The 102,424-nt window shown below is 31.8% G+C and overlaps 9 protein-coding genes and 4 long non-coding RNA genes across 17 annotated transcripts; all 13 read left to right on the top strand.

Moving 5' to 3' along the window:
- The first annotated feature begins 282 nt into the window (after nucleotides 1-282).
- On the top strand, nucleotides 283-11,710 carry LOC132748395 (aggrecan core protein-like). The gene is made up of 8 exons (XM_060737997.1): nucleotides 283-407; nucleotides 6,170-6,278; nucleotides 6,991-7,092; nucleotides 7,734-7,806; nucleotides 8,225-8,371; nucleotides 10,015-10,281; nucleotides 10,424-10,588; nucleotides 11,601-11,710. Exons 2-8 carry the CDS (start codon nucleotides 6,177-6,179, stop codon nucleotides 11,630-11,632), a joined length of 888 nt encoding a protein of 295 aa, XP_060593980.1. The 5' UTR covers nucleotides 283-407; nucleotides 6,170-6,176; the 3' UTR covers nucleotides 11,633-11,710.
- A 1,947-nt stretch (nucleotides 11,711-13,657) lies between these two features.
- On the top strand, nucleotides 13,658-31,241 carry LOC132748393 (macrophage mannose receptor 1-like). Of its 5 annotated transcripts, none has more exons than XM_060737992.1 (12): nucleotides 13,658-13,799; nucleotides 14,532-14,641; nucleotides 15,714-15,821; nucleotides 16,507-16,579; nucleotides 17,080-17,514; nucleotides 18,133-18,411; nucleotides 18,667-18,846; nucleotides 18,988-19,026; nucleotides 19,225-19,257; nucleotides 19,696-19,980; nucleotides 20,190-20,384; nucleotides 20,672-20,766. In XM_060737992.1, exons 2-12 carry the CDS (start codon nucleotides 14,537-14,539, stop codon nucleotides 20,701-20,703), a joined length of 1,764 nt encoding a protein of 587 aa, XP_060593975.1. In that variant the 5' UTR covers nucleotides 13,658-13,799; nucleotides 14,532-14,536; the 3' UTR covers nucleotides 20,704-20,766. The 5 variants fall into 5 exon arrangements, with proteins under 5 accessions (XP_060593975.1, XP_060593977.1, XP_060593979.1 ...); XM_060737993.1 differs by having other exon boundaries at nucleotides 13,681-13,799; nucleotides 14,509-14,641; XM_060737994.1 differs by lacking the exons at nucleotides 18,133-18,411; nucleotides 18,667-18,846; nucleotides 18,988-19,026; ... (2 more) ...; nucleotides 20,190-20,384; nucleotides 20,672-20,766 and adding exons at nucleotides 27,416-27,697; nucleotides 27,955-28,134; nucleotides 28,498-28,539; ... (1 more) ...; nucleotides 29,695-29,889; nucleotides 31,141-31,241.
- Nucleotides 31,242-35,393: 4,152 nt separating this feature from the next.
- LOC132748382 (uncharacterized) lies at nucleotides 35,394-36,634 on the top strand. Its single transcript, XR_009628249.1, has 3 exons — nucleotides 35,394-35,475; nucleotides 36,240-36,308; nucleotides 36,489-36,634. It is a non-coding gene; the product is annotated as an uncharacterized LOC132748382 (long non-coding RNA).
- Nucleotides 36,635-38,205: 1,571 nt separating this feature from the next.
- Nucleotides 38,206-40,946, top strand: LOC132748389 (C-type mannose receptor 2-like). The gene is made up of 5 exons (XM_060737974.1): nucleotides 38,206-38,272; nucleotides 38,986-39,267; nucleotides 39,534-39,713; nucleotides 40,088-40,120; nucleotides 40,657-40,946. The coding sequence occupies exons 1-5, from the start codon at nucleotides 38,206-38,208 to the stop codon at nucleotides 40,944-40,946; spliced, it is 852 nt and encodes a 283-aa protein (XP_060593957.1).
- A 3,018-nt stretch (nucleotides 40,947-43,964) lies between these two features.
- On the top strand, nucleotides 43,965-48,832 carry LOC132748388 (uncharacterized). Its single transcript, XM_060737973.1, has 10 exons — nucleotides 43,965-44,046; nucleotides 45,041-45,085; nucleotides 45,463-45,542; nucleotides 45,886-45,954; nucleotides 46,214-46,340; nucleotides 46,607-46,729; nucleotides 47,444-47,590; nucleotides 47,930-48,208; nucleotides 48,473-48,652; nucleotides 48,792-48,832. The coding sequence occupies exons 1-10, from the start codon at nucleotides 44,028-44,030 to the stop codon at nucleotides 48,830-48,832; spliced, it is 1,110 nt and encodes a 369-aa protein (XP_060593956.1). The 5' UTR covers nucleotides 43,965-44,027.
- A 426-nt stretch (nucleotides 48,833-49,258) lies between these two features.
- LOC132748387 (brevican core protein-like) lies at nucleotides 49,259-51,050 on the top strand. Its single transcript, XM_060737972.1, has 3 exons — nucleotides 49,259-49,565; nucleotides 49,797-49,988; nucleotides 50,956-51,050. Exons 1-3 carry the CDS (start codon nucleotides 49,259-49,261, stop codon nucleotides 50,985-50,987), a joined length of 531 nt encoding a protein of 176 aa, XP_060593955.1. The 3' UTR covers nucleotides 50,988-51,050.
- A 2,186-nt stretch (nucleotides 51,051-53,236) lies between these two features.
- On the top strand, nucleotides 53,237-55,209 carry LOC132748381 (uncharacterized). The gene is made up of 3 exons (XR_009628248.1): nucleotides 53,237-53,288; nucleotides 54,454-54,533; nucleotides 55,051-55,209. It is a non-coding gene; the product is annotated as an uncharacterized LOC132748381 (long non-coding RNA).
- Nucleotides 55,210-56,285: 1,076 nt separating this feature from the next.
- Nucleotides 56,286-58,543, top strand: LOC132748380 (coadhesin-like). The gene is made up of 3 exons (XM_060737967.1): nucleotides 56,286-56,537; nucleotides 57,741-57,821; nucleotides 58,263-58,543. The coding sequence occupies exons 1-3, from the start codon at nucleotides 56,303-56,305 to the stop codon at nucleotides 58,319-58,321; spliced, it is 375 nt and encodes a 124-aa protein (XP_060593950.1). The 5' UTR covers nucleotides 56,286-56,302; the 3' UTR covers nucleotides 58,322-58,543.
- Nucleotides 58,544-60,605: 2,062 nt separating this feature from the next.
- LOC132748386 (brevican core protein-like) lies at nucleotides 60,606-61,657 on the top strand. The gene is made up of 2 exons (XM_060737970.1): nucleotides 60,606-60,940; nucleotides 61,470-61,657. Exons 1-2 carry the CDS (start codon nucleotides 60,667-60,669, stop codon nucleotides 61,655-61,657), a joined length of 462 nt encoding a protein of 153 aa, XP_060593953.1. The 5' UTR covers nucleotides 60,606-60,666.
- Nucleotides 61,658-64,775: 3,118 nt separating this feature from the next.
- Nucleotides 64,776-73,824, top strand: LOC132748385 (aggrecan core protein-like). The gene is made up of 10 exons (XM_060737969.1): nucleotides 64,776-64,926; nucleotides 66,922-67,031; nucleotides 67,420-67,524; nucleotides 68,205-68,277; nucleotides 69,078-69,431; nucleotides 70,289-70,567; nucleotides 71,295-71,471; nucleotides 72,690-72,710; nucleotides 73,079-73,105; nucleotides 73,523-73,824. Exons 2-10 carry the CDS (start codon nucleotides 66,927-66,929, stop codon nucleotides 73,822-73,824), a joined length of 1,443 nt encoding a protein of 480 aa, XP_060593952.1. The 5' UTR covers nucleotides 64,776-64,926; nucleotides 66,922-66,926.
- Nucleotides 73,825-74,545: 721 nt separating this feature from the next.
- On the top strand, nucleotides 74,546-75,413 carry LOC132748379 (uncharacterized). The gene is made up of 2 exons (XR_009628247.1): nucleotides 74,546-74,734; nucleotides 75,296-75,413. It is a non-coding gene; the product is annotated as an uncharacterized LOC132748379 (long non-coding RNA).
- Nucleotides 75,414-76,721: 1,308 nt separating this feature from the next.
- On the top strand, nucleotides 76,722-78,867 carry LOC132748378 (uncharacterized). The gene is made up of 4 exons (XR_009628246.1): nucleotides 76,722-76,842; nucleotides 77,773-77,882; nucleotides 78,225-78,332; nucleotides 78,795-78,867. It is a non-coding gene; the product is annotated as an uncharacterized LOC132748378 (long non-coding RNA).
- An 854-nt stretch (nucleotides 78,868-79,721) lies between these two features.
- LOC132748384 (macrophage mannose receptor 1-like) lies at nucleotides 79,722-85,331 on the top strand. The gene is made up of 7 exons (XM_060737968.1): nucleotides 79,722-79,977; nucleotides 80,217-80,498; nucleotides 81,801-81,974; nucleotides 82,416-82,436; nucleotides 83,083-83,367; nucleotides 84,377-84,556; nucleotides 85,236-85,331. The coding sequence occupies exons 1-7, from the start codon at nucleotides 79,722-79,724 to the stop codon at nucleotides 85,265-85,267; spliced, it is 1,230 nt and encodes a 409-aa protein (XP_060593951.1). The 3' UTR covers nucleotides 85,268-85,331.
- The last annotated feature ends 17,093 nt before the right edge of the window (nucleotides 85,332-102,424 follow it).

The raw sequence follows: 102,424 nt of genomic DNA, 5'->3' as shown, positions 1-102,424 counted from the left end.
TTGTATGTCTCATACAATTAAATGTTACAGTGACTCAGTTTCACATGTGAAGAAGTTGGCAGTTACTTGCGACCGGGAAAGCAGAATGGCACTAGTACAGACAGCAAAATTTCTGGTTTGGTAACTTCTTGCTTATGTATGATGAAAATATTATGGAAAACCTATTGTTAAACTGACATATTTTGTATAAACAAAAAAAAAAAAAAAAAAAAAATGAAAGAAAGAAAGAAAAGAAAAGAAAAATGAGAGCAAAAACTGTATGTCTTTCATAATTGAATTACTGCGTGTCATAATTGCAGTCGCCAACTTATCTTGTGAAATACTGACGAAAACTGAGTGCAATTTTCTTACATGTCATCGTATAGCAGGTCATTGCTGATAATAAATTAAACTTCAAGGCGTCTGAGGTAATGTTGACTTTTTTATTTATGTTTAAATAATATTATTATATTATTATTCGATCTATTGTATGATTATTCGATATATCACATATAATAAATTATAAATAGCTTACCCGTTTATATCTGCATCCATTGGTTCAAATCCTAAGTATTCACGTGATATTCATTTCTTTGACAATTTTTGTAAGATGCAATATGCGACTATATATATCTGAATGATACCGAATGTTCATAAATTCTTGCTTGAAAAGGTTTTTTTTTTCAAAATAAAGATCGTTCCTATGTATCCGTCAATCACCTAACGCCTTCATAACTTTACTTAAACCTTTTTGATTTTTATGCTCCCCGAAAAATTAAGGGGGAGCATATAGTCGGCGCCTTGTCCGTCCGTCCGTCCGTCTGTCCGTCCGTTTTCTTGTCCGGAGCATAACTTGAAAACCCTTGGAGATAATTTGTTTAAACTTCATACAGTGGTAGAGGGCATTGAGGGGGAGTGCAGTGTCAAAGAACCATAACTCTATTTTGTCCGGTTTTTGAATTATCTCCCCTTATAGAAAAATCTTGTCCGGGGCATAACTCTAAAACTATAAGAGATATCAACATGAAACTTTGTAGGTGAATAGATCTCAATGGGTAGATGTGCAGTGCATAAGAACAATAACTCTTTTTGTCCTAATTTTGGAGTTATTGCCCTTCGTTAATTTCAACACTTTGAACTTTGTCCGGAACATAACTCTAAAACTATAAGAGATATCAAGATGAAACATTGTAGGTAGATAGATCTCATTGAGTAGAAATGCAGTGCAAAAAACCATAACTCTGTTAAGCCTCATTTTTGAATTATCTCCCCTTATAGAAAAATCTTGTCCGGGGCATAACTCTAAAACTATAAGAGATATCAACATGAAACTTTGTAGGTGAATAGATCTCAATGGGAAGATGTGCAGTGCATAAAAACAATAACTCTTTTTGTCCTAATTTTGGAGTTATTGCCCTTTGTTAATTTCAACAATTTGAACTTTGTCCGGAACATAACTCTAAAACTATAAGAGATATCAAGATGAAACATTGTAGGTAGATAGATCTCATTGAATAGAAGTGCAGTGCAAAAAAACATAACTCTGTTAAGCCTCATTTTTGAATTATCTCCCCTTTTAGAAAAATCATGTACTGGACATAGCTGTAAAACTATAAGAGATATTAACATGAAACTTTGTAGGTAGATGTATCTCAATAGGTAGAAGTGCAGTGCACAAGAATCATAACTCTGCCTTGCCTAATTCTGGAGTTATTGCCCTTTGTTTATTTTTACTTTTTGAAGTTGTCCGGAACATAACTCGGAAACCATAAGAGATATCAACAAGAAACTTTGTAAGTTGATAGTTAACAGTGATTAGAAGTGTAGTACAAAGAACAGTAACTCTGCCTTTCCTAATTTTGGAATTATTGCACTTTGAACTTTTTCCAGGGACATAACTCTGAAACTACAAGAGGTGTACTTTCCTGTGTCCAAAACCTATATGGGGAGCATCACCCGGCTTAAACCGGACTCTTGTTTTTATATTGTTTTAGAGATAAATCTCTAATGCCCCGGTCACATATTCACGGATAATGCCACGGAAGAGCTACGGTCAAATCGTTCACGGATTACTATGGAAATGTGAAATTCCGTAGTCCGCTACGATTCCAGTACGGACACACAACGGTATGAGTACGGAGTCCGACGGATTTACCACCAAAAGCCCCTGGAGAGACGCGGACTGTTACGGACCGACACGGTTTGATACGGAGCGACACGAATCAGGACGGACGCACTACGGATACACTACGGTCTGCTACGGTATAAGCACGAGTTAGTACGAATAAGTACGGTCTGATACGGAGAAGAACGTATTGATACGAAGAAGTACGAATTGCCACGGATCTATACGAACCTAATACATCCGTCCACAACCTCTTGCTTGCTCATTTTCAAAATGCCCCAAAAGAAAATAACACCTAGAAAACGAATTGCAGCGTTCAATGATTTTGGCGGAGAGGATTCACCCTAATCGCGTCCGAACCCCGAGACACATCAGGTCCAATTAAAGTGAATTTATTGAAGGACGCTGGATCCTCAACAAGTTCGGCCATGAGAGCCTCATACTAAACATGAAGCGGTCTTCGTTAAAGCCCATCTCTAGTCCACCATCTCGTCTGTCTTCTCTTACCTGATTAGATATGGACTAGTAATCATTAATGAAAAATGTTGATCAATACTGCTTCTCTTTTAATTTTAAGATTTGCTGTTCATCTTACAATTACATTAATTATCGTGATGTTTATGTAAAAAGCTTGTGAATTAATCTTATTATCACTGAAGGGCCAGTGTCCGAGGCTTATGAGACACTTCGTTTTATGTACATATTTACTCCATTTTCACGATCCAATGTTTGTAAAATATGTAACATTAAATGTTATAATTCTATTACTTATGAATTGTAGTACGATATTAATATATTTTTACCTCTATGCATGTCATCAAGCAGCTTGACCACTGCCTCCGCATTCTGAGCCATTTCAATATAAAGTTGCAGCCAGTAAATGGCAATTATCATTTATTAAATGTTCCTGCAAATATATATGTCTATTTTTAACCAGAAGGTAGTATTTATACCCTTGAAAAAGTACATGATTCTTAATTCATCCGTACTAAACAGTGGTGGGCCGTACCATTCCGTACTGTTTCGTGTTTCAACGCAATAAACCGTATAAGACCGTGCTAATCCTTGCCTCTCCGTTGTCAAACTCCTCACAGTGATTACCTCCCTTGGCAGAATTGTAATCACTGCCTTCAAAGACGTCACATGATGATGAAAGTCACATGACGTAACGTCGAAAGGCTGTGACTAAAAAAAGGATTGGAGCACCACACTAAATACCGTATTCCGGTATATACCGGACAAGGCGCTTGAATGATAAAATGCTAAAATCTTGTCTTTTTACCCAACGGAATGAACTTTAACAGGTCTAATTCATCTTTTCACACCGAATCAAGTACGATAATCAAGGAAAAATGTAAAATTCGGCGAAAAAAACGATATTTGTCTATTTTGTGATCATGATTTCTGCAAGCATCTAGAGGTACTGCTCCAATCCTGTATTGAGCTAAATCCACGTCGAAATTCAAATGTAAATATCGACCGTTACAAAGAAAATCTAACGTTATTTTTCTCTTTCTGTTTTATTTTTAATCTTTAATGCCTACGTTCGATATAGTTTATCAAAAAATTATCGAAAGTATACAAAATAACGAAAAATAAATTCAAAAGCTAAAAAATATAAAATATCAAAATATTGTCTCGGTAGAAAATAATCTCATAATTTTTAAAATTATTTCTAAATATTCATATTATTTATTTATTTATTCATAAACATTGTTAAATAAATGAGAGAAAACTTATCTGATAGATAAAAGCAGTAGATAAAACAATTTTTAAAAAAATATAGTATATCAGAAATTCTGATATATCGAGACCTTGGTGGCAGAGATCTACGCCGAAGAATTAAGGGGAGATCACTGCGTGGAGATTGCTCCGTTGTACAACGTATTACGATAGTGGCTTTCCGTGACAATGCCGTATTAATCCGTATTAAAACCGTAGGTTATACGTAGGGTAACCGTACAAATACGTAGTTCTCCGTACCAAACCGTGGAAATCCTTGACAAGTTGGTGGACTACGAATCAGTACGGACTATAACGGTTTTCGTACGGACCAGTACGTATCAGTACGGATTACTACGGACTAGTAGGGATACGCTACGGTTGATTTTTCCGTAGCAAATTTTTGTGCATGTTCAAAAATTGTCAAGGATCGCTACGGATATACAAGGACTACTACGATTGATTACGGTTACAATACGGAGAGCTACTGACCAGTACGGGTAGCTACGGACGATGCCGGAATTAATACGTGGCTCTTCCGTGGGCGTATTCCGTGAATATGTGACCGGGGTATAAATTTCGTCGCACCAGTTTTACAAAGTCCTAAATGCAAAGGAAATCGACTATTAAAGTTTTAACAATGTGTCACAATCTTGAGTTGACTGCAGCGTTTTGTTGTTAGAATGGGCCCAAATTACTAAGATTGGAAATGATCATATAGAGTTTTTTTTTAACATGACAGGAATGGGAATATTTTTTCGTTTTTTTCCAGAACTATCATTTTTATTGTTTTAAAACGCTTTTAACTCAAATACGGCTGTGAATCGCATTTCAATTGGTTTTATATTAGAACTGGAGTATCTTTGCAATTGTTTCCGTTCAAGTCACAGGTGTTCGGCGCGTTGATCTGTCACTACCCCTCCCCCTTACCCACTCTAAAACCATCCTATATCTCCCAAACAATGTAATCTGTATTTACCTCTAAAATAAAAAAGATATATAATAAGTGACACGAGTGATCTATGCAAGAATTTCATTTTTTTAAGTTTTGTGCCTGGGGGAGTACATATTGTATTTGATACTGAGACAACAATTTTATAATACTGACACGACATTTTGTTATACTGACACGACAATTTGTTATACTGACACGACAATTTTGAAACTGACACTACAATTGGTTATACTGACACGACAATTGGTTATACTGACACGATCATTTATGATACTGACACGACCATTTTGTAATACTGACACGCCCAATTTGTAATAGTGACACAACCATTTTGTAATGCTGACACGACCATTTTGTAATACTGGCACGACTATTTTATCATACTGACACGACCATTTTATTATACTGACACGACTAGTTTATGATACTGACACGACCATTTTGTAATACTGACATATTTTTTTTGTAAACTGACACGACCATTTTGTAATATTTACACGACTTTTTAATCTTACTGATACGACCATTTTATTATACTGACACGACTATTTTGTAATACTGACACAACTATTTTGTAATATTGGCATGACCATTCTATGATACTGACACGAACATTTTGTAATACTGACACAACTATTTTGTAATATTGGCATGACCATTTTATTATACTGACACGACCATTTTGTAATATTGACACGACCATTCTATGATACTGACACGAACATTTTGTAATATTGACACGACTATTTTATAATTTTAACACGACTCTTTTGTAATATTGACACGACCATTTTGTTGTATTGACACAACCACTTTTAATATTGACAAGACTATACTGACACGACTATTTTGTAATTCTGACACGACAATTTTTGATACTGACACGACCATTTTGTAATATTGACACGAATATTTTGTAATATTGACACGACTATTTTGTTATATTGACACAGCCATTGTAATACTGACATGACTATTGTGTAATACTGACACGACTATTTTGTTATATTTGCACGACTATTTTGTAATATTGACACGACTATTTTGTAATACTGACACGACCATTTTATGATACTGACACGACCATTTTGTAATATTTGTTATTTCTGCAATAAGAAACAACAAAAAAAAAACAAAAACAAACAAACATCCTTTAAATAACAAAACTAGTGCAGTTAACTTTAAAGAAGCACGCTACCAGATTTTTATTGATTTTATAATGTTTTTGTGAGTGCATAATTATATATGATCCCAAACGTACAAGTAAGTCATTTAATCCGAACCAACCCGAAAATATATGTACTTAAATGTACTATCCACGGAAATATGTACAAATTTCACTTTCTCCAAATCAAATTTTGTTAAAATTTTCTTTACTTTCTTTGCAGAAACAATATGCGATTTGGACTTCTAGTTTTGTGTGCTCTGTTGAAGACGGCCTGGTGTGATTACAAGTGTATATGTAGTTATGTGGTGGAACGTGATGTATATTCTATGGTATAAACATTCCGAATCACAACACATATATTTCTTGTTGTTGTTGTTTTTGTTGTTGTTTTCACACCAACACTGAAAAGGTCATATGGTGACTTTTCAGTTTAACTGGTACAGGAAGAGGTCAGGTGGCACTTCATTCATTATTTTAGGTACAAGAGGACCTGAGTTGAACGCGATTTTAGCGCCTTTCTAATAATCAGTTAAACTTGTGACGGCATTAAAATAATGATGGTAGAGGAATTTTCTCTTTACGTGTGTCTATTTTATAGATAACGCTGTAAAATTTTTCCTTTTATAATAATAATAATAACAGGAAGTTCAATTTCTATACAGACTGACTAGTAAAATACAAGATGGATGATTTAGAAATATAATCTGCTGATAGTTTCTTTTATAGGGGATGACCTTATTTACTTTCTAGCGTTCAGTTCCATTTCCGTGTATTATTGAAATTTCCTAAATGAGTCGATTAACAACAAACCGAACAAAAATAGTTCATCTTGCACAGTTTACGAACGATATCCTTTTAATATTCAAATTCATAGAAACTATTAACATAGATCAACGTACATTTGTTTGAAATTCGTGCCTGTTTTTTTGGAAGATGTTATGTTAATTTTCTTTAAAATATTATTACAGTTGAAGGAAAGTTATTAGTTTTTTTACAATTGACCTTCTTCCACTTGTAAAATTAATCTTTTGTTGCTTTCAGCCATCAAACGACAGCGATTCGATTGGCTACCTGTACGAGTTTGACTGTAAGCCGTTTATCACTGAAGACGCAGACTGGTTTACAGTTGCATACGAACACAAAGTAACTAGTTTTTGTAAAAGTTCAAACTAGAAGAAACATGCATCATCGTAACTATTTTTGTTAGGAGCAGTTGGCGAGGCGTTGAAGGAAGATGGCGTTGACATGTACAAGAACACTTGACGAAAGCTTTATATTTGTTCGTTTCTTAACTTTGCATAAAAAATTATTCAGTTTTCGCAGACAGGGAGACTGCGGATCCATTTTAACACTTAGCTATGGTTACGTTCACATTTTGCATGCACTCTTGTAAGGCCAATAACATTGTTTATTGGATACGATTATCACTATCAAATCTAAAGTTACAAGTACATTTGAGCCGTGTCACGACAAAACCAACATAAAGCGTTTGCGACCGGCATAGATCCAGACCAGCCTGCGCATCCGCGCAGTCTCTCTACTTGTTATAGTTCAGTTTCTCTACTTGTTATAGAGTTGGTAAGCGAACAGCATGGATCCTGATCAGACTGCGCGGATGCGCAGGCTGGTCTGGATCCATGCTGATCGCAAACCCATTATGTTGGTTTTGTCGTGACGCGGCTCATTTGTATCATTCATAAATAAAACGTATCTACATAGGACGCATTGATTCTGTTTAGCATTGGAAAAAGTTAAGAGGTAAAATGTAATCTTTTTATTTTCAGTTGGGTTATGTTAAGAAAGGTGACAAAATTGTGATTCAAACTTGTCCCGGGCAATACCCGGATGCTGATAAGAGTAAGTGTACATAATAAGTGTGCATGTATAATATAAGTGTACATTATAATGTTCATGTATAATAATTATAAGTCCAAGCAAATGTAGGTTTGTACATTACTTTAATCCATAGAGAGTTTCGTTAGTAAAAAGTAAAAACGATAACAGTCGTTTTTCTTGGGTAATAATAATAATAATAATAATTATAATTACAATAATAATAATACTTGACTATTCCTGAGTATGATTTTATATAAAAAGATAGTCAAATTTCGTTTAGCAAAATAATTATGTTGTTATGCATACTTTCATTTAGAAATACATAATGAGAGAAGGACAGACCTGAAATTGTTAACACTCGGTATGTTTCCTAAAAGTATTTACTATCAACTTCAGAAAATAATTGAAAATATTGTTCTCATTCGTCTGTTCTATTTAGTCACGAATAGCACCGTTTCTCCAAGTTCAAATTCCTACACTGTTGAAGCGAGTGTCCCATCAGCCGACGCTACCGAGCCACCTGCTGAACTAGCATCTACGCATGCGCCAACTACAGTTGAAGTACACACTTTCACGACCACACAAAGTAACGCGTTTTTATATACTTTTTTCTGTTTTTGTTCCCTTTTGATTATTTATTTTGCTTTTCGGTGGACCATATAGTTTTCAGATGCTCCTTTGTTGTTCATTCTATCCGTCCTATAGCTCCTTTCGCCGTTTATAATATACCTTCTTTCGTCTATAACTCATTTTCGTTATATCCGCATTTTTAGACTGATGTATTATTTCTTACAATTATACATGTATATTTGAATGTAGAAGTTCTTAAAAAGTAAATAACTTGTGAATTGAATATTAAATGAATGATACTGGTAACCATTAATAATGAAAGAAAAGTAGTACTTGCAGTAACGCCATCTTGCTATGTAATTAGTAATTCACATGCAATTGTATATATCATGAAAGCTCTTTTGAGAGTTAATATTCAGCTTTTTCTTCTCCTTTTGTAATTCTAGTATTTGGTATTCTGGCAATGTTTCATTATTTTCGATTTTCAAGACAATCTAGTCAAGATCAAGACCACATGGTCATTGTAGCCAATTTTTATCCAATTCCCGTATTGGAGTCATATTTTATCTTCGCTATTGCAACATAATTGAGACGCTGAAATATAAATTCACGTTTCTGATCTTACATTTTTTTTCACAGCTGTAAATTATTGTTCCCATACAAAACATCATTTGAATTTCTTCATCTATAATTTACATGATTTAGAACAATTATATTTTTTTCCCGATTGAGCTTAGGAACAGGAGCAGATGATTGCCAATCGTTTGGGATCGGCCAAAGTTTATTTTTTAAATTTTATTGTATAGTTTAGACGTTTTTTTGACTTCAGATTGTTGTTGATCTTTTGTGAATATCCTAAATTTTTCCAACATAGGATAGAATTAAGTGGAGCTGATCCCGGAAATAATCGTATTTAAGCGTATCTGATTATACGCTTTATTTGTAACTAAATGCTATTCTAAATGTTCTTAAATGATTCTAAAATCAATAAATAAGTAAATAAAAGCGGGGATATAGGGGCTGCAGCCCTAAATAAACGAATGTGCTAATATTGTTTTTTTCCTGGTGTACGCTAAACTCCATGTGTTCCCAAAACATCACACAAAGTGAAATAAGGAAAACAAAATTAACGTCTGGATAGAGAAACAGTTAAAGATAGCGAACTGATTTCAATTTGATAAGCAAATGATATACCTTGGTTTCGACAGTGCAATATGGAATGAAACCGAGCGTATCCGTACATTTCGTTGGAGAAGGTATAAAACGTGTAGCTCCCTTAAATTTTTGTACAAAATTGCACATGTTATAAGGAAAAACAGGGTACCGGCAATTCAACCGAAAGTCAAGAAAGTTTTTGTGTCCATTTTTTCCCTTGTTCATTCAAATATTGAGATTGGAGCGTTTTCGAATTAAATACCCGGTTTGTCTATTTATTGTTACACCCATCTCTTGTTTTGCGCCAGTCGTTTATTGTACCGACACGTAAATGTGTCACAAAATATGTTAACTAGTAATTAGAAACATGGATAAAACAGCCACCATTAACCCGTATTGCCATTTCTCTTTATTTGATATGTTGTGTGATATGTCAAATATAATGATACAGCGTGAATAAAACATAATATTAACAGTCTCCACACTTTCTTCACCCATCTGTAGGTGCTCTACAAGCTTGTGCGGCGCTTACCCATCAATCCAGTACAGCGTTTGCAAATAATAACTTTTGCTACGAACTGGTCACACTACACCAAACATTTTCCGATGCTGAGAGAGAGTGTATGAGAAAAGGAGGGCATTTAGCCCATATCCAAAGTATGGAGGAGCAAGCGTTTCTGACGAGTAATCTTCAGCATTTCGTTGGTGATTCTTACATTTGGATAGGTTTACAAGACACCGGCCGTGAAGAGCACTTTGAATGGACTTCCGGTAAGCCTAGTTCCATTTGAAGCTGAATTTGTGGTTTCTTAATAAAGTCCTTTTCATTTCAAAGTAGGGTGAATCCATTATACTTTTCAGTAAATAAACTCAAATTCATCAAGTTAATGGTTAATTAACACTTTTATTTCAGGGGAACCGTTATCATTTACGTATTGGTATCCGTACCGGAAGGACCTTTTTCTTCATAATTTTGAGGATTGTGTTGCTATGAGAACGCATAACTTTGTGAAAGTCTTTGATGGAGAATGGGAAGATTTGCCTTGCAGCAGGGCTCACTCATATATCTGTCAATTTGGTAAGTATATGTCGATTAATATAAGTCTCCATCAATTTGATAAGTCTCTTTTGAATTGGTAAGTGTCTGAAAAGGAGCAGTTTACCTGTCAACTTGGTGTTTGTCGGTTTATAAATTCTACATTAATATTTTAAAACTCCATTAATTTACTTAGTTTCCATTTATTAAGTAAGTCTAAATCTAGATTTGGTAAGTGTCTGAAAAGTTTCAGTTCAGTTATATATCTGTCGATTTGGTGTTTGTTGATTTATTATGGCTACATCAATTTAGTAAGTATACATCAATTTGGTAAGTTTCCATCTATTTGGTAAGTCTCCATCGATTTGGTAAGGGCCTGACAATTAATCAGAAGTAGAGTTTTCTCTTATATCTATACATTTGGTGTTAGTCAATTTAGTAAATCTCTATTAATTTGGTTAGTGCCTGGCAATTTGGTTAATGTCGTTAAATATCTTTCAGTTTGATACCTTTCCCTCAATATGTTGACAGTTAAATTGATAAATGTCAGAAAGTTTGGTAAATACTTGTCAATTTTGTTTGTTCCACTAATTTGTTGAGTGTCTGTCGATTTGGTTAAAGTCTGTCATTATGGAACATGTCTATCTGTTTGGTAAAATCTCCAAATTTGTAATAAGGTGTTAATTAAATTTAGAAAGTTTCTGTCAATTTGGTGTCTTGTTAGTTTTCAAAACAGTGTTACATTAACAATAGATATTTTCAAGAAGTTAACGATATTAACATAGGCTGTCACTCAGGTCAATATTACCGTCTGAGATTGAGAATCCGGTGCCTTAGTCCTTTATAATACGATTATACGAATATAATATTTCATAAAGCTTCTATGCAAGTGCAATGCTGATAATTTTCTAAAAAGTTATCAACAAGGTGCAAAAGTATTGACAGAAATATTGTTGACCTATTTTTGCACATAAAATGGACAGGTTCAGGTACACGTGCAATTATATGTTTTTTATATCCCTACAATGCATTGAAATAAATGTCATCATTTCAGATATTCAATCTGGACTGAACGTGTTCGGGTGAGATCTGAGCTGTCGTTTAGAATTCGACAATGACCACATGTTTTGTAACATGATATGCTATTAAAAAGTGTATTTTGAATATATATTTATTTTCTTTTTGCTTCCTATACATGACACCCAATGGAAATAGCCAGAGTACCCTTGTCATGTATTATTGTTGCTTAAACATCTTTGGTCCGAGTTAATATAATTTTTTTCCATGCTCAAACTTAAAGTAATATAACTGATAATAACTCAAGTATTTGATTTGCCAGAAAGACACAACGAATATACCAAGGTACACTGACCAACTGATCTCTAAAAAACGTCGACTGATGTCTTTAGATAAGTCAGCTTGTTAATTGTGGCACACTTTTATATATACTACGTATTCAAATGCAAAAGACTGCAACGTCAAAAGTCGATAATTAAATTCATTGTACCATCAACCGAATTATCTTGAAATTAAAACTGGAAGACGTATTTCATCAAAGTGAATAACCGTAAGTTCTCGTTTGAGATATGGGACACACATAGGTTTTATCATGCAACAATGGAAATGTATGGTCTCCAAATACCAATGTTTTATATTGGTTGATGTATTTAACACAAACGTATCCAAAAAAACCTGCAGAATTACACTTTTGATCTTTCAAAGTGTAAAATCAAATTGGGGATCGAAACATAATTATGTACCTTCTAGAGTTGTGTTACTGGGATATTTTGCTACTTTCACTTTGACAGTTAAATTGTAGGTACGTTTGACACCCTCTGCCAAACGACATTCTGTAGAGCACAATCTCTTTCAACAGTATCAGTTTCTCCAAAAGTACCATTTCGTATTAAGTTAAATCTCGGTGGAGGAACAATACATTAACAATAATCTTTGTCTCTCAAAAGGTTTTGTTATGTAGAAGTTGTTATTAGACATATATACAACCGAAGTAAGATCAAGGAACTGGTGAAGATTTTATTTGCCTTTTAACCTGGGAACTACTCTTTTAAATCTAAAGACCCTGTAGGTTGTAGTTAAGGATGTAACAAGACTTAAGAGAAATTTTATATTTGTATATATTTATTCTTCTAAAACAAATTCCAAACATCCGAGAATATGTTAAATATGAATTGCAAATGTGTATACGCATTATAAGTAATTATTGAAATATATGCATTTATTTCGTATTGAAAGATTTGGCTTAGACTTTATCGAAAACAAATTTCTAATTACCTCCCTTTATTTACATGAAATGCAAATTCATGCGATAATGAAACTTCAGGATTACGAACCTTGGTGACTACGAACCTTGAGGAAATACGAACAACATTGTGAACTTCGAACCTTGCGGACAAAAACTCTTTGGACTTAGAATCTTTAGGATTACAAACATTGTGTATTGAGAAGTTTTACGACTACGAAATTTGAGGAAGACAACTTTCGCCGTTTTTGCAGTTGTATACTTATCCTTAACTGAGCTTCCATACCTTAAGGGATATGTAGCATAAGATATTCTTAATGAAACAAAAATGACGTGAAAACTAAACTTTTTAAGGAGTCTTTTATATTGGTCACTTTGCGAATAAAATCATAGTTGTTTACATATTTGTTAAAAAGTTTAGAAGATATAAAAGTAGGACACAATAATCTTTATGACTAGATTATAGAAAAAGTTAATATGATTTGAGATGAATATGCATTTATTAATTAATTAATCAATTAATAAATATTATATCCCCTGTATCTGAGATGTGATATAGAATGTTACATTTGTATACTCATTTCGGTGACTACATATACTACATACAGACTAGTGCTGACAAATTTCAGCTGGCACATTTGTATCACCTGATCATTGCCTGCTCACTTCGCCATCAGTCACTTCATATCTTGAAATGTCCCTTATAAGATTTTGAAGATGGACGAGTCCATTTAATATATTTAGCATGGTAAGGTTTATAAAAGATTGCGAAACATATTTAGACGACTAAACTAGCGTCTGTAGGCCTTGCTCCTGCTTATTTCGTTTAAAATACAGGACATGTAGATCTTCAACTATATTGTATAAGTAATTAAGTGGTATAGGATGACCTTATGGACGTTATCTAAAGTTGTGACAGATATCACCATTTCTATGCCATATCGGGATTTTGAGCAGACTTGAAATTAGACCAGCTAGGTTCTTTCAGGATAGGCAAGTAATGTTTATGTTATACATAACCCAATAAACCACATAGGAAAACATAATTAATATTTTTTGTCATTTGCAAGCTGGGGTAATTGTCGTCTGCTTTTTGTCAAACATTGTATTAGTTTAATCACTTTTGTTTTTGACAAGACGCTGCTGTATTCGGGTTCTGGTTTGGTTTCATGCTGCTGTATACGTATTATTATGTATTCTTTAAAAAAATCCTATTTAACGCGAAGCTTTATAAAGGTAAAAATATCAGTCCGAGATCCAAAATAGGAGTCCGAGACCAAATAAATGTAGCCCGAGACCAAAGGATAGGATTCCAAGAGAAAATATCAGGAGTCCAAATATAAAATAAACAGAAAGCAAATTTTAATGTCGGTCGTATGTTTATTTATAAGGTTTCAAAAGTATGTAACATTCATCCAACTTGTGTTGCAATCAAAATAATGCTTACATCTATTCAAACAGGTTTTACGTAACACTTAATGTTTACCAGTACCATGCATATTCTTTTAAATTCGTAATATTGAAATACCTTCTGTAGCTAGTTTATAGATACTGCACCTATGGGATTTGTTGTTCGAACCTGATTTTAGGCATGAACAAACAAGCAACTGCAAATATTTTCATACAATAAATTCTAAATATTCTCGAATGTTTCATTTTACAATATTCGACCATATGATAAGGAATTACAAATGAATTCAAGGTAAGACCCGGCTATTGTTACAGAAATTATGACCTTGACGGTTACCCTGGTGTTTGCCGCCTTTTTTGGTTTGGCTAGCTGTGATTACAAATGCGTATGTAATTACAACGTCGAAAAAAGTGTGCAGACATCCGTAAGTAGCTTTTATTAACATATTACATTATTGAACAACTGGCTGACTAGATCTCTAGCTAGCCGACTGACTGGGTTCTTTGTCCCATAGAAACAATAATACCATTTTATAATGTTTTTACACTTTTCATTGCTGTTTTCAAACAGTATTTGTCAAATTCTGATATCCCGTTTAACATACTAGCATGGTTGGTTCATAGATTTAATTCTTAAGAACTATTTTATTTTTTTATCTTTAGAGTTTTAAAATCTTTGAACTTTATCTAATATCTTACTGTTATATCATTAGCATATTGAATAACACAATCATGAAAAAATGATTCGGAAATATTATGATATAAAAGGGTATAGAGCTATGTATTATGAATATTGTTTTATTAAATTTATGAATTGTAAAATATATATATTTGTTCCATAATGATTTGGTCTATTCTCGAAAAAGTTGTAGAATAAAATGTCTGTTATTTAAAACTCATGAATATTTTACGTAAACAGAATAAAATGTTCCCGGAACAAAATAATTATAATCATGCCATTTAAGTAGGGTTTTATTCTTTTAGCAATGATAACATATATGTGCCGTAATTTTTTTAGGGCACTTTACTACATATACTTATTTCATAAAGAATTTTGGAAGTATCTTTAAAAATTCTTTCAAATTTTTGCTGCAGATATATATGTATAGCTTTATACACTTTAAAATCTATTTCATATTCGGGTTTGTTACACACTATCTGTATTTACAATCATAACAAAAAAGTAAATAATCTCCGTAAAAATCTGTTAAGCTCATGAATAAAAACGATGCTTATGATAGCATTTGAGAGTTTTTTTTCCATTTTTGTGATAGCTTTGCTTGGTATTTTTAGAAATGTCAACACATTATTGTACTACTAAAATCGAAGCCAACAGTATAAAGTCTAATTCAGCATTTTAATCAAAAAACAGTTCTGTTCCATTTTCATTTTTGTCATGTGGGTGATCTTTAAGCTTCTAATTTACTTCTGTATTTTATTAGTGTAACTAGATTAGATATCCAGACGTTACGACTTGTGCTTTTGTTTGTTTTAAAGCCATCTGTACAGAGCAATGTGATGGGTTATATGTATGAGTTTGACTGTAAACCTCAAGCCGGAGTGTCCGCTGATGCTGATTGGCTGCCAGTTGCCTACGAACACAAGGTAAAAATAAACGTTTTGTGTGGCGAAATAAATAAATAAATAAATAAAATTAGTTATATAAAAAAGCATGATGAGTTTGAATACAAAGTAGTTGGACAAGGTGTTTTCCGATAGGGGACTTTATAATCTTTAGCAGTAGTTTTATCTTTAATAAATTATTCCTGTTATGCTTTTTATGAACAATCACATTCATGCTCTTATCACAGAGTTTTAACTTTATTCTTATCCAAACACTTGTCATAGAAAACATATAATACAAAGGAGGACTCCAATATATGCGACATATGGGTATTTATTCTAGCTTTCATTATTTTTCAAAAAATAAATTGATATAGTTAAAACTTAATTTTAGCCATCCTTGCTCAATTCATTCCTTTTTCGAAAGCGTTATTACATTTTTGTACAGTCGTTATTATATTACTGGTTATTATATTACGACTAAGGTCAGTTTTCTTTAAAAATGACCCAATCAATGGCTTAGGGAGTGACGACAGTAGTTTAATTTGATTTAAAATTTATTCACGTTGGTCATAATTTGTCATGTGGGGAGATGAGTAACTATCATAGGTATATCCTAATATGTCATATGTCAGTTTATGATATAAGTTACAATTTGCGTTGCAGACGACATATTATCCGGAATATATGCAGTAGAACATATCAACTGCATATTTATGTATTTCAGTTGGGCTATGTTGAGGTGGATAGTCAGCTTCAGGTTCAAACATGTCCTGGTGCAGTTCCGGACGAGGATAAACGTATTCTTATTTATAACTTTTTTGTTTGGATTTTAAATCACATTGTTAAGATAGATTTATTGATTTTCTGCATGGAAGCATCCAAACTTTACAGGCATGATTATAACCCATTGCAGTCAGGGACATTGGCAAGTGGTTTGGAGTCAAAGACCTTGACCATTCGGTCATGTACACCCTTAACAATTACTTATTCCTTGTATGTTATGATAATTTCGGTATTATAGATCAATCATGAGAATATCCTAAACAGAGCTATAGATACTTTAACTTGTTAAACCGTTGATATTTTAATGATATTTCATTTTCTGATTAACTACTAAATCATTGTTTATGAGATGTAACTGTATGTTGCTTGGTTCTCTACGAGATATATTGAAATTCTAGCATGATATAAATAATATAAACAAAGGGTCAAAAATGATGTTCTTTCTATATTGGTTTTCAAGGATTGTTGTGCAAGGTTTCTGTTAAATAAACAATACATATTAAACATTCTTTAGTGCCGACCACGTCAGCACCACAAACAACAACAATGCCTGTGACATCAGAGGCACAAACAACAGAACCAAAACCAACTGCACAGACAACTTCAGTAGTTTCTACTTCCCAAAATCCAACGACGACACAAACAACCACAATGCCAACAACTTCTACCACAACAGAAGCATTGACAACAGAATCAACAACAGTAACAAATCCATCAACATTACCAACAACACAAGTCCCAACAACAAAGATGATGCCTACTACAGCTTCTACTACAACAACCACTGTTGCAACAACAAGTGCAACCACAAGATTACCCACAAGCACGACATCAACAACCACAGCAACTACATCAATTCAAAGTACAAGTACTTTACCAACAACGACGACGACAAAATTGACCACGACAACACAACAAATTACCACCCCAAAACCAAGTATTCTCAAAGGTATGAGTATATTTAAGCAAATATTATTATCTAATGTGAAATTATAATTAATTGGAGAAGGATGTTGAAATACGGCATTATTTAATACTTGAACGCGCCTGTTCAAAGTAACAATTTGACCTGAAAACCAGCATAGCACAATATGTTCTAACGGCACAGAACCTTAAAAGTGGCATGGTTGTGGCATTCCATGGAAAGCCGCGTGTGATCTTCTAATGAAACAAACGCACACGAGAAAATATGGGAGTACAATTTTAAAATGTCGACGGTGGTCATAACACAAATAGCTGCTGAGTCAAATTTGAAGGCAGGGAACACTTTCTTATTAGTGATGGACTGGTATTTAAATAGAAAACTGGAACAATCATACACAAGAAGTGATTGAATTAAGTGCACATAACACACCATGAACGCAACACTGATATCACATTGTGCGACCATCAATTATCTTTAAATACACATGTATCTTTAATATTAAAAAGTTAAAAAATGTTCAGAAAATGTTCATCATCAATATTGCAGTTCAAGAGTTTTGAAATTATACCCAAAATAAGCATGACGTTTGAGATGTCTGATCTTCTGTCATTTTACTTTCGCATATCTCTATTCCTTTGTTAGGTCATGTGGAATTATGTCCGCAAAGAATACAGCAGCTTGCCCAGACAAGAGGAGAACTGTTAGCACAGTTTGGACAAAATTGCTACGAAATCGTTGACTCAGGAGTATCATGGTCACACGCGGAGTCAATTTGTAAAGGTCAAGGTGGTCATTTGATACACATAGCAAACCAGCAGGAACAGGATTTTATTTTTGATTTTCTTGTAAAGCACCACACGCACACAGTGTGGTTGGGTTTGCATGATAGAAACACTGAAGAAAGTTTTGAATGGACGTCAGGTAATACATTTTACTGTAACAGTTGTTAACTATCATTTTCGATTAAAATGATTAATGCTGATGTTTAAACACCTACATTATAACGCAAACCAAATACTTACCGGGAATACATTTGCAATAATCTAAATTTTAATTGCATATCGCTTTTTCGAAAAACGATAAGTAGATAAAAATATGATGACACATAGCTTATCAAACTTGTTATGAAATGACATAAATCTATTATCACATTATGCAATAATAATTGCATTCAAGGCAATGCTGTAACATACGAAAACTGGAAGCCTGGACGAAAAGATTACCGTTATCACAACTCCGAAGATTGTGTATTTATGACACAAACTACAGGGGAATGGGACGATATACAATGCGGTGGTGATAAGGCTTTCTCTGAGCTATTTCAGGGACATCGTCATGCATTCATATGTCAGTATGGTATGTCTATTTCTTACCTTTCTTTTGTGAAAAAATTGATTGTTAATGCCGACATTTGTGTCTTGCTGATGATATTTAAACAGTTGTTTACGTAAAACGGTATTGCCGATTTTTTGATACAAGAATTTGTCTCTTTTTCAGCCGTGAAACCCTCAACAAATACAATAACTGTTACTGATGGTTGGTAAAATATTTTTAGATATTGATAAGAAATTAATTGTATTTACAACACGTTTCAATGATACAGTATTTTGATGGAAACATAAAATCTTTACAAACGAAAAAGAACAGACAGTTTCTAACGCTTTATATGATTATAACTTACAATTGTCAATTTTTGTTAAATTATTCAACAAGAAATATTTTTCTTTGATTCAGCTGTAACAAGTCCTTCATATGTACACGTTGATGGTGAGTAACATATGTTCAGGTATTTTGTAAAAGAAGTTAATTCATAATTCGTGGATTAGTTAATGAGAAACGATAGTGTTGTAGGTTCACTTAACATACAAAATGTATTGAAAGCTGTTTTATCATAAACACTGTATGTTATAACGATTTTTTATGTTTTTGATTTAGTATAATATCTTAAAATTACAACTGCCTTGATTAGAAAAAAAATAGAACAAAAAAATAAAAATAATCTGTTCAAGACATAGTTTCGTCAATTTTGACATTTGTATTAGTCACAACATAAGGCCTTTATAGACCCAAAAGAGAATCATTTCTTTCAAATAATCTGATGAACTCAGGAGTAAAGAAAGGCATTTTCAATTTGAATGCAGTTTATATGCAGTTTGATTTGATACTGTTCAATAGAAATCTTTATCAATCAACATTTAATTTCAGGTAACACTAACCTTTGTCCATACGGACTTCATCAACAAGCCGCAAGGGACAAGGGCACTCTTGCACAATATGGACACAGTTGTTACGAACTCGTTCCGAATGCAAAAGTTTCATGGCAGCACGCATCTGATATTTGTTCTTCCAGACACGGACATCTTGTATATATAACTAGTTCACAAGAACAGAATTTTATCCAAGGCTTTATGATGAGTCATTTCCCGGATCATGCTGTTTGGATTGGTCTCACAGACCGAAACACGGAGGGACGGTTTCATTGGGGATCAAGTTGAACTTTGTATTATAAGTTTATTGTTTTACATTTGCCATTTAGTATCTATTTGCTTGGAGTCTATACATAAATTATTACAAATATGTATGTGACAAGAAGAACAAACAGCATTATAATGTAGTTTCCTACATTGTTATATCACGCAATTCCAATTTTACAATTACGTGTATTTTCATAGACCTTGCTTTTCTATGAACATGTCTAGGACAAAATGCTCAGTATACAAATTGGGTTCCGGGACACATTGCGAACTATGCAAGCTCTGGTCAGGAAGACTGTGTTGTATTGATACCGTATAAAAATGGCCAATGGGATGATATACCATGTGGGCATACACATCACTCCTTGTTTGGTGGCACATCTTCTTCAGGTGAAACCCATCCACTTTTGTGTGAATACAGTAAGTATTTCGTTTTTACATTTAACTTTTTGAATCCGCTATTAAGCCATTTTACATTATTTTTGTTCAGATTTATTAACTAAGTTGCATTATAAAATCTACTTAATAATAATTAAATGTTAAAATTGACATAATTGAGAACAGAGATGTGAAAAGAAGTGTTTGTTTTATTCATGTTACAATATAACAATAATTTATGTGTTCACGTACATTACAGTATTTGAATGTTAAAGGAATAAAAGAATCATCATGTACCATTGATATCTTTTCTACGTTTCTGTTTTTAGGTATTTCAACCGGACCTTCAATCATTGGTTAAGAACGATTGTATCGATGACAAGTGTTGTGAAATGTTTTGTCGTGAATAAAGACTGCTTTGTTTCTCAAACTTGAGTATTCATATCTGAAATTATCTGTTTCATTGCTTTGTAGACTATGACCAAAAATTAAACGTGGTCTTTAAAATATTATTACTGAAGATATAATAAGTCTGTAGGAATAATGGATGAAGGTAATGGACCAAACACTTATTTAGGAAATCACTATTGAACAACAAAACGAAAACGGATTAAACTTTACATTTGGTGCTTTGAATGATATATTTTTATTTATGTATATTGACTTTTACAAATATTTGACAATATTTTAGATTTCCAAAATGTATGACCTTACGTGTTAACTAGTTACTTTCAATGGAGGATTAACACAATATAGATTTTAGGAATGTAATATGTTCGTGCTGAGCTTTGCTTTTTAAATTTTATCCCTAAAATTAGTAATGTAGAAGCTTGATGGACAGGAGAATGCCGAATTCGAAAGATATGTTATTTGCCTTGAACATGACTGTACATTTTCCTACCTTTTTAGATGAAATTTGATGACATATTTGACAGGAATGTAATGTTATGTTATATCCATGGTAAGTTATGTAACATATTATTTACAAAGTCTAATCAATAACTTAAAATAAACATTATTAAGTATACTTTAGATCATAGCTCTAGCATGTCTCAATCTGCATAATATTCTCTTAGTCTGGAGTTCCTTTCCCTTAAACTGTGTTATTTCCATACTTAATGTAGGCAGGGAATCAGACTTAATATTCTCTTAACAACAAAATGATTTTAATCAGAATGCTTTAAACATAACTATTCTACCCAATTAGAATTCAACACCTTTAGTTTAATTGTTATCATGTCCTCATGGTCCAAGAATGTCACTCAAGCTTAGTACAGTAATGGGGTTTAATAAACTTCATTTGTAATACAAAAATTCAATTATTCAAAAAAATATACAAAAATAATCTTTCTAAATTTGTCAAAAAATAGCTGCAAAACACCTATGATATCAGCATTCTGAAGGTTTACTTTCTATTATTTAAAACCCCAATTTAAAGAAGAAAACAAATTTACTGAATGTAACAGAAACAAAATTGTCAAGTAAAATAATTAAGCTCAAAGTAATGGACTTAACTATAGTAAGCATATTCATTACTTAGAACATTCTGCAATACATAAACATGTGCATTTAGATCAATATTATAATATATGCCTACTTTGTAAAATTATCAAGATAGCGACAATATACCCTTTTGGAAATATTACATAAAGATTACTACTACAGTAAATACTTCTAAATGTATTACCATATTTAAGATGGCCGTATGCTTAGTCCGACAAAATGCCAAAAAACTAAAATAAATATATATAATTAACGAACGTTTAAAATATATTTTATAATATTGATTGAAGTAGATTGTAATTAAATGTTGTTTTTTTTCAACTGATATAACATATTGTATTTTATCTATACTTATTATTGCATCGTCTCGGTAGCAATGTCAACGTTTTATTCGTCCAAAACAAGCCGTTTAACTCATACTATCTCCCCTTCAATGACATTGGTTCTCTTATCAAGTGACATTAATTCTTCTATGAGTCGTATGCCTTTTTTTATCTTATCTATCTTTAGACAAAAAAAAATGGATTTGAACATGATAAGTAGGAATTTAATTTTTTTTGTGGACATTTAAAAATATCTTTTCTTTCTTTTTTCTTTCTTGAAATCACAAATAGTCATGAAATATCGTAATTTGATATGTTAATTTTCTAATATTTTCGGACCACTTCGAAGGCACATTATCAGAAACGATTTAATTTTTCCTTCGATAGACAAGAGTTCTTTCAACGTTTAAAGAATGGTTTTAGAGCATGTCATATGCATATTACCTGGTGAAAATATATAATCTAGAGGAAGTAGCGTTGAAGGTAAAATCTTGTGTCGTGAATGTACTAGTAAAATGCAAACAAAGTAGTATTTGACTTCCTCACAAAATACTAAATCACGATCATTGAACTGATGGCAAAAAAAGTAACAGAAGCAAAAGATGGTTGAACAGTTAAGAAAATGCCAATGGGTCCTATTTAGAACTCATAACAGGACACCAAAAGATAATAAAAGACTTGATGTGCCCTAAAAACTACAAAAATATATGAACCAATGACTTTTTTTAAAATTTTTATATGCCCGTTTAAAAGACATTTAGTAAATGTTTGCTTTATTTCACGTTAGTAAACTACATGTATATATTATTAAGATACTCTACAGACCTGTTACAATATGTCAAGAATTATACGATAACTTTCTCGCATTTAGTAATGATGACTTAAAAGAAATTTCTTATCCTTTTGAATGAATCCTTATCTATATATGTCACTATATAGGTATACTGCTTCCGACATACAATTGCTGAAAAGTAGACAAACCTCTTGAACTGTTTTATTCACAGGTGCTTAATCATAAGATTCTATTTGAAAAGAAAATGATAGGAAACATTACTTTATATCCGATCAAAGGCCACATTTTTTTGTGGTTTGTTTCAATAATGGGGTCTTTGTAATTTATTTCAAATTATGAGATATCGTTAGGATAATATAATATATTTATCCTTATTTAGAATAGGAACTGACTTAAAATCATGCATAACGCCACCTCATAAAACAAGTAAATGTAAATTAGCCTCTTTATATTCTTATCTACAACATAGCGTATATGAAATCGAAAGTTCTAACAAATACATAATTTTGCGTGACAAAACCGTTCTGTAAAAATGCTTATTTTACTTTACAGCAATCAAAGTGTTTTTCTTTTGGTTTGCTTATATAAGAAATGCAGGTTAGTTATTAAAATATCTTTTTAAATCATTTTTGTACTTTATAATAGTATGTTTATTTAGTTATTTTTTAAAGTATTATATCATTATTTGAATATCTTTTCGCATGAAACCATTGTAAAGCGTGTTAAACATGTATGTTATTGGTTGCCTTTTTTCCTTTCTTTTTGTCTTAAAAAGTTAGCATTGTTTTCTCATATTAAGTTACAATATGTAATTCAATTTGCTTGTTATTCAATTATTTGAACATATAATATAGTGTTGGTAAAAATCCTTATCCTTCATGTTATAAAATTCAAATATTCGTGCCGTTATTTCTCTTTTAAAGCATCGCTGGAGTGTTATGTATGCACTAACTCAACAAATATCAATCAGTGTAACGACATTATTAAATGCGCCTGGTTTCAAGTAACCAGGGAAATTAAACCAAAAAAGGGTTAAAAATTTTTTTTTTTTCCCCCTTTTTTTGGTTTTTAAACAAATTTTTTTTTAAAAAGTTTTCCGGGGGGAATTTAAAATCTTTTTTTTAGAAAATTTGGCTCAAAACCCTTTCATTGGGAAAGGGGTTGGGGGGGGGTTTTTTTCCCTTTTAATTTTTCAAAATTTTTGTTTTTTAATGGAAAATGCTAAAATTTGGGTGTATTTCAATGTAAAATTTTCAAAAAATGTTTTTACATAAACAAGTAAAACATCCTTAAATTAAGAAAAAATTGTTTTTTTGGGTTTTTAAATGTTTTATTTCGAAAACCCCCTTTTATGATTTGAAAAACACTTCGGGCCACCCTTAAATAAATTTTTGGATGACTTTTTGTTAAAAAGGGATTAAGATAACAGTAAATTTTAAAAAAAAAGAAAAAAATTAAATATTGACAAACAAATTACTGGGGTTAAACCCAATTTATTTAAACATTATGATTTAATTCAATTTTTGCTTTTTGGCAGACATGCTTCCATGGTTTGTCAACAGTTGGACAGAATCAGATGTATTCACTAGGATGTATTGACAAACATGTAAATACCAATTTAAATTATGTTTTTTTTTTAAATTTGCAACTCAAATAAGAGCTAACATTAAATATTTAAAGTTATATGATGTGCAAAGTTTGCTTTAGCTTTTATGATTTCGTTATAAATACAACCCACGTGCTTTCGATGCAATGCATTTCTTTTTTCAGAAGTATATCATTAAATAATGTTTAACTTGTGTGCTTTCTTTTACTCCGTTACAGCAATGTGGTACTCATAGAGGAGTTGCGACAGGATTGGTTGGCCGTGGTTTACAAGGACAAAATAATGACTGTCATGAATGTTGTAGCTCAGATAGATGCAATAAACCACTTTGTGAACATTTCAAACGTATAATTATTCTACTTTTAATGACGAATGCAACTGTTTTTTTATCATGTTTTATGCAAACAACTTTTACATTAAATTTGCATGCAAACATGCGCGTGTGTTTTCTGTTTGTTTTGTTTTTAAGTACTAAATTCGGATCAAAATTATCAATGCTTTATTGACAAATTTATTTAAATACCACTTCACTATAGATGAATAGTTTACAATGAAATATAATAAACATACAAAATGTATCCTTATTACATAGCATCTCAATATTTTCAGCATCATCGTGTATTGACGATCATAAAATCGACTGTGCCTACCTCAATACCGTGACAAATGTTTGCAGTGATACTCAGCAGCCCGGGTTATATGCCCCGATTTTGTGATCTTGCAAACAGTATGATTGAAATAACATTTTTTTTTGTTTTTTGTTTTAAATTTTAGTATTATTTTAACTAAAATTTAAAAAGGGGAAAGTAATTTGCAAAATTTGTATATATAACTTGTACAAAATATTACCATTTTATTAAAAGTAATTGATTACAAAATCTCTAAAAACATTTAAAAATGCTTTTTTAAAAAAAAAAATTATTTTACTTAAAGGGTTTTTTTCAAAGTATAATTTCTTTAATTGTACAGCGATCCATATTTCTCTATTTTCTCTCATTAAAATTGCCTAAATTTTAAATTTCTTTCTAGTTGATGGAAATTGGTCTTAATGGTCCGAGTGGTTCTCTTGTAGCAATACATGTGGAATGGAAAACAGAGTAGAATACGAACATTACAAAACCAGCACCTACTGGTGGAGGTTTAAACTGCTCCGGAAATGAAACAGACGTTAAAAATTGCAGAAATTAAACCATGCCAGGTATTCTTAAGTAGACCATTTCTTCTTAATCTTTTTCAATTTTCAGTTGTTTACTAATGACTGAAAATTAGTTCCCAAGAAAAACTCATTTTGTGCGTTAACAATGTTTATAAAAGTAACCAAGACAGCCGGCGCAGCCGTAACACTTTATGGCTAGTCCTGCTGTTCCCGGCTGGATTGGCTAGCCAGAGATGATAACATTTCCCTGGGCAAAAGATAACTGGTTAATTTTAGCTCATATCTTGCAATTTTCCGGCTGCCCTTTATGAGACCCAGTCTCAATTCCGCAGAACCCCATATGGTGGGATGGTTAGTGGGTTTGGTCATCTATATGTGTGTCCGTCGGGAATACCATGTTATTTTGCCCACGTTAAGCCAATAATTGATTGTCAATGGTCATTTAAGCACATATCTCGCTATTTTCGGCTGATCCCTGTGACAGGATTAGTTCCGAAAATATTATAACCCTTATTTTTGTAATCATCGATTTTTCAATTTTACCGTCCCCTTTCACTCTGATTTATTTATGGCTTTAAGTTGATGTTATTGTACACTTTTTGGCATATTTTCGAATATGAGATGGATTGAAATCCAGCATGATAATTAATATAAACAAATGCTTCAATGTTTTCCTTTTCTGTGCTGAATTTTGAAGGATTTTTCAAAAGGGTTTTCTGTTGAGATAGAAAACACATATACAAATTTTACGAACGAACAAAAACACCACCATTTTCAACAGGTAATTTACCACAACAGAAATGCATTGACAACAAATCACAACAAGTTATAGAGAACCATCCAACTTACCGAACAACAACAAGCCCTCAAACAACAAAAACGGTGCCTACTACAGCTTTCTTCTACAACAACAATGGGCCGTCTTCACAAACAACAGTAGCCACTTGTGTAACGACAAGTTCAACCACAAGATTACCAACAAGCACAACATCAAACAGCCACAGCAAGTCACAACAACAACAACAACAACACAGAGTAACAAGTACTTTAACCAACAACGGACGACAACAAAAATTGACTACGGCAACACTACAAATGTCCAGCCCAAAAACCAAGTTTTCTGAAAGGCTATAAGTATATTAAAAAACAAAAATTATTATTTAAATGTGAAATTAAGAATAAATACGACAGAAATTGAATACTTGTGGGCGGTTTTTGATCAAGCCTGTTCAAAGGTGAACATTTGAACTAAACAACATAAACACAAATATGTTCTAAAGGCATAAAAAAATTAAGGTGACATGTTCGTGACATTCCATGTAGGAAAAACGCATATGGTCTTCTAGCACAAAATGTACACGTGAAAAAATTGGAGGAGATTTTTAAAATGTCGATGGTGGTAATAAGGTTGCATACCACAACTAGCTGCTTTAAGAAGAAATCAAAGGCAGAGACCACTTTCTTATGGGTGATGAACTAGTATTTAAAAAGAAAACTGGTACCACTAGACACAAGAAAATGATCACATTAAGGGCACGTAACATAACATGAACGTAACACTAATATCGTATTGTACAATCTAAAAAATTCTCTAATTTAAGAAGTTTTAAAAATTAATGATGATTCACAAAGTAAGCATGATGCCTGTTCTTCCATTCATATAACTTTCGTATATCTCTATTCCGTTGTTAGGTCATGTTGAATTATGCCCACAAAGAATTCAACAGCTGGCCGCTCAGTCAAAGGGAGAACATTTAGCACAATTTGGACAAAATTGCTACGAAATCGTTGACTCAGACGTATCATGGTCTCACGCGGAGTCAATTTGTAAAGGTGATGGAGGCCACTTGATACACATAGCAAACCAGCAGGAACAAGATTTTATTTTTGATTTTCTTGTAAAGCATCATACGCACACAGTGTGGTTGGGTTTGCATGATAGAAACATTGAAGAAAGCTTTGAATGGACGTCAGGTAATCAATGAACTGTTGTAAAATATCACTTTTGTTAAAATCATTAATGCTGTCTAAACACCTACGTATTTATAGCACAAACCAAATACTTACCGGAAATACATTTTCAATTTTCTTAATTTTCGGTGCATATAACTTTTTCACATTGTTGTTGAAAAGCGATAATAAATTAAAATATGATGACACGTAGCTTATTGACTTTGTTATAAAGTGACATTAATGTATTATCGTATAATGCAATAATAATTGCATTCAAGGCAATGCTGTAACGTATGAAAACTGGAAGCCTGGACGAAAAGACTATCGTTATCACAACTCCGAAGATTGTGTATTTATGACACCAACTACAGGGGAATGGGACGATATACAATGCGGTGGTGATAACGGTCTATCGGAACTAATACAGGGAATTCGCCATGCGTTCATATGTCAATATGGTTTGATATTTTTTGTTTGAAAAAAATCTATTCAATTCAATTCCGAATTATGGAATTTTTTGTGTGAAAGTGGTTTGGGGTAATACTGTATCAATTAAATACAAACTTCATTAAAGTCAAGAAATTAAAACGAGATGTGAAGACATTTTTGAAACTGCCAGATGCTGTTTTTTCTACAAGTGATGACCATCTATTTTGAACACAACCTTTCATGTATAACTAAAAGCTTAATATTTAAACAAATAAATTATTTAGATATAATAATAAGTGGAATAAAAGCTAAACGAAACGTGTCTTGTGTTATTATTGTTGATATATTATTTCTCATAAGAATAGCATATAAGATTTTTCTTCTTCTTTCAGCCACAGTAACTCCACTAAATCCACTAAATCCAACTATTGATGGTGAGGAAAAACTTTTCACTTGATATAAATTAATATAATTACTATTCAGTTGACATTACGGTTACATTTTTATTCTGTATATATTCCTTATTTGGTTACACAAAGAGTTCCTTATTTACATGAGATTAAACACACACTATCATAATTAATAATGTATTTTGTATGAGAAATTGATAAATTTAGATAAAAACCTCTTTTCAATTCAGATGAGTATACAGAAGATTATTTTCAGGTAACATTAACCTGTGTCCACACAGACTTCAACTACAAGCACAAAGAGACAATGGCACACTTGCACAGCATGATCAAAGTTGTTACGAACTGGTTTCAAATGAAAAAGTTTCCTGGCAACATGCTGAACAAATATGTTCTTCTAGAGGTGGACATCTTGTTTTTATAACTAGTTCACAGGAACAGAATTTTATCCAAAGCTTTATGAAGAGTCATTTTCCTGATCATGCTGTTTGGATTGGTCTTACAGACAGACACACGGAGGGACGGTTCCATTGGGAATCAGGTTGAACTTATATAATAAAAGTTTATTGTTTTTCATTTGTCATTAAGTATCTTTTAGCTAGGAGCCTAGAAATACTATGCGACAATATTACATTACGTTTTATAATAACATTACAAATATTTATGTAACATTAACCCTTTCACTGAATTAAGAAGGGCATATGCTGTCCTTGTTATTTTCAGCGTATTTGCCATTTGGACGGCTTTTGTCATTTCTATAATAATAATAATAATAATAATTATAATGAAAATAAAAATAATATTAATAATAAAAATAATAATAATGATAATAATGATTATTATAATAAATATATAGATAATTATACCATCGACAATAATTATTATTTTACTTCAGATTTGGAAACATATTTAATTATTGTAATACTTATAACAAATAATTATTATGATTATGTTAATAATATAATATAGAAATTTCATAGAAAACCCTCTGGCATATAGGTGATCAATAAATTAATAACCCTCTGGCGGCGAAAGGGCTAAGAACTAACAATATATATTATTGTTATATTATGCAATTTAAGTTAAATAAATATCATGACAATTGAAATAATACAAACGCGTTGATCTTACTATTAAGAAGTATTTTCACAGACCTTGCATTTGCATAAACATGTTTAGGGCAATATACTCATTATACAAATTGGGTTCCGGGACACATTGCGAACTATGCAAGCTCTAGTCAAGAAGACTGTGTTGTATTGATACCGTATAAAAATGGTCAATGGGATGATATACCATGTGGGTATACACATCACTCCTTGTTTGGTGGCACGTCTTCTTCCGGGGAAACCCATCCACTCTTGTGTGAATACAGTAAGTATTTCGTTTTTGTATTTTCTGAATATTATGCTGATATTCAATCTCTGGCATAGCGCTACACGACAAACCTAACAACAACTGGTTCACAAAACAGCTTGAAACTAGCGATGTTAAAGAAACATTTTTGTTGTTGTTAAAGTATCCGACAAATTACAACGCATTCAAAGTTTAAAAGTAGCGCTGGCTTATAGTATTGTCACTAAATGCACATTCACAAATTAGGCGGATAAATATGATTTTAATCAATGAAAATGGTACTTTTAGCGATGTCGATAACCGAATACTTCAGAGCGTATTACACAAATAAAACTGACTCTCAAGAAGTGGAATATATACATGTCGGGCTGTTTTGGCGAGAAAAGTTTCGCTAAAGTATTTATATCAATGTTAAACAACAGATCTATCGTGAACAAAATACCTCGAAAATATTAAGGATTACAAACCCTAAATGGAAATTCTGAATTTAGAATTATTTGATTCTATTCAGGCGTTCTTCGTATAACTTCCCCGAAATGCAGGGGTAACCCACCGTTTAAGGTGTGAGAGGTCTGGGATTCAAATCCCAGCCGAGGGGAACTTTTTATTTAAGTGTCTTTTTTAAGGTAGAAGCCACGATATGCAAGGATAAAGTGTTTGCTGTCATACAAAATGAAAATAAATGATTTTTTAATGCAACTCTAGTCATGCAAAATTCCGTATGTATCAAACTCAAACTGTTATAGTAAAAAATCTAAACACAGTCTATACTTTTTTTCCTCCGGTCTTTTTTTTTTACTTTTACTAGTAAATGATATGCAAACATGTTTGAATTTTATAACAGAGCTTGTCTTGTAAACACAGTCGCTGCATCTCGGTGCCCTGCAGGATGAATTATAGTATATACAAATAAACTTAAACAGGAAAATACATACATATATACTGTACTTTTTAGATTGCAAAGAAAATACCACAGAGCTTGCAGCCCTTTGATTAATGTTATGTCTTTAAGACCGCCTCTATGCCAATTTATATAATCTTTTTCATTATCTGTTTTTAACACTTTGTTGCATTATTAATTTTTCTAAAAATGATTATATTTTACAATCTATATTATGCGAAGCAGAAAGGTGTAAAGAAAGTTTTGTTTTATTCATGTTGATATTTGACTATTATAATTTTATGAACTTGTTTTACAATATTTATTGTGAAAGGGAATAAAAAAAATTTCATATGCTATTGATATTTTTTCTACGTTTCCGTTTTTAGGTATTTCAACCGGACCATCACTCATTGGTTAAAGACGATTGTATTGATGACGTGTGTTGTGAAATGTTTTGTAGTGAATAAAGAGTGCTATCTTTCACAAACTTAAGTATTCATATTGGAAATTATCTGTTCCATAACTTTTTAGAAAAGGACCGACAAATATCACGTGGTCTATTAAATATCACTGAAGGTTTGTTTAATCAGTCTGTAGGCTTTATGGATGCAGGTAACAAAATATTGAACATTTTTTTTAAATTGATTACTTTACATGGTAACGCTTTGAATAATATGTTATTATATGCTGATTTTTGTGTCGCCTCTACGGAGTAGTGGCGACATATAGGGATCACTTCTCCGTCGTCTGTCTGTCTGTCTGTCCGTCCGTCCGTCCGTCACAAAACTTGTCCGGACTACTCCTCATAAACTACTGGTGCAATTTCATCCAAACTTACAGGAATGATCAGTACCAAGTCTAGTTGTTCATATTGTCAGCATTTTCCGGTTCAATGGTTTTTGTCAGAGTTATGGCCCTTTAATAATTTTTAATTTTAAAGTTTGTCCGGACTACTTCTATTATACCACTAATGCAATTTCAATGAAACTTTACAGGATTGATCTGTAGCTCAAGTCCTTGCGCATATTGCATGGGTTTTCCGGTCGAATGATTTTTGGCCGAGTTATGGCCCTTTGATAAAAAGGTGTTTTTTTCTGTGTGTTGCCAGATACACAAAAGCTTGTCCGGACTACTCCTCATAAACAACTAGTGCAATTTCATCCAAACTTTACAGGAATAATCAGTACCAAGTCTAGTTGTTCATATTGTCAGCATTTTTCGGTTCAATGATTTTTGTCAGAGTTATGGCCCTTTAATAATTTTTATTTTTAAAGTTTGTCCGGGCTACTTCTCTTATACCACTAATGCAATTTCAATGAAACTTTTCAGGATTGATCTGTAGCTCAAGTCCTTGCGCATATTGCACGGGTTTTCTTGTTGAATGATTTTTTGCCGATTTATGGCCGTTTGATAAAAAGGTGTTTTTTCTGTGTGTTGCCAGATACGCAAAAGCTTGTATGGACTACTCCTCATAAACTACTGGTGCAATTTTATCCAAACTTTACAGGAATGATCAGTACCAAGTCTAGTTGTGCACTGTCTGTCTGTCTCCGTCTGTCACAAAATTTGTCCCAACATGAAATTGGCCATCATAAGGCGACACATGTGATTACGGATCGCTCTTGTATATATAGTATACATTGTTCAGATATCCAAAATATTTGAATTTAGACCTGGAGTATTATCACAATATAGTTTGAAGGAATGTAACATTTTCTTGCTGAGCTTTGCAGCAATATGCTTTTATAGAATCCCTTTAACATAACTATTCCACCTAATTAGAATTCAACATCTTCAGAGAATCGTGGTAATTGATTGTTATCGTATCCGCATGGTTCAAGAATGCCACACAAGCACAACACAAACAAAATTGGCAAGTGAATTGATAAAAGTCAAAGTAATGAATTAAACTAAAAAAAAACATATTCATTACTGATTTATCCAATAGATCATTTCGCAATATATAAACATGTTCATTTGTTTTTCAATATTATAATATATGCATACTTTGTAAAATGATCAAGTATTTTGAAATGTAGGTATTATAAGATTGCGACAATGACATACCCTTTTGGAAATATTACATAAAGAATACTACTTTTTTTACATGTATTACAATATTTAAGGTGATTGTATGCTTAGTCCGATAAAATGCCACAAAGCTAAAATGAATATATATAAATAACGAACGTTTAAACAAATTATAATATTAAACTAGATTATAAATCAAATGTTTTTCAACCGATATAACGTATTGTATTTTATCTATAGCTAATTAAATGCATCGTGTTGGTAGCAAAGTCAACGTTTTATTCGTCTAAAACAATCCGTTGAACTCATATTATCGCCCCTTTGATGATTTTGGCTTTCTTATCAAGTGACATAAATTATAATGTGTGTCGTATGCATTTTTTATCTTATCTATCTCGAGACAATAACAATGGATTTGAAAATAATTAGTAAGTAGGTATTTAATTTGTTGTGAACATTTATACCAGATGTTCTATTTTCTTTTCTTTCTTTTTTTTCTCTTTTGAAATCATCAACATTCTTGAAATATCGTTATTTGATATATTCATTTCCTTATATTTTCGGATTAAAGGCACATTACCAGAAACGATTTATTTTGTCCTTCGATAGAAAGAACAAACAAGAATTCTTTAACGTTTAAAAAATGGGTTAAGAGCATATCATATGTATAACACTATGAGAAAGTAGCACCGAAATGGAAATTATCATTATGAGAAACCGGTAGGAGAATACTATATATAGAACATATACCAATAGAATTTAAGCAATACATATTTCTTCTTCTTCTTCCAATACTGTCCATAAACCACTCCGGGCATTAACGTACAGGGTGTATGTACAAGGTGTTGTGCGGCAAATAAGTGCAAGAAAACCATGTTAAAAATAAAATCAACTCCGGCATATAAGGGCACCATGACTAGTCCTCCCTTGAAGGCCTCAAGGTTGACTGCTGTGGCTAGGTGATCTTGAAGCTGGTTCCACAAGCAGATAGCCGAAGGTATAAAGAAGACCTTCACGGTGTCTGTTCTGCAGAATGGGACATTGAATATGTGTCCGTAGCCATGGCCACCAAGTGTCTGGGGTGGAAGTACAGTGCAGCTGGGATGGCTGTGAGGTTGTGCGTGACCCTGTAGACCATTACTAGCTTGGCATTGGAGCGGCGATGCTGTAGACTTGACTAGCCTAGGTCTGCTATCATTGCCGTGGCGCAGTTTGCCTTTGGACAGCTTCCAGCTGTTTGGTGTTGGTGGCAGTGTGTGGGTCCCAGACTGTGTCTGTGTACTCCAGGATTGGTCTTACAAGGGTCTTGTAGGTCTGGGCCTTGATGTCTTGTGGGCAGCTTGTGATGTTTCTTCTAAGGAATAAGGGAGCTGTTGGCCTTCTTGATGGTATATTCTGTGTGTATGTTCCATGAGAGATTATTTGCGATGTTGACACAAACGTCCTTTCCACTTTTGACTGATTGAAGAGTTGATGGTGGACCTTGTAGGTATAAATGATGGGGTTTTTTTTGGTGATGTGTATTACTACGCATTTGCTGGGAATGAAAGACATCATCGTCTTGCGTTCCCATTCCTGGAGTCGATCAAGGTCTTCTTGGAGGGCTAATGCGTCAGCTTCTGATTTGATTTTCATATAGATCAGGCCGTCGTCAGCAAATAGGCGGCTGGTGGAAGTCACGCACATTGGTAGGTCGTTGATGTAAAGGAGGAACAGTAAAGGACCTAGTACTGTGCCCCGGGGTACCCGTGATTTGACTGGGAAGGATACAGACGAGTGGCGTTCAACGATCTGTTGACTGCGGTCAGACAGGAAGCTCTCGATCCATTTTCTGATTGTCCCCTTGATGCTGTAGAGATCACCTTGGAAAAGAGTCGTTGGTGAGGCACAATGTCAAATGCCTTACTGAAGTCTAGTAGTATGGCGTCTACTTGTTCCCCTTGATCCAAGGCTGATCACAGGTCTTGAAGAGTGAGAACACCTATCTACCTATCTATACCTATCTATTTATTTAGAAAAAAGTTACTGGCTTAAACTCATGCATAACGCCCCCTTATAAGACGAGTTCATGTAAAACAGTCTTTCTATATTGTAACTTACAACATAACGTATGTAAAATTTTAAAAATAACAAATACAGAAATTTCTGTTACAACAACAGTTATGTATGCATTAATACACATTGTACTTTTCAGCTATCAAAGTGTATCTCATATTGTATGCTTATACAAGAAACGCAGGTTAGTTATAAAATACTTTTTGATAATTACGCTTCTTTTTCTTTATTGTACATGTATTTACATTAATTGATATTTTTTAGAATTTTTTATTTAGATTATTCATATATATGTTTTCGCATGAAAACAGCGTAAAGAGAGTTATATGTTTTCCTTCTTCGGATCAAAAGCACGGTGATTAAAAGTAAAAAGAAAAATATGTATAGCGATGCTCTATTATGTACGTGTTCCTGTAAGGTGGCAGATTAAAATTTAAAAGTTTTATAATTAAATAAAATTAGCTCATTTTGCATTTATTTGAACAAACATATTTTGTAAAATCATTATAAATTGTTATTACATATAAATATTAGTAGAGTTATTTTAATTTATAGCATCGCTGGAGTGTTATGTATGATCAAACTCAACAAATATCAACCAGTGCAACGATGTTATTCATTGCAACACTGGTCAAGTAAGCCATGTATTATATAAATTATCTTCCGGTTAGTACAATCTTTAATTTATTCAGCAGAATGTTACTGCAATATTTAAATCTTTAAACATTTGTTGACATTTTTCTGTTATATCAGTCGATTTCAAAGGTTTGAAAACGTATAGTTTCTAAATTTTAATCAGTGCTGAAAGGCATGCTAACTGAATGAAATTGTGTATATTCGTGTTATTATTTCAAATATTTTCTTTTACCTGGCAGTATATTACCCATGTAATAGTGGATAAGTAAAAATTTAACCTTTTTTAAAAGAGATAATAATGGCTATATTTTTATTTCGAAAACACTACGTTTAAGAGTGAAACACTCATACTTATTACTATATGAGATTCAATGTAGTATGAATTTTATTAGATGGTATGTACAAACCTAGGGCCCTGGTTATTTCATAGAAAGACCAATAGAATTTAAGCAATATTCAAGTTTTGATCCGGATTAATTAGGACTTCGGTTTACTTTTGTGTAAGAACCACAAAAGGATGCAGAATCTTTTAATAAAATACAGGCTCGATGCAAATATGAAAGGACTGTTAAAAATGGATTGTGCATATTTTTCATTTATTTAATTTCTGCATGTGGATGAAACGTAATGGCGTTGATTAAAAGGAAGTTGAGTACTGTGAATTAATATCAGAGAAATAAATATTTGACGAATAATCTTACTGCGTCAAAGCCAGTCTAATTTCATAATATCATTTAATTCAATTTTTGCGTTTCTTTTGCAGTCATGTTTCCATGATTTGTCAACAGTTGGACAGAATCAGATGTATTCATTAGGATGCATTGACAAACATGTAAATAACAATTTAAGTAGTCAATTTAGATATTGAATTTCATAATTGATAACATAATAAAGGGACTGACCATCATTTTGTATTTTTAATTTTAATGACTGTTATTTATTGCTCAATCTATATGTCTTTTTCAGAAGTCTATCATTGCATAATTGTGTGTTTTCTGTCACTCTGTTACAGCAATGTGGTACTCATAGAGGAGTTGCGACAGGATTTGTTGGCCGTGGTTTACATGGACAACATAATGACTGTCATGAGTGTTGCAGCTCAGATAGATGCAATAAACCACTTTGTGAACATTTTAAACGTATGATTGTTTTAACTTTTAACAATGTTTTATGCCTAAAACTTGATATATTAGATGCGTGGGCATGCGTGCGCGTGTATGTTTGCATTTACATATGTCTTTGAGCTTGCCGACAAAGATCAGCATTTTCCGTACTATGTAGTTTCTAACCTTATAAACATTTGACCAAGAGTTTTTAGAGTATTGAATAAGAATCTTTGTAACAATGGTTAATTCATCAGTTTAACAATGAAGATTTCATATTTAAAATATCACATAAAATATTGTACTACAGCTCTATATTTTCAGCATCATCTTGTATTGACGATCATAAAATCGACTGTGCCTACCTCAATACCGTGACAAATGTTTGCAGTGATACTCAGCATGCCCGGATTATATGCCCTCGATTTTGTGATCTATGTAATCTAGGTATGATTGATGATAATATTTTGGTTAATCGTTTTTTGTTTCATAATTTAGTATTTGAGTTTGTTAACTAAACAATAAAAGGTGAAAGTAATTTGTAAAATCTTGTTGTCATAATATAACTCTGTAGTCTGTACAGAGAATATGTACCCATTAAAGTAGAAAGTGCATATTATTACATAAATGCCACTAATAAATTTTTAATATGCTATTTTATAACAAAAAGAAAATTATTTGACTTTAGAGTTGTTGCAAAGTATGAAAATGCTTTAATTGTACATGCAGTATCCATGATTTCTCTATGTTTCTCTCATATTGCATTGCCTAAACTTTTTAATGTTCTTTCTAGTTGATGGAAACTGGTCTGAATGGTCCGAGTGGTTCTCTTGTAGCAATACATGTGGAAATGGAAAACAGAGTAGAATACGAACATGTACAAACCCAGCGCCTACTAGTGGAGGTTTAAACTGCTCCGGAAATGGAACAGACGTTAAAAATTGCAGAATTCAACCATGCCCAGGTATCTAAGTAGACCAGTCTTCTTAATCTTTTCAATTTTCAGTTGTTTACAATGACTGAAAATTAGTATCCCAGAAAAACTCATTATGTGCGTTAACATGTTTATAAAGTTACCAAGACAGCCGGCGCAGCCGTAACACTTTATGGCTAGTCCGGCTGTTCCCGGCTGGATTGGCTAGCCAGAGATGATACATTACCTGGGCAAAAGATAACTGGTTTATTTTAGCTCATATCTTGCAATTTCCGGCTGTCCCTATGAGACCCAGGCTCAATTCCTTAGAACCGCATATGGTGGGATGGTTAGGGGGTCGTGTCGTCTAATAATTTTGAAGGACTTTTGTTCAAGGTGTCTTTTAGATAGAAAAATACATATTCAATATTCTTCGTCTTTAGTATCGACCACGTCAGTTCCACTAACAACAATGCCTCAAACATCAAAAGACACAAGTAACCGAAGAACCAACAACAACTGCACAGACAACGTCAGTAGTTGCTACTACCCAAAAACCAACGACGACAAAAACAACCACCATTATTACAACTTTTACCATAACAGAAGCATTAACAACAGAATCAACAACAGTTACAGAACCATCAACATTACCAACAACACAAGCCCAAACAACAAAAACGGTGCCTACTACAGCTTCTTCTACAGCAACAATGCCGTCTACACAAACAACAACAACCACTGATGCAACATCAGTAGCAACCACAAGATTATCCACAGGCACGACATCAACAACCACAGCAACAACAACAACAACAACAACAACACACCACCACCACAGAGTACAAGTACTACTTTACCAACAACGACGACGACAAAATTGACTACGGCAACACTACAAATAACCACCCCAAAACCAAGTTTTCTGAAAGGTATGAGTATATTAAAAACAAATGTTATTATTTAATGTGAAATTAGAATAAATACGACAAAATTGAATACTTGTAGGCAGTTTTGATGAAGCCTGTTCAAAGGTGAACATTTGAACTAAACAACATAAACACAATATGTTCTAACGACATAGAACCTGTAAGGCGATATGTTCGTGACATTCTTCCATTGAAAGCCGCAATTGGTCCTCTAACACAAAATGTACACGTGAAAATATTGTAGGAGATTTTTAAAATGTCGATGGTGGTAATAAAGGTTGCATACAACAAATAGTTGCTTAAAGAAGAAATTAAAATGCAGATACCACTTTCTCATGGGTGATGAACTAGTATTTTAATAGAAAACTAGTACCACCAGAAACAAGAAAATGATCGAATTAAGGGCACGTAACATTCCGTGAACGCAACACTAATATCGTATTATACGATCTAAAAAATTCTCTAATTTAAGAAGTTTTAAAATGATAATTCACAAAGTAAGCATGATGCCTGTTCCTCTATTCATATTACTTTCGTATACATGTATCTCTATTCCATTGTTAGGTCATGTTGAATTATGCCCACAAAAAATTCAACAGCTGGCCGCTCAGTCAAGGGGAGAACTTTTAGCACAGTTTGGACAAAATTGCTACGAAATCGTTGACTCAGGCGTATCATGGTCTCACGCGGAGTCAATTTGTAAAGGTCATGGAGGGCACTTGATACACATAGCAAACCAGCAGGAACAAGATTTTATTTTTGATTTTCTTGTAAAGCACCATACGCACACAGTGTGGTTGGGTTTGCATGATAGAAACACTGAAGAAAGTTTTGAATGGACGTCAGGTAATATATTTTTTTCTGTTGTAAACTATCACTTTTGTGTAAATCATTAATGCTGACACCTTAACACCTTCACAATTATAACACAAACCAAATATTTACCGAGAATACATTTCAATATTCTCAATTTTCATTGCATATCACTTATTTTAAAAATTGTCGTTGAAAAACGATAATAAGATAAAAATATGATGACACATAGCTTATCAAACTTGTTATAAAATGGCATAAATCTTTTATCATATAATGCAATAATAACTGCATTCAAGGCAATGCTGTTACGTTCGAAAACTGGAAGCCTGGACGAAAGGATTATCGTTATCACAACTCTGAAGATTGTGTATTTATGACACCAACTACAGTGGAATGGGACGATATACAATGCGGTGGTGATAACGGTCTATCGGAAATAAAACAGGGAATTCGCCATGCGTTCATATGTCAATATGGTTTGATATTTTTGGTTTATAAAATACTATTAAATTCAATTTAATTCAGATATATGAATTTTTTCAATTTTGAAATGCGGAAGAAGTGTGAAAGTGGTTTTGGAAAATACTGTATCAATTAAATACAAATTTTAAAGGCATTGTATGTGAAAAGAGATTGTTAAACCTGCCAAATGCCGTTTTTCTTTAAAAAATGATGACCATCTATTTTAAAAGCAACATTTCATGCATGATTAAAAAAAATTGGAAAAATAAATTATTTAGATAAAAATGATAAGTGGAATAAAAGCTTACTGAAACGTGTCAACGCATTATTATTGTTTAAATATTATTTCTCATAAGAATAATACATAAGATTTTTATTCTTCTTTCAGCCGCAGTTACTCCACCAAATCCAATTAATGCTGGTGAGGAAGAACTATTTACCTGATATAAATTAATATCCAGTTTAACTTTAAGGTTACATTTTAATTCAATATATTTCTCATTTGGTTACACAAAAAGTTGGGGCGTCCGTGGCCGAGTGGTTAAGGTAGCTGACTTCAAACCACTTGCCCCTCACCGCTGTGGGTTCGAATCCCGACAGGGACTTTGGATTCTTTCATGTGAGGAAGCTATCCAGCTAGCTTACGGAACGTCGGTGGTTCTACTCAGGTGCCCGTTCGTGCCTGAAATAATGCACGGAAGGGCACATGAGGTCTTCCTCCACCAGTAAAGCTGGAACGTCGCGATATGACCTATACTGTGTCGATGTGACGTAAAACCCAAAACAAACAAACACAAAAAGTTAGGCATTTCAAAGTTTACCTCTTCTTGTTTAAATGACTTTAAAACACACTTGGCCCGATTAGCATAATATAGAATATTTTGTGTACTGGAAATTTAAAAAATAAGATAGGAATTTTTCTTCAATTTTATTCAGTTTACACTAAACTATTTTCAGGTAACATTAACCTGTGTCCACAAAGACTTCATCAACAAGCACAGAGAGACCATGGCACACTTGCACAGCATGATCAAAGTTGTTACGAACTGGTTCCAAATTCAAAAGTTTCTTGGCATTATGCTGAACAAATTTGTTCTTTTAGAGGTGGACATCTTGTTTTTATAACTAGTTCACAAGAACAGAATTTTATCCAAAGTTTTATGATGAGTCATTTCCCAGATCATTCTGTTTGGATTGGTCTCACAGATAGACACACGGAGGGACAGTTCCATTGGGGATCAGGTTGACCATTCATATTAAACGTTTATTCAAACTTTATTGTCTGTCATATGTCATTAAGTATCTCTTTGCTTGCTAGAAGCCTAGAAATAAATTATAACAACTCTTTATGTGGCAGAAAGAACAAGCAATATTATTCATTTTATTAGTTTTTCTCTATTGGTTATATTATGCAATTTCAGTTACATAAATATAATTACAATTAAAATTATACCAACATTTTGATCTTCCTATAAAGAAGTAGTTTAACAGACCTTGCATTGCTATGAATATGTCTAGGACAAAATGTTCAGTATACAAATTGGGTTCCGGGACACATTGCGAACTATGCAAGCTCTAGTCAAGAAGACTGTGTTGTATTGATACCGTATAAAAATGGTCAATGGGATGATATACCATGTGGGCATACACATCACTCAATTTTTGTTGGCACATCTTCTTCCGGTGAAACCCATCCACTTTTGTGTGAATACAGTAAGTACTCCATATTTCCTTTTAACTTTTTTAAATCCGCTATAAAGCCATTTTTCATGGTTTATTTTATTTTCTGATCAGATTTATATAAAACTACGTTGCATTATAAAATCTACTAAATAATAATTAAATGTTAAAATTGACATCATTGAAAATAGAAATGTGTAAAGAAAGTGTTTGTTTAATTCATGTAACTATACAACAATAATTAATGTGTCCACGTGCATTACAGTATTTGAATGGGACAGTGAATCAAAGAACATGCATGTACCGTTGATATCTTTTCTACGTTTATGATTTTAGGTATTTCAACGGAACCATCACTTATTGGATAAACAAGACTGTATCGATGAAGTCTCTTGTGAAATGATTTGTAGTGAATAAAGAGTGCTAACTTTCTCAAACTTGAGTATTCATATTTGAAATTATGTATGACATAACTTTATAGAATAGAACTGAAAATAAAACGTGGTCTTTATATATAATTATAATTATTTAATTTAATTTTATTTCCTTGTCGGTTACTTTTATTTCCTTTTATGTATTTTTAAAGTGATTATCATGGCCGTGCCCTGCCTTGTGCCCTGTCCTGTTTTTGTTTGGGGTGCTCCTGGGCTCCTTGCCGCTGGTCCTTGTTGCTGGGTCGTGTGGGTGTTGCGTTCATTGAACACCGCCTTTCTTTGTTGTTCTTGTATATCATGTTACAATCAGTCTGTAAGCCGTATGGATACAGGTTATGGACTTAACACTTATTGAGGAAATAACTATTGAACAACAAAATTTAAACGGATTAAACCTTACATTTGAAGCTTTGAATGATTTATTTTTATAAATTGTTATTTACTGATATTTTACAGTAGTTCGGATTTCCAAAATATTTGAAATTACGTGTGAACTAATTATTTTCAATTGAGGGTTTTCAATATATATATAGTTTGTAGAAATGTATCATTTCTTTTAATGAGCTATGCGTTTTAAAATTATATCGTAAAAATTAGTAATGTAAAAGCATGTTGGACAGGAGAAGGCCGAATTTGAAAGATCCGTTATTTGTGTTTGACATAATTCTAAGCTGTTTGTCGATGAAAGTTGTTGAAATAAGTGACAGAAATTTTAGGTTATGGTGCATACAATTTGCCCTCAAAATCTAATCCATAACCTCATTATGTATACTTAAGATCATAATTCTCGGTCATTACTTGTGAATGTCTTAATCACATAATATTCCCTTAGCAGCAAAATGCTTTTGTAGAATCCCTTAAATATCACTAATCCATCTTATTAAAATTAAACACTTTAAAGACTCCTTGTACTGGAATGTTATTATTTCAACATTTTTCAATAATGTCATTCATGCAAGTTAAGTAAACTCTAGGGGTTTAATGAAGTACATTTGTAGTACAAATTTATAAAAAAAAAAAAAAAAAAAAATGTTTTTTTTTCTTCTTAATTTGACAAACGTAAGTCATTTTAGGGCATAGGTCAATAGAAAAAAAGGCTTCGATCTTTTCATCATAGATTCAAAACACCTAATATGATACCAAAAATCTGATAATTTAAAAAATATTCCCGATTCAAGAATTGATCTACATGTTATATGCAACTAATGACCGATTCGGTAGTATTAATCGCCATATTTCTACTGCGTGACAAACGCAGTAAGGGCTTTTTTTGCATAGTTTGACCCCTGTTTGATAATTTTCCAAATTTTGAAATGTGTGAATTAGTTTCTTTGTTCACTCGACATAATTTGACATTTTAAATACATTTAAGAATTTGTCATGATTTTGCATAAATCTGGAGGCATGCTGCTTTAAAAAAAAACTATAGTAAGAATATACATTACTTATTTGTCCTATAGATCAGACTGCAATACCTAAACTTGTGCAATTAGACTTACATTATGATATACGTCCACTTTGTTAAATTATCAAGAACTTTAAATTGTAAGTATTATAAGATAGTGACCCTGTATTGATATTACTATACTTACTATTTCTGTAAGTGGTAAGCATATTTTAGGAGGTCGTATACTCAGTCATACAACATGACATAAACATATAATGAATATGCTTTATGAACGTTTTAACATGTAGTTATATTGATATTTTAAGTAATTTGCAACTGATATTAAAGGAACTCCACTGAGATTTATAAGCCAAAAAAACATTACATTTTAATTTTTCACATAGATAAACATGAGCGCTTTAAAAAGAAATATAAAGAAATAAAACATACAAGAAATAAAATGAAAATCGTATGTTTGTGCTATTCTTAGCCCATTTTGAGTGAAAAGCGTTTAAACGCTTTTCAATTTTTTGTAATTTTTCACTATTATAATAATCATTCTGGAAAAACGGAGCGAGATAATGATCTGAAATTTTGCACAGAAGTTATTAGTATAGATCTACATCAAATCAGTGGAGTCCCTTTAAATAATGGTATTTTTATATACATGTGTAGCTAATAAATGCATCTAGGGAGCAAAGTGTACGAAACAAGCCGTTGAACTTCAATTTTTATCTCCCCTTCAAAACCCTTCTCTTATCAAGTGGCTTTACTTCTGTCATGAGTCGTGTGCATTTTTTATCTTATCTATCTTTAGACAAATCAAAATGGATATGAAAATATTAGGTACGTAAGTATTCGAATAATTTGTAGACATTTATGTAAGATGAGTTTTTTTCTGATTTCTTTTTCGAAATCACCAACAGTCGTGAACTATCCAATAAATCTAATTTGATATATTCATTTTCTGATATTTTCAAACCACTTTTGATAATAAGAAACGAGTTGATTGATTTTATCTTCGTTAGAAAGAGTAAACATGAGTTTTATAACGTTTTAAATAATCAAATAATTGTTTTAGAGCACTTCAGATGCATATCGCCCAGAGAAAGTAGCACTGAATGTGAAATATTTTGTAATGAATGTAGTAAAATGCAAAAAAGTAGTGTTTTTACTTCCATACAAAAAATACTATATCACTATCACTAAACTTATTACCAAAACAAAAAAGAAAGCAAAAGATGGTTCAGGTAAAAGGCTAAATTTGTGGAAATTGTAACATTACACCAATAATTGAAAAGCTTTTGAAAAAAAAAAGCATTTCTTTGACTTAATTGGTGTTTAAAAATCAAAACACAAAATAATAAACAATAAGTATAAGAATTATACATGTCACTTAAAAAGCCATTTATTTAACATTGTCTGTATAGCACGTTATTAAGCTATATATGTTATTTAGCTACAATACAGACCTGTTACAGAATGTTAAGAAAGACACGATAACTTAGTCGTGTTTAGTAATGGAGACATAAAAGAAACGTATCCTTTTGAAAGTACCTAATTTATTTATGTGACTGTACAATGTCTAGTAGTGGGATCTTTGGAGTTTATTGAAAACTGTTAGGAAATGGTAGGATAATACAATATATTTACATTTATCCTTATTTAGAAAAGTTACTGGCTTAAAATCATGCATAATGTCGTCTCATAAAAAAAGTTAATGTAAAACGACCATTTTATATTCTTACTATCAATATAACGTATTTACAGTTCAAAATGCTAGTAAATACATAAATTCGTAGCATTACCGTTTTGTATAAATACATATTTTATTTTTTAGCACTCAAAGTGTGTTTCATTTTGTTTGCTTATACAAGAAATGCAGGTAAGTTATTCAACATGTTTTTGATCATTACGCTTATTATTCTTTATAGAATTTACATTAGTTATTATTTTTAATAACTGTTAGTTTATGTTATTTGAATATCTTTTCGCATGAAAACATTGTAAAGCGAGTTATATTAAGATTCTCACGTATGCTTCTTTGGATCAAAAGGATAGTGCTTTATAGTAAAAATGATATTAAGAGATGATCTGTTATATAGGTTATTTTAAAAGCTGGTAGATTAAAATTCAGCAGTTTACTTATTGAATTTAATTAGCTCATTCTGTTTTTATCTAAACATACAAATATTTTTTGTGTAAAATCCTGAATATCTCTTTATTTTGAAAACTAATTAATTAGTACTTCTTCATTTATAGCATCGCTGGAGTGTTATAAATGCTCCAACTCAACAAATATCAACCAGTGTAACGATGTTATTCATTGCAACATTGGTCAAGTAAGCCATATATTATATAAGTTATCTTCTAGTTTGTACAATATTTAACTTTACGCAGAATGTAATTGCAATATTCAAATCCTTAAACTTTGGTCAACATTCAAGTGTATCCAAACTTTCCTAAGAAAGCGTTATATTTTTTAATGATTTTTAATGCTTAAGAGCTGAAATTGTGTATTTCAATTTTATCGTTTCAAACATCACTTTTACCTTACAGTATATTATCAATATAATTAAAATTGTTATACCGTTCATATGTATATATTTTTATTTCGAAATCACTGCTTCTGGATCAAATTAAATGACTCAGGTTATCATTTAATTCAACTTTTGCTTTTTGCAGTCATGTTTCCATGATTTGTCAACAGTTGGACAGAATCGGATGTATTCATTAGGATGTATTGACAAACATGTGAATAACAATTTAAATTTTGAATTACGTTATTGATTTACATCATTTGGTTTAATAATTGATGATCAAAGTAAGCTGTTTTTAAAATAGCAACACAAATAAGAGCTAACATTAAATATTAGAAGTAACATGGTACATGTGATAAGCAAAGTTTCAGCTTTTATGATTTTGATATAAATTCCACCCACGTTAATTAATTTTACCTTATTCAGAAGTCTGCCATAACGTTGAACGTGTGTGCTTTTGTACTCTGTTATAGCAATGTGGTACTCATAGAGGAGTTGAGACAGGATTGGTTGGCCGTGGTTTACAAGGACAAAATAATGACTGTCATGAGTGTTGTAGCTCAGATAAATGCAATAAACCACTTTGTGAACATTTCAAACGTATGATCATTTTATCAATGTTTTATGCGTTAGTCTTAAATATTTAGTACGTTCGCGCGTGTATGTTTACATGTACTTATGTCTTTTCGCTTGCCGACAAAGATCAGCACTTTCTATACAATCCATTTGATTTTAACATTTTACTAAGAGTTCTTAGTGTATTGAATAAGTATCTTTGTAGCAATGCCTTATGGATCAGTTTTACAATGGAGATTTCATTATTTAAGTATCACATAAAATATTGCACTGCAAATCCATATTTTCAGCATCATCGTGTATTGACGATCATAAAATCGACTGTGCCTACCTCAATACCGTTACAAATGTTTGCAGTGATACTCAGCATGCCCGGATTATATGCCCTCGATTTTGTGATCTATGCAATCTAGGTATAATTCTTGATAACATTTTGGCTAAACTGAACTATAAAAGATTACTACCACGTTCTCGTAAACTTTCTAAACACCATATAGATATCAACTGCTTTCATATTCGAAAAGGGTTACAAATCGTAGACAGAAATAAAGAAACATAGATATGCACAACAATAAACAAAACAATTGTATTTTTTCCTCACTCACAAACGTGATTTAGGCCCAGAAAAGTATGCAATATACAGTTCATCTAGCAAAGAAAGTGTTATTGACTGTACAAAAAGTTTATGTTTAGCTTATTGCTTAAATAGGCATCCAGCATACTCTTGCATATTGCAATGTTTCTTTGAACCAGTCTCAATATCTGATATCTATGGATATTTAATATTGCTTAAACATCAAATTTTGAGCTCAAAGTTGTAATAGAATGTAACTAGACAAAAATAAGAAAGAAAATAAATAACAAGTGAAAGAAATACAGATACACGTACAATCTTGAAGTGATTTTAATAATACAACCTCTAAAATATGCTGTAGTTTTTCTTTAAAAACATCTAGCATCGAACCAGTGAAACAATGTTCATACTGAAGATATTAGTAAAATATGATTGTAACTCATTCTTTTAAATTTTGTTTGCAATTTATATATACAAAGGGGCTTAATATTCAATTTCAACCAATGATTTCAAGACACAAGCTTTTAACACGGCATTTATACTTCTTTGTCAGATATCACATCTTTATCCACCACTATGCCGACTCCCGATTCGTCTTTGTTTACAAAAACGACAAGTAATTCAGTGGTTTTCACAAAAACAATTCTATCAATGCAAACGTCAGCCTTTCCGCAAACGACTGCCATGTTCGAACTGACAGGTAATTTAATGTTTTCTTTTCTTAAAGATGTATGTTCTTTTCGTTTGAATTGTTTTACTGGTATATACGTCTGATCAAAATTTAAGTTATGTTATATTTAGTTTACCAATTTCATATATAAGTAGTTTACGATCTTTGATAAAATAAATTTGGCATATGATTGCTTGTAATTTCTGCTTGTTTTGTGCCGCCAACTAAAATATGAATATAACTTAAGTAAAAAGACATTGTTTTGAATTTATTTTGCACTTTAACTCTTAAAAAGGACCATGATGATGCCATACTAACATATTTTTTAAACTAGACAATACTTTAATCACGTTTTACACTGCTGCATAGGTCATGTGAAATTATGTCCGCAAAGAATACAGCAGCTTGCCCAGACAAGGGGAGAACTGTTAGCACAGTTTGGACAAAATTGCTACGAAATCGTTGACTCAGGAGTATCATGGTCACACGCGGAGACAATTTGTAAAGGTCATGGTGGTCACTTGATACACATAGCAAACCAACAGGAACAAGATTTTATTTTTGATTTCCTAGTAAAGAATTTCACGCACCCAGTTTGGCTAGGTCTAAATGACAGAAATACTGAGGAAACATTTGAATGGACGTCTGGTAATATTATATATGCGATCATGTGAAACATTACTTTCATCATTTTATTCATCTATTCTGACAGAAACACAAACAGAAACAACATTAAATAAAATAGATGTGCTCCAAACTTAAATTTCGTTTCATTTTGCTTTTGTAGTACTTATATACCATGATAATAAGCATGATAAATGTTTAGTTAAAACATTTTACACAGTAAACTATAAGCGTACGGATGTTAATTGAATTTGTAAAAGTGTTATAGAGTTACATAAATGTTTTAAGGTAATGCTGTAACGTACACAAACTGGAAGCTTGGACGAAAAGATAATCGGCATCACGCCGCAGAAGATTGTGTATATATGACATCAAAAACAGGAGAATGGGACGATATAGAATGTGGCGGCGATAACGCTTTATCTGAATTATTTCATGGAATTCGTCATGCATTTATATGCCAATATGGTGAGCTATTTTGTTTTTTTAGCAGAAATATTCATTTTCTATTTTGTTGTTATTTTATTGCCTTGTTATTTCCTTCATAATTTGCTTTTTGAGAAATTATTTTTGAGTTAGGACAATAACTGTTGTATTCTTTTTTCAGCCAAAGTTACTTCGACAAATACAAGCATTAACGGTGAGTAAAATATCATCGTTTTTTTTAAATATAAACCAATTATTGGTTTAATTAAGTTAAATTTGTAAATTTATACACCTGTACAAAAATAACTATTTACATACGCAGACAGACGTTTCAATAAAACCTTTTTGCAATGGGCTTTTCGTGGGCTCTTCGTGGGCTTTTCACATCATGTGCTGTTTGCTTATCGATTATAACTTATGGTAACTTTGAAAATAAACATTTTTAAAGCAATATAACTACTCTCATATCATACTTACCCGTAAAAATGACGCAAACAAAATTTACTGTGATAAATTCTGTGAAATTAAGTGCAACAATCCTTTACTGATAGAGTAAACTGAGTGTAATATCTAATATTTTAACTTTAATCTTGAAATCAAATTTTGATTTCCCTATGTTTCATTTGTTGAAAGGATCAATCTGAATCAATGAACATAACAATTATTACAGGTAACATTGATCTGTGTCCACACAAACTTCAATTACAAGCCCAGAGAGATAAGGGAACACTTTCTCAAAATGACCACAGTTGTTACGAACTTGTTCCAAATGCTAAAGTCACCTGGCAGCAAGCTGAACAAATGTGTTCCTCTAGAGATGGCCATCTTGTGTATATAACTAGTTCAAAAGAACAGAATTTTATACAAAACTTTATGAAGAGACATTACCCAGATCATGCTGTTTGGATTGGTCTCACAGACAAAAATACGGAGGGACATTTTCATTGGACATCTGGTTAGAGACTTATGTAAAACTCATTTACATTTCGTATAGACTCTGAAATAAATATTCTTGAAAAGTCAAACTGTATTGAAAACAAATGCGTACAATTGTTTAAGAATATGTTTATTTATGATTGACCTTATTTATTGGAATTACCTTTGAACTTAAGCTAACAATTTCACCCTTATTAGTTAAAAATTATTTTTGCTCACAAAATATTTGCATTTTTATAATCTTATCTAGGTATGCAAGTGCAGTATACAAATTGGATTCCGGGACACATTGCGAACTATGCAAGCTCTAGTCAAGAAGACTGTGTTGTATTGATACCGTATAAAAATGGTCAATGGGATGATATACCATGTGGGTATACACAGCACTCCATTTTTGGTGGCACATATTCCGGGGAAACCCATCCTCTTTTGTGTGAATACGGTAAGTTCATATCATTGTAATATAAACTTTTTTTAAAAATTTATGTTTGATGTTTGGTATCTGGAATAATTTAATGCATTCCTATTTTAAAACTGAAAAAAATCCGTTGTTAAGAAATTGCAACAAAATTATCATCTTATTATAACGAGCTTTGCAATAACACTATTGTCGGTTGGCATTCCATTGATCGACATGTCATTGTAAGGTATGTTGCAAGATCATACCAGTTCAAAACAGTGACGAAGTATCGTTGAAAATTATTTTGAACATGCTTTAGATCACGATTGTGTTAAACTTATGGCATAAAAATGCATCAGGCATGATACGAAGTATCCATCAACGGTGAATGTATTATAAACGTATTGTAAAATCGTGTTTTTTTTAAGAAGAAGGTTGAACAAAAAAATGCAAAAAGAAAATGTGATCCCAGAAATTATGCCAACATTCGTTATTTTTGCAAAAAAAATTGGTTTTCACGAGTAAGCAACTAAATAATGCCATAATAACAAGATTTGCGGTTAAATATTGCAACATTGGATTTGCTGATAATAATCAGATATTATTTTGTTTTGTTTGTTTGTTTTGGGTTTTACGTCACATCGACATAGTATAGGTCATATCGCGACGTTCCAGCTTTACTGGTGGAGGAAGACCTCAAGTGCCCTTCCGTGCATTATTTCAGGCACGAACGGGCACCTGAGTAGAACCACCGAAAAATGTTTCAAGTCAGATAAAAAAACTGGTTGTAATAATGTTGCAAAACAACTATGTCATTAAAACGGCTTTTGCAATAGCTTGCCTAAAAGGAGTGTTTTGTGTATGTTTGCACTAAGATTAATTACGATATAGCAAACAAACTTAATTTGTTACAACTCATTGCAGTTTTAAAATGTAACATAAAACTGTGGATCAAACCTTTAATCTTATGTATGTGTATTATTATATCATTTTTTCTTATTTTTGTAAGGTATTTCAACCGGACCATCACTTATCGGCTGAACATGATTGCAATGATGATGTTCCTGTGAATTATTTGAGTGATGATAAAGAAAGTGAAATTTATTGTGTTACTTTTATCTCCCAATTCTCGGGTTTCTATGCTTGATTTATTCAATTTTTATGACAAAACGTTTTATACAAAATTAAGCCTTTCTGGTGTACATGATAAAGGCTAACGATTAAAGTTATACGTCCCACTCGTCCCACTCTGTTAAGTATTTACATTTCAGAGTATCTATAAGATGTCCAAGTGTTTGATATCCTGTTAAATAGGTTAAATCAGAAATATTATAATTTGTACTAATAATACGTTCGAATTATAAAACATGTCTTACAGAAATCTGCTCATTTATATAACATTTGTAAATAATGTTGAATTAGTATCACGTGACCATGAGAAAACAGATGAATTGAACACTCAAAAGATCTATTGCTCGCTTTGAAAATGACAGTTCTGCAAAATTATTCTATGAAATAGCAAATAGTTTTACCTCTTTTTGAAAGATTTTGATATATAGAGGATATTTGTTTGTTTTGCATGTAAGATTGAAATATAATTTCACTGAGTGAACACCAGATGCAATATTTTCACGAGTGGCGTAGCCACGAGTGAAAATATAATAGCTGGTGTTCACGAATGAAATATATTTCAATCTTATATGTAAAACAAATAAATTTTCTTTTTATTTCATGCTTTTTAAGGGATTTTAAGTATATTTTTACTGATTTTGCCGCGTAACGTCACGCATTCTCCTATGTGACGTCATCATATCATGACGTCACATCATCAATTTTGAAATAAAGTTCTGTTAATTTTCTCTAATTTTGTTACATTTTTACATGATGTATGATGAAATCGACTTTCTTTTCCTAAAGAAGCAAAATTTACGCATGACGGCAATTATTTCTGCTTGTTATTTCATTTAGTTATGATTTTCTTTTCATCCGCATTCAGATATAGTCCGGCTACAGTGAAAATTATATTTTATAAATTTCACTAGTGGTTTATCAGAATATAATCATCTGATATATTACAATAAAACACTGGAAAGCATGAAATTAATATTATTCAACGTACACTTTAAAATTGTTAAGATATTGACACCATGTACGTTCCGATAGGCGTACGTATCGGTACTTATCTTCCCATGTTTTCTTTTTTGTTCGTTTTTGTTCATTTTCTTTTCTCTTTTTTTGTGTGCACGTTTTCTTGGTTTCTTTCGCCAATCTTCTGCCATGTTTGTTGATATTTTGAGCGAATGTCTGCGCAAGCGCGAAGTGAATCGATCGCCCTACTAATTTAAATTTAGAATGTGGACCGGCAAATTAAAGATACCGTGGGGTTTCCCGGTCGTTTTAGGTTTTTAACGGCTACATTATTGTACGATTACTTCCATAATTCATTTGTTTTGATATTCTCGATCTCCGAAAAAGCATATTTTAAGTAAGGAAAGCTTAATGACAGCCTTGGTGGCAAAGGGAACGATGAGATAGTCCGAAAAACATTTTAAAACATTATCATGTGTCACATTATCTCCCTTTTAAGGTTATTAAGATTCTCTTATCAAATGTCTTTCATGTAAGCATGAGTCTTGTGCATGTTTTCATCTTATCTGTTTAGGCAATTAAAATGGATTAAATATTATTAGGTAATTTACGTATTTTAATTTTTGTGGTATTTCACTATTTTGCGGACATAAATATCAGTATTGAAGTTTACCAAAAGTCATAAGATATCCATATTTAATATATTTGTAGTACAAATGCATTTTCATTTAAGTTTTTATTTAATTCTAAAATGCAATTAAAAAAAATCTATACGCCATTTAATGTTACGTCATAAATACGTAACATAATATTTATTTATTTATTTATTTATTTATTTATTTATTTATTTATTTATTTATTTATTTATTTAATGCAATACTGCATTATCAAATGATTCTTTTGAGAGAACAATATTTGTACCTAGTAAGGTTGGTTCAATATCACAGATAATATAAAATATTGCGTATGTTACTAATCAAATGATAAAGACTTTTTTCCCTAAAGGGCTCTTTGAATTTTTTTATTTTTTATTTTTATTTTTAAAATTTCACATAACGCGGCAGTATAAATCCAGTAATTGGTAAATTGGTAACAACCTTTTAATTGTCCTTATTAGCAATATCTCGTTTATGCACTCTAAAATCCTAAGACAAAACTTATAAGTTGTAACATCAGCCGCTCTGTATGAATTCCTATTTTACCTTTCAGCAGTCAAAATATTTTTATTTCTGCTGACTTGTACAAGAAACACAGGTTAGTCATAAAAAACTTTATTTTGGTCTTTGGTCGTAGTATTATTTTAAATACATAATTCATCTATAAGTATTGAGAAGGTGTCGTTTAAACATTATATTTTTTTGCATGAAAAACAAAATGAAAAAAAAAACAACAAAAAAAAACAAGCCTTTTACACAATCTGAAAGAAGATCACTCAAGTTATTTCTTACATGTAGATCTGATTGCCACCGTATTCGCTTCGCCTCCATGGTGATTCGGATGTAATTAAAGTAATTTGAAACGAATAAACTGGAAATAATAGACTCAATTTTAATGGGCAATCCCCCCCCCCCCAGTTTACCTGCCGGCTGTATGGACAACGCCATGTTTGTTCTCGGAATCTCACTATTGGTTTTCAAGCGTTTAAAATTAGAAACAGCTTCGTTTCTTAAATTGTGAGAGCTCCCTGATGATTGGCATTTTAAACAGTCACGAGAATGTGACCTCTTTGGTGTTCGTCAAATCCTTATGCGTAATAAGGAGCTAATTTTAATGAAATTGATCTTTTATATTAATATTCAGTTACCGGTAATTGCTGCATTGCTTCATCTAAATCATAGCGTAGTGAAAAAGCAATATAACCTATGATGAAAAGAGTCTTGACATATCGATATCAATAGAAAAATTACTTTTCAAAACAAATTGTTTCTTATTTAATTGCTTGATCATTAACTTTTTTGAAAATCCTGATTATTTCTTTCCATAAAGTTCGAATAATAATATACAAATGAATAGAGGATATTCAAGTTTTTTCTATAAATACATGATTTATTTTCATCGAGTGGTATGAAAATAAATATTTCATGAGTGGCGGTAGCCACGAGTGAAATATGGTAATTTTCATGCCACAAGATGAAAATAAATCATGTATTCATAGAAAAAACTTGAATTTTCTGTTTATTATATATATTTTTTGTCTTTTTTGCTATAAAATTTGAAAGACTTTCTCTTAAATTTTGTGTAATGGCAGAATTTAAAAGAAAGTAGTCCGGCAAGACACCAGTGAAAATACGGAAAATATGTTTCACTGTAGTGAAAAATAAATTTTTACAGTGAAAATACGGAAAATGAAAATACGCATTTTATTTCATCAATATTTCTCAATATTTCATTTATAAGTATATAATAAATTTGTTTATAGCATCGCTAGAGTGTTATGCATGTTCCAATGCGACAGATATAAACAAGTGTAACAATGTTGTTCAATGTAGCACTCAGCAAGTAAGCCAGAGATAATATTATTTGCCCTCTGGTTAATACAGTACTTCAGTAACATAAGAAAATGACTGTAAATCATGTTAGCCTTTTCCTACTATAAATCAGTTTGAAATGCATCGAAGTGAGGGTGACCAACAGTTTTGGAAATATCTTGTTTCACATAAGAAGAATGCTTGACTTTGTCTTTCTTTTAATACTTCGACTAAAACTAACGTTATTTTTGAAATGTGTTCTAACGTAATATTCTTTACGTTGGAAAATGTAATGGATTATACAATATTCCATAAATTGTGCATTCGTATAATTAACTTAATTCTAATCTTTTTTCGTGTAAGTTATATTACATTGTGTATGGATATTTTTATATTCGTCTTTAGTTTTAAATGAACTAAATGCTTAATATCACTCTGAAATGTATATCTAACAATTTTTATTCAATCTCCCGTTGTTCTAATAGTCCTTCTAAGCTTTATTCATATAACATATTTTTTATTATTTGATTTCTTTTTGCTTTTTGCAGTCATTTTTCCATGATTTGTCTACAATTGGGCAGACTCAGATGTATTCACTGGGATGTATTGATAAAAATGTAATATACAATTCCAGCTTCTAGACACTATCAGTTGGTGTATCATGCTTTTTAATGTAGAAATTGCAAGGCTAATGAGCGTATATTAAATAGTTTCTTTAATTGCAAATATGATTGATCAATGCAAAATATGAAATGTAAAATAAACAAGGGAGACATATTGTTTACACACAGGTCTCTCAAATATCGACCTGTGTCGAACGACGCATTTCTCACCCCCAGTGAGGGTAAAATGACTGCGACACAAAGAAGTCCGCGTAGGGATGACGATTTTATTTTATAAAATCAATATATCTATTCAAGCGATTAAAATTGTTTATTGCTTCCAATGGATCACTGTTTTCCAGATTTTCAACAATATTCAAAACTTCTTTCACTTTCGGTTTTAAACTAACAATGAACGAAATACTATCACGCGTGTTGAACGAAATTGGTTTTGTAAAATCACTAAAGGATTGTCAGAAGGAGTGTTTGATGCATGTTTTGTGTAAAAAAGATGTATGGCTATTTTGCCAACAGGGTATAGAAAAAGTTTAATTTTTCAAGCCGCCATGTTAAAAGAAGTGCGTTCCCATCATGCTTAGAGTGGTTTCACACAGGTCAGTTAGACCGGTGTACACAATGAGGGAGACCGACATTTTCTTAACGCAGTCCAACAGGTCTATCGAAAAGCAACAAGCAACAACCGAGGTAACGAACCCAAAGAACTGCATAAAATATGAGCTTTTTCAAAATATATTTTACTTGCTCCATAAAAAACACTGTTTGTAAATGTTTACGGTGAAAACAATTCATCGTTGATCTATCCATATTTTTATAACACAACCACTAAGCCAACAGAGACGTCAGTACAATGTTGTCCACGGTCGGTTAATCATTTTGTTCCGTATATAAAAAGAATGTATTTTGCACTGCCTCAACATATTTTCAGCATCAGCTTGCATTGACGATCATAAAATCGATTGCGCCTACCTCAATACCGTGACGAATTTTTGCAGCGATACTCAGCATGCACGGAATATATGCCCTCGTTTTTGTGATCTATGCAATTTAGGTATGGCTGTTGAATGACATTTAGTAAATGGGTTCAATTTGTTCCTAATTTGTAATGGATACAAGAAGATATTAATTTGTGTTTTTTTTTCTGTTGAGTTGGGGTTACTTGTGGGGTTGAGATTCATAAATGTTCTACACATGCGCTATTTTTTACTCATTATGCGACGCTGTTGGTATTGATTTTTGTTTAGTTGACGGACAGTGGTCTGGGTGGTCCACGTGGTCCTCATGTAGCGTCACATGTGGAAATGGAAAACGGACTAAAATACGCACATGTACAAACCCGGCACCTACTAGTGGAGGATTAAACTGTACAGGAAGTGACACACGCGTTACAGCTTGCAAGAAACAACCATGCTCTGGTAGTTAAGAAAACCAATGGCTTTTAATTCCTTTTGTTAATCCCCTTTCGCATAGCGGACATGTACGGATTATAAGAATGGCCTCCGTTTGTCAGTCCGCTCCATAACTTTCTGACCGCTATTTTTTTTTTTTTTTTGATATGACTTGGCATAAGTAATCACAATTATAAGACAATGTGCAGAGTGCAAATTTGAATTGCTACCCCAAGATCAAGGTCACACTTAAAGTGTTAAACAGTCTACATTTCGTGTCTGCTCCACAACTGTTAAACCGCTGAAAAAAATGAAATAACTTGACAGAAATGATCACCATTATGACATGATTTGCAGAACTCAACATCCAGGTTGCTACCCCAAAGGTCAAGGTTAAATGTTCTCCATAACTTTTTAACTTTATGGAAGATTTTAAATAAATACCTTGGTACAAATGATTTCTATCATGAGACTAATATGCTATAATATACATGACACTGCATCAAGGCCATGGTCTGTTAAAGGTCAAAAAGTACACATTCATGTTTGCTGAGGAAGAGAATTTAGCTGTCTTTCAGACTGCTTTGTTCAACTTGTTATCATTTAAATATTATTCCCGAAATAACACAAAATATATTGTGATCTTTGTACAATAAAATGTGCATTTTCCAGTTTCATATTATGTAATAAAAGTAGCTAAATCAACAGAATATTGTTGTAACAATTGTCGAATGCTATGTCATTAATCGATAGGTATTTACTTAAAGTCCTGTGCTGCAGACCGAGTATAAGTTTTCAATATACTTTGACATGCCTGGTTTGAATAGATTTAATGATGCATCTCAAAATGGGTATCTCAAAAATATTTTTTAAATTGTGAAGTAAACAAAAACCATAGACTCATAGCCATTACCTTGGTAAAAAAACAGAAGGATTTTCAGAAATCTTTATTTGTGTGTCTTCCGTTACAAACTTTACTGATGTACGAAATAGTGTGCATATCCATAGTTAATATTCATCCATCATACATGTAAAAGCCGGAGGTGGTTTCATGCTTCTAAAGATATTGCTTGAACAGGCGTCAAAGTTTCAGTAATAAAGGTATATCTTAAATGTTTAAAGTAATCGAAAAAATAGCCAGGTCCCTCTTTCCACAAGATATCACTTCTTTATAAGGTCCGATGTCGGATAAATCTTCATCTTCACTAACTTAAGGTTCATCCATTTCAGCTGTGTCCACAAGAACAACTACAGTCGTTTCACAAACAAGTACCAGACCGACAAGAACTACCACAATGGACAGTATGAAAGGTGTCCTTCATTTTTCATTGGCCTTATAAATCATTATACATCTTTTAAATCATCAAATTTATTGTATATATAATAATGATGAAAATAGTTTCCCATGAAATAAGCTAAAAAGCATTGTTTTCTTTAGCAAATTTCGAAAATCACTCATATCCAACATTTCTGTAAAACAATTCGGCTTGGATTCTTGATATTCTACTGCCATTTCGACTGCATAAAAACGTAGAGCTTAAGCTTTGTTAGCTTTAATATTAAATTTGCTTCTACTGATCATATGCATTGATACGAGAAACATATTTGTCTCTATATCATTGAATTAAATTTATTTATTTATTTTGGATTTTATGCGATATATTATCAGGCATGCAGAGAAAAACCCGAATGAAATGCCAACTAATATTTTCATTTTATATTTTGTTATTCATATTGTGTACTTCTATAAAGGTAATGTAAAATTATGCCCGGAAAGAATACAACAGCTGGCTGCTGGATCAAGGGGGTGAACACTTAGCACAGTTTGGACAAAATTGCTATGAAATTGTTAACTCAGGAGTATCATGGTCACACGCGGAGGCAATTTGTAAAGGTCACGGTGGACACTTGTTACACATAGCAAACCAACAAGAACAGGACTTTATTTTTGATTACCTAGTAAAGCATCACACGCACACAGTATGGTTGGGTTTGAATGACAGACACCATGAAGAGCAATTTGAATGGACGTCGGGTAACATTTGGACTTCTCTTAAGTATCACTTTCATAAAATTCTTTGGAGTGACGGCGTTCCCGGGTAATTAATTAACTACAACTAGTGTGAAACTAGTAATCTAAGGATTGCTGGCCATGTTGGTTCAATATCCGTCAGTGGCAAGCAGTTGTTTCCCTGAGCAATAAATTTTACATTCATTGTATAGAACTGGTTGATTTCAGGAACGGATTCGAGAATATTTATAGCTTCGAACACAATCAAATTAGAATAAAAAAGTACACAACAATGTATAAACTAAAGATGTTCAAACACCGGCACAAACATAAAATACTGTCAAATTTTATATTTACTATGATTCCATTAATGTTCAGTTTGAAATAATACTTATATGGTAGAGGAAGTGAAAACGTACATGTCAAGAAAAGAAGGAGATACGATTGCGTATCAATATGTAATGTAGCGACATATTTATGTTATGTTCTTTTCGGTAATACTGTAAAATACAAGACCTTTAAGCATGGGAGAAAAGATAATCTGCATCACAATGTCGAGGACTGTGTAGTTATGTCATCAACTACAGGGAAATGGGACAATGTAGAATGCGGTGGTGATAACGCTATATCGGAGTCTATAAAGGGAATTCGTCATGCATTCATATGTCAATATGGTATTGTTCTTTCATGTTTTATCGTCATAAAGTTTTAGATTTCCTGTATAATGTCTTTGCATTGAATTTGCATTTCTTTCTTTCTTTCTTCTTTTCTTTCTTTTGTCTTGCTTTCTTTCTTTTGCTTTGATTTTAATCGAACCATCACAGTATGGGTCTTATGGCGACATTCCATCTTTACTGATAGAGAAAAAACCTCAGGTGCCCCTTTTTGTATTATTTCAAGCAAACACAGGCACATGTTTAGAACCACTGACGTTTCGTAAACTAGTTGTATATCAATATTTCAAGACGCTGGCAGTAAGGTCTTATGTAATACCAACTTTGCTGTCCTGTCATATCATCTTTTAACATATTGATTATTACAAAATTGGTTTCTTTGATAAATAACGTTATCAATTAACAAATATTGGTTCCCTATCGTAACGATTCAATTTAAATTAGTTTTAAAGTGCCTGTTTTGTAACACAAGTTCACCGTTATTTCCTCTCTTTTTTTAGCCGCTGTCATTCCACCAAACACAAGCATGTATGGTGAGTAAACAAAACCGTTTTTGTCTGATTTTAGTCAAAAATCTGATTTAATTCACTTAAAATTGTAAGTTTATATCGGAGTTACAAAAACATGTTTTATTCACGTACATGTAGCAACAAAGGCGTTGTCTTGGAATCATTGATTGTAGAAGTATAGCTGCTACCGATATTATTCAAACTGATCCAAACGTTAGTATTGCATTAATATAGTTATAACAAAAATGAACTGTTTTGAGCAACATTTGCATATTTGATAAACGGAGCATCAAAGTGACTTGATATATAATGACAGGTTAGCATAATTGCTTCGATATGATTTGAATCAGACATAACAACAAACAAAAAAACAAACCACAGAAGAATTATATATGCATGCTCTGTACAAGTTCATGATCCGATAAAACATATAGTTACTTGGCAGGTAATAAAATGTTCTAGAACAAAATATTATTATTGATCCTATAAAGTTTTCAGTTTTATATCACTTTGAAATTGAACAACATTTTTTTCAAGCAATATTTCATAAGTATATCCAAATAATTTATTTCTGTTGTTTTTATCAATTTTAATAGTTATAGAAATATGCCCATTGTTGACCAATCAAATTGAATCTTTGAATTACCTTTGAAATGAGCCGTGCCACGACAAAACCAACATAATGCGTTTGCGACCAGCATGGATCCAGACCAGCTTGCGCATCCGCGCAGTCTGATCAGGATCCATGCTGTTCGCTATCAGTTTCTCTACTTGTTATAGGGTTTGTAAGCGAACAGCATGGATCCTGATCAGACTGTGCGGATGCGCAGGCTGGTATGGATCCATGCTGGTCGCAAACCCACTATGTTGGTTTTGTCGTGACGCGGCTCAAATTGTCTTTGCTTCATACGTTGAAACGTTCAGTCTCAGTAAACAAAAAGATAATTTTAGGAAACATTAGCATGTGTCCACACAGACTTCAACTGCAAGCACAAAGAGACCACGGAACACTTGCACAGCATGATCAAAGTTGTTACGAACTGGTTCCAAATGAAAAAGTTTCCTGGCAACATGCTGAACAAATATGTTCTTCTAGAGGTGGATATCTTGTTTTTATAACTAGTTCACAAGAACAGAATTTTATCAAACGCTTTATGAAGAGTCATTTCCCTGATCATGCTGTTTGGATTGGTCTCACAGACCAAAAAACAGAGGGACATTTTCACTGGGCTTCAGGTTGGAATATTAAGTATGTTTTGGCCTTTTTGTACATTTTTAAAAGAGGGGAGATCATCCCTAAATATCAATGAAGTACATAAATTGCAGACATTGTGACAGAGCCTTTGATGTCAATATAAAAGACAATAAAAAAGACATGAATATGCGAATACCGCAGAATAAGACTCCAGGAGAGGAATCGAAATGAGCCGCGTCACGACAAAACAAACATAGTGCGTTTGCGACCAGCATGGATCCAGACCAGCCTGCGCATCCGCGCAGTCTGATCAGGATCCATGCTGTTCGCTTACCAACTATATTACAAGTAGAGAAACTGATAGCGAACAGTATGGATCCTGATCAGACTGCGCGGATGCGCAGGCTGGTCTGGATCCATGCTTGTCGCAAACGCACTATGTTGGTTTTGTCGTGACGCGGCTCAAATGTATAAAGTTCCATCATCGGTTTATAAGGAACGACCAGACAATTGTAATGAAATGACAAATATTTTGCTTCACATTACTGTTTACTTAAAACTGTTTTCTAGGTGCGGCTGTACACTATACAAATTGGATTCCGGGACATATTGCGAACCATGAAAAGCCTAGACAAGAAAATTGCGTGGTAATGATACCGTATAAACATGGCCAATGGGATGATATGCCATGTGGACATGTACACCACACCTTATTTGGCGGCACCTCTTCCTCCGGTGAAACACACCCTATTATGTGAATATAGTAAGTAGACTATGTTTAGAAATAATCTGTTAACAAATGAATAGTATACCTATATACAATTTCATCTAATTAATAAATTTATAATAAAGGTTTCCGTCAAGATTACCATCATTTGTAACATTTTACTTACGAAATAATTATAGAGGTTTGAATTAAACGTTTAATACTTTTAGTTAAAACTTTACATTAAACTAACAGTCCCTAAGGATTATACCTTGTACTTAAGTGTTGACATTTCTAATTATTGATTATTGATGAGCAGTCTTTTCGCAACATCTTATTATTATGAAACCGATAATCACTTTTGATTTGTTTTAATTTCCTATAATAGGTATTTCAACTGGATCATTACTTATTGGCTGAATACGATTGCAATAATGAAGTGTTGTATGGAGTGATGACGTTACTAATCCTTTGTGTGTTTCTTTTCTCTATCTTGATCTTTCATATTAGAAATATTTTATTCATAAAGACTGACACTAATGAAGACACTAATAAAGTATCAAGCATATCTAATCGTGTATATGAATTATATTCTAGCGATGGATCGACCTTTATATTGGTATAGATTATCATATTGAACTACAAAATCTGCCTTTAACCCTTTCACTGCCATAGGGACGGCTTATGCCGTCCCTGTTATTTTCGGCGTATTTGCCATATGGACGGCTTTAGCAGTTTCTATAATAATAATAGTAATAATAATAAATAAATATTTATAATAATAAAAATAATAATAAATATAAATAAAATTATACCATCAACAATAATTATTATTATACTAACAGATTTGGAAACATATATAATTATTATAATACTAATAACAAATAATAATAATTATATTAATTAATAATATAGTAATTTCTTAGAAAAGCCTCTGGCAAATAGATGATCAATAAAACAATAACCCTTTGGCAGCGAAAGGGTTAAAATTGATATATTGCACGCTTTGAAAAAAAATATACATTTGTTATTCGAACCCCGGTACGACCCATGTTTAGATTTCATACCACGTATTATATTCTTAAAGTTGTATAAAGTTCCAAGGCACTGAGGTTACGGTTTAAAGATTTCAATAATGTTAATCCAATTATCTAATTATCATCATTTATCTTTGCTAAAAGGCTAACCACAGTCTTAAGTTACGTTCACAAATTAAGTCAATAACTGGATAGTTAATGCATATCCTGCTGTAAGAATATCGATTGTTTCACTCGGGTGCCCGTTCGTACGAGTGGTACCTGAAATCATTCACCACAAATAAAGCGTAAAGCTGCAATGTCGGTGTGGCTTAAAGTCCAATCAAACAAACAAACAAACACATTGACGCATACTACAATAGATTTTAATATATGAATATTATCACTCGTATACTATCAAATGTCAATCAAATTGTTCGGTTTGCAAATGAATGCCTACTAAGATAAAAAAATAATACAACAGTTTCTGATTAGAATCTATTAGGGAAAAATAGAACAAGTATTTGCATTTTTAACGTGAATGGTTCTGAAAGAAAAATGTGACCTTCGTTTAAATGTGTCGCTTTATTTACGTTTTTGTAAGCGTGGACAGCAACAACATGGCGCAATAAACCACGTGACGGGACACAGTGATAACTCATTAATTGTACATTCTTTCTTTTATTTGCATTAATTTTGGTATTGTCAAAAAGAAAATAATGTCTAACTCACATACAATAATATAAAAATGATGTATTTGCGTCGGGTAAAATATGGAGCCCCTGTGACTTAAAGCCGCGGTTGTATATTCAAACTCTAGAAAACTAATATACACCCTTCCTAAGGCTTCTGTCTTCTATTTTTTGTATCACTGTGTCCGGTGATCTTGTAACAAAGCGATTGTGACTTTAATCGAATGAACGACAGCTCGTCACAATTTGATCCAACACAAATAAATGAAACAAGTTACGCCATGGCGGTCACCTAATAAGAACAAAATGAATTTCATAGGAACGCCAATGAATTTTATCTCTCAAAAGGAATTAAAACTAATGCTCTAATTCGTTACACTCAAAAACGAGCATAAATCATTTACATTCTTTAATAATGCACCTTATAAATAATAAAACAACATAACATAGAGTTAAAAAAAGGCTAGAGGGGTATTTGTAAACCGTCTTCACTAACCGGGTGTTTTCCCAACCAACAAAGTCAAAATTCTGAATATAAAGCTACATATCAGTTTGTGTAATGACAAAAGAATCCAAAAGCTTCCACGTGACTTACAGCAATAAACTTTCTAAGAAATTTATCTGTTAATAAAGGCCAAATACTTCGTGTAAAAGAAATGAAAAATGACATTCCAATATAAATGTATAAAGGAGTTTTGAAAAAAATGACGTTTTTTGAAAAAAAAAAATTAAAAGTCGGGTTGCTGCGAGCGGGATACCCAACCCTTCTCCGATGTGGGCGTGGGAAGTATTTAAAAGGATGAATCCAGGCTCAATACCAGCGGCTCCTTCAAACCCTTCTGATATAAAATCCGAATTTAACGGTCTAAACTTTTAAGTCATAATTGAAAAAGGAAACGGATATTGAAAATTATAAATGCGGAAAAGGCACAGATCATATCTCCCTGAAAAAAACTCATTTCATGTACATATATGCAAACAGAGTGATAATAAACCTGGAATAAAAACAGAATCAAATGAATATGCCTTATCGATTTTTAAAAGTCCATGGATTATATTTATTTCGCTTATTAAGACACATTTATACTTTTGCTCCGGACTGTATATAACCCTGAAAACGAAGACAACATTAAGAAACATATACAAAACTTTCTGTATTATATAGTCGAAAATATTTCAATATTTTCGAAAATTCCACATCTAAACTGCTTGACAAATAAACTTATTACTAAAAACAAAAAAAAACAAACTCGTGCACTATTGCCGCAAAAAAAGCATAACTTCGGATTATTTCTTTATAAGGAAATACTGAGTTACGGTGTCCTAATAAATACATAGATAAGTCTGGACATTAAAAGGTCGCCGAGAGGCAAAATTGTAAGTCCTGTAGGCTCGGATGACTTAGACTTTCAAACTTAAAATCTTTAAATTGTTAAGATCATGATAATAGTTTGAAATGAACAACAAAGCTTTAAACTATCACCTTCTCTATACATGACTGTACTTTATCATTCGTTCTTATCTTTGAACTTTATTTTGCTTAATATAGACAAAAGAATGTACTAATTTAGCAAAAGAAATATAAATATATGCTATTGATTAATTGAACACAGGTAGGCTTTTTATCATGTTATAACATTTAATACAAAATGTATTGTAAAGAAACTGGCTTCAGCATGATGTTCGTGAAGTTGGCAGCCTAGCAGCCTGAAGCTGGCAGCCTAGCAGCCTGGCAGCCTAGCAGCCTGAAGTTGGCAGCCTTGCATCCTGACGTTGGCAGCCTAACAGCCTGGCAGCCTGAAGTTGGCAGCCTAGCAACCTGGCAGCCTAACAGCCTTAAGAAAACTAAGGATAGTAAAAACCTGAAAACCGTCGGAAATACATCAGTAGCACTTCCTTAGATCATTGCACGCCTTTTTTAAATATCGTGATCTCTAGTTTTTTAAAATATTGAACTTTTTGTTTTCATTTTGACGTTTTGAAATTTGTGAAGTTAGCAGCCTAACAGCCTAGCAGCCTAAAGAAAACCAAGGATAATACAAACATGAAAACCGTCGGAAATGAATCGGTAGCACATACCTAGACCATTCCACGTCTTATTTCAGTATCGCGATCTTTATTTTTTAAAATATTGAACTTAGTTTTTTTTATTTTGACGTTCGAAATTTGTGAGGTCAGCAGCCTGGCAGCCTAGCAGTCTGACAACCTAGCAGCCTGGCAGCCTAGCAGCCTTGCAGTCTAGCAGCCTAGCAGCCTGGCAGCCTAGCAGCCTAAAGAAAACTAAGAATAATACAAACATGAAAACCGTCGGAAATGAATCGGTAGCACATACTTAGACAATTCCACGTCTTATTCAAATATCGAAATCTTTATTAAAAAAAAAAACAGATTAAAAAAAAACTGAAATAAGACGTGGAATGGTCTAAGTATGTGCTACCGATTCATTTTTTTGACTGTTTTCATGTTTGTATTATCCTTAGTTTTCTTTAGGCTGCTAGGCTGCCAACTTTAGGCTGCCAGGCTGCTAGACTGCCAGACTGCTAGGCTGCAAGGCTGCTAACTTCACAAATTTCGAAGCGACAAAATAAAAAAAAAGAACAAAGTTCAATATTTAAAAAAAATAAAGATCTGCTAGGCTGTCAACTTCAAGCTGCTAGGCTGCCAGGCTGCTAACTTCACAAATTTCGAAACGTCAAAATAAAAAAAATAAACAATAAATAAAGTTCAATATTTAAATAAAATAAAGATCACGATATTGAAAAAAGGCGTGGAATGATCTAAGGAAGTGCTACTGATGTATTTCCGACGGTTTTCATGTTTGTACTATCCTTAGTTTTCTTTAGGCTGTTAGGTTGCCAGGCTGCTAAGCTGCTAACTTCAGGCTGCTAGGCTGTCAACTTCAGGCTGCTAGGCTGCCAACTTCACGAACATTATAGCATGTATAAAAGTGGTCATGTTTATAACAACTTTTGCGTTGTACTTAAAGGGCATAAAGCTATGTCATGTGAAATATTCTTAATTTATAAAAGTTTTGAACAGTAAAAATAATGTATGAATCGTATGTGAGATTCTAAAACAGTTGTGACATAGAATCTATGTGTTGTGTAACACACATGAATATTGGTACGTAAACAGCATAACATGTTTCGGAACAAAATACTCTGCTTCTATACGTATAAGTACGTTTAATCGTTGCACAATAATTTTGTGGATGCCTAAGAAAGATTTATAACTTACTTTTTAAAACAAATATTGCAAGTTCTACCATTTGCGGCTTAAATCATAAACATACATATTCATGGTCAAGACTTAAAAAGTTGCTCTATTTGTTAAGTAAAAAGCGCTATTGTAATAATTTGAATTTCTTATACATATGGTAATGATTCAAGACACTATTGAATGGGGTTACTGTTACGGCATGAAACTCTGAGGAATACAGTTAAATACCATTGTTGAATCACTTTTTTTATCAATATGGTCATTGGTCATCATAATGATTCGAATCACTAGTGGTAATTAGAAGACAATCTGAAATACTGTCAAAGTATTAAAGATAAATCTTAAAACGTCATCTGTATTATGAACTGTCTATAAAATATGTAATTCAGGCAAAATGTTTTGGCTGCTTGTGACAATTTTGTTTACGGTATTTGGAAATGTTCGCTCTGATTATAAATGCGTGTGCAGTTACAGCGTGGAAACAAACGTCTACGCTACGGTAAGTGAGTAGTATTCATGATATTTTATATGTCATAATTTAAATACTCGACGGTAAAAAAAAAAACAGTATTTGTTCTTTATAGAAAAATAATATTATAAATCATAAAATCTGCGAAAATAATTTCCATACACTGCTCTAAAACACAAAACTGTACCAGTATAAATATTTGCATTGATATCAATCATCATGTACGAATAAGATATTTGATGTCGTCTAATATTGTAAAACAAGTTATCTTTGTAACAAAAACGTGGCAGATTCTTTTCAAAAGAAAATCGTCTTTTAATACTTTTAAAAACATAACATAAGAACACAATATGAAGATAACCGAATAACAACTCGTTATGAAAATTACATTGGTTATAGTTTGTAAATTTTATTCAAGCCTTCCGAGCAGGGCGACGTTTTAGGCTATCTGTACGAATTCGACTGTAAACCTGATGTCGGACAGTCTGATGATGAATGGTTTACGGTTGCCTTCGAGCACAAGGTAAGATAAATTATTCTTCAGTTTAGTTTGTTTATAACAAGGGAAATGGTCCGTCAAGGGGAAATGTTCAAACAAGGGAAATGATCTTTCAAGGGGAAATGTTCAAACAAGGGAAATGATCTTTCAAGGGGAGATGTTCAAACAAGGGAAATGATCTTTCAAGGGGAAATGTTCAAACAAGGGAAATGATCTTTCAAGGGGAAATGTTCAAACAAGGGAAATGATCTTTCAAGGGGAAATGTTCAGTGTTGGGAAATGATCTGCCAAAGGGAAATGATCGGTCAAGTTAATTGATCTACGCAAAGTAAATGATCTGTCAAAGGAAATGATCATTCAAGGAAAATAACCAGTTTATGAATGAAACGAATGGCGGGGTTCGAAACCAATGCTGTATAGCCAGGGGTTTTCATTTAACGGAAAATATATGTCAACGGAAATGATCTTTCATCTACGCGACCAGCAACCAATAATACAATTATTTAAGCATGTACTCGTATAACATGATGATGATCAATAATAATAAGTGAAAATATATTCCACACAAAGAATATTCATTTATACAATTATTCATTCATTCATTCATTCATTCATTTATTCATTCTAATATCAAATTAAAAACATTTAGTTTGTGATGCTAACATCAAATGGATCACTATGGTGTGAGTATTGATAAATTTCAGCTCGGATTTGTAAAGAATAACGCTGATCTGCAAATACAAACATGCCAAGGAAGCGTTCCTGATGAAGACAAACGTACGTTGTCATTTTTTCTCATTCCGTATGATATTAAAAATAACTATATTATTGCATATTTACAACATTGATTTTCATTCGATTATCCTTACGTTTATAGTTCTTCTAAACACGGCTCCTACATTTTTTCCGAAGGCCATGGCGGGGTTCAAAACCAATGCGGTAAAGACAAGAGTTTTGAAGTTAAAGGCTTTTAATATTAGCCTCTTGAAATATAGACCCTTAGAAATAAAACAAGCGGTGATAAAGACTTTGACAGGTCATAGGGTTGTGAACAAACGGTTGCTTAACTGATTGGTTTATATTTGCTTAAAACGCCATAAACTATGTCAAAGATCATAATAACTAAAATATAACCTTACATATGATTTTATGAGATAGCTTATTACAAGTATGTACACAAGCAGAGAAAACACGCTTTATACAAATAAGGGTTAGATTTTATAATATTGGTGTATAATAAGGGCTGTGTGTGATGGTTTACCAAGGCCTATACATTTGTATTCTACAAATCATACGCGTAGAAAGGAACCAAAATTAAAACTTGTACACGTTAATACTTTTTTTATTTTTTTAAATCTACAATCCAAAACATAACACGTGAGCTAAAGGAAGTATTAATCATCTTTCTAAGTACATTATCTGTGCAACGATTGGTGTAAGTCACACTATGACAAAATATAACAGTTGTTGTTGCAAAGGAGAAACAGTGCAAATAGTGAGAGAAAAAGAACAACAATAAGAAGCAACATCACGTTTGTTATAACAGTAAACGTTAAATTACATTAACATGCTTTCAGTTCCGGTACAAACTACTACCATTAAACAAACACCACCACCACCAAAAACAACAACAACAACTACTGTAACAACGCGACCAACAACTACTGTAACAACGCGACCTACAACCACAACTTCAACAACCACGGTCAAACCAACAACAAGCACCCCTGTACCAACGACTGAACAAACTACATTGAAAGAAACAACAACGCCAACTACTAAGATGGCAACACCTGAATTAACAACTTCAAGAGTGCTAGCTACCACAGCAATGAAGTTAACGACTCAAGCGACAGAAATTCCAACAACTGCGACAACTGCAATATCTTCAACAACAAGCACTCCGTATATAACTTCAAATACAATCAAAGGTAGATTTATTTTCGTAAAACAAAACAAACTTACAAAAAAAAAACAGCTTAGTTGTTTTTTTATATTAAGTACAAAACGTCAGCGTTATAATAGCATAGAGTTAACAAGAGAACAAGGGAATTTTGTATATAAATAATTATAACTATACCTTTGGAAGGGGAATTGATGATAATAATAATAAGAGTATATAACATATACTTTCAATAACATCTTCAAAAGACATTTTAGCTAGCTTATTATAATATTATAATGAAAGTCATGGATAAAGAATGCATGATACTCCTTCTGCTTATTTTGTATATACAAATACGTAAGGTGCATTTTGCCTCTGATTTTTGTGGAAATGTCCAACTTATGTGTAATATTGTTTAGATAATAATTTAAAAACATATTATATGCTAATCACCGGTAATTAGTATCGCCAAATATATTAAATAAATTGGCATATCGTCACAAAAATGTAAACAAAGTGGCATTTTGATTTAAAAAAAAATACTTAATCATCGTAACTGTTGTTATTGCAAAAAGCAAATAAAAAAGAGCAAAGGATGTAACAGGTATATGATCACTGAGTGTTTTTCTGTTAAATGAAACAGAATGCGAAATATGAAATGAGTGTGCAAAATGTAAAAGATGGCATTTTAGGGACTAGGTGGGCCTTAAAGAATTAGTTCAACATGGTATGTTATGGTATTTGAAAGAAAACTATTACTGCAAACCATCACAGAAATAGAGTGCTAGTTATGTGTTACATTTAGACTTGCTTTTTGACAATCTGTCTGAAGTGTGTGAAAAAAGTTTTACATATAGGGTATTTAGGAACAAATGTAAATGTCTGTCTTATTTCTAATTCAAGGACATCTAGAGTTATGTTCGCGCCGGACTCATCAAGCTGCTAAGAGAGATCATGCAATTCTTGCACAATTTGGAGAGAACTGTTACGAAGTTGACCAAACTAACGTAACTTGGTCACACGCAGAGTCCATTTGTCAACATAACGGCGGGCATTTAGCGCATATTGCTAATCAAAAGGAGCAAGCTTTCATTTACAACTTTCTTGTGAAACATCGTGGACATACTGCCTGGATTGGTTTAAACGACAGGAATTATGAAGAGAAATTTGAATGGTCTTCTGGTAAGGCAAAAAATATTCATTTTCAATTATTTATCTCCGTCTTTCGAATAAATGTATTTCATACAATCTGCAATCCTTACAGCACAGGTTTTTAAACGTTATTATTGCATAACAAATGTATTCACAGGTATACATTTACGAAGAAGAAAACATGCATTGACGGATAGATTCTCATGACCGCGGGCCGCTGTTGCGTATTTTAAAATGCGAGACTCAAGGTGCAATGTAAGACAGTTCAATGCAACGTAATATAATCAAAACAATTGACAAATGACATTGCACTAGCACGTGGAACGAATGGCAAAAGCAATGTTTTCTTTGTACGAAATACAGAATAACGAAACGCGGAATTACCAATTTGGACGCATACATTTAACCTCAGACTAATAAAATCCCTCGTTCTGCGGGCTCGGGCTTAAAATGTGTCCCCGTACTTCTGAAGATGTTAATGCACGTAAAAACGTGCAATGCCTTTTATTGAAATGTACATTTTTATAGCTGTGCAATAAAGTAGTTGAAAAAGACGATTTATATCTATCATTATGTCATAAAACAAACCATTCTCAGTAGTTATTACTTTGATAAGTTACTCACAAAGAATTGTGCATCTTTATTTACTTAAACATCATTTTAGTATACTAATCCCATGAATGTAAAGTTTGAGATATAAATGTCAAAAATCGTTTGCGTAACGATAAAAAATGTAATATACAAATAAATATTTCAGGCGATTCCTTGAATTATACAAACTGGAAACCTGGTCGCAAGAATCATCGCCATGGTCATCAAGACTGTGTATTTATGCAAGCAACTACTGGCCAATGGGATGACGTAAATTGCGGAGGGGACACCCATCATACCGAAGTTGTTCACGGACATGGACATGCATATATTTGCCAATATGGTTTGTATATGTTTTCAAACATCTTAAATGAACTCATCTGAGGTCCAAAGGCATAAAACATAACATTTGAAAATCTTACAAATATCAAGTGAAGCAATTAAATTGGAAAAATCTGCAATGGGTAACATAGAAATAAACTTGAAATTAAATTAATTAATTGTGCAATTCTTAGCCAAATTTAAGTGGAAAGCAATTCATATTTCAGTTATTTTCACAATAAAAAAAATATTCTTGAAAAAACGGGGTGACGGAATCAGCTGAATATTTGCACACATGATATTTGTCCAGAAATAGATCCGTTGGTATAAAAATTGCGTTGAAATATTTCCAGTCCCTTATTGTCAAAATACCTCGGTGTTTTCTATTATTTTGTTATCATTAACCTTCTCTATGACACGAATTTATTCATTATAGACAACCGTTTTCTATTTTTCCTCTCCATTTGATAATCGTGAACTTTGTTGATTATCTTAATTCTAAAAGTTTAGAAAAAAAAGTTACTCCTGGCAGAAACAAAAAAAAATAAATGTTCTTTGCAGAGTCATATCTAAGTAAAGAAGAATACAGCTAGTTAACCTCCTTTTTAATTTGTTTTCTCGAACGAGAGATGAGAAGATAAAATACTATTTTTGCCTGTATTGATCATCTTCTATCAGTTATACTTTCTAGATTCATCAAATATTCAATTATTTGATTGTCGTATATTTAATTTAAGAAAATTTGAAGTTACTTTTGTTTTGCCCCTTTTCTGATTAATGCGTAATGACTGCGTATAAAAAGAACTCGATATCATATGGTGTCAATGTTAGTCTTAGCTTTATGTAAAGAAAATGAGCTACTTTGTTTCGGTATATATCATGCTTATTATAACTTAATATGAAGTCAATGTTATACTTCGCTTGACTTGATGTGAAGTAAATGTAATACTTCACTTAATTTTTAAAAGTCTATGTAAATATTTGATTGATATGAAGTCAATGTTGAACTTCACTTTATATAAGGTTATTGTCATACTTCACTTGATATGAAGTAAATGTAATACTTCACTTAATATAATGTCAATGTTAAAATTCACTTTACATGAAGTCAATGTTAAACTTCACTTTTTTAAAATCATTATTATTCTTCATTTGGTATGACGTCAATGTAATATGTCACACTATATGACGTCAATGGTATACTTCAAATTGGCCTTAACACAATAATTGATCTTTACAGCTATTAAAAATGCAACTGCAGGTAAGTTAGTATTTTTTAATTTTTGATTTTCAACATATGTTTATTCTTCTTTACAAAATAGTTATACAATAAATAGTGGCCATGCGGTTTATTTTTAGACTCAAGTGTTGAATCTGCTGTCAGGACTTAACTATGACTTGCATTAAGTTGTTATTACTATAAGCTATAATTTTCTTATGTCAAGGAGCAAGAAATACTTGGCCGTGGTTAACTTTGCTTGGCTGTTAATACAGAAATATTATTAATATCTAAAAATCACGTGGATTTTATACACATATTTCATTTAAATTTAGAAATATTTAGATTAATTCTTAAAATAAAATAAACGATAATCCCTGTTATATTATTTCTCAATTATTTGTTTTCAGTTTCAACTTCCGGTCACGCTCCGGACGGTAAAGTAGCGTTCTTAATTGCGTATATGCTCAATTATCGTTTTTTAATAATTATAATTATCTTTTAAATTATATTTGTTATTTTGCTACTGTAATAGTTCTATCTTTATGACTAAAAATTATCATAATAGCTGACAGGTATGAAAACTAATTTGCCGATTCCATTGCAAATGTTAACTATATATCCTCCAGGATGTGCTGATGGCACGGAAATATTTGAACGGAAATAAAGTGAGCATACGTACAACTGCTAGACAAATGAAATATTCAATGATTTATATAAATATGTGAGTAATATGCACGGAAATAATTATATTATTTTTTAAGTATCTCTTATTTTATACCTATAATTTATTGCCAATATCTTTGTTTTTGTGTCAAACTGTTAAATTTCCAACGCATTTGCCATACCTACAGGGAATTTGAATCTATGCTCGCAGCATTTACATTCGCAAGTATCAAGAGACGGTGGTTCCCTTGGTCAGTATGGTCAGAACTGTTACGAAGTTGTTCCCGATATTGAAAAGACTTGGCACCAAGCAGAACAATTTTGTCACAATAGAGGAGGGCATCTAGCACACATACGTAATGCTAAAGAACAAAAGTTTCTTCAGGGTTTTATGCACAGGTATTCTCCCCATCATGCTGTTTGGATCGGCCTTTACTATCGCTCCATGAAACACTTTCCCAAATTTGGACATCGGGTTAAACACTTTTAAATGTTTGGGTATGTTAATAGGGCATTGCCCGGGAGACATTTTATAATTAAAATTTTTGTATTATCTGGTGATAAAATATAAACCTTTCATATTTTGAGATAAAAACTGAAATGGCATTTTTACAAACTTTCCACGAAATTTTGGGGGTAAAAAATGTAATATTCTAAATTAAAAATTTCATTTTCTAAATGCAAATGATGGGAAAGGGTTTATAAATTTCCCTAAAAAAAAATAAGAATAATTAAAGTCAAAAGCTTTTTTTTTTTGGTTTTAAAATCATAAACCCAAAAAAGTGGGAGGTCATATGAAAGATTTTCTAGCTTTTCTGGTTTGGGGAAGACCTCCGGTGCCCCGGGGCAAATTTTTTAGGGACCCCACGGGGAAAAAGCTTAAAAAACCTACGGGCGTTCCTAAAGTAGCTTAAAGCTAGCTGGATAGCTTTCACAATCAGTGACACGGGTCGTGAGAGTGTCATATTGCTCGAATCTTGTAAAACCATGTTCTTGAAATAAGGAAACAATAAAGAAATCTATATAAGTAACAGACTGGTCGAATTTTAGACAGTTTACTTACTTGGGATGTACTGTTTGAAAGAGTTTAGCCAGACATATGAAATTTAGTAATGAATAAGATACAGCCGTGAATTTAAAAAAAGAAAAGTCATATACCAGGCACATGAGCCGTTCCATGATTTGTTAACATTATTTTTCTGACCCAGGGGACGCTGCTCACTACTTTAACTGGGTACCAGGACATCTGAGTAACTTTGTAGATCACAGTGTTGAAGACTGTGTTGCGTTTATTCCGTACAAAAATGGGGAGTGGGACGATATCCCGTGCGGACATACAGTATCCTCTCACCATCATAGCCATGCTGTTGGTGAAGTTCACCCCGTTCTTTGTCAATACAGTGAGCAAGTTTTTCATAATTGTCAATCAATAAAATGTTCTAAGCTTTAAATTTGAAGGATTATATTATTATCGTTATAACAAGTGGTACGGAAATGAAAACTGTAACGTTGGAAATAAAAATCTAATTCCTTATCCACAAATGCAAAAACAACATCAATAATAATATAAACAAATATAAAATGTATACAATGATTGACTACGATATGTATCCTAGATTGATATGATAAGCACGGTTATAGCGAATTATTGGTTTTAAAGAACAATAATTTTAGCCCGAATTAAGCCTTTATTTAATCAATATGAAATATATTGTTATCATGGAATGATTGCTTATTTTATGGTAAAAGGTGTATCTCTTCTTTTCAGATAATTAACACCAAACACTGAATATATGTGAAAAACTCATCGGAGTTCTTAGATTTACATTCTAAGGAAGACTGGTAAAGGGTTGATTTGAAAGACATTATTATTTAGTTAAAAAATTTAAATTTATCTATATACATACTTCTTTATCATTTGAAATTATTCATGAATCTAAAATTTAATTTTTCTTTTTCAGATACTGTATCAGGGCCTTCCTTTATTGGCTAGGTCTTCTTGGAATTGTTTTGTCTTTGCAATACATAATCTTTGGCATCTCAAAAAATAAAAAATAAAGGACCTTATATATCGCCTTACTTTAGTTTGTACTTTATATACTAGTATGAATTTTGTTCTTTCGATTTGTAAACATTTGCACTTTACAGATTAATATCTTCGGATGCCTCCGTTACAGCCCTGAACATATATTTTTACCTTTTTTTAACTACATAACGCTAACTGGTTATCACTAAGCTTAATCTACTTAATTCTTTACATAAATAACCCCAAAACTGCAATTTTTGGGAAACGTTTAAGTTTTTGGGGGTAAAGGGTGAAGATGTGAATTTTTTTAGCAAACGTATAAGTCCGGTAGAAAAAGGGCTATTATTTCCAGGTTTAAGGGGTTTTTGATAATTTTTCTGAAATTTAATGTTTTTTCCCGTAAATTTAATACACGCAAATTTTTTTTGGCTGATCAAAATACAAATAATATTGAATCAAACAACTTATGAATAATTATTTCTTTATAAAAGTCCCTTTTGTAAAAGCGAAACAAGGAGACGCAAGGTTTGTACCGACAAAAATTTTTAATTTATCGCTGAAAAAGGGAGGTTATGGGTTTTTTAAAGCAGCATTCCTGGTCAGACCCTGGCGCAAAAAAATTCCCCTTGTAAAATTTTTTTTTTCAAACAATATTTTAAAATGTTTCTTCTTTTTATGCCCGGGGATTAGATATAGCTTATTTGCTGAGAAAATGGTAATTTTTGATATTACCAAAAACTGTCGGAGTTTTAAACAAGCTAACAAACAAATAAACATACAAAAAAAATACTGACTAAAGAGAAATTATGTTCTTAAAAGTTATATACTTACAAATATTGACCATATAAATGCCTGTCATGACGATCGGTTTATCAAAATTTTATAAAAATGAGAAGAAAATCGAATAGTTATCCGAAGTAAAAAAGAATCTGCGTACACATTGTGTATAGCAGTTACTCTGCATGTTAAAGCAGTGACAAGTGACTTTCCCACTCATCAAGTTATTGTTATTATTACATCGGTCCAGAGCCATTAAAGTTATAAAATATTTCTATTATTTAATCCTCCTATACTCTACTTTATTTACAAATACTTGAAAATGTTTTAATAAGCGCCAATTTATACTTTATCCTCCTTTTCTATGAATCATATTGTATTAAATTTCTCTTTCAAAATATATAACGGCATCTCAAAAAGCGATATCTGAACAGTTTTTTATGGAAATTGGTCATAGAAGAACTGGCGCTGCGTTAGAACATTGGCTTTGAACGGAGCTAGAAGAGGTCTCAAAGTGTAACTCAACATATAGACAACCTTAAATTAGGTCTATTATGATATTTTAGGTTAATCTTTGTACGAATTTAAACAGTCCTTGTTTTTATTATCTTTAGAGTATTACTGAAAGTAAGGTGAAAAAATAGAGTATTATTGAAAGTAAGGTGACAAAATAGTGGCCTTATGGAAAAAAGTCTTTGTTTACAAGTAAGATCTTTATCATACTTAGTGCTTATATTATTGTAACTGAAAAGAAGATAAAAAACAACATTGATTTTTTTTTCAAAAGGTATGATTTTTATACTTACCAAAATCTATTTTTGTTAAAATGTAATAATTTAAATTATAATTTATTCATTACAGTTTCAGGTCTTGATACGTTGTGGTATAAAGTAACGTCTATATAAAATAAAAAAAGTTGTTACAATAAGTCGATATAGACATCAAAGGGTTTATATGATAAGTATTTGAGATGTGTTTTTAGGTTTATAATAAACACATTTTTATTCATTATTATATAACATTGCTAGATCATGATGGTTTAGATGATATTATCATTACTTTATTAATATTATGTACTATATAAAGTTACATATATGGAAAAGAAAGGGAAGATAATCTAAGAATGGAAGAAATCATAGGAATGCTTACTGAGTCTTTTATTTTAGATATTTATTGATTTTATTAATATTTACTTTATAAATGATTATATGCGATTTTAAAATCATATTGCAACATTTAATTACATCCTATTAAGCAAATGATTTTTTTAATAACAATATTGTTCAAGAAATGTTTTTATTTTTGTTAAAGCTTTTTATTTTTAGTGTCTTGTTATAGTTTTTAAAGAATAAAAAAATATTCATTTGCAAATGCTTCATTGTTTTTAAACAATTAAAAGAAAGTTTTTTTAAATTTTATTTTGGGAAAATCAAAAACTACTTTTTTTACATTTGGTATTTTTTATGCAAAAAATTTTTAAATGCAGTAACTTTCTCCGGCATCTCATCTTAAAAGTTATTTTTAAAACTCATTTAAAAAAAATTTAGAATTCTAAGACATAAATTTTTAAGGGGTAAAAAATTGAACAGAGCTTAATGTGTCTTAAGGTATGACTTTGAACGATTTACATTTCAGAAAGCATGTTAACGTTCATCATTTCCATTCTATCCGCGGTTCTAGTACGAGTTAATTGCGACTACAAATGTATTTGCAACTACAATGTCGAAAAGTCTGTTTTTCAAACGGTAATTGTATACAAATTTTTTAATTGTTCTTCAACTGTAAATTAAACCAGATTAAATCAGATAAAAATGCATTTCCATATATCAAAGATGGAAATATTGAGACCTTTTACAAAATACAAGAGCACCTTTTTTCCTTTTCCGATGATTGAATAGAAACGATTTGGCTTACTTCGAATTGTGAATAAAAAGTAACTTCTAAGCGTTTTTCCAATTGACCTTTTGAAATTTAATGTACAGTTTCAAAATAAATCTCTTTCGCTGTCAAATAAGAAATCATTAAATAATAAGCAAAGTATGGTTCCTACTTCAGCGTTATTTATTTCATGCTTAAATTTTTAACAGACCTCCAGTAGTGGGAAGTTATTAGGATATATGTACGAGTTTGACTGTAAACCATCGGCTGGGGTCACAGCAGCTAGTGGTTGGTTGGCATTAGCATTTGAACATAAGGTATGAGTCTAATGTCATTCATTATTTCTTTAGTTTTAAAGTCAAATATGTATTACTTGCTCGTATTTGCCATTTTATTTTTATGTTTTACATTTGAATTGATGATTAAAGCTGGTTTGATAATCAATTAAGAAATGATTCAAATAAGAACATGACGGTGGATCTTTAGATGCATTTTGATAAATTGAAAAAATATCCACATGGTGCACTTGAATAAACATATGTTACGGAGACTTAAGGACATCTCAAATGTTCTTTCCCGACAAATATGCAAATATATTTCCTGTCAAATGGTACTTCCATTAAAGTATTTCAAGGGTCTATTATTATAATTATTTGAGGATGTTTCTTTTTTTAATAAAATTCAAAACAAGAATGACTACTTTCAGGGGAGTATATTCACTAAAGCTACAGCACATTTGATAATGACCATTAAACATAAAATTTTACGTTTTGTTTCAGTTAGGTTTTGTTGAAGAAGATGCGCAGTTACAAGTACAAACATGTCCAGGGAGCATACCGGACGAGGATAAATGTATTAATTTTATCATGTAATTTTTTCAGTTAAGCCCCATGTCAATCAATTCCGTATTAAATTCGTATTGTACTCAAAATAACTGTATCTTATATATAATATATTGAGGTTTTTCCTTAATTTTACTGTTTACTATGTTTTCTGTTTAGGAATTGATCGTGTGAAATAAAGAGATCATTATACATCGTCGAGTACCAATATCATTCTATTGTTTGCATTTGCTAAACAGCTGTCAACTTGTCCAATATAATTTAGTATTGTTAGTTCGGTTTCAGGTGACAATTGGTAATACTAATGATTTGGATAAATTGTGTTTTTCATAAAGTGAAAACTCTGAGCGAAACAAAAATCTGAGGTCTTTTTGTATACATGTGAACACTGTTTCTCTGTTTAAAATTCGTTGTGGCTTCGTGGTACTTTCCTTATGTTAAAAAATTGTAGCAGAAGAAAACCCTGTTATTGAAAAAAAAAGAAATATTAATATAATGAACCTTTAAATAATCTGCTTATCTTCTTATAGTTTTTTATTAATAGTTAACCCCAAACGTATATTTTCAGTGCCTTCCACAACAACTCTTTCTCCCACAACATCCTCAAGCACCAGAACAACTGTTGTTACGACCACGACAGCTGCATCTACCAAACCTGTCACAGTTAGACAAACAACGGTTTCAAGATTTAATGTTACCACTACTACTCCCGAAGCATCAACAGTTATACCTTTCACTAGTTCAAAAACTTTAAGCGCAGCGATACCATCTTCAACAGCACCATCAAACCTGACAACATTAAATCCTTCAATGAATGTTACATCAGTCACCTCATCAACGAAAGTTACACCGAGCTTCATTGCAATGAATTCCACATCAAGGTCCACTATTGGTTCAAGCACGCCATTCAAAATTAAAGTCACACAACCGACAGTTCCTCCAACAACTACTGATAGATTTTCATCACCGTTAAGCAATTATGTACAAAATGTTACTACTGTTGAATCAACAACCGTTTCCCCGTCAACGTCTGCTAAGACATCAACAACTGTTGTCACTACAAGCACTTTGCCAAGTACACCACGAGTTACATTTCAGACAACTGTTACACTAATAGAAGGTACAGTCTGAATAAAATAAAGTGTTTAAATACGCAATGTTTATAGATATTCTTTCGTAAAAGTATTAACTACAGCTTATAACACATGCATTTATCGTGAAATGTAGACAAAATCTATATTATACATAAGTCTCTATTTTTTTTAGAAAGTTAAAACCAATGTCTTGAACGGTTTATTATTGAAAATGTAATCATAATGTTAAAACCAAAACTAGAAATTGATTCATCATTTTTCATAGGTCATACAAATCTCTGCCCTGTGATTTTACAGTCGGAAGCAAAGCATACCCCATCAATTACGCTTGCTCAATTCAGAAACAAATGTTACGAAGTTGTTCAAACAAAAGTCTCGTGGATACATGCGGAAAAGAATTGTTTGAGCAAAAAGGGTCAATTAGTTGATATAAGAAGCCAAGAGGAGCAGGATTTCCTATTTCACTATCTTGAAAGTATCAAGAGTCATACCATATGGTTAGGACTCCATGACAGAAACGCGGAGGAGAAATTTGAATGGACATCAGGTAAATATCCGTGTCTTATATTGATATTTCGATTCATGGAGATTTGTTACAAAGTTAAAGAAATGATGGCATAAATGCTGTAATCATTTCAATCTGAAACACCATTTGTTGCCTGTAGTAGACAAGTAAACCTTTTTCATAAAACTGACCCTGTGGTTTAATTAAGTTGCTATTATGATAGCTTTACTGATAAGCTAAACAGTTGAATAAAATTATTTAACAAGAAAACTGAATAAATATATGAATAAAATAAAATAAAAATTAATATAAAACAGGGGTTTTGAACCGACAATAATGACAATCAGTTTATATACTTAGTCTCTTTGTAAATATAAAATAAACATGTTTTAGCTTCACACAAAGTAGATATGTTTTGTTCAAAACTCTACTCACTGTAGATAAACATGATATAAATTTATATGTATACAAAATGTCAATAAAAATGGCAGTTTATTTTTTAAACCAAAGGACCAACTTTACTTCCCACACATAGTGGCACATTTCTTTATTCAAATTAAACATATTCAGTAAGAATTTTGTTGACTTTAATAGGTTTGGGCGATATTAATATTTTACTCACAGGTGAGGAAAGTACATGCATATCTTTAATCAAAACAAATGAATGAAGAGAGCTTGTATCGGACTAAAACAAAGGGAATATCTTAAAAACGAACAGTAAATAAGTATTTAAATATTTTACATCGGACATACCAGTATTCAATAACAGAATAGTAATATCTGATATATTTTGCGGTTCGGATCGGAATATCCGTCCCGAGGTGACCCGCCCATTTGGCAGTAACGAGGCTATTCCGATCCGAACCGCAAACATATGTCAGATATTTTTTCTTGCATATTCCACCATATTCCATTATATTTTAAATTCTTTATCTTTAATTTCAATGGAAATTTATATAATAACGACCGTAACTACTTTCTTACAACAGTGTATGAATTACAACTTCATTCATAACAAAAAAATGACGTCATCCTGAGCGTGCCATTGTACAGCACGCGACTCATCTGGCACCCCCCCCCCCCATGCTAGATGAAATTTCCGGCATGTGTAAAACTCACAGAAACGCCAGTCTGATATGCAAGAAAAACTTTTTCCCAAGTGAAAATGTAAAGAATTAAGCAATAGCAAATGAATAACGAACTGTTTTACAATCTCAAATATGGATTTACTCGCACCTTACTCTGTTTTGCAGACATTTTAAAGGATCAAGTGAACAATCATTTTTTATTAGCAAAAGTTAGCTAAGGGGTCTGAAATAGACTAAATAATATTTTTTTTTGCAGGTGAACCAGTCACATACACTAATTGGAAGGACCATCGACAGACATGGAACCATCTTAAAGAAGACTGTGTGTATATGACGGCTAACGGAACGTGGAATGACATCTATTGCGGAAGTTCTGACGACCGGTATGAGCAGCAAACGGGCTTTGTCCATTCCTACATCTGTCAGTATGGTATGAAATTAATATGTGCCAAAAATTCCTCATGTGTAGAATTTGGCTCTTTATTTCTACATTTTCATATGAAATGAGTTGTCCAAGACATTCTTTTTATAACCAAGTGAATAACTCCCTGCATTATTGAAATATATTGCCTCATTTGTGTCATTTAAAGCAACATGAGCATGTTCCCGTTACAAATATGCTGCTTGAACCTTGTACGTGATATTGTGAACACCAGTGAAAGTATTAAAAGTATATGCATTAAGATGCATTTATTTTACTCACTAGCAAACATTAACTGCATTCAATTGTAGACGTCCCTCCTTTTTTAGATCTGATTCAATATTAAAACTAAGCTTTGGGTTTTTCATATAACTAAAACATGTCTCAAATATTTTCGAAACACCGTATGTTGATAAAATGTAACTGATGATATTTTTTTATTTATTTCAGATACTTATGATCCACTGGATGGTATGTACTTTATATTTCAAAGCAATATTTTGAAAACATATATTAAGCTATTTTTAAGGTTATATGTTTATAAATAAATTATTTCTGCTATACCGATCGAGGACGGCCCTATATAAAGAAGTCCCACAATCCGAACATTGAAGAAATCATTTCTTTTCTCTTGAATAGGTGTCGGACATCGAAATGACATTGTTTGATAAAGAAATGGCCTTTAATCACTTGAAAAAGATGATCACTTAAATAGTTTCTGAAAATTACAAAATATAACATAATGCTCTGAGAAAACAACAACAACAAAAAAAGAAAAGAACAGAAAAACACACACACACACACACACTCAAAACAAAGACAGCTTGAATAACGGTTTGTTAAACAAGCGTAACTCGCATTAAAAGAAAAGATAATATACTTGTATTAAAACACTGCTCAATATTACAATGTTATAGCATATCAATACATATTTTGGACAACAAATCAGTGTATTTCAAATAGACTAGGATTTAAAATTCTTTGAACAAGTATAATATTCAAATAATATATAATATATATACATAAATAAATATATTCACAAATGAATTGATTTTTTTCCTAAAATGATAATGCATTTTCTTCTGAAGATAAACATGTAGATCTTCTTACTTTGCAGGACAGTTAAACTTGTGTTCACTCAAACTTCACCACCAGGCTGACAAAGATAATGCAATTTTAAGTCAATTTGGACACAGTTGCTACGAGCTTGTTTCGAATGTAGCAATAGCTTGGCAACATGCTGAAGATGTTTGTAAGCAAAGAGGCGGTCATCTTGCAAATATTAAATCTTCTTTAGAACAAGCGTTCATTCAGGGATTTATGCAGCGGTATTCACCGCACAGTCCAATTTGGATTGGGCTCAGTGACATGGCTTCAGAGGGAACATTTTACTGGACGTCAGGTATCATTACTTCAACCATATAGCAAAAATTTTTTACTTATGTTTATTTTTATATTTTTTTATTCAAAGTTTGGTACTATAAAATTATTGTTTTATAACGAGTGCACATAAAAAAATCTTTGAAAAACTAAAAATAGATAAGCACAACTATTATATTAATAACACATGGGTTTGTGGATAACAGTTAAATTATAATCCTGAGGAAAATACTGTTACCCGAGGGATAACCGATAGTAACACTATTTTTACGAGGGATGTTATTTTTACTGTTACTCACAAACCCATGTGTTATTTATTTTATTTCCCCAAACAAAATACTATGATGATCTGAAATTGACAACTAAATCTAACTGTAACAAAATAAATCAAGAGTAACAATATTTAAACTGTCCTTACCTTTTAATTTTTAGGTGTACTTTAGGCCAACTTGAGAAGTTTTCTTTTCCTTTTATTCTTTAATCGAGTGATGCTATTGTTGATGATGTTTACTTTTTGATTATTAAACAAAAATATATTTTATACGCGAAAAGCACTCCAGGGTGCAAACAACTAGATTTTATGTATGTCATACTTACTTGGTGATGTCCTATCTTGGTGAAAGTCGAAAATAAGAATAAAAAGAGGAAAAACGGCGGTCATTTTATATCAGTTTATTTAGAAAAAGACCACGTGACCAGATTTTATACTGTTAAAAAGTACTGTTACCTATGTTACAGTACACAGTTCTTAGTCACGTGGTACACTTGCATTAACAGTAAGAATAACTCCTATGGGAAATAAACATTACGAAAAAGGTGTGGGGTAATAATCATTTATATACCAAGAAAAAATAGGAAACGACTTATATACTTCTTTGAATTTTTATGACTTTATGAAAACCTTTACACAGATATGGGAAATAACTTTATTTTACATTCAGTGTTTATATGGAATGAGCTTACATGATTACTAATAAGATACATTATATATTCTTGCAATTGCAACTAATTCTATGACAATCTTTGTACAGGCGAAGCCGTCAAGTTTACCAATTGGATACAAAGTCATGCAAATAATAATAATATCAACAATTGTGTTATTTTAATGCCTTACGAAAATGGTAAATGGGAAAATGTGCCTTGTGGTGTGTCTCACCATTACAGTAAAATAGTTGACAAGGGGGAAGTACATCCTCTTCTATGTGAATATAGTAAGTAAACAAATATTAATAAATGCAATAGAGGCGTCCGTGGCCAAGTGGTTGATGTCGCTAACTTTAAACCACTTGCCTCTTACCGCTGTTGATTCGAATCCCGACAGAGACTTTCAGAAAGCTATCCAGCTAGCTTATGAAACGCCGGTGGTTCTTTTCAGGTGTCCGATCGTGCCTCAAAAAATGCACGGTAAGGCACCCGAGGTCTGCATCTATCAGTAAAGCTGGAACATCGTCATATAACCTATACTGTAGATGTGCCTTAAAACCAAATCAAACAATAATGCAATACGAATAAAGCGCAATAAATAATAGTGTGAAAATAAAGTAAATGTCATACCAATTGACAACTAATGTTTACTTTGAAACTCGAATATTCTTTTTCATTTTGTTCTGAAATAAACACTTCAAGTCATATACTGAGTACATTCCACTTGATTTATTATACATTATACTTTTTAATATACTCTGTAATTAGAGCACTGCATTTGAACATATTTGACAACTTGCGTATTATTTTTTAATGCGCATAGGACACCATATTTGCTTTTGTTAATATATTAAGGAAAACAAAGGGAAAGAACAGACTTGAAACTGTTTAACAAACATTTTTATTTCGAAAGAAGAAGATATCGTATTCACTCGAATGCTTCAGCACATATTATTCTTTTTACAGATACAGTCTCGGGGGCTCCTATCGTTGGTTAGTACAAACAAATGTTGTTTATTTGTAAGTAAAACAATGCAATGGAAATAAACTTGCTTTTATCCGAACATCTTATTATCTTTGTTTCTGTCAAATTGGTGGACTATTTCGACATAGTATTCTATATTTATTTCTTATTTCAATAATTTCCTGACACAATTATAATTATTTGTTTATTTCAAAGGTTAGAGCGCTTTTTTGTAACAAAGCAATTTATGAATGCAAATAGAAAGTATTGCTTTCCTATGCATTTTATTGTATAACCTTTATCAAGACTTTTTTCTGGTAAAAATTCCATCTTTACAACATTGCATTTACTAAAGAATAGCAATTTCAGACATATGTTACGTTATAATATTATTGATTCATTCACATATAAGAAAAGTATTTTATAGTTAAAGCATAATGAAATTCAAATTACTATAATATATAAGCAAGTGACCGATTACTATTCTTACATGATGTCTTCTTAAAAACTGCTATGCAAACAATAAATAGCTATTGCACAAAATTTATCATTTCGAAGTACCGAGTTGTTAAACCTTTCTTTATCACATATAAATCCTTTCTTCTTATACTTTTTATCTAAAAAAATGTATTACAACAAGCTCATTCATAAAGTGGGATTAATAAGCCACCTGAAAGATCGAGGTTGATTATTAACTTTGTGCTTAACTTAGTTATACTAGTATATCAATCTTTCTTAATTAGCTGTTGAATTACCAGGAGACTCAATGCCCTAGAACAATTGCAACATTAATACCGTCATTCATAACTAAATCAACTGCTTAAAGTAATTCATAAAGTAATTCGGCTGCATTGAAACTCGACCTAGAGGGTTTACATAACTTTTGCTTTGATATTCGTTATATTTTCTGCTTGTTGGTGTGATATATAATTTTCTTAATTCTGAAGCAAATCCTGAAACACTTACATTCTGCTACTTGAAGCGTTTGAGTCCAAGTATGTAGATTCGCGCCAGGCTACATTCTTCAAAATTATATAATAAATCGCTAGGCAGCATTTTAGTGTCGACAGATGTAAAGTGCTATCATATTATATATTTTTGTAAGCTCTGCATTGGAGAATGCTATATCATGTAGATTTGAATAAAATTGCCAGGAAACGTAAAATTTGTTAGTTTATGTTTGAACTGTAGCTGAACCGACGTTTCTGCGTAGCATCATGTAAGAAATGCTTTTGCCTCATTTTTACATTTAAACAGCACTCCATATTAAAAAGAAACAAGAGCGTTTCAAGTTAATGTTATGTCTAGATTGCAAATGAATTAAAACAATTCAATTCGAACCAAAAACAAGTTTTTAAAAGCGCACTTACCGGACAGCAATGATTTGTTGCATGTGTCATTCGCAAAAAAATTACATATTTCTTTCATACAGGCATTTCGGATATATTCATATTCATGAAATTGGAAAACAAATAAGGATCTACTCTGCGTTTTTTAGGAAATAGGTGTGGCGTGCAATGAAGCATTACTTCAGAGTATCCGATAAACTAACGCAACAAGATGCGTCAATACTATATGATCCGAAATCATAAGATAGAAACAGTATGTGGACAAAATTCCTTTATAAATGTTTAACAATTTCATGGCACAAGTATTTTATCTTTTCACGTCTTAAGATCGATATTGTGTTTGATAAAAATGCAAAACTTGCCTTTGTGTATTAGCTTTTAAAAAGGTTCCGTAATTTATTTACAAACAATTTTATTGTAGTTGTTTTTCCAGCTTAAGTTTATCATATATGGTAATGTGTTTGTTTTGAATAAGTGTTCCTATTTTTAATTCTTATTTACAGCAAACAGGGAAATGATCTGAATCATCTTATTTAAAAATCTGGAAACAAAGTAATCCTTCGTATTAATCACAACAAAATAACGGAAAAATTGCAGACTCGGATTTTTTAGTCTGCACATGAGTAATAATGCAACATCCTCATGCCCCCTAGCACCGACTCGAGCGGTATGCCATTCTCAACATTTTAAATGTGCTGGCATCAATGATCCCGAAGGACCAGACAAATATAACAACACTAAAATGAAGAACGGGGCAACTTTAAATATTTTAACATACTGAAAAGCATTTGTTGAAGCAATCATATAATCTACAACACTAACTCCATCGTTAGAATAACACGTATATTCCCGGTTAATATCACCATGGCACCTGCCATTTAATTAGTGAACATCAAATATACAACAAAATTTACAAATTAATTACCAAAATTATTCACTGTAATACATTTGTTATTTCTTTATAAGTCCCCTACCGGTTTACCTTCCGTCCGTCTGTCCGTCCGTTAGTCCGTCCGTCCTCAAAACTGGATCCCGCGATAACGCACAAGGTACTGAAAATATTGTTATGAAACTTGATATATGGATAGATGGCAGTATGAAGATTATGCACGTCTTTTTCTTTTTTTATGCTGAAAATTCTGGTTGCTATGGCAACAAATAGACTGAAAATATGGCAAATTTTACACATAAAAATCCAGTGATAACGCAAAAAGTACTGAAAATATTTTTATAAAACTTGATATATTGGTAGATGGTAGTCTGGAAATTATGCACATCCTTTTCTTATCATCCTATGTTGAAAATTCTGGTTGCTTTGGCAACAAATAGAAAGAATTTCAAGATTTCTGATTCTAGTTTTATGTTTTTTTCACTATAAGTTCTTTATTTCTAAAGGTATTTTCTACAAATTTTAAATATAAGTTGCTAGTCATCAACCACATCATATGTGACAAGGTTTACAACTCTAGCACAAAATGTATCATAATTACCTCCCTTGAACTTAAAATTTTCATGAAAAAATTGTTGTTTGTTTGTTTAATAACTTCTTTTTTTCTGAATGTATCTACTTCAAAATTCATATATATGTTTCTTATTATCACTCAACATTTGTGAGAAAGTTCAATACTCTAGCAAGACTATTTCCAGAATTATGCCCCTTTTGAACATAGACTTTTTTTTCGAGAAATTGGTAATTTTTACTCCAACTTCTTCAATCATGATAGGATTTTCTTCAAACTCCCACATCATAATAATATGACAAGGTTTATAAATCTAGCATCCATATTTCCAGAAATATCTCCTCATTAAACTTTTAATTTTTCTTATTCGTTCTTTTAACTTTCATTTACTTCAAATTAAAAAAAAAAAACATTCATTTTTCATACCTTCATTACTAATTGTTCTTTGTTACACTCACATCATGTATGACATCTTGCATCTTTATTTCAATGTTATATTTTGATAAAAGGGATGTTTAAAACATAACTTTAGAGTGTCCTTCAGTCTGTCTGTCTGTCTGTCAGTCTGTACATAAAAACTGTTTCTTGTGATCACTTTTAAAAAACTTTTTCAACAAATTTACTTAAAATAGGAACATAAGTGAATGGCCAATGACCCTTCAGAATGTTGCTGGGGTTCTATCCGGAAGGGGAATTATTGATTGTTTGCAATACTATGATAATTGCTTGTTTCACATGGAATTTCTAAACTACTTCATATCAACATTACGAAAAATATAATGAAGATCATTGTTAAGAATGAAATCCAAAACATCTCAGGTCCAAGAATTTAAATCAACGCACATATAAATTTTAAAAGTACATGGTCTAAAACACTGTGGATTAAAAACATTTGGAAAGTTAAACTATCCATGTGTTGTCCCTGTTTGGATTACCGTGCTTCCGTTTTTGGATTTCAAACATTTTCAAACGGCGGTCAACGAACAACCCATCGTGCGACTCGCTAATTTGTAGGCGTTTAAAGATTATACACAAACATCATATACCAATCTTCAAGTTTTCCAAAATTTTAACATTCCATTTTTTCCTTGATCCTCAAAAACACTTTCATGTTATTTCTTCAAACGTTTCTATTAAACTGAAAAGACAACGCCTTAAGTAAATTTGTTCAATGATGTGTGAAAAAAATTCCCCAAAAGCTCCAGATTTAAAGAAATAAGTTGTTAAAAGCCAACTAATACGTTAAAGAACAAAAGTTCTTTATTTTTGTTAAGTATAATAAATATGTGAAGAATCTACCTTCAAACAATTTTGAAATCAATTCAGCGTACTGGGACGAAAATGTTTGATTGAAATTAATAACATTGTGATGGTAAAACCACTGCCTACATAATCTTTGACGCTATTGAGCAATTGGAAAGCATTTAAGCGATTTGTATGTAAACGAATTATATTTTATTCATGGTGTTAGCGGTTTTTAAACTCACTTTTTTACAGGGCATTGTCCTTGCATTTACTAGTATTATCATCAACTTTTCGATGTTTATCCAGACAAATACCTATTTTAACCAAAGTTTCAAAACCTTGAAAATTTATTTTTACCAGAACAATTCATTGATTAATTGCGTAATACTCATCACCAATTTTGTATAAAGCTTTTTTGGGGGTGTTTTTGCACACGCCTCTGGAAAAAATTAACTTTGGGTGCTGTCTTGGATTTTCAGTTTAAGAGAAAACTTTGTAGAAGTAATGTAAAAATGTGTTTGAGGATAAAAGAAAAAAGGAATTTTAAATTTTTGATAATTTGAAAATATATAACTGTTTAAAAAATAAAACAATAAAAACTGTTAAAAACTGAACGGTTTTTACTTTAATGTGTCGCAAGCGGAAGGGGAACGGTGTCCTAGTGGTTAATGTGTCTGCCTCTCAACCCAGATATCATGGGTTCCAGTCCTTTTCGGGTCACGCCCATGTTTTTCTAATGACACCAGTACTTGTTGGTTCCAGGAAGCGGACTTAAAGTGATTAATATAATATAAATTGCAAGAGCTTGTTTCGCAATCGAGCTTAAATAACTATGTTTAAACCAATGTGGCGGAAACCAAAGAATATATCACGGGCACTGTAGTATGAAGTGAGTATAGGTTATATATTACCAATACATAAGGTGGTAATGTTGATCAGCCATCAAACTATATAGTGTTACTTTGTGAAGTTCTCTTACTAATTATCAAAGAGAAAATAGGATACTAGATTAGATAATTAGGTTGAATCCTATGGTGTGTACGCAGAGGCAAAGGTTGGTTTGCAAAGGATACTGTTGAAAATGAAAATATCTATGTGTCAAAATTAGTTTTCGATTTCGTTGTTATAGATGTACCGTGTTACAAATTAATAAAAGATTGAGAGAGTTATACAGATAATGTATAGTGATATTTCTACAGGAATTTAAACATTTTAATCATTAAGTAGAGCCTTACTTGTAATTAGGAGTTAAACAGGGCGAGAGCTTGTTCCTGTTTTTTGATAAAAAATAAATGTAGGCATGAAAATTATCAATAAATGAATAATAAGCAAATAAATAATCAAAGAAAAAAAAACAAATAAATAAATAAATTAAAAAAAAAATTAATTAAATTAAATATAAAAATAAATAAAATATAAATAAATGAATAAAAAATAAAATAAAAAACTGAATAAATAAATTTATAAAAATAGATATAAATAAATATTAATAGATAAATTAATTAATATGAATAAATCGATGGCTGAACGCAACACTGGTCTAACGTGATTTTTACAAATTTTCAAGGAGGTTATAAAAACTTAATTAATTCTTTGAATTGGACATTTTTGTTATTATTTTTAGATTTTTTATATCCATAAAAGTTAAAATTTTAGTTAAAAGGAGTTTCATAAATTAATATTGTTAAATTAAAAAGATAATTGAAAAGATATGAGTTAGATCAGTTTTCCATTCATAAATCACCAAATTTCAATGATAAATGTTCAGCAAAACTGGTCTAACTTGACTTAGCCCTATGTTGCATTTACAAAATGAGCTCAATAAGACCAATTTTTAAGAATAATCAATAAGTGCTATGTTTGAAAAAATAGGATAATGTAATATAAAAAAGCTGTAACTATAACCATATTTTAGTATTATTTTAAAATCTAAGGAAACCGAAATGTTAATTTATACAAAATTGACAACTTTTGCATAGCCTACTAGAAACCAGACAATCTTAAAGGTCAGTCGTTTTATCACATAAAAAATTCTAATTATAAAGTTTTAGTTTGGAATGAATGTTTTGTAGACAAGATGAAATTTTTGACATTAAGCATTATTCAATTTAACATCAAAATTGAAGCACAAAATAGAAGCATGTAACTATATAAAACTTGCAATTCTAAAAACACAGGCAATATTATTAAAAACTGAACCTAATTTTTGCCTATTGGATCTTCATTTATATTTTCAAGTTTATTTATGTAGTCAGAATTTCAAGAAAAATGTTAACATTTTGCATACACTAAGGTTATCTCTTCAAGTTGCCAAAGAAAAAAAAGTTTTTGCCTCACTTTGTAATTAAACTTGGCATGGCACTTGTATCTATAGCTTTTACCACCTTCCTTTCTCATCATCCGTTATACTCAATTTTTTGTCAGATTTTTAATTATAATTTTTTTACAGTAATTCATTACATTTCTCTTTTATATATCATCATTCTTACTTTTTTTATAAATATTTTCCCCATTTAATAACTATTTTCTATATCACATAAACTATCATTTGAAAATTTCTCTACTTGCCAGCACTCATCACCAACATAATTAATGTTATCAAAAACCCTAATTTCACCTTCAAAATGATTAACAGCATTTTAATCACCATCACGGCTCTTATACATACAGCATTGTCTCCACTAGCCCTTATTAACCAACATTACTATTCTGAATACGCATCTCACCACCACTATCTTCCTCACCACATATATAAGCAGGATTGCCACCAAATTAGACCTCATTACATCATTGTCATTAATCACACTTTTATCACAAGCATAATGTCATCCTCAGCATATTCCCCTCTAACTATAATTATATCACCAATATTGTCCCCACTACCCTTATGATACCATCATTGTCCTCACCATTAACTATGATATCACCAGTAGTGTCCCCACTAACCCTTATAATACCAGTATTGCTCCAACTTACTATAATATCACTATCATTGTCCCCACTAAAACAGTCATATTACCAGCATTGTTCCCCCCCCAGCTGTAATATTTCTAGAAGTGTCCCCACTCATCAGCACTGTCCCAACTAACCCCTCATATCACCAGCATTGTCCCCATTTATCATGATATCACCAGCATTGTCCCCATTTACTATGATATCATCAGCATTGTCCAAACTAACCCTCATATCATCAGTATTATCCCCATTTACTATGATATCACCAGCATTGTCCCCATTTACTATGATATCATGAGCATTGTCCCAACTAACCCTCCTTTCATCAGCATTGTCCCAACTAATCCCTCATATCCCCAGCATTGTCCCAATTTACTATGATATCACCAGCATTGTCCCCATTTACTTTAATATCATTAACATCGACATTTTCTTTACAATTTCATTTGTTATGGCAAAATGATGTCATCTTTAGAAAGCAGTGCATTCATAAAAGGCGCTTGGGAATGACTTCATTTAAATCACATTGACTTGTCTTACATGAGGGATGAAAAACAGGTTTTTCTAGCACCGGTGTAAACAGTAGATAATCCTATCTGATGTGCAAGAAAAAATATTTCCTGTTTCAGCGACATAGGACCTCAATTGTGTTGGTGCGCTGTAAAAATTGTGTTGGTGAGCTGTAAAACCAACCAAACCAAAATTTTTATTTAAGTGATACAAGCCTTAGTCTTACAGATACATAGAGAAACTTCAAAGAGGTCCAAAAAAATAAAGATTTGAGTTTCTGAAATGAATCAACTCGGGCCACATTAAAAACAAAAACATAGACAAGAGATATAAAGAAATTATACTTGACATGAAGTTGAAAATTTTATCATGGTTCTATTATAATCTAATTTGAGTTCAAAGCTGCATTAATATGCTTACCAATACCTGGTTATTTTTATAGTTCACATAATTGCTCTGGAAAAAAACTTAGCAAATAATCTGAAAATTTAAACACCACAAGTAATTTGTCCAGACCTTCATCAAATTGTACATAAATCTCAAAAATATTTTTTAAGTCCCATGATGCCAAAAATGGAGTCCCTTTAAGAATTAGGATCAAATTGTATTGAAATATTTTAAAATCTTGAAATTTTTAAAGGGTGGGAGATCTTGTTTCATCAGTTTAAATAGATCACTATGATTAATAACAATAACAACAAAAAAACAACACAAATTGTCTTGTGAATAATTTTCATCAACAGTGAATTATATGATTTAAATATAATTGTAATAAAAACTTTTTGAAAGGTTAATTTACTATTATTTTTGATTTCAATCTTATATGACTATGTAGAGATAATATTGCAATTTTAAACTTATAAATGTTCCTTGAAAACAAAATACAATTAATTAAGAGCCTTGGGTTTACAATTCTGCAATTTTGGCAACAACGTGAAATGTGTCAATAGGATACGGGGCCCCCACTGCACCACTGTTCTGTCAATCTTTTTACTTAGTCAAGGGAAATAACTCTACAAATACTGGATAAATCCACGAGCAAAATCCCAGGTGCAAATCTAGATATGCTGAGCAACCTGCCCGTAAGGTTTAATGAATATGACAAATCCTTATTGAGTAACTTGCGACACAAGTTGAAAATTGCAAAAAAATTCTAAGTGAAGGGCAATAACTCTAAAAGTACTAAATAAATCCAGACGAAAATACCTGGGGCACAACTGCACATGCTGATCAATATTCCTGTAAAGTTACATGATTCTAGGTCAAATACTTTTTGAGTTACGTGGGACACATGTTGAAAATTGAAAAATTTTACTAAGTCAAGGGCGGCAATAACTCTGAAAATACTAAAAATATCCACACGAGAATACCCAGGTGCACAACTACATATGCTGATTTACATTTGTGTAAAGTTTCATGACTCTAGGTCAAATACTTTTTGAGTTACATGCGACACGAGTTGAAAATTGCAAAATATACCAAAGTCAAGGGCAATAACTCTGAAAATACTTAAAATATCCACACGAAAATACCCAGGTGCACAACAACACATGCTGATCAACATTCCTGTAAAGTTTTATTACTCTAGGTCAAAAACTTTTTGAGTTACGTATGACACAGAGGTGAATGGACGGACGGAAGGACGGATGGACCAGGGTAAATGTAAATGCTCGCCACTAACGTGGGGGCACAAAAATGGGTAAAATGTAGAAATAAGTATTTATGAATATGCCATACCTAACTTAATATCTGCAAATATAACAATACTAAAATTTATTGTATTGAAATTTTAAACTAGAGTTAGTACAGTGTTATCATCCAATAAGTAAACTTTGATTAATGCAATACAGTTCTAACTTGAGTTAGCTCTGTGTTGCATTTAAGTTATAATCACATTTGAGATAGAGCAAAATGCCAAGTGGTAAATTTAAGTTATAATCATATTTGAGATAGAGCAAAATGCCAAGTGGTAAATAAAACCCATAAAATTTCACAAATATTTCTAATATCTTATTTACTGATGTATTTCATGCAATTAGACTAAAAAATGCAAAAAAGTCATTTTAAAAAAAAATCAAGTTAGACCAGTGTTGCGTTCAGCCATCGAAATAGATAATAAAATATAATAGTGAAAATATATTTAATTCAATAAACAAACAAATAAAAAATAAATTTAAATGAACAAATTATTAAAATAAATGAAAAAAATAAATAAGTAAATAAATAAAAAAATAATAAATAAATGTATTAATAAATGTATAAATAAATATAAATAAATAAATAAAATTTATAAATACATAAAATGAATAAATAATTAAGAATGAATAAATGATTAATTAAATTAATGAATAAGTAAATGAATAAATTAAAATAATGAATTAAACAATCTAAAAAAAAACTAAAATAATTTATCAAAAATAAAGAAAAAATAAATGGATAAAGAAAAAAGTAAAATGAATATAAATGATTAAAAAATGAATAAATGAATGTATAAATAAATGTAAATAAATTAATAAAATAAAATAATAATTAGATAAATAAATAAGCCAATAAATTAAATAAATACATAAATAAATAAGCAAATAAATCAATAAAATAAATAAATAAGCAAATATTGAATAAATTAATGAATAAATAAATAAATGAATAAATAAGAAAAAAAATGAAACAACATGAAAAGCAAAAATAAAAACAAGAACAACAAAAACAGATAAACAAAATATTACAATTAAACAATAACATTACGGACAACACCAAGCTGAAAAGCATATCAATTAAAAGGACGAAACAAAAAGAAATCAAATCAAAACTTAAAATCAAAGAACAAAAGTATAGCTGGGCTTTTTATTTGTTACTTAATTTTCCACTTATTAAAGTACGCGGAATATTAGTATGCCCTTAAAGGTTTGTTTATTGTAGACGGTTAAAATGGTCTAAAACTTCTTTATTGAAGTGAAAGTTATTGCAGGAAATATTTTCAAAATGCAATAAATACACATGATAATGTTTAAGATAGCAACATGTCGAAACTTTACTATACATATTTATTATTTTCTGGAGTTTTATTTTTCATCAAGCAAATTAAAAACAAAGCAATATGAGATGTTTATTTCCAATAACTTCAATTTATTATTAAGTGTGTCAATCGATTTTCCAAATCAGAAACATTAATTTGTATTTTCTTCAAAAGTGTCTTCTTCCAGATTTAGAAAGATAGTTTGCTGGCTCAAATAACAATTTATCCCCGGCTCCTTTCAAGACAATATTTTGTTTATTCAAGCGAACTGTTCACCCACATCTAAAAGAAGTAAAGCTCTTACTGTATCAATTACATGAATATTGAAGACTTTTTTCTTAACCACGTGACCGCCTAGGAACCATAGAAGCTTAAACAAGGCCAAAGATCACAAGGAAAAAAGTAAAGATAGTCGGGCATTTTTGGACTAGTAACGACGAGAGCAACAATGGAAATTAAATTGAAGATAATCTTTGTTATTTATACAGGACTTTTGTCTTCGGCAGTTTGTCACCACATTAGACATATTCAATACAGACAAGGAAATAAGCAATTTAGTACGAAACATAAGGATTGCTGCTTACGATTTGACGAAAATGAATATAAGGCTGTAAAAATTTCACTTGGCAATGAAAGTGAAATTTGCTATGGTTTGGATCATGACTGGTTATTTGATAAACATTATGACAACGGTTATTACTACATTGAGAAGGAGAAAGTCGTAGAGATATTCAAACCTCCTATTCCGGTAATTTTTAACAATATTTACTATTCATTATGTTTCAATTTGCCTCCTGAAATAAGCACGCATGATGTCATCCATAGTTGCCTCTAAATTGATAGGAATTAAAGATTCAAAGTTCAAGAATCAAAATATTTTATTAGTCGACAATTTCAATTATTTAGGTAATGTTTTCAACTATACAGGTAGTTTTACTTTAAATCAAGAGTATTTAGTAGGGAAAGCCATTAAGGCGTTAAATGTTTTATTGTTTAATTTAAAACAGGCACCGGTTGAATTTAATACCTCTTTGCAATTATTTGATGCTTTTGTTAGTCCCCTACCGGTTTACCGGAGGGGACTTTAGGTTTACCCTCCGTCCGTCTGTCCGTCAGTCCGTCCGTCCGTCCGTCCACAAAACTGGATCCCGCGATAACGCAAAAAGTACTGAAAATATTTTTATGAAACTTGATATATGGATAGATGGCAGTATGGAGATTATGCACGTCTTTTTCTTTTCTTCCTATGTTAAAAATTCTGGTTGCTATGGCAACAAATAGACTGAAAATATGGCAAATTTTACACATAACCTGGATCCCGCGATAACGCAAAAAGTACTGCAAATATTTTTATGAAACTTGATATATGGATAGATGGCAGTATGGAGATTATGCACGTCTTTCTCTTTCCTTCCTATGTTGAAAATTCTGGTTGCTATGGCAACAAATAGACTGAAAATATGGCAAATTTTACACATAACCTGGATCCAGTGATAACACAAAAAGTACTGAAAATATGTTTATGAAACTTGACATATGGGTAGATGGCAGTATAGAAATTATGCACATTCTTTTCTTATCTTCCTATGTTGAAAACTCTGGTTGCTATGGCAACAAATAGACTGAATTTCAAGATTTCTGATTCTAAATTTTAAGTTTTTTTCACTATAAGTTCTTTATTTCTTAAGGTATTTTCTTCAAACTTTAAATATAAATTGCTTGTCATCAACCACATCATATGTGACAAGGTTTACAACTCTAGCACAAAATTTATCAGAATTACCTCCCTTGAACTTAAAATTTTCATGAAAAAAAACATAGTTTTTTAATAACTTCTTTTTCTGAATGTATCTACTTCAAACTTCATAAAAATGTTTCTTACTATCACTAAACATTTGTGAGTGTTCAATACTCTAGCAAGACTATTTCCAGAATTATGCCCCTTTTGAACTTAGACTTTTTTTTGAGAAATTGGTAATTTTTACTCCAACTTCTTCAATCATGATAGGATTTTGAAAATGTTATATTTTGATAACAGGGATGTTTAAAAAATAACTTTAGAGTGTCCTTCAGTCCGTCTGTCTGTACATAAAAACTGTTTCCTGTGATCACTTTTAAAGAACTTTTTCAACAAATTTACTTAAAATCAGAACCTAAGTGAATGGCCAATGGCCCTTCAGAATGTTGCTTGGGGGACTTATGGATTGCTTGCAATACTATGATAATTGCTTGTTGTATCTATTTTAAGTTATGCCTGTGAAATATCGGGATTTAGTAAAAGTAAGGAAATTGAACGAGGACATCTAAAATTTTGTAAGTCCATGTTATGTGTTAAGCAGTCAACTAGCAGCATGGCTATTTATGGTGAGCTGAAAAAGTACCCTTTATATGTAAACAGATATGTACGGATTATCAAATTTTGGTCAAATATTGTTGACAGTAATAATGTTATAGTTTGATACTTATATACATCAATGTTAAATGATATTAATAGAGGAAAAATAACTGGTTGTCTAATGTGAAATCATTGTTAGATAATGCAGGTTTGTCATATATATGGTATAATTCAAGTATTTATAACCTTAAAAATGTACATTTATTATTTAAGCAAACTCTTATTGATCAATTCATCCAGTCATGGTATCATAATGTAACAACTAGCCCGAGCCTAGGCACATATAGACTTTTTAAGACTTCATTTGATTACTCACTGTATCTTGATAAAATTTAGGATTGCTTTTACAAAATTAAGATTGTCTTCACACCAACTTATAATAGAAACGGGACGGTATGGTAATTGTAGAACTGAACGTAGTGAGAGATATTGTCTTATTTGTAATTCACGTGATATAGAAGACGAATGTCATTTTGTTTGTATTTGTAATTCTTATAATGACATACTTAAACAGTAGTTAAAGATATATTATTATAATATACCTAGTGTCCATAAATTCGTTGAACTAATGCAGAATACCAACAGCAACATGCAACTTAAATTATGTAAATATATATATGAAGCGTTTGAAATACGTCAGGGTATTGTTAATATGATATCTGAATAAGCTTATTACTGTATATACCAAAAATATACTAATTGTCCGTGTTATTATTCAATAATTTCATGAAACATTTGACTGATTTTGACTGTTATTTAGCTGTAAGCCATTAAATATACAAAATCTCCATTAGTTCAACCTCCTTGTTTTCTCGATTCCATTTTCTTTCTTGTTTTGACTATATGTATGATATTTTCCGCTAAAAATATAATTGTCTATAAATTTGTGTCATGTTGACATGTTATATTGTATCATTGTATGTGTGTGTTGTGTAGCAAGAAAATCATGTTTACGTTACCAAATAAAATATTTTGAATCTTGAATTAAAATCATGAATATTCAACCTTTTTTATTCTTTCTGAATATATAATAAGATAATCATTTATTAGTTATACAATTATTTCATACTTTGTCTATCCCTCATACATGAGCATTGTCTTTAAAAGCGACTTTTTTTATTGACGACTTTTTTTTATTGACGACTTTTTTATTGACGACCGGGCTTATTGAGATGAATATTTTAAAAGATTTGAGGTAACTGGGTTAAAGGTCAACATGACTATTTAACGCGTTCCTCGTAATATCTAAACCATTCTATGAGTTGTTGTTGTTTTTTTAAGTGTTATAAAATTAAAATTAGTTACAACTAACTTGTAATGTTTTTTTTTAATATTTTGATAGTTTGCTCAGGAGAAGTGGTTAAAAAATTTATTGTAGAGCAAAAATATAATCGTCAACATTATCAAATGCAAAATTATTTAATGCAAAGGAAATAAAACTCAAATGATCAGAACTAACTTTTATCTACACTGAAGTACAATTCTTATAGCTAAACGAGATTAAAATATATGCTTTGATATAAGCTGTTCAAGGTTCTTTAATAAAAAAAATATGTTTATAATATTAACTCGTTAAATTTAAGACTTTAACCTGTGGACAGATGCATTTTATATAATTTAATCAATTGAAAGTATAAAAAAATCATAATGACTTAATGTGCTAATTCACTGATAAAAAGAATCCGAATAAAATAGTGAAAACGGAAGCCCTAAAGAAAACACATAACATCAAAATTAAAAATGTTGCAACAAGCCCCGTTAACAAAAATAAGATTCTATAATAAAATTATTCAAGATGGCTGCCACTTAAAACAAAGAAAATATATAAGTTAATCTTAATCATAAAAAAGACATTCTTAAAACTACTTGTACTTACAAACATATCAAAAATGTTTCAGTGAATTTAAATAATCTCCAAGGTTCATTTTTGTGTCAAAGTGCCTAACATAATTTCAATAATTAATTAATAAACCTTAGAGAGATGTTAAAGATGGTACTTTAGCAATTAGCAACAGAGTGTAGCAACAGAGTGTCGCAACACCGTGTGATGCCTAGTTCAATGACATTCTAAATCTTAAAGGGAGCTTGAAGCTATATGGAGTTGGCACTGTATGTAACAACTTATCTGATTGTCTGCAAATTACAGCCTAACAAATTAAGCTTATCTTCTGTTTACATAATCATTCTATGAATAGCTGAGGAAAAGTTTATGAAACAATATTAGCATTTACTACAAAACATAAAAATTACATAAATAAAGTAAGAATAAAAAAGCCATTGAAAAATCTTAACAAATTCATCTTCATATATATATTCCACTTCAACTTGCCCTTCTGGTTATATAGTTTCCCGACACTATTGTCTTTTTTCTTCATGATTAAAATTGTAACCTTTAACAAATGACCCAAGTGCCTTTTTACTGTACATTTGGCAAGTAAGGCATGTCAACTCATGCTTCTAATTTCCTTTTCATACTGTCCAGACTTTTTTTTTATATAATTTAACCAACTTTTAATAGTTTGGTTATCAAACAACTCCAAAAGCAAACACAACAGAAAAGAGAGGAAAAGGAATATATTTTTATCGTGAAAAATGAGCTTGCTTGGCGGAATAAAAAATCTCGTGGCTAACTTACCTATTAAATTTTCAACTTCGCCGGGCAAGTGGGCAATTGCCTATTTTTCAAACTTTTCAACAAAACAAATCATTGAACTTGTTCATACTGACATCAATTTAAGTGCTCAACTGCCATTTTTTTCATTCATCCCCTTCCGCAGAGCGGGGGAGGGGCTTATAGGAATGGCCTCCGTCTGTTAGTCCGTCCGTCCGCCTGTTCACTGCCGTGTCCGCTCGTTACAATTAAAACGCTGAAAATATTTTGAAATAGCTTGGCATAAGTGATCACCACTATAAGAAGAGTATAATACTCGATTGCTTACCCCAAAGTCAAGGTCACACTTAAAGGTCAAGTGTGAAAAGTGTACATTTCGTTTCTGCTCCATAACTTTTAAACCTCTGAATATCTAAAAAAAATATAACTTTGCACAAGTTACACTATTACATGTATGTGAGATGTTAGAGCGCAAAAATTGGGTTGCTGCCTCCAAGGTCAAGGTCTCACTTTAATGTCAGGTGTTAAAAATAACAAATAGCAAATAATTACTATCATGAGACTATGTGCTTATTATATCCATGGCACAAGGTCAAGGTCACGGTTGATTGAAGGTTAAGAAGTAAACATATATTACCTACCTAGATGAAATATCACCCTCACATAACGGCCCGGGTGATATAAAATCTTGGTGGGTAATATATCAATCTATATCACACAAAAACTCAAATACCTTATAATAATGAAGTTAAGTTTAATAATGTTTTCTGCAAAATAACACAGCGTAGGCTATATCTTTGCTTATTTGTCCGTCATATATATTAGATATTATGGAAACAGGTAAAGCATATTTGAATGTACATATATATATGTTATCTATATAATATTTGTTATCTATGATTTTTGCGCATGATTATGCACATTATAATTTTAAATTAATGTAAGGATTGTATTTCTGATCTTAGCAGTTTTTGATACTCATTATTTTTCAGGTGTCAACGGACAGTTATCTCTGGACACTTCCAATATCGTTCGAGGCTGGGGCTATGATAACGATCTTCTTCACAAGCCCAGTTACCTGGATGCGGTGTGTGAAAAATTTCAATTAATAAATTTCCATTTTTTATCGTATTGAAATGAAAATTTAAACATATCATCGACGTCAACTGTGACCAACATAGATCGCTAAAAATTGATTCGAGATTTATAAATAATTTTATATTTTGGCTGTTTAAAAGTTTTGCTTACATGACGTCATTTTGTTGACTTTCAGCTTTGATATCAACCTTTGGGACAGTATAAAGGACGACCTCCCGCCAAATCCACCACTATCTAAACCTATTATGCATCATATTTTCTTCCGGCAAGAATATAATGATGCAGGCGTTGACACATTTACACCGGATCAAGGATGGCAGATGAGTGGTCTAATAACTCAACCGTGTCCAATTACATTTGGAAAAACTTACAATATAACATTTGAATCACACACAGGCTTCATCAGGGTATGTACCTTTATGCACTATGTACAAAATAAATTCTAGATCTAAGCCAGGACCTTTATTCACATTGCCATGTAAACAATAAAAAAGACGTGTATTTTTATAAGGAATAAAACAAATAATATATAATTATATTTCTTTCCCAAAC

This window comes from Ruditapes philippinarum, unplaced genomic scaffold (assembly GCF_026571515.1).
Source record: "Ruditapes philippinarum isolate M1 unplaced genomic scaffold, ASM2657151v2 ctg1310_1_1_1_1, whole genome shotgun sequence".
NCBI classification, from domain to species: domain Eukaryota; kingdom Metazoa; phylum Mollusca; class Bivalvia; order Venerida; family Veneridae; genus Ruditapes; species Ruditapes philippinarum.
Note: the sequence above shows the minus strand (reverse complement) of the source record. Positions and strands in the feature narration are given on the sequence as shown.

Coding starts and splice junctions, on each gene's coding strand:
- LOC132748395 (XM_060737997.1), top strand. CDS start 6,177: ATGCGATTTGGACTTCTAGTTTTGTGTGCTCTGTTGAAGACGGCCTGG. Junction 6,279..6,990: donor AACGTGATGTATATTCTATG/GTATAAACATTC, acceptor TGTTGCTTTCAG/CCATCAAACGACAGCGATTC. Junction 8,372..10,014: donor CACTTTCACGACCACACAAA/GTAACGCGTTTT, acceptor ACCCATCTGTAG/GTGCTCTACAAGCTTGTGCG.
- LOC132748386 (XM_060737970.1), top strand. CDS start 60,667: ATGTGTCCACACAGACTTCAACTGCAAGCACAAAGAGACCACGGAACA. Junction 60,941..61,469: donor ACATTTTCACTGGGCTTCAG/GTTGGAATATTA, acceptor ACTGTTTTCTAG/GTGCGGCTGTACACTATACA.
- LOC132748387 (XM_060737972.1), top strand. CDS start 49,259: ATGAACATAACAATTATTACAGGTAACATTGATCTGTGTCCACACAAA. Junction 49,566..49,796: donor ACATTTTCATTGGACATCTG/GTTAGAGACTTA, acceptor AATCTTATCTAG/GTATGCAAGTGCAGTATACA. Junction 49,989..50,955: donor TCCTCTTTTGTGTGAATACG/GTAAGTTCATAT, acceptor TATTTTTGTAAG/GTATTTCAACCGGACCATCA.
- LOC132748384 (XM_060737968.1), top strand. CDS start 79,722: ATGAATTCCACATCAAGGTCCACTATTGGTTCAAGCACGCCATTCAAA. Junction 82,437..83,082: donor TACTTATGATCCACTGGATG/GTATGTACTTTA, acceptor CTTACTTTGCAG/GACAGTTAAACTTGTGTTCA. Junction 84,557..85,235: donor TCCTCTTCTATGTGAATATA/GTAAGTAAACAA, acceptor TTCTTTTTACAG/ATACAGTCTCGGGGGCTCCT.
- LOC132748385 (XM_060737969.1), top strand. CDS start 66,927: ATGTTTTGGCTGCTTGTGACAATTTTGTTTACGGTATTTGGAAATGTT. Junction 67,032..67,419: donor AAACAAACGTCTACGCTACG/GTAAGTGAGTAG, acceptor ATTTTATTCAAG/CCTTCCGAGCAGGGCGACGT. Junction 73,106..73,522: donor TTCCGGTCACGCTCCGGACG/GTAAAGTAGCGT, acceptor CCATACCTACAG/GGAATTTGAATCTATGCTCG.
- LOC132748393 (XM_060737992.1), top strand. CDS start 14,537: ATGACCTTGACGGTTACCCTGGTGTTTGCCGCCTTTTTTGGTTTGGCT. Junction 14,642..15,713: donor AAAAAAGTGTGCAGACATCC/GTAAGTAGCTTT, acceptor TTTGTTTTAAAG/CCATCTGTACAGAGCAATGT. Junction 19,258..19,695: donor TTCATATGTACACGTTGATG/GTGAGTAACATA, acceptor ATTTAATTTCAG/GTAACACTAACCTTTGTCCA.
- LOC132748388 (XM_060737973.1), top strand. Junction 46,341..46,606: donor ACTTTGTGAACATTTCAAAC/GTATGATCATTT, acceptor CCATATTTTCAG/CATCATCGTGTATTGACGAT. Junction 48,653..48,791: donor TGCATTTATATGCCAATATG/GTGAGCTATTTT, acceptor TTCTTTTTTCAG/CCAAAGTTACTTCGACAAAT.
- LOC132748380 (XM_060737967.1), top strand. CDS start 56,303: ATGTTCTACACATGCGCTATTTTTTACTCATTATGCGACGCTGTTGGT. Junction 56,538..57,740: donor CAAGAAACAACCATGCTCTG/GTAGTTAAGAAA, acceptor CATCCATTTCAG/CTGTGTCCACAAGAACAACT. Junction 57,822..58,262: donor CACAATGGACAGTATGAAAG/GTGTCCTTCATT, acceptor ACTTCTATAAAG/GTAATGTAAAATTATGCCCG.
- LOC132748389 (XM_060737974.1), top strand. CDS start 38,206: ATGCCGTCTACACAAACAACAACAACCACTGATGCAACATCAGTAGCA. Junction 38,273..38,985: donor AACCACAAGATTATCCACAG/GCACGACATCAA, acceptor TTCCATTGTTAG/GTCATGTTGAATTATGCCCA. Junction 39,714..40,087: donor TGCGTTCATATGTCAATATG/GTTTGATATTTT, acceptor TTCTTCTTTCAG/CCGCAGTTACTCCACCAAAT.